The sequence below is a fragment of the Mobula hypostoma genome, chromosome 28, assembly GCF_963921235.1.
Source record: "Mobula hypostoma chromosome 28, sMobHyp1.1, whole genome shotgun sequence".
In the NCBI taxonomy this organism is placed as follows: domain Eukaryota; kingdom Metazoa; phylum Chordata; class Chondrichthyes; order Myliobatiformes; family Myliobatidae; genus Mobula; species Mobula hypostoma.
The window spans coordinates 17,394,518-17,538,696 of NC_086124.1; the positions used below are offsets into that span (position 1 = coordinate 17,394,518).

The 144,179-nt window shown below is 46.0% G+C and overlaps 3 protein-coding genes across 6 annotated transcripts in view; all 3 read right to left on the minus strand.

Annotated features, from left to right (window-relative positions):
* The window catches only part of LOC134338843 (G-protein coupled receptor family C group 5 member C-like), a 7,870-nt gene extending 3,781 nt beyond the window's left edge, over window positions 1–4,089 (minus strand). The window contains exon 1 of the mRNA XM_063034983.1: window positions 4,075–4,089. Within this exon, the coding sequence (XP_062891053.1) occupies window positions 4,075–4,079 (5 nt within the window). The 5' untranslated portion in view covers window positions 4,080–4,089. The remainder of the gene's footprint in view (window positions 1–4,074) is intronic.
* A 14,257-nt stretch (window positions 4,090–18,346) lies between these two features.
* On the minus strand, window positions 18,347–37,257 carry LOC134338846 (uncharacterized). The gene is made up of 8 exons (XM_063034988.1): window positions 37,085–37,257; window positions 25,952–26,052; window positions 25,133–25,243; window positions 24,729–24,759; window positions 23,759–23,785; window positions 20,181–20,207; window positions 19,431–19,509; window positions 18,347–19,334 (listed from the first exon to the last, which is right to left on the minus strand). Exons 1-8 carry the CDS (start codon window positions 37,158–37,160, stop codon window positions 19,178–19,180), a joined length of 609 nt encoding a protein of 202 aa, XP_062891058.1. The 5' UTR covers window positions 37,161–37,257; the 3' UTR covers window positions 18,347–19,177.
* Window positions 37,258–50,357: 13,100 nt separating this feature from the next.
* On the minus strand, window positions 50,358–93,529 carry LOC134338844 (uncharacterized). 4 transcript variants are annotated; one of them, XM_063034984.1, is made up of 13 exons: window positions 93,444–93,529; window positions 91,013–91,199; window positions 72,981–73,093; window positions 67,831–67,941; window positions 67,339–67,369; window positions 65,820–65,846; window positions 64,132–64,158; window positions 62,007–62,033; window positions 59,880–59,906; window positions 57,761–57,787; window positions 54,551–54,617; window positions 54,309–54,458; window positions 50,358–50,494 (listed from the first exon to the last, which is right to left on the minus strand). In XM_063034984.1, the coding sequence occupies exons 2-13, from the start codon at window positions 91,092–91,094 to the stop codon at window positions 50,455–50,457; spliced, it is 729 nt and encodes a 242-aa protein (XP_062891054.1). In that variant the 5' UTR covers window positions 91,095–91,199; window positions 93,444–93,529; the 3' UTR covers window positions 50,358–50,454. The 4 variants fall into 4 exon arrangements, with proteins under 4 accessions (XP_062891054.1, XP_062891056.1, XP_062891055.1 ...); XM_063034986.1 differs by lacking the exon at window positions 64,132–64,158; XM_063034985.1 differs by lacking the exon at window positions 93,444–93,529 and having other exon boundaries at window positions 91,013–91,274.
* Window positions 93,530–144,179: the final 50,650 nt, after the last annotated feature.

A 144,179-nucleotide genomic window follows, 5' to 3' on the forward strand; every position in this document is an offset into this window, starting at 1 on the left:
TCTCACCTAGTCCCACCGACCTGCACTCAGCGCATAACCCTCCATTCCTTTCCTGTCCATATATCTATCCAATTTAACTTTAAATTAAATTTAACAATCGAACCTGCCTCAACCACTTCTGCTGGAAGCTCGTTCCACACAGCCACCACTCTCTGAGTAAAGAAATTCCCCCTCATGTTACCCCTAAACTTTTGCCCTTTAACTCTAAAATGAAGCTGTCCAAACACGAACCCGTGTGGAGCACCACTAGTCACTGGCAGCTAACCAGAAAAAAGACCCTTTATTCCCAATCTTTTGACTTCTGCCGGTCAACCAATCATCTATCCACGGTAGTACCTTTCCTGTACTGCCATGGCCTGCTATTTTGCTATTTTCTGCTATCCTCTTTGGTATTGTTGGCTAGCTCACCTTCATATTTCATCTTTTCTCCCCTTATAGCTTTTTCAGTTACCTTCTGTTGGATTTTGAAAGTTTCCCAAACCTCTTAACTTCCCACTATTTTATATTCTAGTATAAAAAATTATGTTTGAGAGAGATGGAGAGTTGTGAACAGACTTAACCCTTTCATTTCCACGGCCCAGTGTCCATGATTTACACCGGGCAAAATTGTTCAAGGTTAACCCCTTCATCCCCAGCCCCACTACTTCTGGTTACACTGGGCAGGACCATAATTGGATTAACCCCATCATTCCCAGCTGCACTGTCCTGGTTACGTCGGGCAGACTGCAATTGGATTAACTCCTTTAGTCCCACTGTCACTTCGAGAGACTGACGGACGAGAGGGAAAGGGAGAAGGGGCAATGGGCGGGAGGGAGGGAGAGTGTGAAAGAAGAGAGGGGGTAAGAGCGAAAGAGAGACACACACAGGGTGGACAGCGGGAGAAAAGAAAATGCGACAGCTGGGGAGAGACTTAGAGTGGGACAGAGTTTGGCTTAGTTTGGCATTTGCTAAAGTGTGCCGAGAGAGAGAGAGAGAGAGAGAGAGAGAGAAAGACTGTTTCACAGAGAGATAGGAAGATGAAGAGATAGATAGGAAGATGAAGAGATAGATAGTTTGACAAAGGGAATGTATGATAGAGTATTTTAGGCAGGGAAAAGGAGAGGGGTCCTAGTTTAACATGGCAGGGACGGAGAAGGACAACGAATGTGTGCGAGATGGTTTGATGTTTGACAGAGAGAGAGAGAAGGAGGGAAAGAGCGAGATTGGGTTTGAGAAGGCATTTGACAGGGACTGCTTGATGTTGATGCAGAGAGAAGCGGGGAAAGTTTGTGGTCTGACAGAGGGTCAGAGAGTAATGGGGTAAGATGGGTGAGAGAAACGGAAAGGGCAGGAAGAGGGGGGAGAGACATGGGGGACAGAGAGAGAGACACTGATAGAGAGAGCAGAGAGAAATGGGGGCAGTGAGAGAAAAAAAACAACAGTTTGTCAAAGTGGAAAAGAGAGAAGGGGGAAAGGGAAAGAGCGGGAGACACAGGCAGAGGAACAGGGAAAAGGATAGAGAGAGAGAAAAAAGAGTGCGATGGTGAGGGTTGAGGGGAAAGGAGTGTCAGGGAGTGATAGGGAGAAATGGGAGAGAGTGACAGAGCCAGATAGGGAGAAAACGGGATTTATGACAAGGGGGTTTATAGAGGAAAAGAGTGGGGCTTAGTTTGACAGCGATAGAGGGAGAAAGTAAGTTAGTTGATAGAAGGAGAGGGGGAAAAGGTTTAGGTTGAGAGATGGAGGTTGTGACAGAATGGGTGAGTTTCAGATGGGGAGAGAAATAGAGAGAGAGTTTTTATGTTTGAGAGAGAGCAAGAGATAGATCGACGCAATGTGACAGAGCAATTTAGTTTGATGGTTTGACAGGAGGGAGAGAAGCGACTGTGTGAAGCTGTCGGGAAAAGTATAAGTGAGAGGGGAGATCGGGAGAGGGAAGGGAGGGTGAGCGGAGGTTCGGAGGTTATGTGTGCACTCACGGGCTATGCGCTCTCTCTCTTTGTCTCTGCCTCACACAGGCTCCCAGCTGCCGCTCCGAGATACTGACAACTCTCAGCCCAGGAAGAACTAGGATACAACGGAGGGGAGGGGCAGAGAGGGTGGGTGTGGCGGTGTGGAGGTGCAATTTCTCAATTTCTCCTGCTTCCCCTCCACTCCCCCACACGCACGTCCCGAGGCACCGGGATACAGACAGCTGGAGAGAGTCCTGGCCCTCCCTCATCTCTCCACCATCCCTCTCCACCTCCTCTTCGTCCCTCCTTTATCCCCTTTTCCCTCATTCGTCCGTCCTTTCCTCATTCCTCTCTCGCTCATCTCTCCCTCAACGCTCCTCCATCTCTCTCTTGCTCATTCCTCCTTCAATACTCTCTGGAATCTCCCCTCCCTTCTTTGTCCCCTTTCTCATCCCTCTCCCTCATACCTCCCTCCTTGTCTCTCCATCATCCCTCTCTTCCTATCCCTCCCACCCTCCCTCATCCCTTCCTCTCATCCTTCGCTCGTTGCACTCTCTTCCATCCCTCTCTCTGCTCTCACCCTCACCCCACTCCTCCATCCCTTCCTGATCCCTCTCTCCTTCATCGCTACCCCATCCTTCTCGCCCTGAAACGCACCCGCCCCCCACGTCCTACACTCCCCGTCCCTTTCACACCTGAGGCGGATCTACTCCCAGAGCACACGGACCGAGACTGCAATAGGTGGGAACCTCTGTTACCGCTGCAGAGGTGCCTCGCTGCCCGCCGCAGGAATCCGGGGGATTGTTCCCGCAAGGCGCGGTGTCTCACCCACTACATCAGGCCCGCCTTAAACTGTCTCAATTTAACCATTAACCCTCGATCATGTTTAATTGCTGGCGTCCGTGTCAGAGGCGTGGCTCAGAACCAAAATTCTTTAACTGCGTGGGCAGAAGGTGTTAGTATAGTAGTCCATACCATTATTAATTTAATGGTTCAGTTTATAGGCCGAATGGGCTGTTCTTGTTCAGTACTGTTCTTTGAAATGCATTAGTTCAAAGTTCAAAGTCAATTTTTCAATCAAAGTACCATATACAGCTTGAGAAACATTTTCTTACCAGAAAGGGAAAAAAAATAAATACAATAGGACTTTACGGAAAACTATACGTGAACAAATATTGAAAATTAACTAATGTGCAAAAGAAGACAAACTGTAGAAATAAAAACAATGACGAGAAAATCTGCAGATGCTGGAAATCGAAGCAAAGCGCCGGAGGAACAAGCAGCATCTCTGGAAAAGGGTAAACAGTCGACGTTTTAGGCCGAGACCCTCGATCTGCTTCGCCTGCTGAGCTCCTCCAGCGTTCTGTGTGTGTTAAGTAAAAAAAAATAATAATACTGAGAACATGGGTTGTATAGAGCCCTCGAGGGTGGGTCTGTAGGTCGCAGAATCAGATCAGAAGTTACCCACATCGGTACAAGAGCCTGATGGTTGACGTGTGATAACTGTACCTGAACCTGGTGGTCTACGGTCGTACAGCGGTTAGCGCGATGTGAGTACAGTTCAAGCAACACACATCAAAGTTGCCGGTGAACGCAGCCGGCCAGGCAGCATCTCTAGGAAGAGGCACAGTCGACGTTTCGGCCCGAGACGTCGACTGTACCTCTTCCTAGAGAGGCTGCCTGGCCTGCTGCGTTCACCAGCAACTTTGATGTGTGTTGCTTGAATTTCCAGCATCTGCAGATATTCCTCGTGGGTTTCGGAGTTCGATTCCGGCGCCGTTCAGTGGGCCGTCGCTCCCTATACGACCACCGCGTGGAATGCGTGGATTTTCCCCGGGTGCCTTCCAAAGGCGTGCCGGAAATGTGTTAGTCTTTACGAAGGGGTCCCGGGGAGTTTGTTAATATCTACAGGGGTCTCCGGACGCAGGGAGTATGTTAATTTTTACAAGGGTCCCTGGGATTGTGTTAATATTTATAGGGGGACAGGGAAGTGTGCTAATATTTACAGGGGTCTCCGGGAGTGTGTTAATAGTGCAAGAGACGATCAGCCAGGTAACTTCCATGGATAAGTGGACCATAAACTTTCAGAAACCTGATGGTGGTGGGGAAGAAGCTTTGAGTGTAAGTACGTAGTCTCCTGTACCTCATCTCGGATGGTAGTAATGAGGAGAGGGCATGTCCGGATGGTGGGGGATGCCGCCTTCTTGATGCACCTGTCCGGCTGGGAGACCAGAACTGAACACCTTATCCCCAGGTGCGGACTCCGCGGCGCTTTAAGAAAGAGGATCAAAAGGTGCTGACCCGTTCGCTCGGTCTTCTTGCAATCTAAAAGACAAGTACCTTTAGCTTCCCCGGTCGCTAGCGGAGTCTTCGCTCACAGTGATTTAGCGTCCCCTTGGGCATAGGTTTCGCAAACGTGCGGCGTTTCACTGGGAGAATTGCAGTGTCCGCCAACACACCGACCCTCCCCCGTCAAGAGCCACAGACAGTCGCTGACAAAACAACCGGGCGCTGGAGGTTAGGCGATTACCCAGACAGGGGAGGGAATGTTTGGCAGATCAGGTGGTGCCTGTGGGGTTGGGGGGGGGCGGGTTGTGAAGACAGACAGGCAGAGAGAGAAGGAAATGAGAGAGACAAGCAGAGAGAAAGAGAGAGAGAGGGACACATAGATAGAAAGTGTCAGAGACAGAGAGACAGTGAAGGAGGGAGGGAGAGAGACAAAGAGAGAAAAATAGGCAGACAGACGAACAACGGGGTCCCAGGAAGGCAAGCGGCGGAGTGAGAGTGAGGGGAGAGAGAGAGAATGAGAGAGTGGGTGAGAGGTTGAAAGAGGGAAAGGGGAAGATTTAGAGAGATTGAGAGGGAGAGAACAACGCACACAAAATGCTGGAGGAACTCAGCAAGCCAGGCAGCATCTAGGAAAAGAGTACAGTCGACGTTTTGGGCCGAAACCCTTCGACTGCCTGGCTTGCTGAGTTCCTCCAGCATTTTGTGTGTGTTGCTCCAATTTCCAGCTTCTGCAGATTTTCTGTTGTTTGAGAGAGAGAGAGAGATTGGGCAATGTTCACATCCTTTGCTACTAGCGCACAAAGGAATTTTAGCTGCGCATAAAAGGTTGTCACCCTCAAACTCGTTGGCATGTTAAGTATATATCAACATATTAAAGTTATATTTCAAGTTTCAACAAATTAACAAGATTTCATCACCTAATCTACTTTCATTTCATATAATAATCTCTCTGCAGCTGGTAGCAGGCCTTGCATATTCTCAGCTGTCACCATGCAGGGATGTGGAAATCGTTTAGCCCGAAGCCCAAGACTATACTTTTTTAACGCCAGGATATGCCATTTTTCCGTCAAGATGTACCGCGCCGTTGCATCCCAGATAAGTGAAATTCTTTTGTCGTGATGAATATCTATCAAAATAAAACACTGCCTTCCACTATATGAAAGTCGAGAAGGCAGAATGAAACCACCAGATAAGCGTTCTTCCGATCGCAAACAGACGCGTTAAAATACCTATCTGGATCTTTTGTCGTCCAGCTTTGTAATGTTTGACCATTTCAAACAACGTTAATAACATGTGAAAAGATTGATATTATTACATGCTGACGCACAGTATATGAGAAATAAGCTATTTATTGTGTATTATTTTATTTCTTTTAAACAATGAACAACAAACTGAATTTGGTAGTTTACTATCCTTAGAATAGCTTCGGGTTTACATTCAGTGCGCACATGTTGCTAAAAGAGAGAGCGGGAGAGATTGAGAGTCAGAGATTAAGAGCGAGTTTTAGAGAGAGAGAGAGATTAAGAGATGAGAGAGAGAGAGAATAAACATGAAGGGTCTCGGCCTGAAACGTCGACTGTACCTCTTCCTAGAGATGCTGCCTGGCCTGCTGCGTTCACCAGCAACTTTGATGTGTGTTGCTTGAATTTCCAGCATCTGCAGAATTCCTGTTGTATACGTCGTGAAATTCGCTTTTTGTAGCAACGGTACAGTACAGGATATAAAAATCACTACAAGTTATAAATATTAATTAGTAGCTCCAGGAGGAACAGTGAGGTAGAGTTCATGGGTTCGTGGTCCACTCAAAAATCTGATGGCGGATGGGATGAAGTTTTCCTGAAGCGTTTGAGTGTGGGTGTTTAGGCTCCCGTACCTCCTCCCTGATGGTAGTTAACGAGAAGCGGGCATGCCCCGGTTGGTTTGAGTCCTTCGTGATGGATGCCTCCTTCTTAGTCCATTAGACCATAAGACATAGGAGCAGAATTAGGCCATTTGGCCCGTTGAGTCTGCTCCATCGTTCAATCATGGCTGACCCTTCTTTCCCCTCCTCAGCCCCACTCCCCAGCCTTTTCCCCGTAACCTTTGATACCGTGTCCATTCAAGAAGCTATCAAGCTCCGCCTCAAACATACCCATTGACCTGGCCTCCACAGCTGCCTGTGTAACAAATTCCACAAATTCGCCAGCCTTTGGCTAAAGAAATTTCACCACATCTATTTTTTAAATGGACGCCCATCTATCCTGAGCCTCTGCCGTCTTGTCCAAGACTCCCCCAGCTTGGAAAACATCTTTTGCACATCTACTGTCCAGGCTTATCAACATTCAAAAAGTTTCAATGAGATCCCCCCTCATCCTTCTAAATTCCACCGAGTCCAGATCCAGAGCCTTCAAATGTTCCTTGTATGATAGCCCCTTCATTCATGGAATCATCCTTATGAACCTCCTCTGGACCCTCTCCATTGCCAGCACACCTTTTCTTAGATGAAGAGTCCAGAACTGTTCACAATACTCAAGGTGAGGCCTCACCAGAGCCTTATAAAGCCTCAGCATCACATCCTTGCTCTTATATTTGAGACCATTTGAAATGAATGCTAACATTATGTATGACCATGCATTTTCCAACTTTGTATTTCATTTGCCCATTCTCCTAATCTGTCTCAGTCCTTCTGCATCCCACCTGTTTCCTCACCACTACCTGCCCCTCCACCAATCTTTGTATCATCTGCAAACTTGGCAACAAAGCCATCTATTCCATCATCTAGATCATTAATATACAGCATAAACAGAAGTGGCCCCAACATTGACCACTGTGGAACACCACAAGTTACTGGCAGCGAACCAAAAAAGGATTCTTTTATTCCCACTCGCTGCCTCCTACCAATCAGCCAATGCTCTAACCATGCCAGTAACTTTCCTGTAATACCACAGGCTCTTAACTTGGTAAGCAGCCTCATGTGTATTGAGACACAGTTTTTTTTTGAAAATGTCCTCAATGGCAGGGAGGGTAATGAGGGAGATAAGGAGTGGGAGAGAAACTGGGGTGGGGGAGGCAGAAGAGGGAGAGGAGAAGGGGAAAAGGAGGAGGGGCAGAGGGAAAGTTGTGAACTCAGTCAGCTTCATTATGTGCACTAGCCTCCGCACTACCCAGGACACTTCCAAGGAGCGATGCCTCAAAAAGGAAAAACCCATCATTAAGGATCCCCATCACCCAGGACATGCCCTCTCATCAGGGAGGAGGTACAGGAGCCTGAAGACACACATTCAACGATTCAGGAACAGCTTCTTCCCCTCTGCCCACAGAGTTCTGAATGGACATTGAACCCATGAACACTACCTGACTACTTTTTTGTACTGCTCATTTAATTTAACTATTATCTGTGTGTTTTGTGTCACAATGATTGTGCGTTGCGTCTGGTGGGTAGTGCTTGTCACTCTCACGTTCAGCTTCCACCGCTGGCGAGCAGTATTCTGAAAATGACAAACGAGTGCGTAAGTCTCTCCCTGCCAGTACGTAACTTCTCCAACAGCTAGCCCCATGCAGTGCCTCCTCGCTGGCGACGCACGGAAAAGGAACTCCTTTCGGACTCGGGCTGAACTACGGGAAGATGGGTAGGAGGTCTGGCCCCTGCACACGTAGCAGGCAGGCCCACCGGCGTGTGGACACGCCCTGGTGCTCGTGAACCAGATCCCCAGCTAAATACCCTGCCTTCGGAGAGTCGAAGGCTACGGGTGTAAACCCAGACAGCAAAAGACCGAGTGGAGCCCCTAAGGCAGCTGGATGTCATTGAACGTCCTTCGGCCAAACTGGTGCCAAACGTACTGCCTTTGGAATACACTGATGTGATCTTGATGACTGGGCATCTCAGGATCTGCATACCTTCCGCCCAGGCATTTCCCATTGCGAAAGAGGAGGGAGTAGGGGGAGGGAGAGGACGAGAGAGTGAGGAGGAGAAGGTGAGTAGGTGTGGGAGAGGAGGGGTAGAGGAGAAAATGGGAGAGACAGAAGGGGAGATCAGAGGGAGAGGAGCGAGTGAGGAGGGAGGGAGAGTTGTGAGAGAGGAAGGGGAGTGCTGAGAGAGTATCAGAGGGGAAGAAGGAGCGACATGAAGAAGAGAGAGGGACAGGGTGTGAAGTGGAGTAAGGAGAGAAGAGAGAGATATTTTGTGTCCCTTCCTCAAGATTTCCAGCATTTACAGACTGTCTTGTGATTACAATAGATGAATGTTCCTGGTATTAGCATATTGTTAAGGATGTATCCCTGTCACTTAATGCACAGGTCAGAAGAGATTTTTTTTTTGTCATTTAACCCTCTGGTTAGTTGTACTGTATATTCAACACTGTGACAAAAGGTGCATATTTTGAATAACGCACACAAAATGGTGGCAGACCTCGGTAGGTCAGGCAGCACACCCCAACCTACATCATGTCCATATCCCTCCATCTTCCTCACATTCATGTGCCTAGCCAAATGTCTCTTAAAGTCCTCTTATGTGAGCATTTGCCTCTACCACCATACCAAGCAGCACATTCCAGGCATCCACTACGCTCTGAGTAAAAAAAATAACCCCTCACATCCCCTCTGAACCTACTCCCTCTCACCTTCAATGCATGCCCTCAGGTATTAGACCTTTCTATCCTGGGAAACACATACTCCCCGTCTACACTATCTTATAATCTCATAGACCACTATCAGATCTCCCCTCAGCCTCCACCACTCCAAGGACAACACAAGTTCATCCAGCCTCTCATGGTGGCATATGCCCTGTAAACCAGGCAGCATCCTGGTAAATCTCTTCTGCGCCCTCTCCAACCTCCTTCCTATAGTGCCATGACCAGAACTGTATAGAACATAGAACAGCACAGCACAGGAACAGGCCCTTCAGCCCACAATGTCTTTAATCATGCATTATCTTTGTACTGAGAAAATATAAAACAGTGAGATTCTTCTGGACTCACTCTCTGCCCTGAAGATCCCCTGAATAAAGACGTTTACATTTCCCTGTTACAGCTTCCATGTGTGTTTGGTTCTAGAAAGTCACAACATCGTTCTTGGGGCCAAGGACCACTCAGAAATCCAATGGCGGAGGGGACGCAGCCATTCTTCAATCATTGAGTCTGTTTCCTCAGGAACCTGTACCTCCTCGCCGAAGGGAGTAATAAGAAGAGGGCAATGTCCTGGATGATGAGCATCCTAGCTGCAGTTTTCCTGAGGCAGCAACTCTTCAGGATGTCCTCGATGGTGGGGAGAATTGTGCCCATGCTGAAGCTGGCCAAGTCTATGACCCTCTGCAGCCTTTTGTGATCCTGGGCATTGCAGCCTCCATACCAGGCGGCTTTGCAGCCAGGCAGAATACTCTCCGCTCTACATCTGCAGTAATCTATTTAGTTCTTTATTTATTTCATTTTGACCTACTGCATGGAATAGGCCCTTCTGGCCCTTTGACCGGAATCCAGGACAAGCCTGATTTAACCCTAACCTATGCACGGGACAATTTACAATGACCGATTAACCTACTCGGGGCATCTTTGATCTGTAGAAGGAAAGTGGAGAAAGCCAACAGGGAAGACATACAGAGACACCTGACACTGGCATTGAACTCCAAAATTTGCTAGGGTCTTTGGTGATATACCAAATCTCTCAAATTCCTATTGAAGTAGAGCTGCCAGTGTTTCTTCTTTGTGACTGCCTCGGCGTGTTGAGCTCAGGATAGATTCTCCGAGATGCCGATGCCCAGGAACTGAGACTGCCAGGAGATCCGTGGCTGGTCCCAGTGAGTCTATGGTCTATTGTGCCCTCCTATTGGGTGGCAGGTGACAGCGGTGCAAGAGCCCTTCCGTGTCTGAGGCTGATGGATGGAGTCCCTCTGTTTGAAGGCGGTCACTCATGATAGGAGAATGTAGAGAGGGAAGAGCAAGATGAAGACCATGTAAAAGGTGTAGTTGGGATATAGGGAGTGTAGAGAGAGGGGCTGGGGGAACAAAGCAACTGAGGAGGTGAGAAGGGGAGCAGGGAACTCCAGGAGGGAAGGGCGGTAGGGAATGTGGGAGAGTAAGAGAATTCAGCCCGGAGTTGGTGGACCCCCCCCCAACAAGTCCCTAAATAACCCCTTGACCCCCTTCCCTCAGCCCCTGCGCCAGACTGGGCTCTGAACACAGCAGACCGACTGTGGAGTGATCATCTGTGTTTAATGACAGAATCACCACAAGGCACCACTGGATTTTACAGCAGCAGACTGTCAGACAGAGCGAAGTTAACACAACGGGTTGTGTGCTACCAAACACGCACATGTACTAAAGGGCAGCATAGTAGCTTAGCGGTTAGAGTCACACTGGTTCAAATTTCAGTAAGGAGTTTCCCCTCCGGGTGCTCCGGTGTCCTCCCTCATTCCAAAGACCATAAGACATAGGAGAATTGGGCCATTTGGCCCAACGAGTTTGCTCCAGTATTTCATCATGGCTGATCTATTTCCCTCTCAACCCCATTCTCCGGCCTTCTCCCTCATAACCTTTCACGTCCTGACTTATCAACCTCTCCCTTAAATGCTCTCAGTGACCTGGCCCGCACAGATATCTGTGGCAACAAATTCCAGGGATTCACTGCCATCTGGCTAAAGAAATTCCTCCTCATTTCCATTCTAAATGGACGTCCGTCTACTCTGAGCCTGTGTCCTCTAGTCCTAGACTTCACCACAGGAAAGATCCTCTCCACATCCACTCTATTGAAGCCTTTCAACATTCGGTAGGTATCAATGAGGTCCTTCCTCACTCTTCTAAGTTCCAGCAAGCACAGACCAAGGAGCATCAAATGCTCCTCATACGATAGGCCTTTCATTCCAGGAATCTTTTTCATAAACCACCTCTGAGTCCTCTCCAATGTCAGCACCTCCTTTCCAGCCATTGTTCTACTGCCATCATCCCTGCCAGTGTCCCCTTTAAATCAATGTTGGTCAGCTCCGCTCTCTCATGCCTCCGTAATTCCCTTTACTCCACTGTAATACTGATACACCTACTTTAGCTTCTTCCTTTCAAACTGCAGGGTGAAGTCTATCATATTATGATACACATATATGGGTCAGTAGGTTCATAAGTCACATGGGTACAAATGGGTGACACGGGCTCATTCAAAATAAATTTATCAACAAAATGTGTGTTCAATATTCCCTGAGATTCATTTCCTTATAGGTGCTCAGAGGAAAATAAAGAAATATAATAGAATTTTGGAAAAAAAAACATCCATAATAAAAACTGCCTCTCTTCCAGCTTAAAACCAGGCATCATTTCACAGGTTGGAGCGGAAGGGCCTTTCACCGTGTTGTCTCTTGAAATAGAAACTCATACAAACATCATCTGCAATCTGAGGGATTGGGCCCAAAATGGTTGGATGGGTTTGATTTTCACACCACAAGCAGTCCCCAGGTTTTTAATGGGTTCCTTTCCATGGGAGCTGGATTCTTCTGCGTTAGAAATATCCAGTTTCACCGACCTGCATACACCTGCCGTAATCATTTAATTTCATCATACATTCCCTCCAAACATGGCCCAGAACGGAACATGCACCGTATCCACTCATTAATCACACCGTGACACATTATTATTAATAGTAAATATTATTATTACTATATTTTTAAAAGCACCCTAAAAATATAGGGGAGAATTTGGGAAAGGTCAGACAACCCACGGGTCAGGTCACCTATAATCCTGGGAACCCTTCTGTGTCTCCAAAGGTTTATGACATCCCTGAATGTGAAGCCACATCACGTCCAGCATGACCCCAGCCATTCAGTTACACTAATCCTACTTAAATTCATTTCTTTACTGGAGAGGGGCAACACTGGAACAGTACATTCGGCCCATCAAGTCCATGCCAGCCACTTTTTCACCAATTATCATCCCAACTCTTCACGTCAATCAACTGCCCATACCCCACCACAACCCACCAACAGATTGTAGTGATAGGGTACAACATTACAATTCAAATACAGTAAAAATCTATACATTGCAATAATGCCCAATAGATCTACCCCATTAGTAATAAACTCACCTACCACATATTGTGTCATGTATAAATACATGAAATGTAATGCCTACTGAATCTATTCCACAATATATAGATCCTTTATCCACATACCGTATCCAGTAGAATATTTTGGGTTAACATATCTGATAAGTACATCATATAAGGTACAATGCACAAGGAATTCACTCCATTGGATACAGAAACTTATGTAACAAAATAATTTCATGTCAGAAATTCTCCCAGAGTTTTCTTCAGGACAGCGCCTGGGGCATCAACGGATGGGCCACATCAATGTGGGATCCTGTTGTTCCCTGTAACTCCTCTCCATACCATCAGCAATTTGCATCAACTCTCTCCCAAGTCCATCGCAAGAGGGTTCGCTGTCAGTAAAGCAGGCAGCTGAAGGTGTTATAGGGACCCAGGGAGAGAGAGGAGTCTCTCAATGTTGTCGGGTTGGGAAAATTCACCAGAAGAAAGAAAGCAATTTCTTTGGCTATCGAATGTTCTAATCATGAGCTGCAGAAAAGAACACTCAGGGGTTAGGCATTGTCAGTAAGAATTCAACATATTTGTCTGATCTATTCATGAAGGTAGGATGGGGAGGGTTGGTCAGGTGACACAGTAGATGTGGTATACAGTGGATTCTGGTTAACAGGGCCATCAGTTCATCAGGGCAGCCACTTACTTGGAGCAACTGTTAAAGAACAAAAACTAATCGAGAAAATAACTGGTATTCCCTTTATTTATTTGGTACACTATGCTGCTTAATTGAAGCAGGAGACTGCTGCCAAACAGTTTCTAACTAGTGTCAGCCACATACACTTACGTGGCCATTAGACACAACACTGTTTGCATCAAGCAAACAGTTTTTAAATAGCGCTGTTTGTGTGTTCAAATCACAGTTGTTTTTATTTGCTGTTAAAGTTGGTGAGAGATAAGCAGTAAGACAATTCACAACTGTTTTGCTCACTGCAGTTTCAAGCATTCAGGCTTGGATATGCCAGAAACAGCCGGGAGTGAAAATGAAATGATTTTGCAACTTTAACAAGTTAAAATACCATGAAGAAATTCTATGTATCAACAATCACTTTGAACGTTACAATGAAAGGGGAGGGGGATTGTTGCTTACTGTCGCCTATGTGCAGGAGAGAGCGGAGCTGGGGCAGATGACTTTGGGGTTCTTACACGAATCTGTCATTCTTTGGGGCACTTCTGTTTTCGTGGATGTTTGCAAAGAAAAAGCATTTCAGGATGTATATTGCATACATTTCTCTGACATTAAATTGGACCTTTAAACCTTTGAAATGAAAATTTGGAGGATGCAATCATTGATATCATCGTATGAAGGCAGTCCATTATCTGCAGTCAGTGTCTCTCCTGAATTTGCTCATTTACAGTGAAAAGAAAGCAATGCAGATGAAGTCCTCTGTTGATTGTTATTAGGAACTAATAGTTTTATAGTACTGTAGAAGTATTAACAGTGTTTAACTTATTCTATATTTCATTTAAATACAAAATCTGTTACTCAGTTTATCTTTTTTATACATTTTTTAACTATTTCCGTGAAACTTCAACTAAATGCGGCAGCCGTTTAATTGGGCCAAAAAGTACTGGTCCCAATGTGTCCCAATTAACTGGAATTCGCTGTATTGAGATTTTTGGAATGTGTTCAATAGATTTCAACACAGAGAGACCACATACTTTGAAGGGGGGTGAGAAGGCATACGGATGCTTGCCTTAATTTGTCAAGGCACTGAGTTGAAGGGTTAGGAAGTTATATTACAAGTTAACCAATTGTCAGGCTCAAGGAAAGCTTTTACTGAGCTGTTATAAGACTATTGAATGGACTGTGAGTACGTGGCTTTGACCTCACCAACTACTTCATTGTTGACCTTGCACCTTATTGTCTGTCTGCACTGCACTTTCCCTTTAAATGTAACACTTTATTCTGCAATTTGCCGTGGTGTTCCGTAGTCCACTGTTGCAATGGAATGATTGGTACCGATGGCATGCACCACAGGAAGCATCCTATCAAGGCTTGGTAGAGCAACTGCTCTACCTGGGACCACAAAAGAACTGCAGACAGTTGTGGACAGAGTTCAGCACATCAGCCTTCCCTCCATGGTCTCTGTCTACACTTCTTGCTTGCCCAGTAAAGCAGCCAACATAATCAAAGACCCCACTCTCCCTGGACATTCTTTCTCCACCACTCTCCCATCAGGCAGAAGATACAGAAGCCTGAAAGTGCATACCAGCAGGCTCAAGGACGGCTTCTATCATGCCTGTTACGTACCAGCAGCAGTAGATTATACACTGAGTCAGGCATTAATGTTAAAATCACTATCTTTATTAGTAACTACTTTAAATATAGTAACTCAAATGAAATAAATAGAAGTTAACTGTGTTATGTGTATATATGTGTGTGTATATGTAGCTCCCAAACGATCAAGCTTAGGAACAATTCTTAAAGTCTTAAGGTGGCCACTTAATAAAATTCAGTAATCCACAAAATAAATGAGGGGAGAGATTTATAATCCACATAGAAGTATGTAGAGAGAGGGCGATATGAAGCATCACAGGTTCCACGCAGGATAAACAAAATAACAATCGTCAAAGATTTTGTCCATTGAGTCATTCCAAAATCAACCTGGAGATATCACCAAATGACAGTCACAGGAATATCATCTTCAAGAGGTTACCACATAACACCCCAATTCCAGGTAAGGGCCAACACAAGTGATACCACAGGATACTCCAACAAATCCACACATATGGATTATACGAAGTGACAGTCACACATCCGTTGCGCACTGCGTGCCGATAATCAACCCAACCTTTTGGGCATCGAAGAGTTCCAAACCATAGCAGTGACAAGCTGAAGTTCCAACAGGTTCGTTCTCTCTCTCTCTCTTTCTCTGTTTAAATCCACACCCTGTGACTGACGTCATAGTCCCGATTCACTCAGGCGCTCTTAAAGTAAAGATAATGGACTGCCTTCATACAATGATATCAATGATTGCATCCTCCAAATTTTCATTTCAAAGGTTCAAAGGTCCAATTTCATGTCAGAGAAATGTATACGATATACATCCTGAAATGCTTTTTCTTCGCAAACATCCACGAAAACAAAGGGGTGACCCAAAGAACAACAGTTAAATGTAAGAACCTCAAAGTCCCCCTCAGCTCCCCTCCCTCCCACACGTGAGCGGGAGCGAGCAACAATCCCCCCTCCCCTTTCATTGTAACATTCAAAGTGATTGTTGATACATTGAATTTCTTCATAGTATTTTAACTTGTTGAAGTTGCAAAATCATTCCATTTTCACTCCTGGCTATTTCTGGCATATCCAAGCCTGAATGCTTGAAACCACAGTGAGCAAAACGGTTGTGAATTGTCTTACTGCTTATCTCTCGCAAAACTTTGACAGCAAAGAAAACAACTGTGTTTTGAACAGAAACACACAACGGGTGCTATTTAAAAACTGCTTGCTTGATGCAAACAGCGTTGTGTCTAATGGCCACGTAAGTGTATGTGGCTGACACTAGTTAGAAACTGTTTGGCAGCAATCTCCTACTTCAATTAAGCAGCATAGTGTACCAAATAGATAAAGGGAATACCGGTTATTTTCTTGATTAGTTTTTGTTCTTTAACAGTTCCCTGGCCCGCTGAATTCCTCCAGCATTTTAGAAACATAGAAACATAGAAACATAGAAAATAGGTGCAGGAGTAGGCCATTCGGCCCTTCGAGCCTGCACCGCCATTTATTATGATCATGGCTGATCATCCAACTCAGAACCCAGCCTTCCCTCCATACCCCCTGACCCCTGTAGCCACAAGGGCCATATCTAACTCCCTCTTAAACATAGCCAATGAACTGGCCTCAACAGTTTGCTGTGGCAGAGAATTCCACAGATTCACCACTCTCTGTGTGAAGAAGTTTTTCCTAATCTCGGTCCTAAAAGGCTTCCCCTCTATCCTCAAACTGTGACCCCTCATTCTGGACCTCCCCAACATCGGGAACAATCTTCCCGCATCTAGCCTGTCCAATCCCTTTAGGATCTTATACGTTTCAATCAGATCCCCCCTCAATCTTCTAAATTCCAACGAGTACAAGCCCAGTTCATCCAGTCTCTCTTCATATGAAAGACCTGCCATCCCAGGAATCAATCTGGTGAACCTTCTTTGTACTCCCTCTATGGCAAAGATGTCTTTCCTCAGATTAGGGGACCAAAACTGCACACAATACTCCAGGTGTGGTCTCACCAAGGCCTTGTACAACTGCAGTAGTACCTCCCTGCTCCTGTACTCGAATTCTCTCGCTATAAATGCCAGCATACCGTTCGCCTTTTTCACCGCCTGCTGTACCTGCATGCCCACTTTCAATGACTGGTGTATAATGACACCCAGGTCTCGTTGCACCTTCCCTTTTCCTAATCGGCCACCATTCAGATAATAATCTGTTTTCCTATTTTTGCCACCAAAGTGGATAACTTCACATTTATCCACATTAAATTGCATCTGCCATGAGTTTGCCCACTCACCCAACCTATCCAAGTCACCCTGCATCCTCTTAGCATCCTCCTCACTGCTAACACTGCCACCCAGCTTCGTGTCATCCGCAAACTTGGAGATGCTGCATTTAATTCCCTCATCCAAGTCATTAATATATATTGTAAACAACTGGGGTCCCAGCACTGAGCCTTGCGGTACCCCACTAGTCACCGCCTGCCATTCTGAAACGGTCCCGTTTATTCCCACTCTTTGCTTCCTGTCTGCTAACCAATTCTCCACCCACACCAATACCTTACCCCCAATACCGTGTGCTTTAAGTTTGCACACTAATCTCCTGTGTGGGACCTTGTCAAAAGCCTTTTGAAAATCCAAATATACCACATCCACTGGTTCTCCCCTATCCACTCTACTAGTTACATCCTCAAAAAATTCTATGAGATTCGTCAGACATGATTTTCCTTTCACAAATCCATGCTGACTTTGTCCGATCATTTCACCGCTTTCCAAATGTGCTGTTATCACATCCTTGATAACTGACTCCAGCAGTTTCCCCACCACCGATGTTAGGCTAACCGGCCTATAATTCCCCGGTTTCTCTCTCCCTCCTTTTTTAAAAAGTGGGGTTACATTAGCCACCCTCCAATCCTCAGGAACTAGTCCAGAATCTAACGAGTTTTGAAAAATTATCACTAATGCATCCACTATTTCTTGGGCTACCTCCTTAAGCACTCTAGGATGCAGACCATCTGGCCCTGGGGATTTATCTGCCTTCAATCCCTTCAATTTACCTAACACCACTTCCCTACTAACATGTATTTCACTCAGTTCCTCCATCTCACTGGACCCTCTGTCCCTTACTATTTCTGGAAGATTATTTATGTCCTCCTTAGTGAAGACAGAACCAAAGTAATTATTCAATTGGTCTGCCATGTCCTTGATCCCCATAATCAATTCACTTGTTTCTGTCTGCAGGGGACCTACATTTGTCTTTATCAGTCTTTTCCTTTTTACATATCTATAAAAGCTTTTACAGTCCGTTTTTATGTTCTCTGCCAGTTTTCTCTCATAATCTTTTTTCCCCTTCCTAATTAAGCCCTTTGTCCTCCTCTGCTGAACTCTGAATTTCTCCCAGTCCTCAGGTGAGCCACTTTCTCTGGCTAATTTGTATGCTACTTCTTTGGAATTGATACTATCCCTAATTTCTCTTGTCAGCCACGGGTGCACTACCTTCCTTGATTTATTCTTTTGCCAAACTGGGATGAACAATTGTTGTAGTTCATCCATGCAACCTTTAAATGCTTGCCATTGCATATCCACCGTCAATCCTTTAAGTGTCATTTGCCAGTCTATCTTAGCTAATTCATGTCTCATACCTTCAAAGTTACCCCTCTTTAAGTTCAGAACCTTTGTTTCTGAATTAACTATGTCACTCTCCATGTTAATGAAGAATTCCACCATATTATGGTCACTCTTACCCAAGGGGTCTCTCACGACAAGATCGCTAATTAACCCTTCCTCGTTGCTCAAAACCCAGTCCAGAATATTCTACGATGCATAATCAGTGTAGCTAATCAGAATCCTTTTTAGATTAGATTAGATTCAACTTTATTGACATTATGCCAAGTACAGATACAAAGCCAATGAAATGCAATTAGCATCTGACCAGAAATGCAAAGCATACAGTTATTTACAAAATAACTGTGAATAAAAAGTAAGCGCTACAGCATATAAATATAAAAGTACTGAGACAGTACAATATGGTGCAATGCTGCTTAGTATTGTGATGAGAGGTTCAACAGTGTCACAGCCTCAGGGAAGAAGCTCTTCCTGTGCCTGCTGGTGTGGGAGTGGAGGCTCCCGTAGCGCCTAGCAGATGGGAGGAGAGTAAAAAGTCCATGGTTAGGGTGAGAGGCATCCTTGATAATGCTTTTTGCCATGCCCAGGCAGCCTTTATGGTAGACGTTCTCAATGGTGGGCAATTGGGTGCCAATAATCCGCTGGGCAGTTTTCGCCACACGCTGGAGTGCTTTATGGCCCGATACGGGACAATTGCCATACCACACTGAGATGCAGTTGGTGAGTATGCTCTCAATGGTACAGCGGTAAAAGTCCATCAGTATTCTGAGACAGAGGTGAGCTTTCTTAATGCTCCGCAGGAAATAAAGGCGCTGTTGTGCCTTTTTGATCAGGATGGAGGAGCTCAGGGACCAGGTGAGTTCCTCGGAAGTGCAGACACCAAGGAATTTGACCTCACATCGGTGGGAAAATTACATCATGTGGCCTCCACAAGACCATTAGATCATGCTCATCAGGTAATCTATTACATCAGGTCATAAGACAGTCACAAGATACCCATGAGGTATGTAACACTTGAACTGAGATCGGCCGGGGGAGTGGGGGGAAGTGGGGTGCGGCTGGGGGTGAGTTGTTCATCTGGAATTGGGTGTCTTGTCCATCAGCTGCTCCGACTGCAGGGTTTCCTGGGATTCACAAAGGTTCCGTTTTGCAGCAGGGTCCTCGATGGGGTCCTTCATTTGGGATTCACAGCATAAGGGCAAAATGTGTTTATCCCGGCAATGTAGCTTCCTGTGTGGAGAAGGAGAGAGACAGTCAGGCACTGCATGCCCAAGGAGTGCAACAGCTGAGAGTGGGCAGGGGCCAAAGGGAGAGGTTGTGATTTACCTGTAGTAACCTGCGAGTGCCAGGAGACAGACCAGGAACAGACAGACCAGGACGCTCACAACTACCCCGATCCAATATCCTGCAGGGAACAAGGTCAGTCACATTCGGTTCGTTCCCCTCTGTCCCGAGGGAGGGACTGAAGGATAGCACATGAGAAGGGCAGAGGAGGTGAGAGAGGTGTGGAAAGAGGGGTCGCATAAGGGATAGATGAGGGTAGTGAGGGAGAGACGGAGGAGGCAAGGGAGGTGTGGAGAGAGGGGTAATCCAAAGGATGGAGGGAGCATGGAATATCTGAAAAGAGGGGTAGTGCGAGGGACGGATGGGGCGGCGATGAAAAGACAGCGGGAGCAAGACGGGTGTGAAGAGGGATGGTGCAAAAGACAGATGGGGGGAGTGGAGGAGAGAGAGTGGGGGCAAGGGAAATGTTGAGAGAGGGGAAGCGCAAGGGGGCGAGGAACGTGTGGACAGAGGGGTGCCGCGAGTTGGCGAGAAAGGTGTGGAGCGAAGGGTGACATGTCAGGGGGATGGTTGGAGGGGGTGAGGGAGCAATAAGGGAGGGGGTAAATAAGGAATGAGGGTTGGTGTAAATGAGTGATGATGCAGAGATGGAAAGAGAGAACAGATGAAGGTGGGGCAGGCGAGTGAGGGGAAATGGAGGGAGGGAGTAGAGAGTGATGAGACGGGGAGTGCTGGATGAGACAGCAAGAGGTGACAGAGGCAGGCAGAGATTGAAGGATGAGGATCACTCACTATTGCTGTCTCCATCCTCTTCCTTCACTGCAAGTAGAAACAGTGAAATGACCATTAGTGGGGTATCTCCAGTCTCCCTTTACTTCAACCCCTCCCTCCCCTACTCTTCCCTACCTCCCTCCAGCACTCCCTAATTTAGTTGTGTCCTCCACATCACACTGTCAGTGGCCCCTGCATCTGTCCCTTATGATGTGCTGTCTTCTCACACCTCCCATCAAAGGAGGAGGTACAGAAACCCGAGGTCACACGGCACCAGGTTCAGGAACAGCTACTTCCCTTCAACCACGTGGTCCGGAAACAACTGGCACAACCCCAATCATCAAGCTTTGAAAACAGAATCAGGTTTCATTTCACTGGCACAGGTCGTGAAACCTGACTATTTGTGACAGCAGTACAGTGTAATAAATAAATTTATAACTATAATTTGCAGTAACAATCAAATTAAATAACTAGTGCAAAAAGAGAGGTAATGTTCATGGGTTCATTGCCCATTCAAAAATCAGATGGTGGAGGAAAAGCTGTTCCTAAAACGTTGACTTGCTGAGTTCCTCCAGCACTTTGTGCTCAAGATTTCCAGCCCCTGTAGAATCTCATGTGGTTAAACACAAATTGTCTACAATTTTTACAAGAACCCAATTAGAACAAAAAGAAATTGCCCACCCGTAGTGCAAATTGTTTATTGACTTATTTATTTATTGAGATACAGCACGGAACAGGCCCTTCTGGTCCTTTGAGCCGTGCCGCCCAGCAACCCCCAATTTAATCCAAGCCCAATTATGGGACAGTTAACCACCAATTAACCGGTAGGTCTTTGGACAGTGGGAGGAAACCAAAGCACCCAGAGGAAACCCACGGGTTCACAGGGAGAACATACAAACTCCTTACAGGCAGCAGTGGGAATTGAACCTGGGTTGCTAGTACTGTAAAGCGTTGCACTAACCACTATGCTACCATGCCATGTAGATCACCCACCATCCGGGCCATGCCATCTTCCCACACCTACCATCGGGAAGAAGTCCCACACCACCAGGTTCGAGAACAGCTACTTTCCTTTAACTATTTGGATTTTGAACTGTCACCCATCATGCAGAGAAAAGAACAAACAAATCATGCAAACAACAGCTGCAAGCAAATACTGTTCTGAACTGAAATCCGCAAAGAGAGTCCGAGACTCATCATTCAGCGTGGAGCCGAGTAAGTGTCTGGAGCAACGATCTGAACCAACCTGTACCTTGCCTCGGGCTCCAATATCCCGACCCAGCAATCTGGCACAGCACCTTGATCGATATCCAATCATTGGGTTCAGTCGTCTCAATTAGCTCCGGGGTCCGGACCCTGCAGCCTCGATTTGCCTTCTATTCAACCTTTGTGGCGCTTAAATCGCTCTCAGTGATGGCCACCACTGTGAATTGTCTCCAACTCGAAACAGAAGTTACATTCTATCGTTTGCGATGATTGTTAATCACACTTTTTCTGGCAAACAAAGAATTTAGTTGCATTCCCTGCTTCCTCGGCCAACAGCCAGGTGGCGCTGAGATTCACCACCACCATCTGAGCAGGAACGGGTCCCTGATTGTGTCTTCGTTGCCTGTGTGTTGCCTAAATCTACATTGCTGGTGATGCTGCTGCAAGCCAGACGTCCATTGTATCGGAGGCCCACTGTACCAGTGCACAGGGCAACGAGTTCAAATTAACTTAAGTTCCCTTTCACCTACTTCCTACTGCTCTTCCCTCCATCTCCGTACACTCCCCCATCCCTCTCCCTTCCTATCCCCTTCCCACAATTACACCCACCCGGACACTGTCCCTTCTCCCTTAGGTACAAGAAAGACTGAAAGCACCAACCACCAGGCTCACGAATAGCTTCTACCCGGCTGTTATCAGATTATTGAACAGTGTCCTAGGACGACAAGATGGACTCTTCACCTCATAATTCATCCTGTTATGATCTTGTTCGTTGTCTGCCTGCACCACACTTTCTCTGTAACTGTTACACTTTATTCTGCATTCTGTTATTGTTTTCCCTTGTTCTACCTCAATGCACTGTGTAATGATCTGATCTGTATGTGGCAATCTGTATGAACAGTGTGCAAGATTTTCACTGCATCTCGGTACATCTAACAATAAAAAAACGATTGCCACAGCTCAGCACATCATGGAAACCAGCCTCTCTGCCATGGACTCTGTCTACACTTCCCGCTGCCTCGGTAAAACAGTCAGCAGAATCAGAGACCCCTCTCACACTGAACAGTCTCTCTTCTTCCCTCTCCCATCAGGCAGAAGATAGAAAAGACCGAAAACATGTCCCACTGGGCTCAAGGACAGCTTCTACCCCACTGTTATCAGACTATTCAATAGATCTCCAGTGTATGAAATTGGATTCCTGCCCTCACAATCTATGTCGTTATGACCTTGCACCTTGTCTGCCTGCACTGCACTTTCTCTGTAACTGTAAGACTTTATTCTGCATTCTGTTATTGTTTTACCTTGTTCTACCTTGTTGCACTGTGTAATGATCTCATCTGTATGAAGTGTGCAAGACAAGCTTTTCTCTGTATCTCGGTATACATGACAATAATAACTGTACCAATCATTATGGGCTCCAAATAGTGGGAGTAAGGGAGGAACATGGGAGGGGGGATGAATAAAGGGGATGAGAAATGAGGAAAAGGGTAGGGAGCAAGTGAGGATTAGAGAGAGAGAATGATCATACTGGGGTGTCATGGTCCGGTCCGTGAAGTCCGCATTCTGGTTCACGGTCCGGTCCATCGACCCTTGCTCCAGGTTTTCCTGTCTACCCTGTTTCTGTTCCTGTTGAGCACTAATTGAGACAGCTGATTCTCATTGGGGCTGACTGCATAAATATCTCCAGAGACCAGGGCGTGGCTGCTGGATTGTTCTTGACCTACTCCTTGTATCCCTTCCCCTGCCTTCTGTTTTCTCGCTTGAAGCCCTGCCTTGTCTTGGCGGTAACACTCACCTTGCCTGAAGTTCTTGTCTCACCTTGCATTGCCTGAAGCCTTGTCTTGCTAGTAACTCTCGCCTCGTCTCGCCTGAAGTCTTGTCTTGGAGCCACCCTGAACCTAGCTCCCTTCCTGTCCCTTGCCTCTGGTGGGTAAGCCAGGCCACATTGTCGTTACTCTGCGGTGGGTTCTGTCCCTTCCTGTCCCTTGCCACCGTCGGGTAAGTCAGGCCAGACTGCTGTTACCCTGTGGTGGGTTCTATCTCTTCCTGTCCCTTGCCTCCGTTGGGTGGAAATATGTGCCCTGCCCAGGAGACCCCAAGCCTCAATCCTCATCCCAAACCAAGCTTCAAGACCCCAAGCCTCAAGTCCCTTGTCTCCAGTCCTGTTCCAGGTTCCCAGTTTTCGTGTCCATGTCCTAGCCCTCACCTGTATCCTAGTCCTGTCCCTAGTACTTCAGCATCTGTGTCTTGCACTTGGTCCGTTCCCAGCCACCCCCTTATGACATGGGGAGGTTGGGATGATGGAGGGGAAGAGTGAACAAGGGGAGTGAGGAAGGAGGGCAGGGGGAAAGGAATGAGGGATAATGGAGGGTCACCTTCGGTGATCCACTCACCATTATTACTTTTGGTGTCCTCTGTCCCTGGAAAAAGGAGCAACCATAACGTTAGTGGGGTGGATCCAACCTCCATCCCTCTCTCCCCACTCCTGATCTTCATTCATCACCTCACTCATTCTCCATCCACCCCCTCCATCCATTCCTCTCCCCTCCACCCCATTCTCTCCGTTCCACCACTCTCCCCAACTCCCTCTGTCCCACTCCTTCCCTCCCTCCATCACACAGTCACACTAACTCCCTGCATTTCACCCTTCCTCATCGACTCCCCTTTCCTCCCTCCTACTCTCCCTCCCCTCCACCGGACACCCTCCAGACATCACAAGACTCTGCTGCTCAAAACATATCCCTGCATTTTATGCCACCTCATGTGACCTGCCGCAGGCCACTGGTTCCTGTCGGGGACAAAGCCCCGTGGACCTCACTTCCCTGTCCTCTCTACCTCCCTGTTAAATCTCCCTCCCCACCTCTCTAAGTGTACAGTTCCCGCTGCCTCAGTAAAACAGCCTGCAGAATCGATAACCCCACCCACCCCAGACATTCTCTCTCCTCCCTTGTCCCATCAGGCAGATGATACAAAAGCCTGAAAACACATCCCACCAGGCTCATGGACAACTTCTACCCCACTGTTATCTGGATGTTTTAATAGATCTCTAGTGTACAAAATTGAGCTCCTGCCCTTACAACCTATGTCATATGATCTTACACATTATTGTCTGCCTGTACATTATTGTACTTTCTTTGTAACTGTAACACTTCATTCTGCATTCTGTTCTTGTTTTCCCTTGTTCTACCTCAATGCACTGTGTGATGATTTGATCTGTAAGAACAGTGTGCAAGACAAGATTTTCACTGAACCTGGGAACCTGCGATAATAATAAACCAATTTTCCCTTGATCCCAGTATAATTTGTGTTCTATGTGCTGTCTACTATTAAATGCTGATCGCAATACAGGAAGACCAGACTGACCTTGAGCGACATAATGCGTCTCTATGCCGTTCTGTAAGAGAAAGGGGACACAGTGGCAGGGATCACTCACATGTGAATTGGTACAACTGCTCGACACAGCACATTGTAAAGGAAGGGGTTGTAGAGTCGCAGTAGTGTATTAGAGCTGGATGCCAGAGGGTCGGGGATAAGGGAGGGGGAGCAGACAACGAAGGGACAGGGCAGGGGGTCTGCGGGGGGGATGGAGTGGGAGTCGGTGGGGGTTACAGAGGCAGAGGGAGTGACGGGGTGGTAGAGGGGAAGGACAGGGCAAGAGAGGGGTGGCAGGGAAGAAAGGAAACAATAAAAAAGAAATGGAGAGGGGCAGGAAGATGGCGAGAAATGATGAAGGAAGGAGATGGAGCTTGGATTGCTGCGGTTCTCACCTTGTAACATCTCACCAATACGGTTTGGCAGTCGTCCACCTTGAATCCCTCAGACGTAGAGAAATTGGTTATGGGCAGAATGAAGCTGTTGTCTTGAACAACTGTTGTGCCCTGTAGGAGTGAGGACCCGGGTAGGGAAGCAAGGGTTGTGGTAAGGAGAAGGGGACAACACAGTTCTCAACAACATCAACTCTGCCCACTTGCTTGTACACATTCCCCTCCCCCCCCCAACATGCTCTGAACGATCCCTCATGATACCATCGGGACAAACCATCTATCCCATCCCGTGTAGTATAAGATGGGGAACTTTATTTACTTACAAACGTTTGTATTTAGAGCTACAGTGCAGAACAGTCCTTTTTGGCCCAACAAGCCACACCACCCAGCAACCCACCCATATTACACATTTAAAAGCCACCGGGACAACTTTATGGATAGGCAAGGTTTAGAGGGCAATGGGTTAATTGCAGGCAGATTGGACCATCTCTCTCGGCAAGACCACAGCCAATTCTTTGGTCTTACTGATGTTGAATGCAAAGTGGTTGCTGGAACACCACTCAACCAGCTGATCCATCTTGCTCCGGTATGCCTCCTCGTCAAGGCCAAGTCTCTTTAGGCTTTCTGAGTATGGACCATTTGGGGGTGAAGAGCCTGCTGAGGTGCTGTATACCTCTGTGACTCAAGTCTACCCAGCACAGTCTCATCCTTCCTGAGAGCATCACCAGAGATGGACGCAGTGATCCGAAAGATTCGCACCACCCCTAACACACCACCATCACCCACCACCTTCAATGCCCATTGGTTATGATGGATACTTACATTGATGGAAAGATTTATAAGACTACAGGAAATATTGTAATATTTGAAATCCAACCAGCAATTTGATGAATAAGTTATATTTTTTTCTCTGATAACATTATCTGTGGAAAAAAAACAGATACAAATTAATCACCACTGTATACCCAGCACACAATACAAGCCCCAACGCTGAGCAGGCAGTCTCAGAGTTTCTGAAATTGGAGAAATAGACCATTCAGCCCATCGAATCTGCTCCTGTCAGGTAGTGGGTATATCCATTCACAAAACAAGAAAGGCCCAGGCTCTGTCCCTGGATTGTCTCACTCCCATGGATACCAAGGAATGAGATACAGCCTGGGGTCTAATCCAGGGGTACAGTGCCTATAAAAAGTATTCAGCCCTCATAGAAATTTTCATGTTTTATTGTTTTACAACATTGAATCACAGTGGATTTAATTTGGCTCTTTTGACATTGATCAACAGAAAAAGACTCTTTTGTGTCAAAGTGAAAACAGATCTGGACAAAGTGATCTAAATTTATTGCAAATATAAAACACAAAATAATTGATTGCATAAGTATTCACCATCCCCCCTCCCTTTAATATGACACAGCAAATCATCACTGATGCAGCCAATTGATTTTAGAAGAAACATAATTAGTTAAATGGAGATCACTGTGTGCAGTCAAGGTGTTTCATATGATTGTAGTAAAAATACACCTGTATCTGGAAGGTCCAATTGCTGGTGGGTCAGTATCTTGGCAAAAAGTACACCGTAAAGACAAAAGAACACTACAAGCAACTCCATAAAAAGGTTATTGAAAAGCACAAGTCAGGAGATGGATACAAGAAAATTTCCAAGTCACTGAATAACCATTGGAGTACAGTTAAGTCAATTATCAAGAAATGGATAGAATATGCCACAGCTGTAGATCTGCCTAGAGCAGGCCATTCTCAAAATCTGAGTGACTGTGCAAGAAAGGGGCTACTGAGACCTATGACAACACTGGAGGAGTTACAAGCTTCAGTGACTGAGGTGGGGCTGCAGATACAACAGCAGGTGCTTCACCAGTTGGAACTTTATGGGGCAGTGGCAAAGAGAAAGCCACTGTTGAAAACAATTCTGACATGAAATCTTGGCTGGTTCGTCAGAAGGCATGTGGGAGACTCTGAAGTCGGTTGGAAGAAGGTTCTATGGTCCGATGAAACCAAAATTGAGCTTTTTGGCCATTAGATTAAATGCTATGTTTGGCATAAGCCAAGCACCACACATCATGAAAAACACATAATTCCTAACATGAAGCATGCTGGTGGCTGCATCATGCTGTAGAGGTGCTTCACTGCAGCAGGCTCTGGAAGTTTATGAAGGTAGAGGGTAAAATAAATGCAGCAAAATACAGGGGAATCCCTGAGGAAAACCTGATGCAATCTGAAAGAGAACTGTGACTTGGGAGAGGATTTGTTTTCCAGCAAGACAATGGCCCCAAGCATAAAACCAAAGGAACACAGGAATGGCTTAAAAACAATAAACTTAATTTCTTGGAGTAGCCAATTCAGAGTCCATACCTCAATACAATTGAGAAGTTGTGACTGGACTTGAAAAGGACTGCTCATGCACCATCCCCATGCAATCTGACAGAGCTTGCACAATAAAAGAATGGGGAAAATTGCAGTGTCCAGATGTGCACAACTGATAGAGACCTATCCACACAGACTCAAGGCTGTAATTGCTGGCCAAAGGTGCATTTACTAAATGCTGACTAGAAGGGGGTTAGTAATTATGCGATCAATTATTTTGTGCATTACATTTAGAATTAATTTCAATCACTTGTAGACATCTGTTTTCAGTTTGACACAAAAGAGTCTTTTTTCTGTTGATCAGTGTCAAAAAAGCCAAATTAAATCCATTGTGACACACACAAAAAATGCTGGTGAGCGCAGCAGGCCAGGCAGCATCTATAGGAAGAGCTACAGTAGACATTTCAGGCTGAGACCCTTTGTCCTGATGTCAACTGTAGCTCTTCCTATAGATGCTGCCTGGCCTGCTGCGCTCATCAGCATTTTTTGTGTGTATTGCTTGAATTCCAGCATCTGCAGATTTTCTCGTGTTTGCGTTTTCAAATCCATTGTGATTCAATGTTGTAAAACAATAAAACATGAAGACTTCCATGAGAGAGTAAATACTTTTTGTTTTTTGACTTCTCCAGCGTGTTTAACACCATCCGCCCTGCTCTGCTGGGGGAGAAGCTGACAGCGATGCAGGTGGATGCTTCCCTGGTGTCATGGATTCTTGATAACCTGACTGGCAGACCACAGTACGTGTGCTTGCAACACTGTGTGTCCGACAGAGTGATCTGCAGCACTGCGGCTCCACAGGGGACTATCTTGTCTCCCTTTCTCTTCACCATTTACACCTCGGACTTCAACCACCGCACAGAGTCTTGTCATCTTCAGAAGTTTTCAGAAGACTCTGCCATAATTGGATGCATCAGCAAGGGAGATGAGGCTGAGTACAGGGCTACGGTAGGAAACTTTGTCACATGGTGTAAGCAGAATTATCTGCAGCTTAATGTGAAAAAGATTAAGGAGCTGGTGGTAGACCTGAGGAGAGCTAAGGCACGGGTGACCCCTGTTTCCATCCAGGGAGTCAGTGTGGACATGGTGGAGGATTACAAATACCTGGGGATACAAATTGACAATAAACTGGACTGGTCAAAGAACACTGAGGCTGCCTACAAGAAGGGTCAGAGCCGTCTCTATTTCCTGAGGAGACTGAGGTCTTTAACATCTGTCGGACGATGCTGAGGATGTTCTACGAGTCTGTGGTGGCCAGTGCGATCATGTTTGCTGTTGTGTGCTGGGGCAGCAGGCTGAGGGTAGCAGACACCAACAGAATCAACAAACTCATTCGTAAGGCCAGTGATGTTGTGGGGATGGAACTGGACTCTCTCACGGTGGTGTCTGAAAAGAGGATGCTGTCTAAGTTGCATACCATCTTGGTCAATGTCTCCCATCCACTACATAATGTACTGGGTGGGCACAGGAGTATATTCAACCAGAGACTCATTCCACCGAGATGCAGCACTGAGCGTCATAGGAAGTCATTCCTGCCTGTGGCCATCAAACTTTACAACTCCTCCCTTGGAGGGTCAGACACCCTGAGCCAATAGGCTGGTCCTGGACTTATTTCACAATTTACTAGCATAATTTACATATTACTATTTAACTATTTATGGTTCTATTACTATTTATTATTTATGGAGCAACTGTAATGAAAACCAATTTCCCCCAGGATCAATAAAGTATGACTATGACTGTTTCTAGGCACTGCATATCGTGTAACAGATCACTGGGAGTGGGTTACAGGCTGGGATCTAAGCCAGGGGTTCAGTGTGTTTACATATAGAATAACAGATCCCCAGGAGTGTGTTACAGGCTGAGACCTAATCCAGGGGTTTGGGGTATATATAGAGTAAGAGATACTTGGGAATGGGTTGCAGGCTGGGATCTAATCCAGGGCTTTGTGAGTTTACACGTCAGATAATAGATCACAAGGAGTGGCTTACAGGCTGGTATCTCTGTCTGCCTGTCTCTCTCTCTCTCTCACACACACACAAACACACACACACACACACACACACACACACAGAAGTGGGCCCCTGTCCAGTCTTTTCAAAGTTCAAGGTAAATTTGTGATCAATGTATATCCACACAGTAGGCTTATTCAGAAAGTTAGAAGGCATGGGATCCAGGGAAGTTTGGCCAGGTGGATTCAGAATTGGCTTGCCTGCAGAAGGCAGAGAGTGGTGGTGGAGGGAGTACATTCAGATTGGAGGGTTGTGACTAGTGGTGTCCCACAAGGATATGTTCTGGGACCTCTACTTTTCGTGAATTTTATTAACGACCTGGATGTTGGGGTAGAAGGGTGGGTTGGCAAGTTTGCAGATGACACAAAGGTTGGTGGTGCTGTGGATAGTGTAGATGATTGTCAAAGATTGCAGAGAGACATTGATAGGATGCAGAAGTGGGCTGAGAAGTGGCAGATGGAGTTCAACCCGGAGAAGTGTGAGGTGGTACACTTTGGAAGGACAAACTCCAAGGCACAGTACAAAGTAAATGGCAGGATACTTGGTAGTGTGGTGGAGCAGAGGGATCTCGGGGTACATGTCCACAGATCCCTGAAAGTTGCCTCACTGGTGGATAGGGTAGTTAAGAAAGCTTATGGGGTGTTAGCTTTCATAAGTCGAGGGATACAGTTTAAGAGTCGCGATGTAATGATGCAGCTCTATAAAACTCTGGTTAGGCCACACTTGGAGTACTGTCACATTAAAGTTGCTGGTGAACGCAGCAGGCCAGGCAGCATCTCTAGGAAGAGGTACAGTCGACGTTTCAGGCCGAGACCCTTTGTCAGGACTAACTGAAGGAAGAGTTAGTAAGAGATTTGAAAGTGGGAGGGGGAGGGGGAGATCCAAAATGATGGGAGAAGACAGGAGGGGGAGGGATGGAGCCAAGAGCTGGACAGGTGATTGGCAAAGGGGATATGAGAGGATCATGGGACAGGAGGCCCAGGGAGAAAGACAAAGGGGGGGGTACCCAGAGGATGAGCAAGGGGTATAGTCAGAGGGACAGAGGGAGAAAAAGGAGAGTGAGAGAAAGAATGTGTGTATAAAAATAAATAACGGATGGGGTACGAGGGGGAGATGGGGCATTAGCAGAAGTTACAGAAGTCGATGTTCATGCCATCAGGTTGGAGGCTACCCAGACGGAATATAAGGTGTTGTTCCTCCAACCTGAGTGTGGCTTCATCTTTACAGTAGAGGAGGCTGTGGATAGACGTGTCAGAATGGGAATGGGATGTGGAATTAAAATGTGTGGCCACTGGGAGATCCTGCTTTCTCTGGCGGACAGAGCGTAGGTGTTCAGCGAAACGATCTCCCAGTCTGCGTCGGGTCTCGCCAATATATAGAAGGCCACATCGGGAGCACCGGACGCAGTATAACACCCCAGCCGACTCACAGGTGAAGTGTCGCCTCACCTGGAAGGACTGTCTGGGGCCCTGAATGATGGTAAGGGAGGAAGTGTAAGGGTATGTGTAGCACTTGTTCCGCTTACAAGGATAAGTGCCAGGAGGGAGATCAGTGGGGAGGGAAGGGATGGGGGGACGAATGGACAAGGGAATTGTGTAGGGAGCGATCCCTGCTGAAAGCAGAGAGTGGGGGGAGGGAAAGATGTGCTTAGTTGTGGGATCCCGTTGGAGGTGGCGGAAGTAACAGAGAATAATATGTTGGACCCGGAGGCTGGTGGGGTGGTAGGTGAGGACCAGGGGAGCCCTATTCCTAGTGGGGTGGTGGGAGGATGGAGTGAGAGCAGATGTACGTGAAATGGGGGAGATGCGTTTGAGAGCAGAGTTGATAGTGGAGGAAGGGAAGCCCCTTTCTTTAAAAAAGGAGGACATCTCCCTCGTCCTGGAATGAAAAGCCTCATCCTGAGAGCAGATGCAGCGGAGACGGAGGAATTGCGAGAAGGGGATGGCATTTTTGCAAGAAACAGGGTGAGAAGAGGAATAGTCCAGATAGCTGTGAGAGTCAGTAGGCTTATAGTAGACATCAGTGGATAAGCTGTCTCCAGAGACAGAGACAGAAAGATCTAGAAAGGGGAGGGAGGTGTTGGAGATGGACCAGGTGAACTTGAGGGCAGGGTGAAAGTTGGAGGCAAAGTTAATAAAGTCAACGAGCTCAGCATGCGTGCACGAAGCAGCATCAATGCAGTCGTCGATGTAGCGAAGGAAAAGTGGGGGACAGATACCAGAATAGGCACGGAACGTAGATTGTTCCACAAAGCCAACAAAAAGGCAGGCATAGCTAGGACCCATACGGGTGCCCATAGCTACACCTTTAGTTTGGAGGAAGTGGGAGGAGCCAAAGGAGAAATTATTAAGCGTAAAGACTAATTCCACTAGACGGAGCAGAGTGGTGGTAGAGGGGAACTGTCATGAACTTTATTAACTTTGCCTCCAACTTTCACCCTGCCCTCAAGTTCACCTGGTCCATCTCCAACACCTCCCTCCCCTTTCTAGATCTTTCTGTCTCTGTCTCTGGAGACAGCTTATCCACTGATGTCTACTATAAGCCTTCAGACTCTCACAGCTATCTGGACTATTCCTCTTCTCACCCTGTTTCTTGCAAAAATGCCATCCCCTTCTTGCAAGCCACCACATCTGCTCTCGGGATGAGCCTTTTCATTCCAGGATGAGGGAGATGTCCTCCTTTTTTAAAGAAAGGGGCTTCCACTATCAACTCTGCTCTCAAACGCATCTCCCCCATTTCACGTACATCTGCTCTCACTCCATCCTCCCGCCACCCAACTAGGAATAGGGTTCCCCTGGTCCTCACCTACCACCCCACCAGCCTCCGGGTCCAACATGTTATTCTCTGTAACTTCCGCCACCACCACAATGATATGGTGGAATTCTTCATTAAGATGGAGAGTGACATAGTTAATTCAGAAACAAAGGTTCTGAACTTAAAGAAGGGTAACTTTGAAGGTATGAGACGTGAATTAGCTAAGATAGACTGGCAAATGACACTTAAAGGGTTGACAGTGGATATGCAATGGCAAGCATTTAAAGATCACATGGATGAACTACAACAATTGTTCATCCCAGTTTGGCAAAAGAATAAATCAAGGAAGGTAGTGCACCCGTGGCTGACAAGGGAAATTAGGGATAGTATCAATTCCAAAGAAGAAGCATACAAATTAGCCAGAAAAAGTGGCTCACCTGAGGACTGGGAGAAATTCAGAGTTCAGCAGAGGAGGACAAAGGGCTTAACTAGGAAGGTGAAAAAAGGTTATGAGAGAAAACTGGCAGGGAACATAAAAACTGACTGTAAAAGCTTTTATAGATATGTGAAAAGAAAAAGATTGGTTAAGACAAATGTAGGTCCCCTACAGGCAGAAACAGGTGAATTGATCATGGGGAGCAAGGACACGGCAGACCAATTGAATAATTACTTTGGTTCTGTCTTCACTAAGGAGGACATAAATAATCTTATGGAAATAGTAGGGGACAGAGGGTCCAGTGAGATGGAGGAACTGAGGGAAATACATGTTAGTAGGGAAGTGGTGTTAGGTAAATTGAAGGGATTAAAAGCAGATAAATCCCCAGGGCCAGATGGTCTGCATCCCAGAGTGGTTAAGGAAGTAGCCCAAGAAATAGTGGATGCATGAGTGATAATTTTTCAAAACTCTTTAGATTCTGGACTAGTTCCTGAGGATTGGGGGGTGGCTAATGTAACCCCACTTTTTAAAAAAGGGGGGAGAGAGAAACCAGGGAATTATAGACTGGTTAGCCTAACATCAGTGGTGGGGAAACTGCTAGAGTCAGTTATCAAAGATGTGATAACAGCACATTTGGAAAGCGGTGAAATGATCGGACAAAGTATGTATGGATTTGTGAAAGGAAAATCATGTCTGACGAATCTCATAGAATTTTTTGAGGATGTAACTAGTAGAGTGGATAGGGGAGAACCAGTGGATGTGGTATATTTGGATTTTCAAAAGGCTTTTGACAAGGTCCCACACAGGAGATTAGTGTGCAAACTTAAAGTACATGGTATTGGGGGTAAGGTAGTGATGTGGATAGAGAATTGGTTGGCAGACAGGAAGCAAAGATTGGGAATAAATGGGACCTTTTCAGAATGGCAGGCAGTGACTAGTGGGGTACCGCAAGGCTTAGTGCTGGGACCCCAGTTGTTTACAATATATATTAATGACTTGGATGAGGGAATTAATTGCAGCATCTTCAAGTTTGCGGATGACATGAAGCTGGGCGGCAGTGTTAGCTGTGAGGAGGATGCTAAGAGGATGCAGGGTGACTTGATAGTTTAGGTGATTGGGCAAATTCATGGCAGATGCAATTTAATATGGATAAATGTGAGGTTATCCACTTTGGTGGCAAAAACAGGAAAACAGATTATTATCTGAATGGTGGCCGATTAGGAAAAGGGGAGGTGCAATGAAACCTGGGTGTCATTATACACCAGTCATTGAAAGTGAGCATGCAGGTACAGCAGGCGGTGAAAAAAGCGAATGGTATGCTGGCATTTATAGCAAGAGGATTCAAGTACAGGAGCAGGGAGGTACTACTGCAGTTGTACAAGGCCTTGGTGAGACCACACCTGGAGTATTGTGTGCAGTTTTGGTCCCCTAATCTGAGGAAAGACATCCTTGCCATAGAGGGAGTACAAAGAAAGTTCACCAGATTGATTCCTGGGATGGCAGGACTTTCATATGATGAAAGACTGGATGAACTAGGCTTATACTCGTTGGAATTTAGAAGATTGAGGGGGGATCTGATTGAAACGTATAAAATCCTAAAGGGATTGGACAGGCTAGATGCAGGAAGATTGTTCCCGATGTTGGGGAAGTCCAGAATGAGGGGTCACAGTTTAAGGATAAAGGGGAAGCCTTTTAGGACCGAGATTAGGAAAAACTTCTTCACATAGCGAGTGGTGAATCTGTGGAATTCTCTGCCGCAGTAAACAGTTGAGGCCAGTTCATTGGCTATATTTAAGAGGCAGTTAGATATGGCCCTTGTGGATAAAGGGATCAGGGGTATGGAGGGAAGGCTGGTACAGGGTTCTGAGTTGGATGATCAGCCATGATCATACTGAATGGCGGTGCAGGCTCGAAGGGCAGAATGGCCTACTCCTGCACCTATTTTCTATGTTTCTATGGGATCCCACCACTAAGCACATCTTTCCCTCCCCCCCCCCGGCTTTCTGCAGGGATCGCTCCCTACACGACTCCCTTGTCCATTCGTCCCCCCCATCCCTCCCCACTGATCTCCCTCCTGGCACTTATCCTTGTAAGCTGAACAAGTGCTACACATGCCCTTACACTTCCTCCCTTACCACCATTCAGGGCCCCAGACAGTCCTTCCAGGTGAGGCGACACTTCACCTGTGAGTCGGCTGGGGTCATATACTGCGTCCAGTGCTCCCGATGTGGCCTTCTATATATTGGCGAGACCCGACGCAGACTGGGAGACCGCTTTGCTGAACACCTACGCTCTGTCCGCCAGAGAAAGCAGGATCTCCCAGTGGCCACACATTTTAATTCCACATCCCATTCCCATTCAGACATGTCTATCCACAGCCTCCTCTACTGTAAAGATGAAGCCACACTCAGGTTGGACGAACAACACCTTATATTCCATCTGGGTAGCCTCCAACCTGATGACATGAACATCGACTTCTCTAACTTCCGCTAATGCCCCACCTCCCCCTCGTACCCCATCCGTTATTTATTTTTATACACACATTCTTTCTCTCACTCTCCTTTTTCTCCCTCTGTCCCTCTGACTATACCCCTTGCCCATCCTCTGGGTACCCCACCCCTTTGTCTTCTCCCTGGGCCTCCTGTCCCATGATCCTCTCATATCCCCTTTGCCAATCACCTGTCCAGCTCTTGGCTTCATCCCTCCCCCTCCTGTCTTCTCCTATCATTTTGGATCTCCCCCTCCTCCTCCTACTTTCAAATCTCTTACTAACTCTTCCTTCAGTTAGTCCTGACAAAGGGTCTCGGCCTGAAACGTCGACTGTACCTCTTCCTAGAGATGCTGCCTGGCCTGCTGCGTTCACCAGCAACTTTGATGTGTGTTGCTTGAATTTCCAGCATCTGCAGAATTCCTGTTGCTTGGAGTACTGTGTCCAGTTCTGGTCACCCCACTATAGGACAGATGTGGAAGCATTGGAAAGGGTACAGAGGAGATTTACCAGGATGCTGCCTGGTTTAGAGAGTATGGATCATGATCAGAGATTAAGGGAGCTCGGGCTTTACTCTTTGGAGAGAAGGAGGATGAGAGGAGACATGATAGAGGTATACAAGATAATAAGAGGAATAGATAGAGTGGATAGCCAGCGCCTCTTCCCCAGGGCACCACTGCTCAATACAAGAGGACATGGCTTTAAGGTAAGGGGTGGGAAGTTCAAGGGGGATATTAGAGGAAGGTTTTTTACTCAGAGAGTGGTTGGTGCGTGGAATGCACTGCCTGAGTCAGTGGTGGAGGCAGATACACCAGTGAAGTTTAAGAGACTACTAGACAGGTATATGGAGGAATTTAAGGTGGGGGCTTATATGGGAGGCAGGGTTTGAGGGTCAGCACAACATTGTTCTATGTTCTATGTTCTATAACTTGAGGTACATTTTCTTGCATTCATAGAAAAGAGAGAAATGCAATAGAAATTGATGAAAAACTATGCATAAACAGCCAAAAACTGACAAACAACCAATGTGCAAAACAAGAGAAGCAATAAAAAAAAACAATACTGAGAACAAGAATTGTAAAGAGCCCCTGTGAGTCGTGGTGAATGAAGTTATCCACGCTAGTTCAGGAGTCTACTGGTTGTGGGGAAATAATTGTTTCTGAACCTGGTCGTGTGGGACCCAAGGCTGCTGTAGCCCCTGCCCTGTGGGAGTGATGAGAAGGGGGCATGATCGCTCACTCAATGTCAGAAAACCCGTACACTTTCGTCCCTAATATCGAGAGTAACATACACAAAATGCCGGAGGAACTCAACAGTTCAGAGGGGATCTGTGGACAGGAATTCAGAGTTAACGTTTTAGGACAGGCCGAGACCCTTCATCAGGACCCTGCTCAGTTCCTCGAGCATTTCATCTCTTCTCATCAAGGAGGAGGTACACACACTCCACGTTTTAGAAGCAGCTTCTCCGCCACCGCCATCAGATTATCATACGGACACATTTCAGGACATATACCCGTGATATGAAAGCTGACAGGTTCTAGATTAATCGGTTGCGGGGACCAGGCAGGAGAACGGGGACAAGAGAGATAATAAATCAGCCATGATCGAATGCGGAACAGCCTTGACGAGCTGAATTATGTTGCAATATCTGAAGGCCTCTAAAGACAGCGGGCGGGGAGGAGATCCTTCATCCAAAACTCGAAACCCCCCACTCCTCTCTTTCCCCCCACCGATCTCCCAAAACGTGCCTCCCTAACCAGCCAGATCCCCCATTCAAACCTCTCAGGCAGCCGAAGGCCGGCTCGGACCGGGTATAAGGGCGGATGGAGGGAGTCGGGTGCTCACAGGGGAAAGGTCCGGATCCAGCCCCCACCGACGGCAGCTCCTCACCTTCAACAAGCACCGAAGTGGACAGCCAGACGAAAATTAATTGTAAAATCACAAGCAAATGCCCAGCGAGCTCCATATTCCTCCGTGCCTGCGATGAATGAAGACTTCCGGGTTTTGCCGCAAAGAACAAGCCATCGAAAATCTGTGCATATTTTGTATGATGCAAGACACACTGTATGATGCAACACACACACACAATACTGCTGGCCAGGCAGGGGAGGAAAAAGTACAAGGGAGTGCGTGCAAGTTAACCCGGGAGGGCAGGGGGAGAGAATGATAGGGATGAAGAAGTGAGCTGGAAAGTCGACTGGTGAAAGAGATACAGGGCTGGAGAAGGGGGAATCTGTTAGCAGAGGACGAAAGGTCATGGAAGAAAGGGCAGCGGGAGGAGCACCAGAGGGGGGTGAAAGGCAGGTAAAGAGATAAGGTGAGAGAGGGAAATGGGAATGGGGAATGGTGAAGGAGTCGTGAGGGGGGGGTGGGGGCGGAATCACTACTAGAAGCTCGAGAAATTGATGTTCAAACCGTCCGGTTGCACGCTACACAGACGAAATATAAGGTGTTGCTCCTCCAACCTGAGTGTGGCCTCATCGTGACAGTAGAGTCCATGGACTGAGATTTCAGAATGGGAATGGGAAGTGGAATTAAAATGGGTGGCCACTGGGAGATCTCACTGTTTCTGGTGGACGGAGGGTAGGTGCTCGGCAAAGTGGTCTCCCGTTCTACATTGGCTCTCACTGATATACAGAAGCACCTGATACCGTAGATGGCCAAACCAGGGGCACCTGATACAGTAGATGGCCACACCTGGAGCACCTGATATACTAGATGACCCCAACAGTCTACAGGTGAAGTGTCACCTCACCGGGAAGGACTGTTTGGGCCCATGAATGGTAGTGAGGGAGCAGGTGTAGGGGCAGGTGCAGCACTTGTTCCACTTACAAGGATAAGTGCCAGGAGGGAGATCAGTGGCGAGGGATGCATGGACAAGAAAGTCGCCTTGGAGCGATACCTGTGGAAAGCAGAAAGTGGAGGGGGGGTGTGAAGATGTGCTTGGTGGTGGGATCCTGTTGAAGGTGGCAGAAGTTATGGAGAATTATGTTCTGGACATGGAGGCTGGTGAACTGGTAGGAGAGGACAAGAGGAACCCTATCCCTGGCAGAGTGGCGGGAGGATTGGGTAAGAGCAGACGTGCGTGAAATGGAAGAGATGTGGCTGAGGGCAGCATTGATGGTGGAGGAAGGGAAGATCCTTTCTTTGAACAAGGAGAACATCCCCTTAGTTCTGGAATGAAAAGCCTCATCCTGACAGCAGATGAAGTAGAGATGGAGGAATTGAGAGAAGGAGCATTTTTACAAGTAACAGGGTGTGAAGAAGTGTAGTCCAGGTCGCTGTGAGGGTCAGTGGATTTCTAAAAGACATCTGTAGATAAGCTGCCTCCAGATACAGAGACAGAGAGGTTGAGATAGGGTAAGGAGGTGTCAGAAATGGACCAGGTAAATTTGAGGGCAGGGTGGAAGTTGGAGGCAAAGTTGATGAAGTCGACGAGCTCCTCATGTACAGGAAGCAGCACCAATGCAGTCGTCAATGTAGCACAGGAAAAGTTGCAGAGTGATACAAGCATAGGCTTAGAACATGGACTGTTCCACGTAGCCACCAAAAAGGCAGGCATAGCGTATATAGCTACACCTTTCATTTAACGGAAGTGGGAGGAGATGAAAGAATAATTATTGAGAGTGAGGACCAGTTCCACTGGATGGAGGAGAGTGGTGTTGGAGGGGAACTGGTTGGGTCTAGTGTCCAGAAAGAAATGGAGAGCTTTGAGGCCTTCCCGGTGGAGGATGGAGGTGTATAGGGACTGGATATCCATAGTGAAAATAAGATGATTGGAGCCAGGGAACTTGGACTCATTGAAAAGATCAAGAGTGTGTGAAGTGTCATGGATGTAGGGAGGGAAGGGACTGAACCAGGGGGATAAAACTGAGTTGAGGTATGAAGACATGTCCAGTGGATCAGGAACTAGCAGAAACAATGGGTCAACCTGGACAGGCAGGTTAGTGGATCCTGGGAAGGAGGTAGAAATGGGAGGTGCTATGAGGTTGGTGGCAGTGGATGGGAGATCCCCAGTTAACGGTTAGTGATAGTGTGGGAGACAATTCCTGGTGCTCCTTAGTGGGGTCCTATTCAAGGGGTAAGTAAGAGGAGGTGTCTAACAGTTGTCACTTGGCCTCGGCAAGGTAGAGGTCAGTCCGCCAGACTACCACGGGACCCCCCCTTATCTGTGGGTTTCACAGGAGCCATGATGGGGATCAGACCTCACCTCCCAAATCTGATTTGATTAAAAAGTTCACCGGGGCCCTACAAGGATGAACCGTCCCTGCCTCAGGTGCCAGGATGTCTTGCAAACTAGGCACCCCACAGCTACCCAATAATTGCTTAACACCTTCTTATTCTTCTTCTTTTGACTTTTATGGCAGTTGGCAGTCCAGTAAAGATGCAATATCGCCACCAACTAGACTGGAGTATGCTATGGGAATGGAAGGGGGGGGGGTGCAGGGGAATCCCTTACTACTTTTCTTTTCTTCCTAGGGGACCACAATCCTGTCGTTGGGTTTAGAGATTTCCATTCCTCAATGACCCAGAGAGCTACTGTATGTTGGCTGGTGTCAAGGCATCATGTTGTGGCTCTTGGTAGGGTCACCCATGCCAAACGGGTCAAAGGGTAGAGGCCCACTGGTCCACCAGGCTCAGGGGCTCAGCTCAGGACTAACAAGCCTGACTGGTAAAACAAAATTGTTATGGAAACAGCAATGAAGAACCCTTTTATATCGGAGTTCAATGGTATTCCTGCGTCTCCACCTGGGACCTGCATGGCTGAGTAGCGAAAACCGAGCGGAAGCTACTGACACAATGAAGGAAGCCCTGAGCACCACCACAGATGGAAGACCTTCACTGCTGTCCTAAACACCTTGTCTGCTTCACAGTGTAATTTTGTATATGTTCAGCTGTTTCATAATAACGCAAAACCTACACAACCCAGAATGATGTCTTCCAACAAGATATACTCCTTCTGTCAGAGGGTCATGAAAGTGTAGAATGAGCTGCCAGCTCGAGTGGTGCACGTGAGCACCACTTGAAGTTTGAATAGGTACATGGATGGCAGGGATATGGAAGGCTATTGTCCCGGCGTAGGTTGATGGAAGTAGGCAGTTTAAATTGTTCAGCATGGTCTAGATGGGCCAAATGGCCTATTTCTGTGCTGTATTTTCCTATGACTCTGTAAAGAATAATTAAGCATAGTATGACCAATCTAAGTAATGTTAAAATAATTCTTTCCCTTCCTGTTTCATCCCCTTCTCCCAAAAACACAACAGTTTTATGTATTCTATAAATGTGTATCCCCTTATGCCATTATCCCACAAGGCTAGCCATAAAACCCTAATTCCTAACCCTACCAACCCCTTAGCTTCTGATTTGCTAAGTGGAAGGTTTATATCCACTGCTGAAATTCTAACAGCTTTCTTAGCTAAACAATCAACCCACTCATTCTCCTCAACACCTCTATGTGTTGGGATCCATATGAAGCCAACATATAAACCAACGCTTTGTTGGCGAAACAATATTTGATGAGCTTCCAACAGTAAATCTGACCGACTGCTAGAATGACCTGTTTTAAGACTCATCAAATCTGAAAAGGAATCTGAACAAATGACAACTTTACATGGACAAATTTCCTCCACCCACTGTAAGCCTAAAATGATGGCAACCAGTTCTGCTGTATTTACTGGTAAATAATCAATAATAATATATAACTCCCAGCACTGTCTGTAAGGAATTTGCCCTCCCCGTGACCATGTGGGTTTTCACCGGGTGTTCTGGTTTCCTCCAATGGTCCAAAGGCAATAAGACCATCAGACATAGGACCAGAATTAGGACATTCAGCCCATTAATTATGCTTTAGCATGTGATCATGCTGATACAATTCCCTCCCAATCCCATTTTCCTGCCTTCTCCCCATAATCTTTCACACCCAGACGTCAAGAACCTATCAACTTCCACCTTAAATATACCCAGTGACCTGGCCTTCACAGCTGCCTGTGGCAATAAATTCCACAGATTCAACACCCTCTAGCTAAAGAAGTTACTCCTGTTCACTGTTCTAAATGGACATCCCACTATTCTGACCCTGTGCTGTCTGGTCCTAGACTTCCCTACTATAGAAAATGTCCTCTCCACATCCACTCTATCATGAACTTTCAACATTCAATGACTTTCAATGAGGTTCCCCCGCTCATTCTTCTAAATTCCAGTGAGTACAGGCCCAGAGCCATCAATCACTCTTCATTTGATAGGCCTTTCATTCCTGGATTCATTTTCATGAACCTCCTCTGAACCCTCTCCAATGTCAGCACATCCTTTCTTGAATAAGGGGCTCTAAACTGCTCACAATAGTACAAGAGAGGCCTTACCAGTGCCTTATAAAGCCTCAGTATTTCATCCTTGTTTTTACATTCTAGTCTTCAGGCATTGGCATTTCCACACCAGGCTGTAATGCAACCAGTCAGTATACTCTCCGTTGTGCATCTATATAAGTTTGTCAAGGTTTTAGATAACATGCTGAATCTGCATAAACTTCTAAGAAAGTAGAGGTGTTACATTACCTTCTTTGTAATACAGTACATCCAATCAGTCCATGTATATAAGTGTTACTTGTAACATGTTTTATAGGATTGATTTGATATTTCTGTTTATTGTCCCCCCCCCCCGTAAGCTGCACTGCATCCAGAGTAAAAATCATTTCGTTCTCCTTCACACACATACTGATGAATGACAATAAACAATCTTGAATCTGCAGTCTCTTGTGTTTATGATGTGGAATTTGTTGGTTTTCAGCAAAAGTATCGTGCAACATTACTATAAAGTGCCAAATAAATAAATGGTTTAAAAAAGAAACAAGGTAGATTTCATGGACCGTTCGGAAATCTGATGGTGGAGGGGAAGAAGCTGTCCCCGAGTCGTTGAGTTATTGAGTGTGGGTCTTCAAGCTCTTGTAACTCCTCCCCAATGATAGCGATAAGAAGAGGACCTGTCCTGGGTGATGAGGGCTCTTAATGATAAGTGCCGTGTGTCCGATGAAGGGGAATGGAGATTTTTTTTCTTTCTCTCTTTCTGACACACACACAGCCTCTATCTCACATGTCTCTGTCTGACTGTCTCTCTCTCATACGGTCTCTATCGCTCTCTCCCTCTCACACACACAGTCTTTCTCTCAATCTCACACACACATTCTCCCTCACACATGCAATTACACACAGCTCTCTCACACATACATTTTATCTCTCACAGCCTCTCTCTCATACACAGTTTGTCTCACAGACACACTCTCTCACGCAGGCACAAACAGTCTCTGTCTCTCCCTCTCAAGCACACACGCACACACTCTCTCGCTCTCTTTCTCACTTACATAAGACCATAAGACATAGGAGCAGAATTAGGCCATTTGGCCCATCGAGTCTTCTCTGCCATTTCATCATGGCTGATTCCCTCTCAACCCCATTATACCCTTAACATTTCACACTAACCAATCTATTATTCCCCACCTGAAATGTCCGCAGTGACCTGGCTTTCACAGCTGCCCGTAGCATCAAATTCCAGATTCACCACCCTCTGGCTAAAGAAATTCCTCCTCAGCTCTAAATGGGTGTCCTTCTATTTTGAAACTGAGCCCTCTGGTCCGAGACTTTCCCACTATAGGAAACTTCTTCTCTTTGTCCACTCTAACAAGGCTTTTCAATATTTGAGAGGTTTCAATAAGATTCCCCCACATCATTGAAAATTCCTGTGACTATAGTCCCAAAGCTATCAAATGCTCCTCATATAAGCCTTTCATACCTGCAGTCATTTTTCTGAACCCCCTAGCATCTTTCCTGTAATACCATGGGCTCTTACCTTGCGAAGCAGCCTCATGTGTGTCAACTTCCCACCAGCCTTCTGAAAATCTAAGTACACATCCAATTCTCCTATCTAGTCTTTGAACCCTCTCCGATGTCAGCACATTCTTTCTTAAATGAGATGCCCAAAACTGCTCACAATACCCCAGCTGAGGCCTCACCAGTGCCTATAAAGCCTTAGCATTTTATCCTTGTTTTTATATTCTAGTCATTATGAAATGAATGCTAACATTGTATTTGCCTTGTTCCCAACTGACTCAACCTGCAGTTTAACTTTCAGGGAATCTTGCATGAGGACTTTCAAGTCCCTTTGCACCTCAAATTGTTGAATTTTCCCCCCATTTAGAAACTAGTCTATGCTTTCATTTCTTCTATCCAAGTGCATGACCCATTTTTCCCAGTATGAAACAAATTGTTCCAACTTATGATTAACAGATGCTGTTATCTTCTCCATTTTGTAGATGTCCATTGTAATTTCCATCCATACATTTAAGGTTGGGTTCTCTTGTGATAACCACTTCCTAATGAGGGTATTTTTTTACCAGCCACCAGCAGTATATTCATTAAATATTCATCTCTTTTCGACCATTCTTGAGGTATATACCCATAGTATATGGTCTTACTCTCTAAGGGTATTTCACATTTAGAGATGTCTTGTAGGGCATTATATATCGCACTCCAAAAGTCTTTGATAACGGGGCATTCCCAGAAAATATGATAATGGTTTGCATTTTCATTTTCACAATTTCTCCAGCAAACAAGGGGGTTACTATCATAATGGGATTTCTGAGAGGGGAAGTGGTGCATTTTCAACAGAACAAGAGTGGTAGTTTGTAGGACGGGTGACAATATGGTGAAGGGGGGTTTAAAGACCGGCGAATCCTGTGAGTTTGGCGAAAGGGTGCACTACACTGAACACGTTCTGCGCAACTGCCGACTCTCACCCTCCCAGCTGCCTATCACCTCCCTCATGGTTCCACCTCCTTCTACTACCCATTGTTTTCACCTATTCCTTCTTCACCTCTCCTGCCTATCACCTCCTGCTTTCCCCTTGCTGGTTTATCACCTGGAACCTACCAGCCTTCTCCTTCCCCCCCCCCCACCCACCTTCTTTATAGGGCCTCTGCCCCTTCCCTCTTCAGTCCTGACGAAGGGTTCTGGCTCGAAACTTTGACTGATAGTTTCCACAGATGCTGCCCGACCTGCTGAGTTCCTCCAGCGTGTTGTGAGTGTCACTCTCACCTGATTTAGCTGACACTGACCTGCTCAACATCAACCAAACAACACGAGTGCCTGGCTGTCTGGTGTGACAAGCTATGATGATGATGGACTCTTAACATTCTGCAAACCACGAATGTCAGGCTAATTTCCTGTATTTCTCAAATATTAGTGATATATTGAATACACTTCTTGTTTAATATTATTGGCCAGATTACCTCTATCTTTTCCCTCATAGCTTTTTAGTTACCTTCTGTTCATTTTTAAAACCTTCCCAATGCACTAAGTTCCCATTAATTTTTCTTCTATTATATGCCCTCCTTTACTTTTACGTTGACTTTCACTTCTGTTGTCAGCCATTGATGTGTCAACCTGCCTTCAGCATACCTCTTCTTTGGGATGTATCTATCCTGTGCCTTACAAAGTGTCCCCAGAAACTTCAGACAGTGCTGCTCTGCTGTCATCACTGCCAGTATCCCCTTCCAATCAACGTTGACCAGCTCCTCTCTCATGCCTCTGTAATTCCCTTTACTGACACATCTGACTTTAGCTTCTCCCTGCAGAGTGAATTCTATTAAATTAAATCGTACAGGTTAGTAGGTACATAGGTCACATGAGTACAACTTGGCGAAACAGTTCATTCAAAATCAATTTATTACCAAAGTGTTTATACAATATTTTTTGAGATTCACATTCTTATAGGCACTTACAGGAAAGTAAAGAAATACAATAGAATGTTGACAAACCATACATAATAAAAACAGCCCCTCTTCCAGCTTAAAACCAAGCACCATTTTACAAGTTGGACCAGTGGGCCTGTGACTGTGCTGTACCTCGAAATAAAAAGTACAAACTCATGTACACAGTCCAAACATCATCCACAATATGAAGAATTGCCCCCAAAATGTGTGGACGGGTTTGGCTTTCACACAGAACAGTCAATACCAATGGAGGGGCTTACAGGCGGTCCCTGGGTTTTGAATAGGTTTCCTTCTTGGGTGCTAACTGTGAGCCAAATTCTCCCTTCATTAGAAATATCCACTTTCACAAGCCACCCATGCAACATATGCCTGTTGCAATCCTTTCATTTCATCATACATTCCATCCCAACACTGCCCAGAATGGAACATGTACCATATACACTCATTTAAAGGCATCCATTAGTCTTGCGAGACCACGGATCTGCGCCTGGAAAGTCTTCACTCTCCAGGACGCAGGCCTGGGCAAGGTTGTATGGAAGACCAGCAGTTGCCCATGCTGCAAGTCTCCCCTCTCCACGACACTGATGTTGTCCAAGGGAAGGGCATTAGTTTGGCACCTGTGCCATCGCAAGGCAATGTGTGATTAAGTGCCTTGCTCAAGGATACAATACGTTGCCTTGGCTGGGGCTTGAACTCACGACCTTCAGGTAGGCAGTGTAATGCCTTACCCACTTGGCCACCTGCCCACTATATACACTCAATAATCACACATTATTAATATTAATTAATTAATTATACTATTTTTAAAAACTTTTAAAATATTCCTAGCTCGAGTATTCAGGCCTGCCAAGCCTGCTTTGAACACTAACTGGTTCAAAGTAAATATAGGGGAGAATTTGGGAAAAGTCAGATGACCCACGGGTCAGGTCACCCATAACCTTGGGAACCCGTCTCCAACATTTTACGACATCTCTGAATGTGAAGCCACATCATGTCCAGCTGACCAGAGGGAACAGACCCCATCGGGGCTGGCACGGGCTAGTTACTCGTGCCAGCAGGATCCATCGCTGGACAGCGTATTAGATCCACCCATTTATTGCTATGAAAACTTCAAGACGAAGAATACCCCTCGAGTCTGCGAGAGCAGCAGCGCAAGATGACTCATTGACAGACGACATGGTAACAGACCTAGGAATGGAAACGATGACGAAACAGACAAGTAGCACGGCGTTTGACAGAGCAGCAGCTCCGGCAGGATACAAACTACAATGCTGCATCTGTGGCTGGACAAAGATAACATCAGAGAAGGGGCTTAAGATCTACCAGGGCAGGAAAAAGTGCCCGAAGGAGCTCGGCGAAGGGCCTCGCATTGACCATTACCTTCTAAGAGGTAGATCAAATCAGTCAAGAGAAGCCCAGTGGCAGGACAAACACCACAGTCCACAGGGTATCAGCACCCCAGGCAAAGCTCAACCAAGCACAGGTCCACCGACGGACACAAGTCCCGAGCCCCACCAGCCACAGCCAGCAGAAGGACAGAAGCCCCAAATCTTGTGGCCTAAATCCTGCCAGAAGAATGAGTGGGAGATCATCAACACAGGCCTAGTCCATCTTCTAGAAGGAATGAAGAGAAATATGGAAAAAATAACTGGAGAAGTGGGGAGACAACCATATACAGCTATGGGGTAGAGAGATTTGGAGTGAAAACACAGAGGACACAGAAGGAACCTTCAGTCCAGCCTAAGTCTAGGAGACAGCAGGAAATTGAAAGACTGGTGAAGGAAAGGAGACAGCTGAGGAAACAGTGGAGGAAGTCCACAGAAGGGGAAAGGACTCAAGGTATTACAAGCAGAAATAAAGCAGCGCTTGACAAAGCTGCGAAGAGCAGAAGGCTTGAGAAAACAACATAAGAGGAAAGAACGGGCGAGGGCAAGCTTTTACAGAAACCCTTACAAGTTCGTCAAAAGCCTCTTTGGCAAGGAGAAGAGCGGGGTCCTTAGAGTACCTGCGAGGGAACTGGAGCACCACCTGAGGAAGACCCACTCTGATAACCAGAGGCATGAGCCAGTCACCATTCCGAATGACATGCCACCAACCCACCCACCTGAGCACCAGATGGACGTTAAGGCCCCCAACATGGAGGGAGGTGGAAAGTAAAGTTAAACGAGCAAGATTAGCATCAGCTCCAGGGCCCAATGTCGTCCCATACAGGCTCTATCAGAACACCCCCAGCGTCCTGAAATACCTCTGGAATCTAATGAAGATGGCATGGGGGAAAGGAATTATACCGAAGATGTGGCGAAGAGCAGGAGGGATACTAATTCCCAAAGAGAAGAATTCCTCAACAATCAGTCAGTTCCGCCAGATCAGCCTCCTGAATGTGGAAGGTGTGGTGGCTCAAAGGCTCTCAGGCTTTTTGCAGAGCAACTTCGTCGACACATCAGTGCAGAAAGCAGGAATACATGGTTTCCCAGGATGTCCGGAACACGCAAATGTCATCTGGCACCAGATACAAACTGCCAAAAGAGAAAAGAGAGACCTGCATGTGGTCTTCCCAGATCTTGTCAATGCTTTTGGATCGGTGCCTCACAAGACTCTGTGGGCACCTTTCAACTTTTTCCAGGTTCCAAAGGGCATCACAAAGCTGGTCAAAGCGTACTTCCAGGATCTGCAGTTCTGTGTCACAACACAAGATAACACCAGCACATGGAAGCACCTTGAAATAGGCATAATGGTGGGCTGTACCATCTCTCCTCTGGCATTTATCATGGCAATAGAGCTCATTATCCGAGCATCACAATGGGTGGTCAGAGGGCAACTCTTGAAGAATGGGCTGCGTCTTCCTCCAATCAGGGCATACATGGATGACATGACCACAATAACAACAACAAAAGCATGCACCAAACGCCTGCTGGATAAACGCCAGGGAAACATCAAATGGGCACGAATGGAGATCAAACCCAGTAAGTCTCGCAGTATCTCAATTGTCAAAGGCCGGCTCACCGACATAAGGTTTTGTATCAACGCTGAGCCAATACCAACTGTCCCGGAGAAGCCCATCAAAAGCCTCGGACATTGGTACAACGCAGACCACAGAGACACAGTGCAGGTGGAACAACTAAAGCAGGATACAAACAGTGGCCTCAATCTAATCAACAACACGGCTCTCCCAGGGAGGTTGAAGCTTTGCTGCTTTCAGTTTGGACTGCTGCCCCAACTTACGTGGCCAATTACCATCTATGAGGTCACTATGTCTCATGCAAATTGGCTGGAGAGGCTGGTGAACTCACATGTGAGGAAGTGGCTTGGGCTACCAAGATGCCTTAGCAGCATAGGGCTTTACGGGAACGGAGCCCTTTCTCTGCCAATTTGTAGCCTGGTGGATGAATACAAATGTTCCAAAGCAAGGCTGGAAATGACACTCAGAAAATCTCAGGACCCAATTGTAAGAGCCGTTGCTCCTGCTCTAGCAACAGGAAAGAAATGGACCCCAGCCGCAGTAGTACTGGATGCAGAAGCCACCCTCCAACATCAGGACATAGTGGGCAGCGGAGGCTTTGGCCTTGCCGCCGAAATGAGCAGTCACTGGCTGTGGTGGCTGAAAAGGGGGGGGATGCTGCCTGGGCTGCCAAGTGACCATCTAGAGACTAACCATGTGACACACACCCAGGTCTGATCGGCCTGTGGTGGGTCTGCGGCTGAGGGTGTCTTGTAAAACACCCAGTGATGTCGAGGTACACAACTGAAGGTGTGTCATAATGGTAGTAACATCATCTAGTGGTCATCCTTCACAACCACTTCCACTCAAGTGCAGTGCAGGAACTTCAGGGATTGTAACATCCAGTCCTATTAATTAAACATATACACTCATTAATCACACATTATTAATATTATTTAATTATTATATTATATTTTAAAACTTTTAAAATATTCTTAGCTCGAGTATTCAGGCATGCCAAGCCTGCTTTGAACACTCTAATTTTTTTCAAAGTAAATATAAGGGAGAATTTGGGAAAAGTCAGATGACCCACGGGTCGGGTCACCCATAACCTTGGGAACCTGTCTCCATCGGTTTATGACATCTCTGAATGTGAAGCCACATCATGTCCAGCCTGACCCCAGTCACCCATTTACACCGATCCTACTTAGATTCTGTCCTTTACTAGGGAGGAACAGCACAGGGAAAGTCCATTCGGCCCACTGAGTCCATTCCAGACTCCAATTAGCTCCTTTTCACACCGATCCTCATCGAAATCTTCATATCAATCAACCGGCCACATTCCCCCCAACCCACCTACAGATTCCCCCCTTCAGCCACAGACCAGGGAGATTTACAGTGTCCCATTCACCCATAAATCTTGCACGGTTTCTGGGGACGTGGGAGAAAATCGATGGGAAGACCCACAGGGAGAATGGGAAGAGCTCCCTACTTCACGCAGGGAGAGCTTGGGCGGAGACGAGGATCGAATGGGGAGCCGCCAAGAGGAGAGTGCCGGCGGGTAACCACTCCACCTGAAGGGCTCTCCGTAAAGCAGAGGGAGATGAGGGCCGGTTAAAAAAGCAGATGCACCCACCATTCAGGGACAAGCATCGCTATTGTTCTCAAAGTCTCTTCAGAACTCAGGATATACAGAGCAACAGGATTTAGTTTTGACTGAACGGGAAACAGAAGAAAACCCTCCCTTCTCTCACTCCACATGAGATAAACACAGTAACTCTGATGAACTAACCCCCGGGAGTTTGGAGATACGCTACCCCGCAGGCCTTTCCCGTGCAAGAGGACTTGCATGCACCCTTTCATAAAATTCTCCACTCCTTAATGGCGGGCAGGTTATAAAAGAACAGCAATTTGTCTGTTGGTAGGTTAGGTGGGGGAACAAAGCAAAGAGTCTGGAAAAACCCCCAAAGTCATACATATCCCTGTGCAGTTACAATTTCTGATCAGGGAACTCATCCTATGTAACTTCACAGTTATAACGAAAAACATTTTATACAACACAAACTTACTTATTGCTATCATGCCCAATGGATCCACTCCATTGGTAATAAGCACCAACCACATATCCAAAACAGATTATGCAAGACTAATGCCATATATAAATACATGAACTATAATGTCCATTGGATCTATTCTAATGGATATAAATCCTTTAGACCCTCAGCAGTATATTCTGGGTTAACACATCTGTTAAATACAACATACAAGATGCAAAGGCCAAGGAAGCAAACACACATCTCTAATCAATTAAGTTTATGTCAGAAAATCTCTCTGTGTTTTCTCCAGGACCTCTCTTCGGACGTCGATGGACGGGCCACATCAATGTGAATCCCATCATTCCAGTCACCTCCCATCCACACCATCAGCAACACACGACAACTCCCTTCCGAGTCCATCCCGGGAGAGTTCGCCGTGACAAAAGCAAGTAGGTGAAGGTGTGATGGGGGTGCAGGGAGGGAGAGGCGATGGCAATCTGGAACAAGTTTGCCAGACACGGCGAGTTCAACAGAAGTTGGATAAGCAAATCGATTGTCGACATAAGCTGCAGAAAAGAACATTGAAGGGTTTAGCAGAGTCAGCAAGAATTCAACACGTTTGTCTAATCTACTAGCAAAGATACAATGGGCAGTGTAGATCTGGTGACACACTAGATGTGGTACACAGTGGTTTCCAGTAAAATGGGCTATTATTTCATTAGGACAGTCGCTTATTTGAGGCAACTCAAAGGACAAAAAGTAATCCAGAAAATAGCTGAGCTTCCCTTTGTTTATTTGGGACACTATGCTGCTTAATTGGGACAGGACACAGCTGCCAAAAGTTACCTAACTAGTGTCAGTCACATACACTTGCATGGTCGTTAGATCTAACACCATGCTTAAAGAAAATAGGTTTTAAATAGCACCAGTTGTGTGTTCCTGTTCAAAACACTTTTCTTTGCACTGATCTTTGGCGAGAAAGAAGTAGAAAGACAATTCAGAACCGATTTTCTCAGTGCGGTTCCAAGCATTTGGGCTTGGATATGCCAGAAATGATCGGGAGTGAAAATGAAACAATTTTGCAACTTCAATAAGTTAAAAACGATGAAAAAATTCAAGGTGTCGACAATCACTTTGAATGTTACAACGAAACTGAAAATTTGGAGGATGCAACTGTTGACAGCATTGTATGAAGGGAGTCCATTATCTGCACTCAGTGTCTATCCTGAATTTAGAACAAAGAATAGTACAGCACATTACAGGCCCTTCGGCCCACAAAGTTGTGCTGACCCTCAAACCCTGCCTCCCATATAACTCCCCACCTTAAATTCCTCCATATACCTGTCTAGTAGTCTCTTAAACTTCACTAGTGTATCTGCCTCCACCACTGACTCAGGCAGTGCAATCCACGCACCAACCACTCTGAGTAAAAAACCTTCCTCTCATATCCCCCTTGAACTTCTCACCCCATACCTTAAAGCCATGTCCTCTTGTATTGAGCAGTGGTGCCCTGGGGAAGAGGTATTGGCTATCCACTCTATCTATTCCTCTTATTATCTTGTACACCTTTATCATGTCTCCTCTCATCCTCCTTCTCTCCAAAGAGTAAAGCCCTAGCTCCCTTAATCTCTGATCATAATGCATACTCTCTAAACCAGGCAGCATCCTGGTAAATCTCCTCTGTACCCTTTCCAATGCTTCCACATCCTTCCTATAGTAAGGCGACCAGAACTGGACACAGTACTCCAAGTGTGGCCTAACCAGAGTTTTATGGAGCTGCATCATTACATCGCGACTCTTAAACTCTATCCCTCGACTTATGAAAGCTAACACCCCATAAGCTTTCTTAACCACCCTTTCTACCTGTGAGGCAACTTTCAGGGATCTGTGGACATGTATCCCCAGATCCCTCTGCCCCTCCACACTACCAAGTATCCTGCCATTTACTTTGTACTCTGCCTTGGAGTTCGTCCTTCCAAAGTGTACCACCTCACATTTCTCCAGGCTGAACTCCATCTGCCACTTCTCAGCCCACTTCTGCATCCTATCAATGTCTCTCTGCAATCTTCGACAATCCTCTACACTATCTACAACAGCACCAACCTTTGTGTCGTCTGCAAACTTGCCAACCCACCCTTCTACTCCAACATCCAGATCGTTAATAAAAATCACAAAAAGTAGAGGTCCCAGAACAGATCCTTGTGGGACACCACTAGTCACAATCCTCCAATCTGAATGTACTCACTCCACCACCATCCTCTGTCTTCTGCAGGCAAGCCAATTCTGAATCCACCTGGCCAAACTTCCCTGGATCCCATGCCTTCTGACTTTCTGTATAAGCCTACCGTGTGGAACCTTGTCAAATGCCTTACTAAAATCCATATCGATCACATCCACTGCAGTACCCTCAGCTATATGCCTGATCACCTCCTCAAAGAGCTCTATCAGGCTTGTTAGACACGATCTGCCCTTCACAAAGCCATGCTGACTGTCCCTGATCAGACCATGATTCTCTAAATGTCCATAGATCCTATCTCTAAGAATCTTTTCCAACAGCTTTCACACCACAGACGTAAGGCTCACTGGTCTATAATTACCTGGACTATCCCTACTACCTTTTTTGAACAAGGGGACAACATTCGCCTCCCTCCAATCCTCCGGTACCATTCCCATGGACAACAAGGACATAAAGATCCTAGCCAGAGGCTCAGCAATCTCTTCCCTCGCCTCATGGAGCAGCCTGGGGAATATCCTGTCAGGCCCCAGGGACTTATCCGTCCTAATGTATTTTAACAACTCCAACATCTCCTTTCCCTTAATATCAACATGCTCCAGAACATCAACTTCACTCATATTGTCCTCACCATCAAGTTCCCACTCATTGGTGAATACCGAAGAGAAGTATTCATTGAGGACCTCGCTCACTTCCACAGCCTCCAGGCACATCTTCCCACCTTTACCTCTAATCGGTCCTACCTTCACTCCTGTCATCCGTTTGTTCTTCACAAACTTGCTCATTTACAGTCAAAAGAAGCAACACAGATGAATTCCTCTGTTGCTTGCTATACAATACTATAAAAACTACTAGTTCCTAATAAGTATTGACAGTGTTTTACTGGTTCTGTGTTTCATTAAAATACAAAATCTGTTGCTCAGTCCATTCTTTAAATTCACCTTTAAAATATTTCTGTGAAACTTTGACTAATTGCAGCAGCCGCTATAAAGCAGTGGTCCCAACTTGCCCAATTGAGCAGAATCCACTCCTTGGAGATTTTCGGAATGTGCTCATTAGGTTCCAACGTAGGGGGAAGCTCCACACCTTGAAGGGGTGGTGGGGAGGGTGGGGAGGGCTCAGGTGGTAGTGGCATGCTTGCCTTTATTTGTCAAGGCACTGAGTCAAAGGGTCAGGAAATTATATCAGGAGGTTAACCACCTGCCAGGCCCTAGTGTGCTGCTATAAGACTATTGAATGGATTCCTAGCACTCGGGTTGACCTCACTATCTACTTCATTGTTGCCCTTGCACCTTATTATCTGTCTGCACTGCACCTTCTCATTAACTGTAACACTTTAATCTACATTTTGCTGTGGCGTTCCCACAGTCAACTGTTTCAATGGAATGATTTGTACAGACAGCATGCACCATTGAAAGCATCCGATCCAGGTACATCACGGCTCGGACAAGCAACTGCTCTGCCTGACCACACAAAAAAAACTGTAGACAGTTATGGACACAGTTCAGTACATCACAGAAACTAGCCTCTCCTCAGTGGACTCTGTCCACACTTCTTGCTTGCTCAGTAAAGCAGCCAGCATAATCAAAAGATCCCACACTCCCTGAACATTCTCTCTTCACCCCTTTCCCATCAGGCAGATGATACAGAAGCCTGAATGCGCATACCATCAGGCTCAAGGATGGCTTCTATCACACTGTTGTCGAAATGGAGACAAACTGGTCAAGGACCACCTCCCACCCACACTCTCTCTTCTCCCGTCAGAAGATACAAAAGCATGAAAGCATGTACCAACAGGCCCTCGGACAGCTTCCACCCCACTGCTGTCAGATATTGAATGGCCCCCTAGTACGATAGGATGGACTCGAACTCACAATCTACCTCATCGTGGCCCTTGCAGTCTGCCTACACTGTACCTTCTCTGTAACTGTAACACTTTGTCCTGCATTCTGTTATTGTTTTACCTTGCTTACCTCAATGCACTGATCAGATCTGTATGGATGGTGTGTAAAACAGAGTTTCTCACTGCAACTCAGTACGTGTGACAAGGGCTGGTGGAGCGAGAGCACAGCGATGCTCCCTGAACGGGTAGCAGTGGGTGAAGCAGGGGGACGGGCAGCAGGGGGTGAGCTGTTCAGCAGACCTACCTGGGATCGGGACGGTCCAGCAGCTGCTCCGACTGCAGGGTTTCCTGGGATTCACGCAGGCTCTCATTCACAGCGGGGTCCTCAGTGGGGACCTTCCTTTGGGATTCACAGCAGAAGGGCAAAATGTGTTGATCCCGGCCACGTACCTTGCTGTGTGGAGGAGAGAGACAGTCAGGCACTGCATGTCCAAGGAGTGCAAAGCTGAGAGTGGGCGGGGGCCAAAGGGAGAGGTTGTGATTTACCTGTAGTAAACCGCAAGTGCCAGGAGACAGACCAGGACGCTCACAACTACCCCGGCGATCCAATATCCTGCAGGGAACAAGGTCAGTCACATTCGGTTCGTTCCCCTCTGTCCCGAGGGAGGGACTGAAGGATAGCACGAGAAGGGCAGAGGGGTCGCGTGAGGGATGGATGGAGGTGGTGAGGGAGAGATTGAGGAGGCAAGGGAGGTGCAGAGAGAGGGGTGGTCCAAAGGATGGAGGGAGCAAGGAATATCTGAAAAGAGGGGTGGTGTGATGGACAGATGCAGCGATCAGAGGGAGAGAGAGTGGGGGCGAGGGAAATGTTGAGAGAGGGGAAGCGCAAGGGGGATAGCAGGGCGCTGCAAGTTAGCAAGGAAGATGTGGCGAGAGGGGTAACATGTCAGAGGGATGGATGGAGGGGGCGGGGGAGCAATAAGGGAAGGGGTAAATGAGGAACGAGGGTTGGTGTAAGTGAGATGGAAAGAGAACAGATGAAGGTGGGCCAGGTGAACAGGTGAGCGAGTAGCGAGTGATGAGACGGGGAGTGCTGGATGAGACAGCGAGAGGTGACAGAGGCAGGCAGAGATTGAAGGATGAGGATCACTCACTATTGCCGTCAACATCCTTTTCCTTCATTGCAAGCAAAAACAATAACATGGTCATTAATGGGGTGCTTCCAGTCTCCTTTTACTTCAACCCCTCCCTCCCCTACTCCTCCCTACCTCCCTCCAGCACTCCCTAAATTAGTTGTGCCCTCTGCACACTGTCAGTGGCCCCTGCATCTCTCCTTTATGATGTGCTGTCTTCTCACACCTCCCATCGAAGGATGAGGTACAGAAACCTGAGGTCACACAGCACCAGGTTCAGGAACAGCTACTTCCCTTCAACCACCTGGTCCGAAAACAACTGACACAACCCCAATCATCAAACTTCAAAAATCAGAATCACGTTTTATTTCACTGGCAGACATCGCGAAACCTGATGTTTTGCAGTGGCAGTGCAGTGTAATAAATAATTAAAAAACTATAATTTACACTAACAATGAAATTAAATAAGTACTGCAAAAAGAGGCAGTGTTCATGGGATCATTGCCCATTCATAAATCTGAAGATGGAGGGGAAGTAGCTGTTCGTAAAAAGTTGACTTGCTGATAGGTCTTTGGACAGTGGGAGGAAACCAGAGCACCCAGAGGAAACCCACGTGGTCACAGGGAGAACATACAAACTACTTACCGGCAGCGGTGGGAATTGAACGTGGGTTGCTGGTACTGTAAAGCGTTGCACTAATCACTATGCTACCATGCCATGTAGATCACCCACCATCCCGGCCATGCCATCGTCTCACACCTATTACCAGGCAGAAGCCTGAAGTGCCACAACACCATGTTCAAGGACAGCTACTTCCCTTCCACTATGCTGATTCTGAACTGACATCTACAACTTACTCCTCCCTCAGCAACAGGACAGGGCAGAACCACATCTCGCACGACTCCAGACATTTCTCAAAGTTCATAAGTGCATTTATTATCAAAGCATGCAAACATTACACACCCTTGAGGTCTGTCTAACAGGCAAACATGAAGCAAAGAAACCCAAAAGAGCTCATTAAAAAAAAAGGACTGTCAGTCACCCAATGGGCAGAGAGAAAAAAAAACCATGCCTTGATTTGGCTTCAACACAACCTTTCCGATTCGTCATGGCGCTTAAATCGCTCTCGGTGACAGTCGCCACCGTGAATTGCCTCCAACTCGAAAGGGAGGTTACAGTCTATCGCTTGCGATGATTGTTAATCACACTTTTTCTGGCAAACAAAGAATTTAGTTGTATTCCATGCTTCCTCAGCCAACAACCAGGCGTCACTGAGATTAACCACCACCATCTGAGCTGGAACTGGTCCCTGAGTGTGTCTTTGCTGCACTCTTGTTTCTGCACACTCTTTATTTTTACTCTCTGTAATTTATCTCCTGTGTGTTGTCGAAATCTGCAGTACCAGTAATGCTGCTGTAAGCAAGTCTTTCATTGTATCAGAACCCCACTGTACCAGTGCACAGGGCAATGAAATCAAATTAACTTGTTTTCCCTTCCAACTACTAGCTAATCCTCTTCCCTTCAGCTCTCCTTCCCCATCTATCTGCCCCTCCATCCTTCTCCCTTCCTACCCCCTTCCAGTTATTGCACCCACCCTGACATTGCCTCTTCTCCCCTCTCCATCGGATACAAAATACAAAAGCCTGAAAGCACCTACCACTAGGCTCAGGAACAACTTCTACCCGGCTGTTGTCAGATTATTGAACACTGTCCTAGGACGACAAAACGGACTCTTCACCTTATAATTTATCCTAAGACCTTGTTTATTGTCTGCCTGCACTGCACCTTCTCTGTAACTATTCGGCATTCTGTTATTGATTTCCTTTGTTCTACTTCAAGGCAATGTGTAATGATCTGATCTGTATGAACAGTGTGCAAGACAAGATCTTCACTGCATCCCCGTACATTTAACAATTAAAAAAAAACCATTGCCACAGCTCAGCACATCATGGAAACCAGCCCCTCTGCCATGGACTCTGTCTACACTTCCCGCTGCCTCGGTAAAACAGCCAGCAGAATCAGAGACCCCTCTCACACCGAACATTCTCTCTTCTCCCCTCTCCCATCAGGCAGAAGATATAAAAGGCCGAAAACATGTCCCACTGGGCTCAAGGACAGCTTCTACCCCACTGTTATCAGACTATTCAATAGATCTCCAGTGTATGAAATTGGATTTCTGCCCTCACAATCTATGTCGTTATGACCTTACACCTTGTCTGCCTGCACTGCACTTTCTCTGTAACTGTAAGACTTTATTCTGCGTTCTGTTATTGTTTTACCTTGTTCTACCTTGTTGCCCTGTGTAATGATCCGATCTGTATGAACAGTGTGCAAGACAAGCTTTTCACTGTATCTCGGTATACATGACAATAATAACTGAACCAATAATTACGGGCTACAAATAGTGGCAGCAAGGGAGGAACATGGGAGGGGACAGGAATAAAGGAGGGGCTGAGAAATGAGAGAAAGGATAGGGAGCAAGTGACGATTAGAGGGAAGGAGTGATCATGCTGGGGAGGTTGGGATGATGGAGGGGAAAGAGTGAACATGAGGGGAGTGAGGAAGGAGGGCAGGGGGAGAGGAATGAGGGACAATGAAGGGTCACCCTCAGCGATCCACTCACCGTTATTACTTTCAGCATCCTCCGTCCCTGGAAAAAGCAGCAACCATAACGTTAGTGGGGTGGATCCAACCTCCAACCCTCTCTCCCCACTCCTGATCTTCATCCATCACCTCACTCATTCTCCGTCCACCCCCCTGCATTCATTCCTCTCCCCTCCACCCCATTCTCTCCGTTCCACAACTCTCCCCAACTCCCTCTGTCCCACTCCTTCCCTCCCTCCATCACACAGTCACACTAACTCCCTGCATTTCACCCTTCCTCATCGACTCCCCTTTCCTCCCTCCTACAGTCCCTCCCCTCCACCGGACACCCTCCAGACATCACAAGACTCTGCCGCTCAAAACATATCCCTGCATTTTATGCCACCTCATGTGACCTGCCGCAGGCCACTGGTTCCTGCTGGGGACAAAGCCCCATGGACCTCACTTCCCTGTCCTCTCTACCTCCATGTTAAAGCTCCCTTATCCCCTCTCCCACCAAGTGTACAGTTCTTACTGCCTCAGTACAGCAGCCTGCAGAATCAATGACCCCACCCATCCCAGACATTCTCTCTCCTCCCTTGTCCCATCAGGCAGATGATACAAAAGCCTGAAAACACATCCCACCAGGCTCAAGGACAACTTCTATCTCACTGTTATCTGGCTGTTAAACAGATCTCTTGTTCGAAATTGAGCTCTTGCCCTTACAACCTATGTCGTATGATCTTACACCTTATTGTCTGCCTGCACTGTACTTGCTCTGTAACTGTAACACTTAATTCTGCATTCTCTTCTTGTTTTCCCTTGTTCTACCTCAATTCACTGCGTAATGATCTGACCACCACCAGCTGAGCCGAAACTGGTCCCTGATTGTGTCTTCGCTGCTCTCTTGTTTCTGCACACTCTTTATTCTTACTCTCTGTAATTTATCTCATGTGTGCTGTCGAAATCCACATTGCCAATGATGCCTCTGCAAGCAAATCTTTCATTGCATCACAACCCCACTGTACCAGTGCACAGGGCAATGAATTCAAATTCCCTTCCCACTATATCCTACTCCTCTTCCCTCCAGCTCTCCTTCCCCATCTGTCCGCCCCTCCATCCTTCTCCTATTACACACACCCTGACATTGTCTCTTCTCCCCTCTCCATCGGATACAAAATACAAAAGCCTGAAAGCACCTACCACTAGGCTCAGGAACAGCTTCTATCCGGCTTTTATCAGATTATTGAACACTATCCTAGGATGACAAGATGGACTCTTCACCTCATAATTCATCCTGTTATGATCTTGTTCATTGTCTGCCTAAACTGCACTTTCTCTGTAACACTTCATTCTGCATTCTGTTATTGTTTTCCCGTGTTCTACCACAATGCACTGTGTGATGATCTGAACTGTATGAACAGTGTGCAAGACAAGACTTTCACTGCATCTCCGTACATTTAACAATAAAAAAAAACGATTGCCACAGCTCAGCACATCATGGAAACCAGCCTCTCTGCCATGGACTCTGTCTGCACTTCCCGCTGCCTCGGTAAAACAGCCAGCAGAATCAGAGACCCCTCTCACACCGAACATTCTCTCTTCTCCCCTCTCCCATCAGGCAGAAGATATAAAAGACCGAAAACATGTCCCACTGGGCTCAAGGACAGCTTCAGACTATCCAATAGATCTCCAGTGTATAAAATTGGATTTCTGCCCTCACAATCTATGTCGTTATGACCTTGCACCTTGTCTGCCTGCACTGCACTTTCTCTGTAACTGTAAGACTTTATTCTGCGTTCTGTTATTGTTTTACCTTGTTCTACCTTGTTGCACTGTGTAATGATCTGATCTGTATGAACAGTGTGCAAGACAAGCTTTTCACTGTATCTCGGTATACATGACAATTATAATTGTACCAATCATCACGGACTACAAATAGTGGGAGCAAGGGAGGTACATGGGAGGGAGGAGGAATAAAGGAGAGGATGAGAAATGGGGGAAAGGGTAGGGAGCAAGCGAGGATTAGATGGAGGGAATGATCATACTGGGGAGGTTGGGAGGATGGAGGGGAAAGAGTGAACATGAGTGGAGTGAGGAAGGAGGGCAGGGGAAAGGAATGAGCGACAATGGAGGGTCACCCTCAGCGATCCACTCACCGTTATTACTTTTGGTGTCCTTCGTCCCTGGAAAAAGCAACAACCATAACGTTAGTGGGGCGATTCAACCTCCATCCCTCTCTCCCCACATCACCTCATTCATTCTCCGTCCACCCCCCTCCATCCATCCCTCTCCCTCCCCACCCCATTCTATCCGTTTCACCACTCTTCCCAACTCCCTATGTACCCCTCTGTCCTACTCCTTCCCTCATACCTACTCCCTCCCTCTGTCACACTTACTCCCTGCATTTCACCCTTCTTCATCGTCTCCATTTTCCACCCTCCTACTCTCGCTCTCCTCCCCTCCACCGGACACCCTCCAGACATCACAGGACTCTGCCGCTCAAAACATATCCCTGCATTTTATACCACCTCATGTGACCTGCCGCAGGCCACTGGTTCCTGTCGGGGTCAAAGCTCCGTGGACCTCACTTCCCCGTCCTCTATCCCTCCCTGTTAAAGCTCCCTTATACCACTCGCCCACCAAGTGTACAGTTCTCACTGCCTCAGTACAGCAGCCTGCAGAATCAATGACCCCACCCATCCCAGACATTCTCTCTCCTCCCTTGTCCCATCAGGCAGATGATACAAAAGCCTGAAAGCACATCCCACCAGGTTCAAGGACAACTTCTATCTCACTGTTATCTGGCTGTTAAACAGATCTCTTGTTCGAAATTGAGCTCTTGCCCTTACAACCTATGTCATATGATTTTACACCTTATTGTCTGCCTGCACTGTACTTGCTCTGTAACTGTAACACTTAATTCTGCATTCTCTTCTTGTTTTCCCTCATTCTACCTCAATTCACTGCGTAATGATCTGACCACCACCAGCTGAGCCGAAACTGGTCCCTGATTGTGTCTTCGCTGCTCTCTTGTTTCTGCACACTCTTTATTTTTACTCTCTGTAATTTATCTCATGTGTGCTGTCGAAATCCACACTGCCAATGATGCCTCTGCAAGCAAATCTTTTATTGCATCACAACCCCACTGTACCAGTGCACAGGGCAATGAATTCAAATTCCCTTCCCACTATATCCTACTCCTCTTCCCTCCAGCTCTCCTTCCCCATCTGTCCGCCCCTCCATCCTTCTCCTATTACACACACCCTGACATTGTCTCTTCTCCCCTCTCCATCGGATACAAAATACAAAAGCCTGAAAGCACCTACCACTAGGCTCAGGAACAGCTTCTATCCGGCTTTTATCAGATTATTGAACACTATCCTAGGATGACAAGATGGACTCTTCACCTCATAATTCATCCTGTTATGATCTTGTTCATTGTCTGCCTAAACTGCACTTTCTCTGTAACACTTCATTCTGCATTCTGTTATTGTTTTCCCGTGTTCTACCACAATGCACTGTGTAATGATCTGAACTGTATGAACAGTGTGCAAGACAAGACTTTCACTGCATCTCCGTACATTTAACAATAAAAAAAAACGATTGCCACAGCTCAGCACATCATGGAAACCAGCCTCTCTGCCATGGACTCTGTCTACACATCCCGCTGCCTCTGTAAAACAGCCAGCAGAATCAAAGACACCCCTCACACTGAAAATTCTCTCTTCTCCCCTCTCCCATCAGGCAGAAGATATAAAAGACCAAAAACATGTCCCACTGGGCTCAAAGACAGCTTCTACCTCACTGTTATCAGAGTATTCAATAGATCTCTAGTGTATGTAATTGGATTCCTGCCCTCACAATCTATGTCGTTATGACCTTACACCTTGTCTGCCTGCACTGCACTTTCTCTGTAACTGTAAGACTTTATTCTGCGTTCTGTTATTGTTTTACCTTGTTCTCCCTTGTTGCACTGTGTAATGATCTGATCTGTATGAACAGTGTGCAAGACAAGCTTTTCACTGTATCTCGGTATACATGACAATTATAACTGTACCAATCATCACAGACTACAAATAGTGGGAGCAAGGGAGGTACATGGGAGGGGAGAGGATGAGAAATGAGGGAAAGGATAGGGAGCAAGCAAGGATTAGATGGAGGGAATGATCATACTGGGGAGGTTGGGATGATGGCGAGGAAAGAGTGAACATGAGTGGAGTGAGGAAGGAGGGCAGGGGGAAAGGAATGAGGGACAATGGAGGGTCACACGGCGATCCACTCACCATTATTACTTTTGGCGTCCTTCGTCCCTGGAGAAAGCAACAACCATAACGTTAGTGGGGCGATTCAACCTCCATCCCTCTCTCCCCACATCACCTCATTCATTCTCCGTCCACCCCCCTCCATCCATCCCTCTCCCTCCCCACCCCATTCTCTCCGTTTCACCACTCTTCCCAACTCCCTATGTACCCCTCTGTCCCACTCCTTCCCTCATACCTACTCCCTCCCTCTGTCACACTTACTCCCTGCATTTCACCCTTCTTCATCGTCTCCATTTTCCACCCTCCTACTCTCGCTCTCCTCCCCTCCACCGGACACCCTCCAGACATCACAGGACTCTGCCGCTCAAAACATATCCCTGCATTTTATACCACCTCATGTGACCTGCCGCAGGCCACTGGTTCCTGCCAGGGTCAAAGCCCCGTGGACCTCACTTCCCCGTCCTCTATCCCTCCCTGTTAAAGCTCCCTTATACCACTTGCCCACCAAGTGTACAGTTCTCACTGCCTCAGTACAGCAGCCTGCAGAATCAATGACCCCACCCATCCCAGACATTCTCTCTCCTCCCTTGTCCCATCAGGCAGATGATACAAAAGCCTGAAAGCACATCCCACCAGGTTCAAGGACAACTTCTATCTCACTGTTATCTGGCTGTTAAACAGATCTCTTGTTCGAAATTGAGCTCTTGCCCTTACAACATATGTCGTATGATTTTACACCTTATTGTCTGCCTGCACTGTACTTGCTCTGTAACTGTAACACTTAATTCTGCATTCTCTTCTTGTTTTCCCTTGTTCTACCTCAATTCACTGCGTAATGATCTGACCACCACCAGCTCAGCCGAAACTGGTCCCTGATTGTGTCTTCGCTGCTCTCTTGTTTCTGCACACTCTTTATTTTTACTCTCTGTAATTTATCTCATGTGTGCTGTCGAAATCCACACTGCCAATGATGCCTCTGCAAGCAAATCTTTCATTGCATCACAACCCCACTGTACCAGTGCACAGGGCAATGAATTCAAATTCCCTTCCCACTATATCCTACTCCTCTTCCCTCCAGCTCTCCTTCCCCATCTGTCCGCCCCTCCATCCTTCTCCTATTACACACACCCTGACATTGTCTCTTCTCCCCTCTCCATCGGATACAAAATACAAAAGCCTGAAAGCACCTACCACTAGGCTCAGGAACAGCTTCTATCCGGCTTTTATCAGATTATTGAACACTATCCTAGGATGACAAGATGGACTCTTCACCTCATAATTCATCCTGTTATGATCTTGTTCATTGTCTGCCTAAACTGCACTTTCTCTGTAACACTTCATTCTGCATTCTGTTATTGTTTTCCCGTGTTCTACCACAATGCACTGTGTAATGATCTGAACTGTATGAACAGTGTGCAAGACAAGATTTTCACTCTCTCTCGGTACATCTAACAATAAAAAAACGATTGCCACAGCTCAGCACATCATGGAAACCAGCCTCTCTGCCATGGACTCTGTCTACACATCCCGCTGCCTCTGTAAAACAGCCAGCAGTATCAAAGACACCCCTCACACTGAAAATTCTCTCTTCTCCCCTCTCCCATCAAGCAGAAGATATAAAAGACCAAAAACATGTCCCACTGGGCTCAAAGACAGCTTCTACCTCACTGTTATCAGAGTATTCAATAGATCTCTAGTGTATGTAATTGGATTCCTGCCCTCACAATCTATGTCGTTATGACCTTACACCTTGTCTGCCTGCACTGCACTTTCTCTGTAACTGTAAGACTTTATTTTGCGTTCTGTTATTGTTTTACCTTGTTCTCCCTTGTTGCCCTGTGTAATGATCAGATCTGTATGAACAGTGTGCAAGACAAGCTTTTCACTGTATCTCGGTATACATGACAATTCTAACTGTACCAATCATCACAGACTACAAATAGTGGGAGCAAGGGAGGTACATGGGAGGGGAGAGGATGAGAAATGAGGGAAAGGATAGGGAGCAAGCAAGGATTAGATGGAGGGAATGATCATACTGGGGAGGTTGGGATGATGGAGAGGAAAGAGTGAACATGAGTGGAGTGAGGAAGGAGGGCAGGGGGAAAGGAATGAGGGACAATGGAGGGTCACACGGCGATCCACTCACCATTATTACTTTTGGCGTCCTTCGTCCCTGGAGAAAGCAACAACCATAACGTTAGTGGGGCGATTCAACCTCCATCCCTCTCTCCCCACATCACCTCATTCATTCTCCGTCCACCCCCCTCCATCCATCCCTCTCCCTCCCCACCCCATTCTCTCCGTTTCACCACTCTTCCCAACTCCCTATGTACCCCTCTGTCCTACTCCTTCCCTCATACCTACTCCCTCCCTCCGTCACACTTACTCCCTGCATTTCACCCTTCTTCATCGACTCCCTTTTCCACCCTCCTGCTCTCGCTCTCCTCTCCTCCACCGGACACCCTCCAGACATCATAGGACTCTGCCGCTCAAAACATATCCCTTCATTTTATGCCACCTCATGTGACCTGCCGCAGGCCACTGGCTCCTGGCAGGGACAAAGCCCCGTGGACCTCACTTCCCTGTCCTCTCTCCCTCCCTATTAAAGCTCCCTTATCCCTCCCCCCACCAAGTGTACAGTTCTCACTGCCTCAGTACAGCAGCCTGCAGAATCAATGACCCCACCCATCCCAGACATTCTCTCTCCTCCCTTGTCCCATCAGGCAGATGATACAAAAGCCTGAAAACACATCCCACCAGGCTCAAGGACAACTTCTATCCCACTGTTATCTGGCTGTTAAACAGATCTCTTGTTCGAAATTGAGCTCTTGCCCTTACAACCTATGTCGTATGATCTTACACCTTCTTGTCTGCCTGCACTGTACTTGCTCTGTAACTGTAACACTTAATTCTGCATTCTCTTCTTGTTTTCCCTTGTTCTACCTCAATTCACTGCGTAATGATCTGACCACCACCAGCTCAGCCGAAACTGGTCCCTGATTGTGTCTTCGCTGCACTCTCCTTTCTGCACACTATATTTTTACTCTCTGTAATTTATCTCCTGTGTTGTCGAAATCCACACTGCCAGTGATGTCTCTGCAAGCAAATCTTTCACTGAATCGGAATCTCACTGTACCAGTGCACAGGGCAATGAATTCAAGTTCCCTTCCAACTATTTCCTACTCCTCTTCACTCCAGCTCTCCTTCCCCATCTGTCCACCTCTCCATCCTTTTCCTATTACACACACCCTGACATTGTCTCTTCTCCCCTCTCCATCGGATACAAAATACCAAAGCCTGAAAGCACCTACCACTAGGCTCAGGAACAGCTTCTACCCAGCTGTTATCAGATTATTGAACACTGTCCTAGGATGACAAGATGGACTCTTCACCTCATAATTCATCCTGTTATGATCTTGTTCATTGTCTGCCTAAACTGCACTTTCTCTGTAACTGTAAGACTTTATTCTGTGTTCTGTTATTGTTTTACCTTGTTCTACCTTGTTGCACTGTGTAATGATCTGATCTGTATGAACAGTGTGCAAGACAAGCTTTTCACTGTATCTCGGTATACATGACAATTCTAACTGTACCAATCATCACGGGCTACAAATAGTGGGAGCAAGGGAGGTACATGGGAGGGAGGAGGAATACAGGAGAGGATGAGAAATGGGGGAAAGGGTAGGGAGCAAGCGAGGATTAGATGGAGGGAATGATCATACTGGGGAGGTTGGGATGATGGAGGGGAAAGAGTGAACATGAGGGGAGTGAGGAAGGAGGGCAGGGGGAAAGGAATGAGGGACAATGGAGGGTCACCCTCGGCAATCCACTCACCATTATTACTTTTGGCGTCCTTCGTCCCTGGAAAAAGCAGCAACCAGAACTTTAGTGGGGCGATTCAACCTCCATCCCTCTCTCCCCACCCCATTCTCTCCGTTTCACCACTCTCCCCAACTCCCTCTGTCCCTCTCTGTCTCACTCCATCCTTCTACCCTACTCCCTCCCTCCATCACAGACACTTACTCCCTGCATTTCACCCTTCCTCATCGACTCCCTTTTCCACCCTCCTGCTCTTGCTCTCCTCCCGTCCACCGGACACCCTCCAGACATCACAAGACTCTGCCGCTCAAAACATATTCCGGCATTTTATGCCACCTCATGTGACCTGCCGCAGGCCATTGGTTCCTGCCGGGGACAAGGCCCCGTGGACTTCACTTCCCTGTCTTTTCTCCCTCCCTGTTAAATCTCTCTTATCCCTCCCCCCCCTACCAAGTGTACGGTTCTCACTGCCTCAGTACAGCAGCCTGCAGAATCAATGATCCAACCCACCCCAGACATTCTCTCTCCTCCCTTGTCCCATCAGGCAGAAGATACAAAAGCCTGAAAACAGGTCCCACCAGGCTCAAGGATTGCTTCTACCCCACTGTTATCATGCTGTTAAATAGATCCCCTGTGTATGAAATTGAGCTTTTGCCCTTACAATCTATGTCTTTATGATCTTACACCTTGTCTGCCTGCACCGTACTTTCTCTGTAACTGTAACACTTTCTTCTCCATTCTGTTCTTGTTTTCCCTTGTTCTACCTTAATTCACTATGTGATGATCTGACCAGCACCATCTGAGACAGAACTGGTCCCTGATTGTGTGTTCGCTGCACCCTCTTGTTTCTGCACTCTCTTTATTTTTACTCTCTGTAATTTATCTCCTATGTGTTGTCAAAATCTACATTACCAGAGATGCTGCTGCAAGCAAGTCTTTCATTCTATCGGAACCTCACCGTACCAGTGCACAAGACAATGAGATCAAATTAACTTGAATTCCCTTCCAACTACTTCCTACTCCTCTTCCCTCCAGCTCTCCTTCCCCGTCTGTCTGCCCCTCCATCTTTCTCCCTTCTTACCCCCTTCCAGTTATTGCACCCACCCTGACATTGTCTCTTCTCCCCTTTCCATCGTATACAAACTACGAAAGCCTGGAAGCACTTATCACTAGGCTCACAAACAGCTTCTACCCGGCTGTTATCAGATTATTGAACAGTGTCCTTGGACGACAAGATGGACTCTTCACCTCATAATCAATCCTATCATCTTGTTCATTGCCTGCCTGCACTTTCTCTGTAACTAACACTTTATTCTCCATTCTGTTATTGTTTTCCCTTGTTCTACCTCAATGCACTGTGTAATGATCTGATCTGTATGAACAGTGTGCAAGACAAGATTTTCACTGAACCTGGATACCTGTGATAATAAAAAAAACCAATTTTCCCATGATCCCAGTGTAATTTGTGTTCTATAGCTGTCTGCTATGAATCTGTGATTAAACGCCGATCGCAATACAGGGAGACCAGACTGACCTTGAACTATATAATGCGTCTCCATGTCATCCTGTAAGATAAACAGGACAGAGTGGCAGGGTGACTCACACGATTTGGCACAATTGCTCAACACAGTACGGTATGAAAGAAGGGGTTGTGGAACAGGAGCAGTGGGTGTTGGAGAGACGGATGCCTGAGGGATGGGGGAGGAGGGAGGGGTACAATAGAGGAGAGACAGAGGAGGGGGACAGACACTGGAGAGACAGCGGATGGGGGATGAGTCTGGATACCAGAACGTTGGGGGAAGTGGGTGGGTACGTGGATGTCAGAGGACAGAGGAGGTGGACCGACACCGGAGGTACACGGTGGGGGCTGCAGAGGAAGAGGGAGGAATGGGGGTGGAGAGGAGACATAGGGGGAGAGAGGAGTGGTAGTGGAAAAGGGAAGCCAATGAAAGACAGAGGGATAGAGGCAAAAACGGAGAGACTCAATGCAGGAGGGAGACAGAGTTCGGATTGTTGCGGTTCTCACCATGTAGCACCTCATGAACACAGTTCGGCAGCCTTCCACCTCGAATCCCTTAGACTTCATGAATTTCTTTACGGGCGGATGATGTTCCTCGGCATCGAGAATCGTTCTATTCTGTAGGAGGGGGGGAGGAGAATGCGACAAAACAGTTCTCAGCAGTAGCAACTTTGCCCATGTGTCTGAACACACATCTCTCCCCCACACCCTCTGACCATTTCCTCAAGGTATCACTGAGACAAACATTTTGACCATCTACCCTATCCCATGTAGTATCGGACTGGCAACTTCATTGAAGTATTTAGAAACACTGTGCGGAACAGCCCTTTTCAGCCCAACGAGCCATACCCAGCAACCCATCCATTCAACCCCAGTCTGATCACAGGAAAAGTTACAACGACCAATTAACCAGAGCACCCAGAGGAAACCCAGGCATTCCATGGGGAGGACGTACAAACTCCACCCACACCCAGCAACATCCTTGTAGATTTTCTCTGCACTCTTTTAATCTTATTTACATCTTTCCTGCAGATAGGTGACCAAAACTATGCACAATGCTCCAAATCAGGCCTCACCAATGTCTTAGACAATTTCAACATCCCATCTCCTGTGCTCAGCACTTTGATTTATGAAGGCCAATGTGCCAACAGCTTTCTTTAGCCCCTATCTCACCAGCATGTTATTTAACGTGCTCGTCAGGTTGTACTCAGAGTAGCGTGCACAGTTTTAGTCACCTTGCTACAGTGTTATATGACTCAAATCGCACGGAAACTGGCCTTTTAGCCCATCCAGTCTACATTGACTGACCTTTGCCTCGCCCCACCAGTATTATAGCCCTCCATACCTCTCCCATCCATGTACCCATCCAAACTTTTCTTCAACGTTACAAGTGAACCCACATCCACCACTTGCACTAGCAGCTCATTCCACACTCTCTCCACCCTCTGAGTGAAGTTTCCCTTAAACATTTCATCTTTTCCCCTTAACCCATGACCTCTAGTTCCAGTCTCTCACAACCTGTTGAAAAATTCTGCATTCATTTACCTTATCTACACTCTTCATAATTTTGTACACCCCTATCAAATCTCCTCCCATTCAGAATTAGATTTACTACCGCTGACAAATGTTGTGAAATTTGTTGTTTTGTGGCAGCAGTACATTGCAAAACATCACAATGAAAACTGAACTACAATAAGTACTTGACAGAGCTTTATAAGATTATGAGAGGCAAACAGAGTAGACAGGGTTGAAATGTCTAATTGCAGAGGGGATGCACTGAAGATGGGGGGGGGAGAGGGAGTTCAAAGGGAAAGCGAGAGGCAAGTTTTTTTTTTACTCAGAGTGGTGAATGCATCGAATGCTATGGTGGTTGAGGCAAACACATTAGAGACTTTTAAGAGACGTTTAGATAGGCAAAGGAATATGAGGAAGATGGAGGGATTTATGTAGGTAGGAGGGATTAGTGTTTGGGTGTTTTGGATTTGCTTTTTAGCTGATTGAGCAGAACACTGTGTACCAGAGGGCCTGTTCCTGTGCTACACTGCTCTATATTCCATCTAATACAAATTACAGGCATCCGTTATGGATTTGCACCTTGGAAGGTTTCCAGGGTGCAGGCCTGGGCAAGGTTGTATGGAAGACCGGCAGTTGCCCATGCTGCAAGTGTCCCCTCTCCACACCCTTGATGTTGTCCAAGGGAAGGGCACGGGGGCCGATACAGCTTGGCACCGGTGTCGTCGCAGAGCAATGTGTGGTTAAGTGCCTTGCTCAAGGACACAACATACAAATAACATTATTTAATTATATAAACAAATTAAATAAGGAGGGGAAAATGGCAAGGAAGTGTTCATGCATTCATTATCCATTCAGAAATCTGATGGCAGAGTGGAAGAATCTGTTCTTGAAACATTGAGTATGTGTCTTTCGGCTCCTGAGCCTCCTCCATGATGGTAGCAATGAGAAGAGGGCATGACCTGAGTGATGGGGGTCCTCAATGATGGACATTGCCTTTTTTGACACTTAGCCTTTTGAAGGTGTCCTGAATGCTGGGGTAACTAGTGCCTATGACGGAGCTGGCTGTGTTTTCAACTCCCTGCAGTGAATTCCGATCCTGTGCAGTGACACCTCCATACCAGTCGGTAATGCAAGCGGTTAGAATGCTTTCCACCGTACATCTATAGAAATTTGTGATTGTCTTTGGTAACATGAAGAAATAACAAGTAGGATAGAGAAAAGAGAATCAGCTGATGTTGTGTACTTGCAGTTTCCATAAGACTTTTGAGAAGGTGCCACAAATGAGCCTGCTGAACAAGCTTTGAGCCCATAGTATTACAGGAAAGATTCTAACAGGGATAAAGCAGTGGCTGATTAGTAGAAGGCAAAAAGTGGTAATAAAGGGAGCCTTTTCGCATTGGCTGCCATTGACTAGTGGTGTTCCACAGGATTCTGTATTGGGACCATTTCTTTTTATGTTCTATTTCTATAATTTGGATGATGGAATTGATGGCTTTGTTGGCACATTTTGCAGATGATATGAAGATAGGTGGAGGGCCAGAAAGTTTCGAGGAAGTAGAGAGGCTACAGAAGGACTTAGACAAATCAGGAGAATGGTCAAAGTGGCTGATGAATTACAGTGATGGGAAGTGTACAGTCCTGCACTTTGGTAGAAGAAAGGAAAGGGAAATGAGAGAAAAATACAAAAATCTGAGGTGCAAAGGGACCTGGGAGTCCTACTGCAGGTTGAGTCTGTGGTGAGGCAGACAGATGCAATTAATTTCAAGACAGCTAGAATACAAACACCAGGATATCAATGTTGCGACTTCATAAAGCATTGGTGAGGCCTCACTTGGGAGTATTGTGAGCAGCTTTGGGAATGTTAACTTAGAAAATGTGTGCTGAAACTGGACAGGGTTCAAAGGAGATTCAGATAAGTGATTCCAGGATTGAAAGGATTGGCATAGGAAGAGCATTTGATGGCTCCATGCCTGTATTCACTAGATATCAGAAGAATGAGAGGTGACCTCACTGAAACCTTTCGAATGGTGAAAGGCCTTGATAGAGTGGATGTTCACAGGACGGTTCCTGTGATAGTTCTGTTGTTGGCAAATTTATAGATGCATTTGAGTTGTGCCCTGTCACACAGTCGTGGGTGTAGAGTTGAGCAGTGGGCTAAGCACACATCCTTGAGGTGCAGCAGTGTCGATTGTGAGGAGGAGATTTCTTTTCTGATCCACACACACTGTGGAAGTCAAGGATCCAGTTGCAGAGGGAGGCAGAGGCTAGGTTTTGGAGCGTTTTTGGTTAGAACCAATGGTACGATTATGTTGAACGCTGAGTTGCCGTCAATAAACAGTAGCCTGACATAGGTATTGCAATTGTCCAGATGATCCAAGGCTGAGTGAACAGCCAGTGAGATTGCATCTGTGGCAGACCTATTATAACGATAAGCAAACTGCAGCAGGTCCAGGTCCTTGCTTAGGCAGGAGTTAATTCTGGCCATGACCAACCTCTCAAAGCACTTCATCCTAGTCGATGTGAGTACAACTGCTCACCCTGCTCTCCTTGGGCACTGGTATGATTAATGACCTTGTAGGCAGGTGGGAACCACTGACTGCAGCTGTGAGAGTTTGAAGATTTCCTTGAACACTCCCACCAGTAGGTTGGCACAGGTCTTCAGAGCCCTACCAGACAGACCATCAGGGACGAATGCCTTTCCAGAGTTCACCCGCTTGAAAGACGCTCTGACTTTGGCCTCCGAGACAGAGATCACAGGGTCACCAGGTGCTGCAGGTGTTCGCATAGATGTACTTTTATTCTCCCTTTCAAAACATGCATTCTTCAGCATTCAAGGGAATAAAGTCCTATCCTATTGAACATTTCCCAACAACTCAGGTCCTCATGTCTTGCCAACATCCTTGCTGGTTGTCTCTGCACTCTTTCAGTCTTGATGTTTCCTGTAGGTAGGTGACCAGAAATGCACAGAATACTCCAAATTCGGCCTTGACAACGTCTTGTACAGCTTGAACATCAGCGTCCCAACTCTTGTAATCAATACTCTGATATATGAAGACCAAAGGGTCAGAAGGTCTATTTACGACCCTATCTACCTGTGACACCACCTTCAAGGAATTGTTGTTCCACTCCACGCCTTGTAGCACATGGGTCAGAAGCATACCATTTCTACAGCTTGTCTGATATTGTTTTTGAGCACAGAATGAAAACGTGCAAGGAGCCGGTGGGATTTGAACCCAGGACCACTCAACTCGAAGTCCAGTGCAGATGCCACCACACCAATGGCCGGCTTCCAAGGAATTATGCAACTGAAACCCTCTGTTCTACCGCACTCCTCAGTGTCCTACCACTCGCAGTGCAAGACCTACTCTTTGGTTTCTCCTGCCAAAGTAAAAACACCTCACACTTGTCTGCAATACAAAAGGCCTAAACCAGAAAGATTGGAAAGATTTACCAGAGACTGGGGGCCCAAGTTACAAGGACAAGCTGCATAGACTTTTGGATTTCATGCCTTGCAATGTAAGAGATTGAATGGCGACGAGATAAAGGTGTGTATAATTATGAGAGACAGAGACAAGGTAAAACCACAGACTTTTGTTACGGGAGGGGCTACTTAAACAAGGGGGAATACGTTTAAGATCAGAGGTGAGAAATTTAAAAGGAACATCGGGGCTAACTGCTTCACATGAAGGGTGGTGCGTATTTGGAATGAGCTGCCGGAAATCATGGTGGAAGTGGGTAAATTAGCAATACCTATAAGCCAGCTAGACAACTTCATGGATAGGTGAGGTTTAGAGGGCAGATAGGACCATCTCTCTAGCCAAGACCAGTCAATTCTTTGGTCTTACTGACATTGAATGCAAAGTGGTTGCTGGAACACCACCCAACCAGCTGATCCATCTCACTTCCATATGCCTCCTCGTCAAGGCCAAGTCTCTTTAGGCTTTCTGAGTATGGACCATTTGGGGGTGAAGAGCCTGCTGAGGTGCTGTATACCTCTGTGACTCACGTCTCCCCAGCACAGTCTTATCCTTCCTGAGAGCATCACCAGAGCTGGACGCAGTGATCCGAAAGATTTGCACTGCCCCTCCCACACCACCGTCACCCACCACCCTCAATGCCCACCGGTTATGAAGGATACTTACATGAATAGAAAGATGTATATAATTACAAGTAATATTGTAATACTTGAAATCAAACCAGCAGTCCTGCATATGTTGAGACACGTAAGATATATTTATAACCTTTATAGTGGTATCTGTAAAAAAAAACATTTAAAAAAACTTTGAACAGGGCACAACTGCACAAACGCGTGGAGGTCGGCCACTGAGAACAGCGGGAAGAGATTAAAAGGAAGACAGGTTTACAGAGCGGGCATCAGAGGAGCAGGCGACGGAGTAGTGGGAGACAGAGTAGGAAGGCCTTGGCGATAAAGGGTCTCCTGTCTTTATTTTAAACAGTAGGTTATCTGCTTAAAATAAAGACAGGAAGTACGTGTGTGAGGCCGTTTTCTGTGCTCGGTGTCAGATGTGGAGGCCCTGGAGACTCTCAGTCTCCCGGATGACCACATCTACACCAGGTGCGTCAAGCTGCAGCTCCTTAGAGACTGCATTAGGGAACTGGAGCTGCAGCTCGATGACCTTCCTCTGGTCAGGGAGAGTGAGGAGGTGATAGAGAGGAGCTATAGGCAGGTAGTCACCCCAGGACCACAGGAGACGGAGAACTGGTTAACAGTCAGGAGAGGGAAGGGCAAGAAGAATTACTACAGAGTACCCCAGTGGCTGTCCCCCTTAACAATAAGTATTCCTGCTTGAGTACTATGGGGCGGGGGGGGGGAAAACGGCCTATCTGAGGGAAGCAACAGTGGTCGCGCCTCTGGCACAGAGTCTGGCCTTATGGCTCAGGAGGGTAAGGAGAGGAAGAGGATGGCAGCAGTGATAGGGGACTCTACAGTTTGGGGGGGGGAGGGGTCAGATAGGCAATTCTGCGGACGCAGGAAAGAAACACGGATGGTAGTTTGCCTCCCAGGTGCCACGGTCCGAGATGTTTCTGATCGCGTCCATGATATCTTGCAGTGGGAAGAAGAACAGCCAGAGATCATGGTACATATTGGTACCAATGACACAAGTAGGAAAAGGGAGGAGGTCCTGAAAACAGACTACAGGAAGTCAGGAAAGAAGTTGAGAAGCAGGACCTCAAAGGTAGTAATCTCGGGATTACTGCCTGTGCCACATGACAGTGAGTATAGAATTAGAGTGAGGTGGAGGATAAATGCATGGCTGAGGGATTGGAGCAGGGGGCAGGGATTCAGATTTCTGGATCATTGGGACCTCTTTTGGGGCAGGTACAACCTGTACCAAAAGGACAGGTTGCACTTGAATCCGAGGGGGACCAATATCCCGGTGGGAAGGTTTAGAAACATAGAAACATAGAAAATAGGTGCAGGAGTAGGCCATTCGGCCCTTCGAGCCTGCACCGCCATTTATTATGATCATGGCTGATCATCCAACTCAGAACCCCACCCCAGCCTTCCCTCCATACCCCCTGACCCCCGTAGCCACAAGGGCCATATCTAACTCCCTCTTAAATATAGCCAATGAACTGGCCTCAACTGTTTCTTGTGGCAGAGAATTCCACAGATTCACCACTCTCTGTGTGAAGAAGTTTTTCCTAATCTCGGTCCTAAAAGGCTTCCCCTTTATCCTCTAACTGTGACCCCTTGTTCTGGACTTCCCCAACATCGGGAACAATCTTCCTGCATCTCGCCTGTCCAATCCCTTTAGGATTTTATACGTTTCAATCAGATCTCCCCTCAATCTTCTAAATTCCAACGAGTACAAGCCCAGTTCATCCAGTCTTTCATCATATGAAAGTCCTGCCATCCCAGGAATCAATCTGGTGAACCTTCTTTGTACTCCCTCTATGGCAAGGATTCTTTCCTCAGATTAGGGAACCAAAACTGCACACAATACTCCAGGTGTGGTCTCACCAAGGTCTTGTACAACTGCAGTAGTACCTCCCTGCTCCTGTACTCGAATCCTCTCGCTATAAGTGCCAGCATACCATTCGCCTTTTTCACCGCCTGCTGTACCTGCATGCCCACTCTCAATGACTGGTGTATAATGACACCCAGGTCTCGTTGCACCTCCCCTTTTCCTAATCGGCCACCATTCAGATAATAATCTGTTTTCCTATTTTTGCCACCAAAGTGGATAACTTCACATTTATCCACATTAAATTGCATCTGCCATGAATTTGCCCACTCACCCAACCTATCCAAGTCACCCTGCATCCTCTTAGCATCCTCCTCACAGCTAACACTGCCACCCAGCTTCGTGTTTGCTAAGGCTATTGAGGAAAAGAGTTTAAACTAGAATTGCTGGGGGTTGGGAACCGAACTGAAGTGACGGAGGAAAAGGAGGTTGGCTCATGAACAGAGAAAGCTTGGAGGCAGTGCGAAAGGGAGGATAGGCAGGTGATAGAGAAGGGACGCGCTAAGTCCGATGGTTTGAGATGTGTCTATTTCAATGCGAGAAGTATCATGAATAAAGCGGATAAGCTTAGAGCGTGGATCAGCACTTGGCGCTATGATGTTGTGGCCATTACAGAGACTTGGATGGTGCAGGGGCAGGAATGGCTTCTTCAAGTGCTCGGCTTTAGAAGTTTCAGAAATGATAGGGAGGGAGGCAAAAGAGGTGGGGGCATGGCACTGTTGATCAGAGATAATGTCACGGCTGCAGAAAAGGAAGAAGTCATGGAGGGGTTGTCTGTGGAGTCTCTGTGGGTGGAAGTTAGTAATAGGAAGGGGTCAATAACTCAACTGGGTGTTTTTTATAGACCACCCAATAGTAACAGAGACATCCAGGAGCAGATAGGCAGATTCTGGAAAGGAGTAATAATAACAGGGTTGTTGTGGTGGGAGATTTTTATTTCCCAAATATTGACTGGCATCTCCCTAGAGCAGGGGGTTTAGATGGGGTAGAGTTTGTTGTGTTCAGGAAGATTTCTTGACAATATGTAAATAAGCCTACAAGAGGAGAGGTTGTACTTGATTTGGTATTGGGAAATGAACCTGGTCAGGTGTCAGGTCTCTCAGTGGGAGAGCATTTTGGAGATAGTGATCACAATTCTATCTCCTTTACCATAGCATTGGAGAGGGATAGGGACAGACAAGTTAGGGAAATGTTTAATTGGAGTAAGGGGAAATAGGCGATCAGGCAGGAACTTGGAAGCATAAATTGGAAACAGATGTTCTCAGGGAAACATACGGAAGAAATGTGGCAAATGCTCAGGGGATATTTGCATGGGATTCTGTGTAGGTACGTTCCAATGAGACATGGAAATAGCAGGGTACAAGATCCGTGGAGTACAAAGGCTGTTGTAAATCTAGTCAAGAAAAGAAGAGCTTACGAAAGGTTCAAAAAGCTAGGTAATGATAGGAATCTAGAAGATTATAACGCTAGCAGGAAGGAGTTTAAGAATGAAATTAGGAGAGCCAGAAGGGGCCACGAGAAGGCATTGGCGGACAGGATTAAAGAAAACCCCAAGGCATTCTACAAGTATGTGAGGAGCAAGAGGATAAGACGTGAGAGAATAGGACCAATCAAGTGTGACAGTGGAAAAGTGTGTATGGAAGTGGAGGAGATAGTGGAGGTACTTAATGAATACTTTGCTTCAGTATTTACCACGGAAAAGGATATTGGCGATTGTAGGGATGACTTGCAGTGGACTGAAAAGCTTGAGATTGTAGATATTAAAAAAGAGGATGTGCTGGAGCTTTCGGAAAGCATCAAGTTGGATAAGTCACCGGGACCGGACGTTATGCACCCCAGGCTATTGTGGCAAGTGAGGGAGGAGATTGCTGAGCCTCTGGCGATGATCTTTGCATCAATGAGGACGGGAGAGGTTCCGGAGGACTGGACAGTTGTGGATGTTGTTCCCTTATTCAAGAAAGGGAGTAGGGATAGCCCAGGAAATAAGCCAGTGAGTCTTACTTCAGTGGTTGGCAAGTTGATGGGGAAGATCCTGAGACGCAGGATTTATGAACATTTGGAGAGGCATAATATGATTAAGAATAATCAGCGGGGCTTTGTCAAAGGCAGGTCGTGCCTTATGAGCCTGATTGAATTTTTTTGAGGATGACTAAATACATAGATGAAGGTAGAGCCGTAGGTATAGTGTATATGGATTTTAGCAAGGCATTTGATAAGATACCCCATGCAAGGTTTATTAAGAAGTAAGGAGGCATGGGATCTAAGGGAACACTCACAACACGCTGGAGGAACTCAGCAGGTCGGGCAGCATCCGTGGAAACGATCAGTCGATGTTTTGGGCCGGAACCCTTCATCAGGACTGAAGAGAGAAGGGGCAGAGGCCCTATAAAGAAGGTGGGGGGAGGGTGGGAAGGAGAAGGCTGGTTGGTTCCAGATGAAAAACCAGTAAGGGGAAAGATAAAGGGGTGGGGGAGGGGAAGCAGGGAGGGGACAGGCAGGAAAGGTGAAGAAGGAATAGGGGAAAACACAATGGGTAGTAGGAGGAGGCGGAACCATGAGGGAGGTGATAGGCAGCTGGGGGAGGGGGCAGAGTGAAATAGGGACGGGGAAGGGCGGGGGAAGGAATTACCGGAAGTTGGAGAATTCTATGTTCATACCAAGGGGCTGGAGACTACCTAAACGGTATACGAGGTGTTGCTCCTCCAACCTGAGTTTAGCCTCATCATGGCAGTAGAGGAGGCCATGTATGGACATATCTGAATGGGAATGGGAAGCAGAGTAAAAGTGGGTGGCTATCGGGAGATCCTGTCTGTTGTGGCGGACGGAGCGGAGGTGCTCGACGTAGTGGTCCCCCAATCTGCGTCCGGTTTCACAGATGTAGAGGAGGCCGCACCAGGAGCACCGTATGCAACAGATGACCCCAACAGACTCACAAGTGAAGTGTTGCCTCACCTGGAAGGACTGTTTGGGGCCCTGAATGGTGGCAAGAAAGGAGGTGTAGACACAGGTGTAGCAGATAAGTGGCGGGCAGTGTGGAGGATCAGAGGGATCTTGGGGTCTGAATCCATAGGACACTCAAAGCTGCTATGCAGGTTGACTGTCTGGTTAAGAAGGCATACAGTGCATTGGCCTTCATCAATTGAGTTTAAGAGCTAAGAGCTAACGCTGCAGCGATATAGGACCCTGGTCAGACCCCACTTGGAGTACTGTGCTCAATTCTGGTTGCCTCACTACAGGAAGGACGTGAAAACCATAGAAAAGGTGCAGAGGAGATTTACAAGGATGTTGCCTGGATTGGGGAGCATGTCTTCTGAGAATAGGTTGAGTGAACTCGGCCTTTTCTCCTTGGAGCGACGGAGGATGACAGGTGACCTCATAGAAGTGTACACGATAATGAGAGGCTTTGATCATGTGGATAGTCAGAGGCTTTTCCCCAGGGCTGAAATGGCTAGCACAAGAGGCATAGTTTTAAGGTGCTTGGAAGTAGGTACAGAGATGTCAGGGGTAAGTTGTTTTACGCAGAGAGGAGTGAGTGCGTGGAATGGGCTGCCAGCAGTGGTGGTGGAGGTGGAAATGATAGGGTCTTTTAAGAAACTCCTGGATGGCTGCATGGAGCTTAGAAAAATAGAGGGCCATGGGTAAAGCCTAGGTAGTTCTAAGGTAGGAACATGTCTGGCACAGCTTTGTGGGCCGAAGGGCCTGTATTGTGCTGTATGTTTCCTATGTTTCTAAATTCACCACCACTGCATATCCGGTATGCATGACAAACCCCGACACTGAGTGGACGGTCTCAGAGTATCCAAAAATAGACCATTTAGCCCATCAAGTCTGCTCCTATCAGGGAGAGAGTAAACATCACGAACAGAACAGGAATGGGTAGACTCTGCCCCTGGTCTGTGTCACCCCCCCCCCCAACCAATGGATGCCAAGGAGTGAGATACAGGCTGGGGTCTAATCCTGGGGTTCAGGGGAGTTTTTTATAGAACAGATCCTTGGGAGTGGGTTACAGTCTGGGATCTTAGCCAGGGGCCGGGGGTGGATTGTGTGTAGAAAAACAGATCCCTGGGAGCTGGTAACATACTGGGATCAAATCCAGAGATTCGAGGACATTTATATGTAGATAACAGATCCCTGGAAGAGGGTTATAGACTAGATCAATATATAGAATAATTGACCTCCAGAAGTGGGTTGCAGAATGGGATCTAAGCGAGGGGTTCTGGGGTTTATACATTCCAGTAAGATGGCAGTGCGACTGGTAGCAGCAGCTTCTACAGGGTCAACAGAAGGTGCTACCGTTCTGCTCAAACGTACATCTAATAAATGCAAGATTCTGTTACAGGTTAAGAACTCCAAAGTACTGCAGGTCTACACCATCAGCAAGTTGCTTGCTGACTGAGATAATGAGGGAGCTGCCACAGCCTTGAGTCTATGGGAACTGGTCTCTATCTGGACCCTGCTTTGCACATCTGGACACAGCAACTTTCCCCCTTCTTCACTACAAAACTCTGTCAGATTGCACAGGGATCGTGAGTGAACAACTTTTTTCAAGTCCAGCAACAAAATTTTCAATTGGAGAGAGGTCTGGACACAACAGGACATTAGTCACTCAGTTTTTGAGGACGGCCTGCTCTAGGCAGATATGCAGTTGTGCTTTCCACTTCTTAATGATTGGCTTAACTGTATTCCAATGGATATTCAGTGACTTGGAAATTTCCTTGAATCCATCTCCTGACTTGTACTTTTCAATAACCATTTTGTGGAGTTCCTTAGAGTATTCTTTTGTCTTCATGGTGTAGTTTTTGCCAGGATACTGACTCATCAGCAGTTGTATTTTCCAGATACAGGTGTAACTGACTAAAATCAATTGAAAGATCATAAGACATAGGAGCAGAATTAAGCCATCTGGCCCATCGAGTCTGCTCTGCGATTCGATCATGACTGATCCTTTTTTCCCCCATCTCCTCCTCAACCCCAGCTCCCAGCCTTCTCCCCTCAACCTTTGATACCATGACCAATAAAGAACCAAACAATCTCTGCTTTAAACACACCCAACGACCTGGCCTCCACAGCTGCATGTGGCAAAAAATTCCAGAAATTCACCACCCTTTGGCTAAATAAATTTCTCCGCATCTGTTTTGAGAGGGCGACCCTCCATCCTGAGGCTGTGACTTCTTGTCCTAGACTCTCCCACCATGAGAAACATCCTTTCCACATCTACTGTCCAGGTCTTTCAACATTCAAAAGATTTCAATGAGATCCCCCCCTCATCCTTCTGTATTCCAACGAGTATAGAAACATAGAAAATAGGTGCAGGAGTAAGCCTTTCGGCCCTTCGAGCCAACACCGCCATTCATTATGATCATGGCTGATCATCCAACTCAGAACCCTATACCTGCCTTCTCTCCATACCCCCTGATCCCTTTAGCCACAAGGGCCTTATCTAACTCCCTCTTAAATATAGCCAATGAACTGGCCTTAACGGTTTCCTGTGGCAGAGAATTCCACAGATCCACCACTCTCTGTGTGAAGAAGTTTTTCCTCATCTCGGTCCTAAAAGGCTTCCCCTTTATCCTCAAACTGTGACCCCTCATTCTGGACTTCCCCAACATCAGGAACAATCTTCCTACATCTAGCCTGTCCAATCCCTTTAGAATTTTAAACATTTCAATAAGATCCCCCCTCAATCTTCTAAATTCCAGAGAGTATAAGCCGAGTCGATCCAGTCTTTCATCATATGAAAGTCCTGCCATCCCAGGAATCAATCTGGTGAACCTTCTTTGTACCCCTTCTATGGCAAGAATGTCTTTCCTCAGATTAGGGAACCAAAACTGCACACAATACTCCAGGTGTGGTCTCACCAAGGCCTTGTACAACTGCAGTAGTACCTCCCTGCTCCTGTACTCGAATCCTCTTGCTATGAATGCCAGCATACCATTCGCCTTTTTCACCACCTGCTGTACCTGCATGCCAACTTTCAATGACTGGTGTACAATGACACCCAGGTCTCGTTGCAGCTCCCCTTTTCCTAATCGGCCACCATTCAGATAATAATCTGTTTTCCTGTTCTTGCCACCAAAGTGGATAACCTCACATTTATCTACATTAACTTGCATCTGCCATGAATTTGCCCACTCACCTAACCTATCCAAGTCACCCTGCATCCTCTTAGCATCCTCCTCACAGCTAACACTGCCACCCAGCTTCGTGTCATCCACAAACTTGGAGATGCTGCATTTAATTCCTTCGTCTAAATCATTAATATATATTGTAAACAACTGGGGTCCCAGCACTGAGCCTTGCGGTACCCCACTAGTCACTGCCTGCCATTCTGAAAAGGTCCCGTTTATTCCCACTCTTTGCTTCCTGTCTGCCAACCAATTCTCTATCCACATCAATACCTTACCCCAATACCGTGTGCTTGCACACTAATCTCCTGTGGGACCTTGTCAAAAGCCTTTTGAAAATCCAAATATACCACATCCACTGGTTCTCCCCTATCCACTCTACTAGTTACATCCTCAAAAAATTCTATGAGATTCGTCAGACATGATTTTCCTTTCACAAATCCATGCTGACTTTGTCCGATGATTTCACCACTTTCCAAATGTGCTGTTACCACATCTTTGATAACTGACTCTAGCATTTTCCCCACCACCGACGTTAGGCTAACCGGTCTATAATTCCCCGGTTTCTCTCTCCCTCCTTTTTTAAAAAGCGGGGTTACATTAGCCACCCTCCAATCCTCAGGAACTAATCCAGAATCTGAAGATTTTTGAAAAATTATCACTAATGCATCCACTATTTCTTGGGCTATTTCCTTCAGCACTCTGGGATGCAGACCATCTGGCCCTGGGGATTTATCTGCTTTCAATCCCTTCAATTTACCTAACACCACTTCCTTACTAACATGTATTTCCCTCAGTTCCTCCACCTCACTGGACCCTCTGTCTCCTACTATTTCTGGAAGATTATTTATGTCCTCTTTAGTGAAGACAGAACCAAAGTAGTTATTCAATTGGTCTGCCATGTCCTTGTTCCCCATGATCAATTCACCTGTTTCTGACTGTAAGGGACCTACATTTGTCTTAACCAAACTTTTTCTTTTCACATATCTATAAAAGCTTTTACAGTCAGTTTTTATGTTCCCTGCCAGCTTTCTCTCATAATCTTTTTTCCCTTTCCTAATTAAGCCCTTTGTCCTCCTCTGCTGGACTCTGAATTTCTCCCAGTACTCAGGTGTGCCGCTTTTTCCGGCTAATTTGTATGTTTCTTCTTTGGAATTGATACTATCCCTAATTTCCCTTGTCAGCCACGGGTGCACTACCTTCCCTGGTTTACTCTTTTGCCAAACTGGGATGAACAATTGTTGTAGTTCATCCATGCGATCTTTAAATGCTTGCCATTGCATATCCACCGTCAACCCTTTAAGTGTCATTTGCCAGTCTATCTTAGCTAATTCACGTCTCATACCTTCAAAGTTACCCTTCTCTATAGACCCAATATAGTCAATGTTCTATAGACCCAGCGCCATCAATCGTTCCTCATGTGATAATACTTTCATTCCTGGAATCATCCTTGTGAACCTCCTCTGGACCCTCACCAACCCCAGCACATCTTTTCTATGACGATGGGCCCAAAACTGTTCAGAATACTCAAGGTGAGGCCTCACCAGAGCCTTATAAAACCTCAGCATCACATCCTTGCTCTTGTATTCTAGACATCTTGAAATGAATGCTAACATGGCATTTGCCTTCCTCACCACCAACTCTACCTGCTAGTTAACCTTCAGGCTGTTCTATACAAGGCCTCCCAAGTCCCTTTGCATCTCAGACTTTTGGATTTTCTCCCTGTTTAGAAAATAGTCCACACATTTATTTCTACTACTAAAGTGCATGACTGTGCATTTTCCAACATTGTATTTCATTTGCCACTTTCTTGCCTATTCTCCTAATCTAAGTCCTTCTGCATCCTACCTGTTTCCTCAACACTACCTGCCCCTCCGCCAATCTTGGTATCATCTGCAAACTTGGCAACAAAGCCATCTATTCCATCATCTAAATTATTTATATACAGCATAAAAAGAAGTGGTCCCAACACTGACCCCTGCGGAACACCACGAATCACTGGCAGCCAACCAGAAAAGGATCCTTTTATTCCCACTCGCTGCCTCCTACCAATCAGCCAATGCTCTAAACATGTTGGCAACTTTCCTGTAATACCATGGGCTGCTTCCTACCATCTAGCTGTTCCCAGACTCTGGGCTCTGTGACAAAGCCCAGGTCCCTCCTTTCTCTGCCATCCGATTCTGTGGCACTGTTTGGCGAATTGCAATCATCCTAATGGATATCTCAGTTACCTGTGCTTGAGTGTCAGTCAGCGCTGCAGCTGTATTATTGGCCAATTCTTCCAGAGCGGCTGCTAAATTAATTATTTCCCTGGAATTTCTGGCTCCCCCACAGGAGGGGAAGGCAATCATCCACAATCTCTCAGACTCCGTTATACGCCTTCGTTGCCTATTCCATTGGGGGTGATCCAGGATCCTCAAGTGTGACACAAGGTCGGCCAAACAGCAACAACCACTCCAACCCTCGTCCCGCCCTCGAGGACCCGTCTGGTTGGGTGTGGCTCCATGCCGCTGCCCTGTTCTTTCTCCCAACAGCCAGGGATAGGCCCGGTTTTCCTGATTGATTCCTGGGATGGCAGGACTTTCATATGATGAAAGACTGGATTGGCTAGGCTTATACTCGCTGGAATTTAAAAGGTTGAGGGGGAATCTTATTGAAACGTATAAAATCCTAAAGGGATTGGACAGGCTAGATGCAGAAAGATTGTTCCCGATGTTGGGAAAGTCCAGAACGAGGGGTCACAGTTTAACGATAAAGGGGAAGCCTTTTAGGACTGAGATGAGGAAAAACTCCTTCACACAGAGTGGTGAATCTGTGGAATTCTCTACCACAGGAAACAGTTGAGGTCAGTTCATTGGCCATATTTAAGAGGGAGTTAGATATGGCCCTTGTGGCTAAAGGGATCAGGGGGTATGGAGGGAAGGCTGGTACAGGGTTCTGAGTTGGATGATCAGCCATGATCGTACTGAATGGTGCTGCAGGCTCGAAGGGCCGAATGGCCTACTCCTGCACCTATTTTCTATGTGTAGCACCTTGTCAACGGCCTTCTGAAAAGTCCAAATATATAACATCCACTGCATCCCCTTTATCTATCCAACTTGTAACCTCCTCAAAGGATTCCAACAGGTTCGCTAGGCAGTATTTTCCCTGAAGGAAACCATACTGACTTTGTACTATCTTGTCCTGTGTCACCAGGTACTCCATCACCTCATCCTTAACAACTGACTCAACATCTTCCCAACCACTGAGGTCCGGCTAACTGGTCAATAATTTCCTTTCTGCTGCCTTCCTCCTTTCTTAAAGGGTGGACTAACATTTGCAATTTTCCAGTTCTCTGGCACCATGCCAGAGTCCAATGATTTCCGAAAGATCATTTCTTATGCCACCACAATCTGTAACACCACCCCTTTCAGAACCCCGGGGTGCAGTTCCACTGGTCCAGGTGACTTATGTACCTTTAGGTCTTTCAATTTTTTGAGTACCTTCTCTCTTGTAACAGTAACTGCACCCACTTCTCTTCCTTCACACACTACAACATTAGACATACTGCTAGTGTCTTCTAGAGTGAAGACTGACACAAATACTCATTTAGATTATGAAGACACGTAGTACCCTTTATTGTCATTTAGTAATGCATGCATTAAGAAATGATACATTAAATGACATATTTCCTCCGGTGTGATATCACAAAACATAGGACAGACCAAGACTGAAAAAACTGACAAAACCACATAATTATAACATAGTTACAACAGTGCAACAATACCATAACTTGATGAAGAAGTCCATCTGCCATCCCCTTGCCCCCATTATTATTTCTCCTGCCTCATTTTCTAGTGGTTCGATATCCATTCTCATTTCTGTTTTATTTTTAACGTACTTGAAAAAACATTACAATCCACTTTGATATTATTTGCTAGCTTGCTTTCATATTTCATCTATTTTTTTCTAATGATTTTTAAAAAATTATTCTGTGTAGGTTTTTAAGAACTTCCTAATCCTCTATCTTCTCACTAATTTTTGCTTTGTTGTATGCACTTTCTTTTGCTTTTACACAAGATTTGACTTTCCTTGTCAACCACAGTTGTACTATTTTACGATTTGAGTATTTCTTCATTTTTGGAATACATGTCCTGTACCTTCCTCATTTTTGCCACAAACACACGCCATTGTTGCTCTGCTGACATCCCTGCCAATAGCTCCTTCCAATTTACTTTGGCCAACTCCTCTCTCATACCACTGTAATTTCCCTTACTCCACCGAAATACTGCTACACAGACTTTACTTTCTCCCTATCAAATTTCAAGTTGAACACAATCATATTGTGATCACTGGTTCCTAAAGGTTCTTTTACCTTAAGCTCCCTAATCACCTCCAGCTCATTACATAACACCCCATCCAGTATTAGCTGAACACCCTCGTAGGCTCAACAACAAGCTGCTCTAAAAAGTTTGATCGTTAAAAGGCTTGACTCTAAAAAGACTGATCGTTTGCACGGATGCTGCCTGAACTGCTGAATTCCTCCAGCATGTGGTGAGTGTTGCTTTGACCCCAGCATCTGCAGAGTATTTTGTGTTTGCTCTAAAAAAAGCCATCTCGTAGGCATTCAACAAACCCACTCTCTTGAGATCCATTACCAACCTGATTTTCCAATCAATCTGCAGGTTGTAATCTCCCATGACTACCATAACATAGCCCTTTTGACTCGCCTTTTCTATTTCCTGGTGTAACCTGTGGTCCACCACCCAGCCACTGTTGGGAAGCCATCAACGTCCTTTTACCCTTGTAGTTTCTTAACTCAAATCACAAGAGTTCAACATCTTCAATCCTATGCCACATCTTTCTACTGATTTGATGCCATTCTTTACCAGCAGAGCCGCACCACCCCCTCTGTCTACCTTCCTGTCCCTCCGATATAATACCTTGACTGCACACAGGTCTCCAAAAACAGATCTCCATTTAACTAATTATGTGACTTTCAAAACCAATTGGCTACAACAGAGATGATTTGGCTGGGCGGATACTTGTACAATTATTTTACATTTCATATTTCTAATTAATTTAGATGATTTCATTGAGATCTGTTTTCAGTTTGACACAGAAGTGTCTTTTTCTGTTGATCAATGTTAAGAAAGCCAAATTAAATATCTACCATGGTTCAATGTTGCGAAAAATAAAACATGAAAACTTCTGGGGGGCGCGGGGGGGGGGGAAATACTTTTTATAGGCGCTCTATATATTTGTCTGGTTGTGTTTTTACTAATATTGTATATGGGCTTGTATATGTGAGGACTGGGTCTCAACGCCACCGTGTCACCTCGCAGGCACCAGGGCTCAGTCGACTGATAATGTCAGTGGACTGTGGAATCTGGACTAATATATCTCCGCACATTCCACGTCATTGTATTTTAACTAATATTCTACACCGATTTGTTGGCTTGCACCTTGAACCCGTAGTAACAGTGTCTCATTTGGCTATAGTCATGAATAGTCATGCATGGTTAAAAGTCAATTAAACATGATTTGAATAACAGATCTCCAGGATAGGATCTAATCCAGGGGTTCAATGCGTTTATATATAGACAAAAACAGATCCCCGTGAATGGGTTACAGCAGCGGTCCCCAACCACTGGGTCGCGGACCGGTACCGGGCTGCAGAGCATTTGCTACCGGGCCGCGAGGAAACGATATGATTTGGCAATATGAGTCAGCTGCATCTTTCCTCATTCCCTGTCACGCATTGTTGAGCTTGAACGCACACGAGGTCACTACCCGCGCGTCATCCACGTCAGCGCGGGAAGAAGATCAACTCCTCGAGCTCGCAACTGACGGCGAGCTGAAAAGTATGTTTGACATAACATCTCTGCTGGCATTCTGGATCAAAGTCAAGGCTAAAAATCCTCAGATAGCCACGAAAGCACTGAACGCGTTGCTTCCATTTCCAACATATCTCTGCAATGAATGCAACGAGAACTAAATTGCAGAATAGACCGGACATAAGGAACCTCCTTCGAGTATCGCTGTTTCCCATCACCCCTCGACAGGACCGTCTTGTTGCAGGGAAACAAGCCCAGGGCTCCCACTGATTCAGCGATATTGGTGTGTTGCAATGATTTTATATGTTCATATGGGGAAAATATGTGCCGTGTTTAATATCCAAACATTACTTAAAATGTTATGATGCTATTGACTGATAAGTGACTTATATAACCATATAACAATTACAGCACGGAAATAGGCGATCTCGGCCCTTCTAGTCCGTGCCGAAAGCTACTCTCACCTAGTTCCACCGACCTGCACGCAGCCCATACCCCTCCATTCCTTTCTTGTCCACATACCTATCCATTTTTTCTTTAAATGATATCGAACCTGCCTCTACCACTTCTACTGGAAGTTCTTTCAACACTTACTTCAAGCTCCCCGTCCTCCCCTGATGATTGACTTATCACTATATTCATGCTAGGAAAATATGTGCTGTGTGTTTAATATTAAATTCGTCAGATAAACCCCCTTAGAAAATTGAGTGTATTAGCCCCTTATTACCAATATTCCGGTCGTGATTAACACCCCCGAACAGAATCGCCAAAAAAGACTTACAGAGAATAATATCGGCAGGTACACGCATGCGCACTGGCGCCCGCGCAAGGCTTCATGGTCATTGTAGTCTTTCTCGGGGTAAACCCAACGTATTTTTTGACTGCTACTCTTGTCCGTTGGCAACCCTACCCCCCCCCCACCCCCCGGGTCGGCCGGTCCGCAAGAATATTGTCAATATTAAACCGGTCCGCAGCGCAAAAAAGGTTGGGGACCCCTGGGTTACAGACTGGGATTCAGTCCAGAGGTGCGGGGGTGGTTTATATATAGAATAACAGATCCCCGGGATTGGGTTATAGGCTGGGACCTAATTTAGGGGTTAGAACATAGAACATAGAAATTTACAGCACATTACAGGCTCTTCGGCCCACAATATTGTGCAAACCATGTAACCTACTCTAAAAATTGCCTAGAATTACACTAGTGCATAGCCCTCTATTTTTCTAAGGTCCATGTATCTCAGACTCTCTTAAAAGACTGTTCTGCATCCACCTCCACCACTGTCGCTGGCACCTAGCACTCTGTGTGAAAAACTTACTCCTGAAATCCCCTCTGTACATACCTCCAAGCACCTTAAAACCATGTCCCCTCATGTTAGACATTTCAGCCCTGGGAAAAAGCCTCTGGCTATCCACATGATCAATACCCATCATCATCTTATACACCTCAATCAGGTCACCTCTCATCCTCCGTTGCTCCAAGGAGAAAAGGCCGAGTACACTCAACTTATTCTCACAAGGTACGCCCTCCAATCCAGGCAACATCCTTGTAAATCTCATCTGCACTCTCTATAGCATCCACATCCTTCCCGTAGTGAGGTGACCAGAACTGAACATAGATTCGGGGTTTACATCTATAGAATGATAGATTCTTGTGAGTAGGTCACAAGCTGAGATCTGATCGGAGGTTGGGTTCTATAATGTATAGACACGCACTGGGAGGTGGGGGGGGGGGGAGAGTGGAGCCCGTGTCCTGTGAATTCAAAGTAAATTTGTGATCAAAGCGTGTATATGTTATGTTATCACAAACAACTTGAGGTACATTTTCTTACAGGCATTCACAGCAAAAATCAAATACAATAGAAATTTATAAAAGACTATGCATAAACATAACAAAGACTGAAAACCAACCAATATGCAAAAGAAGAGAAACTATAAGTAAAAACATTAGAGAACAAGAATTGTAAAGAGTCCTTGAAAGTGAGTCTGTAGGTCATAGGATCGGTTCAGAGTCGTGGTGACTAACGTTATCCACACTAGTTCAGGAGACTACTGGTAATGGTTTCTGAACTTGGTAGCGTGGGACCCAAGGCTCCTGTCCAATGGGAGTAGTGAGAAGATCGAATGGTGGAGTAGACCCGATGGGCTGAATGGCCTAATTCTATCGATGTGTCTGAAAGCCTTGAAAGACAGCGGGCTGTGAGGGAGTAAGGCGATGGTGATCCAGCCCGGGGAGAACTTTGGATGCGGCTGGAACAGGCTCGCTCCCTCCCTCCCACTGCAGGGTGGGGGGGGGGTGGGGAGAGATCCTTCAATTCAAGTCTGTCATTTAATCATTTAACTTATGAAACAGCCAAACAAGACAGTGTTACTATGGGTCACGGTGCAAAGACACATCAATAATAGTCACACCCAAGGTGATAATCATTCCAAGGGCATCCTCATTCCAACACCATCAACTCTGCCCTCAACTGCATCTCTTCCCTTTTGCTTAACCCATCCTCCTGCCACCCCACCGGGGAAAGGCTTCCTCTTGTCCTCATTTACCACCCCACCAGCCTCTGCACCCAGCACAGAATTCTCCGTAACTTCCGCCATGTCCAACAGGATCCCACCACGTTCGTCTTTTCCACCTTCATCCCACCTTCTGCTTTCTGCAGGGATCGCTCCCTACGTAGCTCCCTTGTCCATTCGTCCCTCCCCACTGATCTCCCTCCTGGCACTTATCCTTGCAAGTGGAACAGGTGCGAAACTTGGCTGCACACCACCTTCCTCACCATTATTCAGGGCCCCAAACAGTCCTTCCAGGTGAGGCAACATTTCACCTGCGAGTCTGTTGGGGTCATATACTATATCCAGTGTATACGACTGAGACCTCCCGGTGTGGTCTGCTGTATATCGGTGAGACCAGACACAGACTGGAGACTGCTTTGCTGAGCACCTACACTCCGTTGGCTAGAAAAAGTGGTATCTCCAATTTAATTTTAATTCCACTTTCCATTTCCATTCTGACATGTTAGTCCACGGCCTCCTTTATTGTTGCAATGAGACCACACTCATGTTGGAGGAACAAGTCTGGGTAACCAACTTGATGGCATGAACATCGATTTCCTGAACTTCCGGTAATAACCCCCCACCATTCCCCATTCTTCCCTCTCACCTTATCTTCCTATCTGCCCATCACTTCACTCTGGTGCTCATCCCCCTTTTTCTACTGTGGCCTTCTGTCCTCTATCAGATTCTCCTTCCTCCAGCCCTCTATCTCTTTCACCAGGCGACTTCCCAGTTCTTTACTTCACCCCTCTCCTCCACCTGGGTTCATCTGTCACCTTGTGGTTCCCCACTTCCTGCTGTGACTCCTAATCTTTTTTCCCCGTCCCGGTGAAGGGTCTCGGCCCAAAACGTTGACTGTACTCTTTCCCATTGATGCTGCCTGGCCTGCTGGGTTCCTCCAGCGTTTTGTGTGTGGTGATGGCGGCGGAGTCCGGGCACTGAATCTGCTCGGGATCGTCAGAACCATGCAGGGATGGCGGTCTGGAGACGTCCGTGCCCGCCGACGCCCACATCTCTCCTCTCTCTCTCCCCCACCCACCCCCGGCGACGCCGCAGCTTGATGCATACATGTCAACAAACCCATGGAGAATATCTGTTAACATACAACGATGCAAAATATGCATTTATACACAGTCCAGACCCCACTGCCCACCAATATCATCTGCCGACTGGCTCCCGACGCCTGCTAGGCGACACCGTGGCTTTTGAGGCCCAGTCCTCGAATATAGAAGCAGGTACAGATTAGTGAAAACACAACCAGACAAATATATATATGTGTATAGTTCAGACACCCTTCAGTCTATTTAAATACTCAGTCGCCACAAATGCGCTATAGCACCCCGCAAGCTTGAGGCCTGAGTCCATAGAGTGCCACTAAAAAAATCTACAGTCGGCCCCAGCAGAGCTGTTCATGCCGAGCGAAAGCATGGAAGGGCGGCTGCACACAGGCGACGCCGTGGCTTCGGCCGAGTCCTAGGCCCCCTCCATCCGCGTCCCAGATTAACGATGTCCAAATGGGTCACAACAAAAGCGACCGTGCCGGCCTTCGTCCAAAGCCCGAAAACTCCCACCCCTCTCCTCCCTCCACCATCCGACCAAAACGGGCCCTGTCCTTCACCAAGCTCGGGGCTCCGGCCCAGCCGTGCCGGAGCCCCGGGACACGGGAGTAAGAGTGGGGAATTGGGATCCTCACCTTCAGTAAACAGCGCCATGGACGAGTGGAGCCACGTTATCAGTATCAGACGCCAGGACCACCAGCAGGTCCCGGTCCCCATCTCCGTCTCCGTCTCCACCTCGAACAGCGGGGCACGGGGAAACCGAACGTGACGTAATGTTGTGACGTAAGCCAGTATAGAGCAGCACGGGGAATTCTGCAGATGCTGGAAATTCAAGCAACACACACAAAAGTTGCTGGTGAATGCAGCAGGCCAGGCAGCATCTCTAGGAAGAGGTACAGTCGACGTTTCAGGCCGAGACCCTTCATCAGGACTAACTGAAGGAAGAGCTAGTAAGAGATTTGAAAGTGGGAGGGGGAGGGGAGATCCAAAATGATAGGAGAAGACCCAAAATGATAGGAGAAGACAGGAGGGGGAGGGATGAAGCCAAGAGCTGGACAGGTGATTGGCAAAAGGGATACGAGAGGATCAGGGGACAGGAGGCCCACGGAGAAAGAAAAGGGAGGGGGAGAACCCAGAGGATGGGCAAGGGGTATAGTCAGAGGGAGAAAAGGGAGAGAGAGAGAAAGAAGGTGTATATATAAATAAATAACGGATGGGGTACGAGGGGGAGGTGGGGCATTAGCGTTTGAGAAGTCAATGTTCATGCCATCAGGTTGGAGGCTACCCAGACAGAATATAAGGTGTGGAGTGGGATGTGGAATTAAAATGTGTGGCCACTGGGAGATCCTGCTTTCTCTGGCGGACAGAGCATAGGTGTTCAACAAAACGATCTCCCAGTCTGCGTCAGGTCTCGCCAATATATGGAAGGCCGCATCCGGAGCACCGGATGCAGTATATCACCCCAGCTGACTCACAGGTGAAGTGTCGCCTCACCTGGAAGGACTGTCTGGGACCCTGAATGGTGGTAAGGGAGGAAGTGTAAGGGCATGTGTAGCACTTGTTCCGCTTACAAGGATAAGTGCCAGGAGGGAGATCGGTGGGGAGGGACGAATGGACAAGGGAGCTGCATCGGCAGTTAGCAATAAAGAGATCCAGAGCAGGCAGAAGACCAGAGCGGGGTGTCCATGAAGAGGAGGAGGGTCGAAGACGGGAGAAGGGGTCATTGGTGCGGGTGGAAGAGTCCTTGCCGAAGAAGTAGGGACGGAGACGGCGGAAGAAGAGTTCCGCATCATGGCGAACACGGAACTCGCTGAGGTGTGGGCAAAAGGGGACAAAGGTGAGACCCTTACTGAGGACAGAGCGTTCTGCCTCTGATAGATCAGAAAGTTGACAGCGGAGTGACGTAGAAATTATGACGTGCTCGCTAGTATAGAGCAGGAAGTTGGCAGCGGAGAGCATTCAAATGAGGATATGTCAGTTTAAGAGCAATTAAGAAAGAGGTGCTGATTTAGATTAGGGTTTTTTTCTTATTGGAGTATTTTTTTTCTTTTTCCATGATATTTTTGTATTTTTTTTCTATATACTATTATGTTTGTATTCTGTAAGATTTTGGGTTAATATCTGTGTATTAACTGTGTTTATATCTATATATTTTAATTATTAACAATGTAATCCCAATTGCTTTGTATCAATTCTTTGTAATGTTTAAAAATTTGATATTAATAAAAAGTTTGAAAAAGAAAGAGGCGCTGCGTTCCAACGGAGAGAAGTCACCGGCCAGAGAGCACATCGTGTCCTGAAGCTGCCGAAGTTCACTGCTTTCTCAGTTATCTTTTCAATTCATTGGCGGCGCCAGAGACTTTTTCTTGCTGGTGGTACAGTGGGGCTGAATTATTCAGTGATGGTGCTGAAGGATGTACAGTATGGTATTATGTATTCACAAGGCCAGACGCATGGTGTTCAAAAGTCAGTTTCAAGCATTATGTGCCTACTATAAATGCCTCTGTTGGTTCACAAGCAACAACAATTGACAGATATAATAATACAGGAGTGAACTGTGACAGTGTCAACAGCATATCGGAGACAACCCGGACTACACAGAGCATGAACAAACAAACCAACAGAGCATCCGACCCACAGCGCACAACGTGATTCACACACCAATCCCGCAATCAGTGTCAAATGCGTGGTTTTCAACTGAAAAACACTACACTCACCCACAATGTCCACTGCTATTCACATTACATAGACAGACAATGCCAAAAGATACACTGTTATTAAAGACAAATAAGGCAAACAACAGATGCAAGGCTTTACCAGGAGTTGGACAAATCATACTCTGACCATGCAATACTTCAATTAATTTGGCTACTGAATTTAAAACAAAAATCAACAGAATCACCGCTTGGAAGTCTAAGCAAAACCAGTAGGCTTAATAGCAGTAAATGTAATATTTTAGGATTTGCAGGAAACATAAGGACTATGGGGTATCCACCACAAAATAATAATAATAATAATCAGCATGAGTCTACGCCCAAATTTTTTTAAAAAATCAACTGTACTCACCGTTGATGCTTTCAGAGAAGCACAATCCGTCTGTTGTTGTGATTGGTGGCGAAAGCATCAGTGATTTTCTGGATGTCAAGTGCTTTGGTCCTCTGGCTGTTTAGGTCCTCAGGGCCAAGTTGCTGTTCTGAGCATCGCCGCTGCTATTCCTTTGGTAGTTTTTCAGGCGTCTGAGGCAAGAGAAACTCCGTTTGCATGAGGCAGATGTCAGAGGTAGAGTCAGTGATATGCAGATTAGTTTGTATAAATCTATAAATGCATCGCGGTAGGGTCTCATTAGAGCTAGAAATTCCACTGTGTCATTCACTGTCTGTCCTTGCTTTTGTTTTGTTTCCAGCAGACGCCGAACCTGATGCAGCTCTGCAGTCAGGTTCACTTCAGTCACTCCATAGTATTGGGCCATTGGCCAAAGACAATTCTTGTCTAGGAAGAGCTTGTGTTTGGGACTCAATGCTGAGACTCCAGTCAGAACACCCCCAGTCTGAACTGAGAACCATCTTTTCATTTCAGTCAGAAGTCTGTCCATTACCGGATAGAAACAGTGCTTGCGAAGGTCTTCAGAGGATATGACAGGTGTGCGTTCAGTTTGGGCCTCAACAACAAAATCATGTAGGCGGCGGGGTGGCTGGGCCTGTCTCCTTTCATGTGTTCTGCTCCGTATACCGGCCTTGACGCACAGGTCCCTAGCTCTTGCCTGAATTTCACTCCGTGATTCCTCTCCCCGTTTTGCTGAGAGTGCATCGATAACAGACTGAGCCAAATCCACAGCAGATGAAAGCTCCAAACTGGGAGATTGTAGCTGGTCTGACATGAACTTGGTGACTCGGAATGAATCCTCAAACAGAGTGAGAAGTAAAGCAAACTGCTCATCAATCAGTCCATTTACAGCTCCAGCCTCCGTTTTCCTCCGTGCATTTGGTTGACCCATAATATCCTGTAGTGTAGCTAGAATGGCAGGGTGTGATTTCCTTTTAGCCCACAAAGCTGTATACTGCCACGCCCAGCTTGTATCTGACAATTTCTTCAACTCCACGGGCTGTGCAGTTGATTTCAGTTCTCTCTGTTTCTTCATCGTGGGCAACAGAGTTTGAAAAGAAGTTGTAAAGCAGCTGCACAGTTTCAAAAAACTCACCCGCCCTCTTGTTGTGCATTGCTCACAACATCCTCTAAAACAAGGTTAAGTCTGTGAGTATGGCAGTGTATATATAATGCCTGCGGGACCTCTCTTGTACCCCGTTATTGCACCCAGACATCACTGCCGCCCCGTCATAACACTGACCAATACACGCGTTCTTATCAATAACACACTGGGCGAGTGTCTGTTCAATGCTTTTAAGAAGCGACTGTGCGTCCAGCCCTTCTGCTGGAGTGAAGTGTACAAATTCTTCAAGCACTGTTTCGTTATTCAAATACCGCACCACCACTGATATTTGCTCCTTTTTACTCAAGTCTTTACTTTCATCCATCATGGTGACAAAATGTCCAGCCTCCTCGATTTCTGTACATAATTGATGTCTGACCATATCTGCCATAATACCCATAATTTAATTTTGAATATCATGATGGGTGTTTTTTGCATTTCCAGGATTGTCCTCTATTTTTTTTAGCTACAGTCTTATCAAGCTGTCCAATTACACTGAGCAACTCAATAAGGTTTCCCCTATTGCCAGATCCATCAGCCTCCTGGTGTCCTCGCTGGGCAATGCCTTGGCACACAGTACAGGGCAGAGACTCAACCACTGCTCTCATATACTCACGATTTTCTTGGACAATCTTTGCATGTCCTTTGTCAAGCATATTTCCCAATCTTGAACCGTCTTGTTTTCTCAATCTGAATTCGGCCCATGCCTCCATAGCAAACTTATGAACTGCACTTACATGGTGGGTTTTGAAAGCTGTTGTAGCTTTCCACCAGTTGCGGTAACCGGTGACAGTGAAGGTGGACTCAGAATGGAACCCATGTCCTCCACACAGGAAATGCCTGCATGCGAAGCAGAACCTAGTATCTTTCGTGATCGAATATTCCAGTCAGTCAAACCAGCCATGAATAAAACTCCTTTGCTGATTGCCAAACTGTTGTGAGCAGCGAAGGGTATTTTTTCAATGCTGGCCAATGGGGTCCTTCCTCAGGCTGCTGGCTAACATAGCTAACAGTGTTCCCACTAGCACTAAGAGCAGTTTCATCCATGTTCTCTTCCGAATCCCGCTCCATTTCTTGTTCCTCTACTTCGCCCTCACACTCCTTGGATGAACTGCTGTCGTCCTCATCCCCACTTACGTCTTTCTGCACGTCACTTTCAATTAAGACAGGCTCAGGCTGAGACACCACTGATTCCTCTGGATGAGGTTGTTTTCTCACTAAAAATCGATCCATTTTTCACACCGGCCAAAATAATGCACGTGCCAGGCCCACGCTAGCTTGTAAAAGCACATTGTGTGTGTGTGTGTGGCATCCGTTAGTCTCGCAAGATCTGAGATCTGAGGAACAGCAATGGCAAGACATTGACAACGAACCAATAAGCAGAAGTGTAGAGTCGATCTGACCTTAGAACAGTACAGAGTTTATAACTTTATTGCTGCGTGGGTGCTATGGTAATTGGCGACGCTGTTTCATTAAATCAACTGGAGAAACAAGCTGTATTCAATACTATAAGATAAAGCAAAGCAGATGCAATTTGTATGTCAAATTTCAGTTAATTTCTTGGTGGTGCTATTGTAATTTCTGCTGGGGCTATAGCACCAGCTAGCACCACCTCAGCGCAGCTCCTGCTTAGATTGCTGGTAAACTGCATTGGTGTGGGAGGACATAGCTTTTCCATGACAGGATTTTCCAGCTGAGAGCCCGAATTGGGAAACTCTTTAAACAACGATGCGCGTAGAGCCGGAATTGGCGAAGCTGCCTTCCACATCTATAACAGCTTTCGAATTGATGAACAGCCTGTGGACACTCTGGTGAAAACCTTTAAGAAATGTTTTGTTCCAAGTAAAAACGTCACGCTTGAAAGATACAAGTTCTTCTCTGGTGACTAGAAACAAGGTGTTAGCTTTGGCCAATACTGAGCTGAGCTTCACACACTGAATAAGTTCTGTGAGCTTGGAGACTTGAGAGACTCACTAGTTACAGACAAATTAGTTTGTGGAATCCTGGATAAAGGACTGAGAGAACGCCTGCTCCATGAAACAGATTGAATGTTGGAAAAGGCTAAACGTATGTGTAGGACAATGGAGAGCACACTATCTCAAGCTAAAGAGCTGCACGGGGCAGAAACAACAGGGAATGCTGTGAAAACAGGGTCAGAGCACAAGGCCTTTCCCAAATCAATGACAAAGCAAAGAGGGAGGCTCAAAACAGCAAATGTGGAGGTAGGCACAGCCCAAAGAACGTGTCCTGCTTATGGAAAGTCCCACAATAATTGCAGGAAGAAGAATCATTTTCCAAAGTTGGGGCTACCAAGTGAAAGGTGCTGAGGAAATGGAGGAAGTCTTTGTGGATTCTCTACAGACTGCGGGTGCTGGTAAGACAGAGTGGATTGTTTCAGTGACTGTGAATGAGGCAGTAATTCCTTTCAAGCTTGACACCAGAGCCCAGGTGAACCTGTTGTCCATGGATAATTACAAGACTCTCAAAGTAAAGAACAAGATTTACCCAGTTAAATTAAAAGTGGCAGGCCATACTGGAGAGAACGTACCAGTAAAAGGGGGCTGCATAGTGACCTTCGGGCACAAGGGGCTGCACCTAAAGGCACAGCTAATGATTGTCGAAAAGCGAGTACGGACAATACTAGGTCTGAGTGCATGTGAAAAGCTCAACCCAGTGAAAAGATTTTCCATTGTGGCTTCACAGTCCAAAGATGACCACACTTCACTCGTGGAGGAGTACGCAGATGTCCTTGAGGGGCTCAGGTGCCTACCTGATGTACACAAAATTCATGCAGATGACTCAGTGGCTCCTATTCTCCGTGCATGAGGAAAGTTCTGTTTGCACTTGGAGACAAACTCAAACAAGAACGAGCAGGCATGGAACAGATAAATATCTTGCAGAAAATTGAAGCACCAACAGATCGGGTAAGCTAGCTGGTCATTGTGCAAAAGAAAAATGGAGCATTGCGGATTTGTCCAGACCCATGAAACCTGTCTGGAGAGAGCATGTTAGATGGCCAACACAAGAGGAGATCATGTCAAGCGGATTAGCAAACTTGACGTGTCGCCTGGGTTTTGGTAGGTGAAGCTTGATGAGGCAAATTTGAGATTGTGTTCTTTTAACACACCCAAGGGAAGACATCACTTTCTATGGGTACCATATGCATTTCGGTCAAGACCATGATGGATGACAACATCATTTGTGGTCCTCCAAGGATGAACAGGATGCATGACCGAGACAGGTGCTTGATGTGACATGGAATGTCAATTTGAGATTAAATAAAGAGAAATGTGGGTTTGCTGTTAAGACACTAACTTTCATAGGAGATGTCATATTGGAAGAGGGAGTGAAGCCTGACACAGGAAAGATGTCAGCCATTGAGAACATGGAGAGACCCTAAAACAAAGAGGAGATGAGTTGTTGCCTGGGAATGGTGAATTAATTACCTGCCTAAGTTCATCCCTCGACTGTCTACTGTGTCAGCACCACTTGGGTCACTCCTTGAGCAGTGCAATGATTTGATTTCACAAGCAAGAAGAGCTTTCGGCTTCTGGAAACCAAGTCTTAACTGAAGAGCCGGAAGATTTTATGGTGGGGAAAGTTGTACTAGGATCGTGGCTGATGCATCCCAGTACGGCCTTGGAGCAGTACTACTGCAGCAGCATGATGCACGTGGCGACCTGTGGCTTCTGCATCACGGTCTTTAACAAGTGCAGAAGTCAGCTATGCACGACTAGAGAAAGAGCTTCTTGCCAGCACGGGGAAGGTTCCATCAGTACATCTATGGACAGGCGTTTGAAGTGGAGACAGACCATAAAGCACTGGTCTCAATTATGTCCAAACCACTGAATGGCCGTCCCAGGAGGATGCAATGCATGTAGATGAGGCTGCAGAAATATGATGTGAGGATGATCTACACACCGGGAAAATATATGTTTGCTGCTGGTGCATTGCCTCAAACAGTAACAAGAAATTGGCCTGATGGTCACCTCCATTCCAATATCTCCCGGTAAAACACAGAATATTCAGGCAGCATCAGGAACAGATGAAAAAAGTGAAAGTACTCAAAGAGATACTACAGAAAGGATGGCCAACACAAGGAATTCTGCAGATGCTAGAGTTTCAAGTAACACACATCAAAGTTGCTGGTGGAATGCAGCAGGCCAGGCAGCATCTCTAGGAAGAGGTACAGTCGACGTTTAGGGCCGAGACCCTTCGTCAGGACTAACTGAAAGAAGAGCTAGTAAGAGATTTGAAAGGGGGAGGGGGAGGGGGAGATCCAAAATGATAGGAGAAGACAGGAGGGGGAGGGATGGAGCCAAGAGCTGGACAGGTGATTGGCAAAAGGGATATGAAAGGATCATGGGACAGGAGGCCTAGGGAGAAAGAAAAGGGGGACGGGGGGAAAAAACCAGAGGATGGACAAGGGGTATAGTGAGGGGGACAGAGGGAGAAAAAGGAGAGAGAGAAAAAGAATGTGTGTATATAAATAAATAATGGATGGGGTATGAGGGGGAGGTGGGGCATTAGCGGAAGTTTGAGAAGTGAATGTTCATGTCATCAGGTTGGAGGCTACCCAGATGGAATATAAGGTGTTGTTCCTCCAGCCTGAGTGTGGCTTCATCTTTACAGTAGAGGAGGCCGTGGATAGACACATCAGAATGGGAATGGGATGTGGAATTAAAATGTGTGGCCACTGGAAGATCCTGCTTTCTCTGGCGGACAGAGCGTAGGTGTTCAGTGAAACGATTTCCCAGTCTGCGTCGGGTCTCGCCAATATATAGGCCACATCGGGAGCACTGGACGCAGTATATCACCCCAGCCGACTCACAGGTGAAGGACGGCCAGCAACTAAGAATGACTGTCCAATGTGCATTCAGGACTATTGGGCATGCAGAGCTGAACTGTCAGTAGTGGAAGATATCATCTTCAAAGGCGATAGAGTTGTGACTCCTGTGTCGCTACGCAAGGGCTCCAGAAGATACATGAAAGGCATCTTGGTGAGAAAAATGTAAAGAGCTCGTAAAGTGATGTACTAGCCAAGAATGAACCAGGGCATCAGCCAGACCACTGCTTCATGTGAAATATGTCTTACCTACAGAGCAAAACAGCAAGCAGAAACGCTTACACCACACACTGTACCAGACAAACTGTATTTCAAATTTGAAGTAGATTTGTTTGATTGGAATGGGAAGAGTCATATTGTTGTAACAGACTGCTTTTCCAATTACCCAGAAGCTGCAACACTGCAATCAACATCCAGCAAAGCGGTCATCACCTTCTTGGAAACAGTGTTGTGCGATATGGAGTTCTATGAGAAGCGGTATCAGACAATGGTCCACAATTATTGACCTGTGAATTTGAGTCCTTTGGGGTTGTGATGTATAACTTCAAGCCCACGTCACCTAAAATTGAATGGCCTGGCAGACAGTTTGGTCAAAATAGTGAAGGGCCTCATGAAGAAGACATCAGATGGATGAGAGGACTTCCACAAGAGATTATTTACAGAAGTGTGCCACTGCAGAATGGCCTTTCACCAGCCCAAATGCTGATGGGTTGACGTATACACACTAACCTTCCAGTGCACAAATACCTGTTGACACCTAAAGGAGCACACAAGGTCAAATTGGCTAAGGAGAAAGGGAAAGAAATATTATCATGATAAGACTGTGAAAAGCCTACAAGTCCTGAAGCCTAGAGATCAAGTGTGAATCCGTGATCATAATTCCGGCACGTGGTCCATGCTAGGATATATGCAAGAGAAAGTTGCTCCACATTCCTACCTTTTCAGACGGAGCGAGGAAAACCTCTGAGAAGGAACGAAATTGATCTATGACCACGAGCCATGAAACGTCACTGCCTGTACACCAAAGGGACCAGCAGATTTAAAAACTAAACTTATGGTTCATTCCTTAGAAAGACACTGTATTAACACAGCCAGTGAAAGCAATACATCAGTGCAGACAAATTGCAGCTCAAAAATGATCATCAAACTACCCCAGAGACTGATTGAGAGGCGTTGAGTGAATAACAGACTGTATTTGCTCATTTGAATTGAAGTTAATGTAAATATCTCTGGAAAGCATGACTGTTTATTGCAGGTTTATAACGATATAGTATTTTTTTCAATAAAGGGGAAAGATATGTTATTATGTATATACATAATTAAGAACCGCAGTTCCCAGTGGGTAATACAGGTGGTTCACTAGGAACTAGAAGTGCCATCACTTAGTGACTATGCATGCTAGTGTGGGGCTAAACCATTACTAGAGTGTTCAGATAAAGAAGTGTTAGTCTTACCCATGCTAAGCTTGTTTTTAGAAGAATAAACATAACATCCAGTATGTGGCAATGAGATGATGCAAAATCAAATGCTCTTCCAATTCTTTTGTGCAACTGGTGACTCACACATATTAAGAACATGCATCAACTGTAATGGAGAATGATAGGAACCATGACAGGGATCAGATCCCTCCTCCAAAACCTGATTTGATTCAGAAGTTCACCGGGACCCTTCTGGTCCCTGCCTCTGGTGCCAGAATATCTAACAAACTAGTGGCCCCAGATCTACCCAATAATTGCCGAAACCCTTTCTTCTTCTGACTTTTTATGGCGATTGGCAGTCAACTTAAAGGTGCATTCCTGCCACCAACTGGAGTGTGGTGTAGAGAATTGGGAATAAAAAAAATACCCTTTCTACTTCTCTTTCAAATGAAATCTAAAATACCCCTAAATGCCCATCAAAGTTGTTGGTTTCACGAGCAACTTTGATGTGTGTTGCTTGAAATTCCAGCATCTGCAAAACTCCTGATGTTTACCCCTAAATGCGCCTCAGATTGTAATTAATGAAGGACGATACTGTGAATTTCATTAAAGGCACTCCCATAACTTAATAAAGTTTTAAAATGAAAACTATCAGCCCCCAAAGATTGTAATGAAGTCTGCATTTGATTTCTTTCAACCTCATATGCGTCAAACTGTAGTGGTACATGTTCAACTGTTTCATAATGACAAAACCTACACAACCCAGAGTGATGTTTTCCGACAAGATATCCTCCTTCTCTGAGAGTTGTGAGATTGTGGAACAAGTTGGCAGCTCAAATGGTGCAAGCGATCTCAACTTCAGTGTTTAGCCAAAGTTTGGATGGGTACCTGGATGGCAGGGATATGGAAGGCCGTGGTTCCAGTGCGGGTCAATTAAAGTAGGCAGTTTAAATGGCTCAGCACAGACTGAATGGGCCAATGGGCCTGCTTCTGTGCTGTACTTTTCTATGACTATATAAGGAATAATTAAGCATAGTATGCCCAATATAAGCCATGTCAAAATAATTACTTCCCTTCTTGTTTTACCCTCTTCTCCCACAAACCCAACAGTTTTGTGTATTCTATGAAGGGGTCTCCTGTTATTCTCTTCATCCCACAAGGCTTGCCAAAACCCGTCCCACCCCCCCCCCCCGCCAGTTCTCAACCCTACCAACCTCTTAGCTTCCGATTTGAAAATTTTAATTGAAAAGAATTGATTTATTTCTTACATCCTTCACGTACATGAGGAGTAAAAATCTTTGTTATGTCTCCGTCTAAATGTGCAATGTGCAATTAATAGTAATTTGTCGTAAATAGTATGTACAACAGGACTGTTGATACAGCATAGAAGTATAATTGTATCAGCATGAATTAATCAGCCTGATGGCCCAGAGGAAGAAGCTGTTCTGGAGCCTGTACGTCCTGGCTTTTATGCTGCGGTACCATTTCTCAGATGGTAGCAGTTGGAAGAGTTTATGGCTGAGGTGCCTCAGATCCCCAATGATCCTTCGGGCTCTTTTTATGCACTTGTCTCTGTAAATGTCTTGAGTAGTGGGAGGTTCACTACTACAGATGAATACAGAGAATTGAGCAGTGGGCTAAGCACACACCACTGAGGTGCACCAGTATTGATTGTCAGCGAGGAGGATATGTTATCACCAATCCGCACAGACTGTGGTCTTCCGGTTAGGAAGTCGAGGATCCAATTACAGAGGGAGGTACGGCCTATTTTATCATTTGCCTCCAAGTGTCCTGAAACCTCATGCTTAATAATGGACTCTTAACATTTTGCAAGCCAATAAAGTCAGGCTAACTGGTCTATACAGTAATTTCCTGTCTTTTTCAAATTTTACTGAACTATTAGATACATAACATATCCCCTTGGATATTATTGGTGAGTTTACTTTCTTATTTCATCTTTTCCCTCCTTGTGGCCTTTTTAGTTCCTTCTGTTGGGTTTTAAAAGCTTCCCAATTATCTAACTTCCTGTCATTTTTGTTTCATGATATATATGCCCTCTCTTTTGCTTGTATGTTGGCTTTGACTTCCGTTGTCAGCCACAGTTGTGTCGTCTTGCCTTCAGAGTTCTTACTCTTCATTGGGATGCATTTATCCTGTGCTTTCAAACAGCAGGGTGAATTCTATCATATTAATACATTCGGGTTAGTAGGTTCATAGGTCACATGGATACAATTAGGCGACACAAACTTATTCAAAGCAAATTTAATATCACAGTGTGTACAAGTACAGCAAAATAAAGTAGAATAGAATTTTGAAAAACCGTCCATAACAAAAGCTGTCTCCCTTCCAGCTTAAGACCAGGGTACGTTTCACAAGTTGGGCTGGGAGGACCTGTGACTGTGCTGTACCTCGGAATAAAAAGTAGTAACTTGTATATCCGGTCCAAACATTATCTACGATCTGAGGGATTGGCCCCAAGACGGGTGGATGGGTTTGGTCTTCACACCACCATAGCCAATATCAGTGGACGGGCTCAGAGGCCTTCCCCAAGTTTTGAATGGGTTCCTTTCCTGCGTACCATCTCTGAGCCGAATTCTCCCCACGTTAGAAATATCCACTTCCACCGGCCACCTGTGCAAGTTAATTTCATCACACTACTAACACTGGCCAGAATGGAATGTGTACACACATATCCACACATTAATTACACCATGACACATTATTAATAATACTAATTATTATTATTATTATATTTTTAAATGCACTTTAAAAATATAGACGAGAATTTGGGATAAGGCAGACGAACTGTGGGTCAGGTCACCCATAACCCTGGGAACCTTCTGTGTCTCCAAAGGTTTATGACATCTCTGCACGTGAAGCCACATTACGTCCTGCCCGACCCCAGCTACCCATTTATGCCGATCCTACTTAATTTCTGTTCTTCACTGGGGAGGTACAGCACAGGAACAGTCCATTCATCCCATCAAGTGCATTCCAACTCCTTTACACCGATCCTCATCCCGGTTCTTCACGTCAATCAACTGCCCACCTACAGTTTCTACCCCCTCGGCCACAGCCCAGGGATGGTGGGGGATGGATGGGGGGGGCACTTACAGCGTCTCAATGGCCCACAGACACAGCACGGTTTCTGGGGTGGTGGGAGGAAATCAGAGGCAAAGACCCACAGGGAAGAGCTTCCAACTCTGCTCACGCACAAGCAGAGAGGGCATGACGGAGGCGGGGATGAGTTTGGGGGCTGCCAGGAAGTGGTAAACACTCTGCCTGAAGAGTTGTCCTTCAAGGGGAGGGGGTGGCGGTGCAGTTAAAAAGAAAAGAGGCGCCCACCACACAGGGACAAGCGCCCCCATCGTTCTGCAAGGCTCCTGTAAGTCTTGCCTGAGCTGGAAACAGAAGGGAACTCTCCCTTCTCTCACTGCTCGTGAGATAGGCACCATAACTCCGACAAACTGACCCCCAAGAGTTTGAAATTATGCGGCCCGCCCCGTCTTGGTGGATGCTCCCTTTCATAAAGTCCCTTAATTGCCAACAGGTTAAAAAAAAATGATTTGCCGTGCATTTGGCTGTTGGTCGGCGGAGGAGGGTGGAAGAAAGGTCATAAGTCTGGAGAAATCCCTTAAGTCATATACTGTATATCCCTACTCAGCTACAGAATCTGGTGAAGGGAGAATTAATTATATGTAACTTCGGATGCATCAGGAACAACATTGGAGTGGTCTCCTTGAGACAATACAAATTTAAGTATTGCTGCCATGCCCAATAGATTCACTCTATAGACACACCAACCGCATATCTGAAACATCAGATGATGCAGGACTGTTAAGTCATATTTAAATACATGAATTGTAATGTCTATTGGATCTATTCCACTAAACATAGATCCTTAAACCCATATATTCTATTCAGTAGAATATTCTGGGACAACATATTTGATAAATACAACATATGTAATACAAAGCCCAAGGAATCCACTCCATTGGACGAAGATATTTATATAACAAAATAATCACATAGCAGAAATGCTCCTGGGCTTTTCTCCAAGACAGATGACTGGGACTTCGATGTCAATGTGGGATCCTGTCATTTTGTGCACCTCCCCTCCACACCACCTGCAGCATGCATCAACTCCCTCCCAGGTCCATCGCGGGAGGGTTTGCCGTCACGAAAGCAGGCAGCTGACGTGATAGGGAAGTGAGGAAGTAGAGGCGATGCTGGTCAGGGACACTGTTGTCAGGTGGTGAGAGTTCATTGGAAGAAAGACAGAAAGGAGATTTCACTGGAGATCGAGCTGCAGAAAATAACATTTGATGGTTAGGCAGAGTTAGCAAGAATACAACACATTTGTCTAATATATTAGTGAAATTAGGACGGGGAGGGTGGGTCAGGTGACATAGTAGATGTAGTATATTCAGATTTTCAGAACGTGTTCAAAAAATTCCAACACAGGGTAGGGCTCAGAAGGCATATGCCATGCTTCCCTTTATTAGTCAAGACACTGAGTTGACGAGTCAGCAAGTTAACCATCTACCAGGCTCGAGGACAGCTTCTACCATGCCTATTGTATGAACCCATAGTATTTGACCTGGGCCTCAAAATCTACTTCATAGTTGCCCTTACACCTACTGTCAGAATCAAAATCAGATTTAATATTACTGACATATGTCGTGAAATTTGTTATTTTGCAGCAGCAGTATTCTGCAATACATAACAATAAAAACAGTAAATTACAATAAAGTTATGTAAAAATAAACCAGTAGTGCCAAAAAAAGGATAAAATGAGGAAGTGTTCAGGGGTTCATTGTTCTTTCAAAACTCTGATGGCAGCGGATACCACCTTTTTGAGTCATTGCCTTTTGAAGATGTCCTGAATGCTGGGGAGGCTGGTGCCCATGATGGAGCTGACTGAGTTAACAACTTTCTGCTGCTTTTTTTCAATCCTGTGCAGTGGCCCCTCCACAGCAGACAGCGATGCAACCTGCTAGAAAGCTCCACACTGTACATCTGTAGAAATTTGCAAGTGTCTTTGGTGACAGACTAAATCTGCTCAAACTCCTAATGAAATACAGCACCACAGAAAGCACCCTATCTGGATACATCACGGATTGTCATGGCAACTGCTCTGCCCGTGACCACAAGACACTACAGAGAGTCGTGCTCACAGCGCAGCACATCACGGGAATCAGCCTCTCTTCCACTGGCTCTGTCAACACTGCCTGTTACCTCAGTGCGGCCCCAGCATAATCAAAGAGCCCACTTGCCCAAAACATTCTCTCCTCTCCCTCTCTCACTGGGCAAAAGATACAAAACCCGGAAAGCACGTACCACCAGGTTCAAGAACAGATTCTACCCCAGTTATCAGATTACTGAACAGTCACCTGGATAAACTCCTGACTTCACAATCTACTCCATCGTGGCTCTTGAACCTTGTTGTCTGCCTGCAGCACACTTTGTCTGTAATGGTAATACTTTATTCTACCTTCTGTTGTTCCTTTGCCCTGTGCTACCTCATTGCACTGTTGTAATGAAATTAGTCATAGTCATAGTCATACTTTATTGATCCCGGAGGAAATATGACTGATTAATTTCATTACAACAGTGCAATGAGGTAGTACAGGGCAAAGGAATGCAATACCTGTATGATTGGCATGCAAAACAAATATTTCACTATACTTTTGTATATCTGATGTTGGAATCAGTTTTTTTAATGCCAAGATATTAGTTTGTATTTTTAATGCAAAAATGTTCACAAAATGTGGTGTTTGCCTCTGCCTACTGGCCAAAAGCAGTATAGCAGTTACCAAACTTTTCATTTTCCATTGGCTGTGTATTAGCACATGCCTTAATTGGCCTTTTGCTTTGTCAGGAATGAGTTTGAGCTCATAGGACGAGATGTTTCAATCCTATGACAAACAGCTCCTAACTCAGGTCATAGCATAGAGATCTTGAGGTGGGGCTTGGAAGGCCGCAGATGCCAGGGGTCATCAGGTGGGCAACCCCCTTCTTTAGATGCCTTATCTTAAGTAAAGAGTGGCAGCCTCTGCATATTCGGCATCTTTGTCTTGGCCTCAGTCTGCTCTTTAGTTCACATGCTCTGTATCTGTTCCTTTGTCTGAACTTTAAAATAAACGATCGTGAAACAACATATTTTCGCATTCTGGGACTCCTAAAAAAATCACCAGATCCTACACTGACAACAATAATTGACTGATTACTTACACTCTGTGGCCACTTTATTAGCTACACCTGCTGGTTAACGCAAACATCCAATCTGCCAATCCTGCGGCAGCAACTCAATGCATTAAAGCATGCAGACGTGGTCTAGAGGTTCAGTTGTTGTTCAGACCAAGCATCAGAGTGGGGGAAGAAATGTGATCTAAGTGAATTTGATCGTTGGAGCCAGATGGGATGGTTTGAGTAACTCAGAAACTGCTGTTCTCCTGGGATTTTCACGCACAACAGTCTCTACAAGTTTACAGAGAACGGTGCAGAAAAAATAAAAAGTCCAGTGAGTGGCAGTTCTGTGGGCAAAAACACCTTGTTAATGAGAGAGGTCAGAGGAGAATGGCCAGACTGGTTCATGGTGGTGTGCAGAAGAGCATCGTGTCAAACTTTGAAGTGGATGGGCTACAGTAGCAGAAGACTAGGGATAAACCCTCAGTAGCCACTTTATTAGGTACCAGAGGCACATAAAGAAATGGCCACTGAGGGGAAACTGCTGTTAGCGTGAGCCAGACAGGGTGAGGGTGCTGGTGAACAATTATGGAACCGGTGGTCGTTGAGATAGTCATAGTCATAGTTATACTTTATTAATCCCGGGGGAAATTGGTTTTTGTTACAGTTACTTTATAAATAATAAATAGTAATAGAACCATAAATAGTTAAATAGTAATATGTAAATTATGTCAGTAAATTATGAAATAAGTCCAGGACCAGCCTATTGGCTCAGGGTGTCTGACCCTCCAAGGGAGGAGTTGTAAAGTTTGATGGCCACAGGCAGGAATGACTTCCTATGACGCTCTGTGCTGCATCTCGGTGGAATGAGTCTGTGGCTGAATGTACTCCTGTGCCCAATCAGTACATTATGTAGTGGATGGGAGACATTGTCCAAGATGGCATGCCACTTAGACAGCATCCTCTTTTCAGACACCACCATAAGAGAGTCCAGTTCCATCCGCACAACATCACTGGCCTTACGAATGAGTTTGTTGATTCTGTTGGTGTCTGCCACCCTCAGCCTGCTGCCCCAGCACACAACAGCAAACTTGATATCACTGGCCACCACAGACTCGTAGAACATCCTCAGCATCGTCCGGCAGATGTTAAAGGACCTCAGTCTCCTCAGGAAATAGAGATGGCTCTGACCCTTCTTATAGACAGCCTCAGTGTTCTTTAACCAGTCCAGTTTATTGTTAATTCGTATCCCCAGGTATTTGTAATCCTCCACCATGTCCACACTGACACCCTGGATGGAAACAGGGGTCACCGGTACCTTAGCTCTCCTCGGGTCTACCACCAGCTCCTTAGTCTTTTTCACATTAAGCTGCAGATAATTCTGCTCACACCATGTGACAAAGTTTCCTACCGTAGCCCTGTACTCAGCCTCATCTCCCTTGCTGATACATCCAACTGTGGCAGAGTCATCCGAAAACTTCTGAAAATGACAAGACTCTGTGCAGTAGTTGAAGATGGTGGGGTGGAGACTGAGTGGGATAGAGACAGTGGGATGGGGGTGAGGGACAGGGGCATTGAGGGTTAGAGTGACAGTGGGAGGCAGGATAAGGTGCCTACACTGTGAGCTGGGTGGGGGGGGGCAGCAGGGTGATCAGTCTGGTTACTCAGTCTTCCCCACCTGGAACAAGATGTCTCGCCGTCAGTGGCTAAACGACCTCCTGGAGTCTTTGCGATTTCACAAGCTGGAAGCAACTTCGAAAGCAGCATTTGATCTTTTCACTGCGTGGAGAGAGAGGGCGTAGAGTGAGTCGGGCGCAGAGCATCCAAGGAGCAGGCACCCTGCGGTGGTGGTGGGGGGGGTTAATGAGGGGAGTGTGAGGGAGAAGGCGAGGGGATGGGATTTACCTGTTGGCAACCATCACCAAGAGCAGCACGATAAAGATCACGAGTCCTCCAGGAATTCCTGCGGGGAGCAAAATCAAAATCTATCAGCAGCAGTTCACTCTTTAACAGAGCGGAGGGAGGGAGGTGGCGGAGGTAAGAATAGCAAATAGAGGGAGGGGTGGGGGAAGAGATGGGAGGTGGGAAAATCGAACAGGCGGGAGGGAGAGGAATGACAGCGGGTGGGTGGAGAGTGCAACGGCAGGTGGGGAGGGATAGAGGGATGATGGGAGGAGGGGGTGGGAGGAGTGTGAGGAGGGGCTTACACTGGTAAACCAGAATTACAAACAATAATCCAAGTGCAGTCTCACCAGATAGAAAGCGATTTCTTGATGACTTTTTGCCCTCGTTAGTATTGTTTTTGTGATATTCTATCCCTGGGGAGAGAAGCAGAGATCCAATCGGCAGTGATTTTTCTCCACTGTCCCGGGGCCCTCTTTCAAAGCCACTCCGAACATCCCTCAGTAGGACAGTCCCATATCCCTCCATGTCCCCGAACATGCCAGACCCGCTGCTTTGGGAGGTTAAGGTTCAGCTTGTCAGCGGTGGACATTTGCAGACACAGTCCACCTTGCGACCCCACCCACCCCTGACCTCCAACAGCATCGTTAGGAGGTCCTGGGTCAAGAAGGCTGCATCAAGGATCCTCACTGGTGAGGCCATGACATCTTTTCTCTCTGCTACGCCAACGCTCCTGAAAGGAAAATCCTACAGAACCTAATGGATATGGTCCAGTCCGTCTGCACAGAGCGTTAGGAACATAAGAAACAGGAACAGGAGTAGGCCACCTGGCCTGTGCGCCTGCTCCACCATTCAATAAGACCATGGCTGATCTGACCATGGACTCATCTCCACCTGCCTGCCATTAATACCCCTACTATGCAAAGATCTATCCAAACTTGTCTTAAGTATATTTACTGAGGTAGCCTCCACTGCTTCATTGGGCAGAGAATTCCACAGATTCACCACTCTCTGGAAAAACCAGTTCCTCCTTATCTCCGTCCTAAATCTACTCCCCCGAACTTTGAGGCGATGTCACCTAGTTCTGGTCTCACTGACTAGTGGAAACAACCTTCTTGCCTCTATCTTATCTATAATTTTGTATGTTTCTATATTATCTCCTCTCATTCTTCTGTATTCCAGCGAGTACAGTCGCTGGCAGCTTGTGCTGGCAGCTCTTTCCACACACTCATGACCCTCTGAGTGAAGAGGTTTCCCATCAAGTTCCCCTTAAACTTTTCACCTTTCACCCTTAACCCATGACCTCTGGCTGCAGTCCACCCAATGTCAGCTGGCATTTACCCTATCTGCACCCCTCATTATTTCATATACCTCTATCAAATCTCCTCTCAATCTTCTACATTCCGGGGAATAAAGTTGTAAGCTATTCAGTCTTTCCATGGATCTCAGGTTGCCCAGACCTGGCAACAGCATTGTAAATTTTCTCTTTCATTATTCCTATATCTTACACTTATTCCTATATTCCTATACTTGTGCTCAGGGCAATGAACTGCAGATGACTTTCAAACTTTTCCCCTCTCACCTTAGACCTATGCCCAACGGTTTCAGACTCCCCTGTCCTAGGGAAAAAACTGTAATCATTCACTTCATTGATGCCCGCAAATGCTATAAACATCTACAAGATCACCGCTCAGCCTCAATCCTATCGAGTCTTCCCTTGTACCTCAATGCCTCACAGTTCCAGCAATATCATTTCTGTCACCCATTCCCCTCTCCAGCTTAATGAAAACCCTCCTATGCACGGGTACCCAGAACTACACATGATAATCTGAATGCAGTCTCACCGTATGTAAGATTATCTCCAGAGTCCTTTATCCCCTCGTCAGTATTGTTAATATGATTTTTTATTGCTGTGGAGAGAAGCGGAGATCCGATTGTCAGTGAGTTCTCTTGGCCGTCCCAGGCCCCTCCCCAGTGTCAGTCTGACCATCCCCCAATGAGACATTTCCACAACCCTCCATGTCCTCAGACACCACCCACCTCGTCTCTGGCTTGAAGAAGCAACGTGTCTGCTATTTTCTCAAGGGGGGGTGGTGAAGGGAGTTTGGGGGTGGAAAGGAAGGGGATGAGTGAGTGAGAGAGAGAGAAAGAGGGGAAAGAGTGTGGGGAGACAGGGATATGGGAGAGAGAGGTCGGGGAGGGGGGTGGGGAGGAGAGGGGGTGTGGGGGAGAGAGAGGTGTGGGGAGAGAGAGGTGTGGGGAGAGAGAGAGATATGGAACAGAGAGGTAGAGAGAGAGAGTGGAAAGAGAGAGGGGGTGTGGGGGAGAGAGGTGGGGGAGAGAGAGAGGTGGGGGGGAGAGAGGGTGGGGGGGGAGAGAGGTGGGGGGGAGAGAGGTGGGGGGGGAGAGAGGTGGGGGGGGAGAGAGGTGGGGGGAGAGAGGTGGGGGGGAGAGAGGTGGGGAGAGAGATATGGTGGGAAGATAGAGAGGGGGTGGGGAGAGAGAAAAGGAGAGAGTGAGAGAGAGGGAGATGGGGAGAGAGATGTACAGAGAGAGGGTGGGGGTGGGGGTGGGGGAGGGGGAGAGAGGGTGGGGGAGGGAGGACAGGGAGGTGGGAGAAAGTGGGGGAAGAGGGAGTGGAAAGAGAGGGAGGCGATAGGGAGTGTGAGGAGGGGAGAGTGGGGGCAGAGAGGGAGTGAGAGAAGGGTAGAGGGAGAGCGAGGAGGAGGAGATTGTGAACAGGGAGAGTGGGAGAGAGGGGGTGTGAGGAGAGATACGGGAGAGAGAGATGGGGAGAGAGAGGCGGGGAGAGAGAGATATAGAGCAGGGAAAGGGTGGGGAGGGAGAGAGGTGTGGGGAGAGAGATAGGGTGAGGAGAGAGATGGGGGAGAAAGATGAACACAAAATACTCTGCAGATGCTGGGGTCAAAGCAACACTCACAACACGCTGGAGGAACTCAGCAGGTCAGGCAGCACCGTGGAAACGATCAGTCAACGTTTCGGGCCGGAGCCCTTCGTCAGGACTGTAGAGGGAAGGGGCAGAGGCCCTATAAAGAAGTTGGGGGGAGGGTGGGATGGAGAAGGCTGGTAGGTTCCAGGTGATAAACCAGTAAGGGGAAAGCAGGAGGTGATAGGCAGGAAAGGTGAAGAAGGAACAGGGGAAAACACAATGGGTAGTAGAAGGAGGCAGAACCATGAGGGAGGTGATAGGCAGCTGGTGGAGGGAGCAGACTGAAATAGGGATAGGAGAAGGGAGGGGGCAGGAATTATCGGAAGTTGGAGAATTCAGTGTTCATACCAAGGGGCTGGAGACTACCTAGACAGTCTATGAGGTGTTGCTCCTCCAACCTGAGTTTAGTCTCATCATGGCTCAACGGACCAGATGGCTACTCCTGCTCCTATTTCTTATTTCCTTTGGGCATGGAGAGAGAGAGAGAGAGAGAGAGTGTGAGGATGGTTTCAGGAAGGAGAATTGATGGGGGCCAAAGAGGGGGCGAGGAGAGTGAGGGATGAGGGAAATGACCAGGTGAAAGTGGGTGAGGGTGTGGTGAAGAGTGAGGGTGTAGGGGGATTGTGGAGGAAGGAGAGGGTATAGAGTGAGGAGGAGGCATCATGGAAAGCGGATGGGAAGAGTGTGAGGGGACAGAGGAGGATTTTGAGTGGGAAACAAAGGAACACTAGCAATGGAGGAAGGGATAATAGGCAGAGTTGGGGAGTGGGGCATTGAGGAAGTTCAGGTCTAGGGTCATTACTACACAGGAAGATGAGACTCACCTGTTATTATTATACGTTTCTCCCTGCGACGCTGTAAGAAAAGAGATATGAGGGTTGATAAACTCGCTACACAACGGGTCAACAAGGAGAGAGGACGATAAGGGATGCACGCAAAGGAAGCCGCGCAAGGTGAGCAGGTGGTGGATAGTGAAGGGTGTGAGACAGTGTGTGTGGGGAATGGGAGCAGATATCGGGGGTGGGGAGCAATTGACATTAAAAGGGAGGGCTCAGGAGAGGTGGGGGGAGACAATACGCACCGATTTGTCGCTCCAGTTACATATGTATTCAATGGTATGGCAGCCACTGATTGTGAAGTTCTTGCCTGGTGTAGAGTTAATTATTGGTGGATAAAAACTATTTGAGGCAATAACTCGTTTGTTCTGTGATGGAGAGGGAGACAGATAAAACAGTCGTCAAGAACACAAACTCTGCTCACTTGCCCTGTCTCCACCCCACTGCTCCCTCCCAAAATCCTCTCTCCTCCCCAGGCCTAGCAGGGTCCAGTACAGAGCACAAAGGGGCCATGTTGACTTATGAACCCATCTACGTCAATCCCATTCGCTCACATCGGGACCACTTTCCAATTTAACTGCCCCTAATGCCTCTTAAATGTAGTAATTATATCTGAAACTACCGCCTCCTCTGGCCGACATCCAAAATATAAACCACGGCCTGTATTAATAGAAAAGCCTACCCATTAGATCCCCTTAAATCTCTTTCATCTCAACATGCCCTCCCCTTAACGATACCCGTCTTTGACCGTCTGCCCTTATCTTCTGAAATTTAGGATTGGGAAGTTACGTACAAGTAATACAAGATGCTGCTGAGGCCACACTTCGATTAGTGCGCCCAATCTCAGCACCATGTTGTGAGAAAGTTGTTATTAAATTAGGAGGAGTCCAGGGAGGATTTACCAGGACGTGCCTGGAGTTGGGAGCTCGAATTATAAGAATCAGTTGTGTACATAGCAACGTGTTTTATATGTATACCCTCACTCTCCCCACAATCCCAACCAATCCAATTCCTGCTGCAGACGTCCTGCTTCTGCAACACTACCTACCCTCCACCTGTCTTTAAATCATTGGCAAAATTGGCCATACACCCATCAAGCATCCCTTGATCATCATCGCCCTTCCCGTTCCCCAACAACATGAAGCCATTCACACCACCGTCCCATAACTCAACACCGTCTCTCATCACTCTCAGCACAGGATGGTAAGGAATGGGTCTTGATGATGTGACGAAAAACCAAGTTATCAGAAGATTGATGCTGATGACAGAGATAAGGGAGACAATGGAGAAACATTCAAAATGCTAATAAGAGAGAAGAGAGAGATTAACCAGAAAGAAACACATTTCAGATATTGACAGACCGATAGCTTTGAACCTGAACTGTTTGAAGTTTGATGGACAGGCGATACCCCAGCAGGGGGATAAAAAGAACAGGTTCGCTAAGGCACGACACACACCACGAGATCACGAGATAACGAGATAACGAGACCCTGGAAGAGCAGTGTGCCCCCACAAGTTGGAGGGAGTTGGAGGTCTGTTTCGAGGGAACCGACCATAGACTGACAGGGTGAAAAGGGACGATCAGCAGGAACCTGGTGTGTGTGTCCGCCCTTGCCTGGGTGCCGAGTTCACCGCGGAAGAATGGTCGTATCCGGAACGGAGGGGTCACAGTCGGTGACCACAGAAGACATAAAAGGGTTCGCCCGAAAGCTAACTGCGAAGAACATCAAAGGTCTGTCTGAATCAAAATTTGCACTCTCTCTCTCCAATGGCACAACAGCGATTACTGCGAACTGTACTAAGCTGAACTGAAACTCTGCATCACTTGAGACTGATCATTTTACCCCTAGACTGCGATAGAGCTTGATTGATTCCTATCACCCTAGTTCTGTGTACGTGTGTGTTTTATCATTGCTAACCTGTTGCATTTATATCCCTACGATTAGAGTACTGTGTTACTTATTTCTTTAATAAAACTTTATTAGTTTCTGTTAAACCAGACTCCAACTAAGTGGTCCATTTCTGCTGGTTTGGCAACCCAGTTACGGGGTACGTAACAATGAGTACACTTACATTAATAGAGGCATTCAGCTCATCACACGACAGATTATATGCAGATAAGTTTACCACTGTTTCTGGTGATTGATCACACAGATAATTTATATTTAATGGTTGTACGTATTCCCCTGTAAAATAAACAGACACACAATAAGATGGATTCTTGGCCTCACAAGCTACCTCGTTATGATCTTGCACTTTTTCAGTACTTTTTACACTTATTGTTTTCGCTTGTCCTGCCACAACACACTGTTATCTGATCTGATCTGTAAGACCAGTGCCCAAGACAAGATTTTCACTGTACATGTGACAATACAGAAACAATTCCTGATGCAGTTCAAAATTTAATGTAAATTTATTATCAAAGCACACACGTCACCATACCCAATCCTGAGATTCATTATCTTATGGGCATCCTGAATAAATCCAAAATTAAATAACAACCTTAATAGAATCAATGAAAGACCACACCAACTGGGCATTCAACCAGTGGTTAAAAGATACCAAACTATGAAAATACGAAAAGAAAAAAAAACATATAAATAAATAAATAAATACATAAGGAAGCAAGCAAGCAATAATTATCAAAAACATGAGATGAAGAGTCCTTGAAAGTGAGTCCAGAGACTGTGGGAACATTTCAATGATGGGGCAAATGAAGTTGAGTAAATTTGATTCAAAAGCCTGATGATTGAAAGTGGGCATGCAGGTACAGCAGGCGGTGAAAAAGGTGAATGGTATGCTGGCATTCATAGCAAGAAGATTCGAGTACAGGAGCAGGGAGGTACTACCGCAGTTGTACAAGGCCTTGGTGAGACCACACCTGGAGTATTGTGTGCAGTTTTGGTCCCCTAATCTGAGGAAAGACATTCTTGCCATAGAGGGGGTATAAAGAAGGTTCACCAGATTGATTCCTGGGATGGCAGGACTTTCCTACGATGAAAGACTGGATCGACTAGGCTTCTACTCTCTGGAATTTAGAAGATTGAGGGGGGATCTGATTAAAAGGTATAAAATTCTAAAGGGATTGGACAGGCTAGATGCAGAAAGATTGTTCCCAATGTTGGGGAAGTCCAGAATGAGGGGTCACAGTTTGAGGATAAAGGGGAAACCTTTTAGGACCGAGATGAGGAAAAACTTCTTCACACAGAGAGTGGTGAATCTGTGGAATTCTCTGCCACAGGCAACAGTTGAGGCCAGTTCACTGGCTATATTTAAGAGGGAGTTAGATATGGCCCTTGTGGCTAAAGGGATCAGGGGGTATGGAGAGAAGGCAGGTTCTGAGTTGGATGATCAGCCATGATCATACTGAGTGGTGGTGCAGGCTCGAAGGCCGAATGGCCTACTCCTGCACCTATTTTCTATGTTTCTATGATTGAGGGGTAATAACTGTTCCTGAACCTGGTGGTGTGGATCCTGAGGCTCCTGTACCTCCTTCCTGAAGGGAGAAGTGAGTTTGTCCTGGGTGGTAGGGATCCCCGATGACGGGTGCTACTATCCGGCAACAACACTACCTGCAGGTGTGCTCGATGACTTCACCCATAAGACCATAAAACCGTAAGATCTAGGACCAGACTTTGGCCATTTAGTCCATCAGGCCTGCTTCACCATTTCATCATGGCTGAACTATTTTCCGTCTCAGGCCCAGTCTCCTGCCTTCTCCCTGTACCTTTTCAGGCCCTGACGAATCAAGAGTCAATCTGCCTTGAATATATGTAAAGACATGACCTCCACAGCCACCTGTGGCAACAAATTCCACAAATGGACTGAGCTGTATTAACAACTTTTTGTAGGATTTTCCGTTCAAAGTAATTAGTGTTTCCATACCATGCTGTGATTGCAGCTAGGCATACAAGAGCATTCCAGGTTCCACCTACTCTCTGGATAGAGAGGTTTCACCTCAGAATCCCCATTGCATCTCTTACCCATCACATTAAACACAGGAATAGTATGGAGTTTGGGATCTAATCCCCAGGGATTTAAAGGAGTTAAATACAAAATAACAGATCCCTGGGACTGGGTTACAAGTTGGAATCAAATCTAGTGGTACAGATCCCAGGAGTGACTGTTGTGTGTTGAGAACTGCAGAATAACAGGTCCCCAGGAGAGTTATAATAAGGAAGCTAATTGAGAGTTGTTTTTGTGGGGGTGCACAATTAGTCTATTCGTTATGTGCCGTGTCATATGACATGGGCAATGCTGATCTTTCCATGACCACGGTTGTGGTTGGCAAATCTTTCTACAGAAGTGATTAGCCACAACTCATACGCCTGATTTTATTCTCACAAGTCAATGAATAGGTTGTAAAAAAGATCACTCCCTACTTTCTACATAATTTTCTTCTTTTGATTCTTCTTTCTTTCCTCTCTCCTCTGTAAGTGTATACCTCAGATAAATATTATGTGGAAATGTGTGACAAATATGAATATATGATATATATGTACAGTATCTGAAATACATCTTATGGAAATGTTTGTTTGATGATGAACTTCAATAAAAAATAAATTACCAAAAAAAAAAGAAGTGATTTGCCATTGTCTTCTTCTGGACAGTGTCTTTACAAGACAGACGATCCCAGCCATTATCAATACTCTCCAGAGGTTGTCTGCCTGGCGTTAGTGGTCCCATAACCTGGACTGGTGATATACACTGGCTGTTCAGGCGACCATCCACTACCTGCTCCCATGACTTCCCATGACCTTTACCGAGAGGCTAAGCAGATGCTACTCTTTACCCAAGGGTGACCTGCAGGCTGGCGGAGGGAAGGAGTGCCTTACACCTCGTTTGGTAGAGACATATCTCCACCCAGCCGCTCAAATATTTAGATCAGTATCATTCAGCTGGAGAGGGTGCAGAAAAGATTTACAAGGTGCTAAGGAACTGTGCAGGGGTCCTAATGGACATCTTTTAACATCTCTTTGAAATAGTCCACTTTCCCTTCAAGGCAGCCACCATCAGTCCGGTGCCCAATTGAGCCACGGTAACTGGCCTATACAATTAGCACCCAGTGCGGCTGACTTCAACAATCACGAAGTGCTTTGAGTGGCTGGTAATGGATCATATAAAATGCCATCTTCCAGCCACATTGGACCCTTTCCAGTTCGCCTACTACTCAAACCAGTGCAACAATGACTCGGCCCTCCACTCTGTCCTGTCCCACATCGAAAACTACGCCTCAAATGCCACGACGTTGTTCATTGACTTCAGCTTGGTGGTTATCACAATCATCCCTCAGAGGCTGGTGGGTAAACTGTCCTCGTTTGCTTTTTGGACTTATTGATGGAACGACCCCAGTCAGTCCAAGTTGGCAGCAACATCATGCCGAGCCCCGGGCTATGTGCTCAGCCTTCTGCCATTCACGCTGCTCACTGACAACTGCAGAGCCAGATCCGGCACAAACTGCATCAAGTTCGCTGATCGTACTACAGCTGGTGGCCTCGTCAGCACAATGATGGGTCGGCCTACAGAGTGGAGATAAGAGAGGCTTGCCAAGTGGTGTGAGAACAACAACCTGAGTCTCACCGTGGACAAGACAAAATAGATGATTGTGGACTTCAGGAAGGCACAGGTTGACCACTCTCCATTGCACAACAATATCTCTAGCGGGGCGAGAGTGAAGAACACAAAGTTCCTTGGAGAGCACATAACGGAGGACCTAACCTGGACCCACACAACCTCCTCGGGAGTCAAGAAGGCACAGCAGCATCTACACTTTCTGATGAGACTGAGGCGTGCAAGGCTCCCCACCCCCACCTTAACAATGTTCTGCAGGAGAACCACCAACAATGTCCTGTCTGGCTGCATCATTGTGTGGTCCGGAAGCTACGAGGCAGCGGGCCGCAAGACACTACGGAGAACAGCAAAAACTGCTGAGGGGATCACTGGGGTCTTCCTCCCCCAATTTAACGGGAGCGTTGGAGATGAAGGGAATGTTGAGGATCCCCGCCATCGATCCCACAGTCTCTTTGGCCCACTGCCGTCAGGAGGGAGGAAGAGCAGCAGGACCAGAACTGCCAGGTTTCCACCCTCAGGCTGTGAGAGTAATGAATACCCTGCCACCTCAGAGGTCTCGTCACTCGGTCAATGAGCTGTTTACTGATCACCTGTGCTGTGCTTTATAATATGCATTTTGAAATATATTTTATTAACTTATTTATGGTAATCCTTTGCTTTATGTGCCGTTTGTAGCTTTGCTCAGTATATATACAGATGACCAATTTCCCCTGGGATCAATAAAGTATGACTATGACTATGACAATACACTTGATATTGCTGGGACTTGAGGATTTGAGTTGCGAGGAGAGGCTGGGTCTGATTTCCCTGGAGCGGAGGAGGCTGAGGTGTACGGTGGCTACTCATGGTCTTTATTTATTTATTTGGATTAGAGAGACAAGCCCTTCGACGCTAACGAGCCACACCACCCAGAAACCCACAAAATTAACCCAAGATTGATCACAGGGCAACGTACAATGACCAATTAACCTCCTCACCAGTGCGTCTTCACACGGTGGGAGGAAACCGGAGCAGCCAGAGAAAGCGCGTACGTTCGTGAGTTGGACAAACAAACTCCTTCCAGGCAGCGGGGAAGGGAGGAGCAGTGAGGAAGAGAGGGGGGAGAGGCATGGAAGGGTAGAAGGGGGGAGGGGAGGGGGAGGAAGAGGAAGAGAAAAGGGGTGGAGGGGTGGGGAGTGGGGAAGAGGGGGAGGGGGCACAGGGGGTGGGGGAGGAAAAGATGGAGTGGAGGGGGAAGAGGGGTGGAGGAAAGGGGGTGAAGAGGTGGAAGCGGAGGGAAAACAGATGGGAGGGGAGAAGGATGAAAGTGTAGGAAGAGGTGAGAGGTGAAGAAGGGAAGGGGAGGAAGAGGTGTGAGGGGAGGAGGGAAGAGGTAGGAGGAATGGAGAGGAAGTGGGGACGGGTCAAGAGGAAGAAGGAAGAAGAGCAGAGGGAGAGAGAAGGAGGAAGTCAGGGAATGGGAGGAAGGTGAGGGTGCGGGCAGAAAGGGGAAGGGGAGGGAGGAAGCATTGGGGGAGGAGTGGAGAAATAGGTGAGACAGGTAGAGGTGAGGGGGGCAGCGGTGGAGGAAGGAGGTGTGGGGGAGGGGAAGAGGGTGAATAGGAAGGGGGAGGGGTGGATGAGGAAAGATGAGGGGGAAGGGGAGGCACGAAGAGGGGGAGGGAAGTAGAGAGGTGAGGAGAAGGAAGAGGAACAAAGGGAGAAAGGGAGGGCAATGGGGCGGGATGGGAGAGGAGGGGAGGGAGAAAGAGTGAGGTAGGTAGATGGGGAGAGAGGGAAGCGAGGCAAAAAAGGGGAGGGGGAATGGGAGGTTTGGGAGAGAGAAGGGAGGGGGTGTGGGAGAGAGGGATGTGAGGGAGGGTAGATGGGGAGAGGGGAGTGAGGGAAGAAGAGGTGGGGAGTTAGGGAGAGCGGGAAGTGAGGGAGGGGAGGGGAAAAAGTGGAGAGGGAAGTAAGGGAGGGGTTGAGGGGAAGGGGTGTGGGAGAAGCTGGGGAGCGCAGCTGTGGGAGAAAGGGGAGCCTGGGAGGGGAGGGTGGAGTGGTGTGATGGAGCAAGGTGGCGGAGATATGGAGGAACACACACAAAATTCTAAAAGAGCTCAACAGGTCAGGCAATGGAAATCAGTTGATATTTTGGGCCGGTGAAGGGTTCGGAGGCAGCCAAGGCAGGTGATGCTTGTTGCCTCCTGAACACTACCTCTTCTCTATTTAAACGCAAACAACAGGAATTCTGCAGATACTGGAAATTCAAGCAACATACATCAAAGTTGCTGGTGAACACAGCAGGCCAAGCAGCATCTATAGGAAGAGGTGCAGTCGACGTTTCAGGCCGAGACCCTTTGTCAGGACTCCTGACAAAGGGTCTCGGCCTGAAACGTCGACTGCACCTCTTCCTATAGATGCTGCTTGGCCTGCTGTGTTCACCAGCAACTTTGATGTATGTTGCTCTTCTCTATTTATATATCTTCTACAGATGTTATTTTTAACATATGGATTTTTATTTACATATGTATTTTATACGTACGTGTGTGTGTGTGTCTATTTTTATATATGTTATATATCTATTTATAGTTCCAAGGAAGTCAAGCTGAGGAGTGGTAGTGGGGACAAGCTCCCACTTCCTAAAAGTGCTCCTCACAGCATGCACCTCAAATAGCCTCTGACAACCAAGTCCAGCTCCTGGCCTTCTCGTGTAGCTTAGCCTCTATGCCCAGCGGAACTGTTTCTACTGACAGGAGAAGGGGAGAAGGCGGGTTCTGAGTGCTAGGCAGCTGCTTAGAGGAGCCCATGGCTGCTGATTGTTGGGACAAGGTTTGAGGAGTCAGGGTATTTATAAAGCTTTGATATTTTTATAACCTGGCCCTTCCTAATGATGCTTGTGAACAAGCCATAGCCCTAACAAGCTAATTATGATCTGAGACTTTGATAAAAGTTATCTGACAGCTCAAATCTCTTGGGGAGCCCAAACTTTTGCATGGTGCTCCTTTCCTTTTTTTCCACTCTAAAATTGTACAAAACAAAAATAATACACTAATCTTGCTGAAGGTGTTAAAAAGAATGTTTCAGCTTTAACTTTATGCATTTTGGAGATCAGTTCATCTTCTGCTCACTTAACTATTCACAGTAACAGAAATTTTGACCAGGGGTGCCCAAACTTTTCCATGCCACTGTATATATCTACATGTGTGTTATGGGTACGTGTGTGCATATATAAGTACAATTTTTGTGCGTGTGTGTGTGTGTGTGTGGGAGGGTAGTTGGGAAGAGAGGGTAGTGAGGAAGAGAAGAGAGGGAGCAGAGAGGGAGGTGAGGGGAGGGCTGGGAAGGGAAGAGAGGGAAGTGAGGGAGGAAGGAGGGTAGAGTGGTGTGATGGAGCGAGATGGCAGAGATACAGAGGAACACAAAATTCTGGAGGAAATCAACAGAGATGGAGGGGGTGATGGGGAGGAAGGAAGGGGGTGGAAGAGGGAAGTAGAGGAATGGGAGGAAAAGGTTGAGGGGTGAGGGGGAGGAATGGGGAAGGTTGAAGAGTGTTAGAGCGAGGGAGGAAAAGGGTGTGGGAGTAAGAGGGTGAAGGACAAAGGGGGCAGGAAGGAAGGGGAGGAAGTAGGAGGAGAATGAGGGGTGGGTTCGAAGGAGGGAGTGTGAGGAAGGGGGTTGGGTTCGAGGGAGGGTGTGTGTGGGGGAAGAGGAATGCAGGAAGGGAGATGAGGGGTGAGGGAGGAAGGGGTGGAGGTAAGTGAGATGAATTGGGGAGGAGGAGGAAGGGGAGGGGTGGAGGAAGAGAGGGAGAGTGAATGAGAAAGGGGTGGGTGAGGGTTGAAGGGAAGGATGATTGAGTGGGGGTGGGAGGGAGGAAGGGGTGAGGGGAGGATGGAAGGGAGGGGAAGAGGAGAGGGAAGAGGAATGGGAGGGGTGAGGGGGAGGGTGGAAGAGCGGGAGGCAGGAAGAGGGTTAGGGATGTAGTTGATGGGAAGAGGGGAAAGGAGGAAGACAGGAAAGGGAGAAATGGGGGAAAGGAGGAATAGGAGAAAGTGGGGGATGAGAGGGAGGAAGAGGGGAGGGGAAGGGATGGAAGAGGGAGGGAGGAAGTGATGGAGAGAGGAAGGAGCAGGGAGGAAGTGGGAGAGAAATGAGTGAGGGAAGAAGGGGTGGAGGAGGAAGGGAAGATGAGTAAGAGGGTGAAGGATGAAGGGGAGGCAGAAGGGGAGGGAGAGAAAAAAGGGTAGGAAGAGTGGAGGAGAGGGGTGGAAGGAGTAAGGGGGACTGGGAGGTAGGGGATGATGAAAAGAGGGGTAGGGGTGAGAGGAAGGAAGATGAGGGGGAGGGAAGTAAAGGGGTGAGAGAAAGGAAGAGGGGCAAAGGGAGAAAGAGAGGGGAGGGGGTGATGGGGAGGGAGAAAGGGTAGGATATATGGGAAGAGGGAAGTGAGGGGGGAGGGTAGAGGGTTCGATGTGGAGAGGGGAAGGGAATGGAGGGAGAGGGGTGGAAGGGGAGGGGAGAGAGGGAAGCGAAGGGGAGGTAAGGGAAGGTGATGGGATGTTTGGGAGAGAGGGAGTGGGAGAGGGAAGGTAGGGAGAGAGGGAAGTGAGGGAGGGAAATGAGGGAAGTGAGGGAGGGAAATGAGGGAAGTGAAGGTGAAAGTGGGAGAGGGAAATGAGGGAGGGGTAGATGGGGAGACTGGGAAGTGAGGGAGTGCAGATGGGGAAAGGGGGGAGCTGGGCAGGGAGAGGGTGGAGTGGTGTGATGGAGCGAGATGGAGGAGATACGGAGGAACGCACACAAAATTCTGTAAGAACTCAATAGGTCAGGCAATGGAAATCAGTTGATATTTGGGGCCATCCCTTCAGGCCTGTGAAGGGTTCGGAGGCAGCCAAGGCAGGTGGCGCTACCTCTTGAACACTACCTCTTCCCATGTGTATATAAATCTTATACAGATATTATTTTTAACATATGGATTTTGATGTACATATATTTCAAGTCAGTCAAGTCACTTTTTATTGTCATTTCGACCATAACTGCCGGTACAGTACACAGTATAAATATTTATATATATTTATACATTTTATGGATATATACACATACAAACACTTAAATATTTTATATATGTTATATATCTATTATGTTTTATATGTATATTGTTTTAAATATATTTATATATGCATTTAGATTTTTAATTTATTTGTACATATATTACATTTTATTTATGTGTATGTGTGTATATAAACATATATATTTTTCTGTGCGTCTGTGATTGAGTGGGAGGGTAGATGGGGAGAGGGAAGTGAGGAAGAGAAGAGGGGGAGGGGAGAATTGCAAGCTGGGGAGGGTAGATGGGAGGTAGAGAGAGAAGCAACGTAAGGGAGAGGATAGAGTGGTGTGATGTAGTGTGATGATAGTTTGACTCTTATTATACATACTGACGATTATTTTAGTGTATATTTTTGTTGTCAATTTTCAATAATAATTAATAAAGATTTTAAAATTGGAGAGAGAGAGAGAGAAGCGAGGGAGGGGAGAGGATAGAGTGGTGCGATGGAGCGAGGGATGGAGATAAAGGAAAACACACACAAAATTCTGGAGGAGATCAACAGATCAGGCAATGAGAAAACATTGGATGTTTCGGGCCGTCTCTTCAGCCTGTGGCTTTGGAGGTGGCCGGGACAGGTGGCGTTCACTGCCTCTTCCCGCCGGAGGGTAGGGGCTGGGGGGAGCGATCCTTCTTTCTTTTCAAATCTTTTTATTGTTATACTATACAGGAAAAATAACGTGAGTACATTGAAGTAACAACACTTACAATGTCTGAAGAAAGACATTATCTTAAAGATTGAAAAAAAAATTGTGATAACAAAAAACACCTACTAAGCAGAAAAGTGAGAGAAAAAAAAAAGACCCCATTAGGTGTACAACCCCGGAGTCACGCGTCATACAAAAAGCTTCTAAAAATAAACATCAAACCGCCAGCAAGAAAAGAAAATATATTTTAAAATTTACAATTAGATCGTGGAAAAATTATATCAATTAGCTCAAATGATAATAATGAGCAACTGAGCCCCATCCTTTCACAAAATCAAATAAAGGTTCATAAGTTTGACTTCTAATTTTCTCCAAACTAAGACATAGCATCACTTGAGAGAACCATTGTGACAAAGTGGGAGCTGATGTATCTTTCCACTTCAACAAAATGGCCCTCCTAGCTACCAATGTAACAAATGCAATAACATGTTGGTCAGACACAGAAATACCATGAATATTTTGAGGAACTATTCCAAAGAGCACAGTTAATTTATTAGGTTGTAGATTAATTTTAAGTGCTTTAGAAATTGTTGAAAAAATCGACTTCCAGAACTGTTCCAATATAGAACAAGACCAAAACATAAGCGTCAGTGTAGCTATCTCAGTTTTATATCTATCACAATGACTATCAGCACTAGAAAAGATTTTAGCAAGTCTCTCCTTCGTCAAATGATAATGATGTACAATTTTAAATTGAATCAATGAATGGCTAGGACAAATTGAAGAAGAGTTAACCAACTTCAAAATCCACAACCAATCCTCCGTCGTAAAAGTCAAATTAAGTTCCTTTTCCCAATCCTGTTTAATTTAGATAAAGGACGCTTATCCCACTGTAATAATAAATTATAAATTCTTCCAATAGAACCCTTAATCGAAGGGTTCATACTCATAATAGTATCTAACAGGTCAGCCTCCAATATGTACGGAAAATTACTTAAATATTTTTGTAAAAAATGTCTAACTTGAAGGTACTGCAGAAAGTGTGAGTATGAAAGAGAATAATTATCAATTAATTGTTCAAAAAACATCAATCTATCTTCTTTAAATAAATCCAAAAAAGAATTAATACCTTTATTTTTCCAAAGCAAAAAAATTGATCACTCAGAGAAGGCTTAAAAAAGTAATTTTGATAAATTAAACTACAAAGTTTAAATTTTTTAAGATTAAAAAAATTGCAGAACGGGAGCCAAATTTGTAAAGAATGCTTAATCACAGGATATAGGTTTAAATTAACAACTTTAATTAATTGCATAGGTGAAGGAGCTCCCAATAACGAGGTTAAATAAAACTGTTTTATAACTTTCAGTTCCAGGTCTACCCAAATTGGCTGATCACTCTTATCAACCCAGTATAACCAAAAAGACATGTATCGCACATCAACTGCCCAATAATACATTCTTAGATTAGGCAAAGCAAGACCTCCATCTTTTTTCAATTTTTATAAGTGACATTTACTAATTTTTGGTCTTTTATTATTCCAAATAAAAGATAAAATAATAATATCAATCCGATCAAAAAAACTTCCAGTCAAAAAAACAGGAATATTCTGAAATAAATATAAAAATTTTGGTAAAATCATCATTTTAACTATATGAATACGACCAACAAGTGAAAACGTAAGTAGACTCCATCAACTAAATAAATACTTCATAGAGTCTACTAAAGGAACAAAATCGGCTTTATAAAGATCTTTATATTTTTTAGTAATTATAATACCTAAATATCTAAGAGTCTGTGACTTTAAAAGTAGTATTATCATATACAGAGACAGAATCATTTAAAGGAAACAATTCACTTTTACTAAAATTTATTTTATATCCTGAAAAACCTCCAAATTCATTCAATAATTTTAGCAAGGCAGGAACGGATTCGTCAGGGTTAGATATATAAACCAATAAATCATCAGCGTAAAGAGAGATCTTATGCAATGTCTCATTCACAAAAATACCATGGATATTTTGAGACTCACGAAGAGAAATAGCAAGGGGTTCTAATATTAAATTAAAGAACAAATGACTTAATGGATAGCCTTGCCTTGTCCCCCGTGAAAGCAGAAAAAAAGACCTACAATTGTTAGTGATTTGATTATTTTAATGAATTTTTTGTTGTCAATTTTCAATAATAATTAATAAAAAGATTTGAAAATTGGAGAGAGAGAAGCGAGGGAGGGGAGAGGATAGAGTGGTGCGATGGAGCGAGGGACGGAGGTAAAGAAAAACACACACAAAATTCTGGAGGAGACCAACAGATCAGGCAATGAGAAATCAATGGACATTTCGGGCCGTCTCTTCAGCCTGTGGCTTCGGAGGCGGCCGGGACGGGAGGCGTTCGCTGCCTCTTCCCGCCGGAGGGTTGGGAGTCGGGGGAGCGATCCTTCATGAAAAGCCCGAAACCCCCGTCCCCTCGCCTTCCCTCACCGCGGCCCACCAGCTGATCTCCCAATACGAGCCTCTCTCCTCAGCCACATCCTCCACTCAAGCCTCGGGGCTCCCTCCCAAGCAGAGCCGAAGGCCGGCTCCAACGTCCCGGGGCGGGTGGAGGGTGAGGGTCGGATATTCGGAAGGAAAGGGTCCTGATCCAGCCCTCACCGACGGCAGCTGCTCACCTTTGACAGAGACCTCCGTGGACAGATACATCAACATTATCAATAATCTGCACCCAGGGAGCTCCATATTCAATAACTGAATTGATATGCAAGATCGTAATGCTTTAACTCGCTTGATCCAGCACTGACTTGAAGAAACTGGTAGAATGAGTCGTGAACGAACCAACCCTAATTACGTCATGGAAGAATCCGGCCTAGTAGCCTTAAAAATCACTTCAGTGAAAATATGTTGAGTCATTTCCGCATCCAAGTGAGATTCACAATCAGAATCAGTTTTACTGTATTATTGTCAATTTAGCAGCAGCAGTACAATGCAACACATGGTAATACAGAAGGAAAAAACTAAAGTAAATCAATTACAGTTAGTATATTAAATGCTGGTGAACGCAGCAGGCCAGGCAGCATCTATAGGAAGAGGTACAGTCGACGTTTCAGGCCGAACCCTTCGTCAGGACCAACTGAAAGGAGAGTTAGTAAAGGATTTGAAAGCGGGAGGGGGAGATCCGAAATGATAGGAGAAGACAGGAGGGGAGGGATGGATCTGAGAGCTGCAGAAGGGAGAGGATCATGGAACGGGAAGCCTGGGGAGAGAGAGAAGCCGGGAGGGGAGCCTGGAGGGTGGACAGCAGGCAAGGAGTTATAGTGAGAGGGACAGAGGGGGAAATTTAAAAAAATAAATAAATAAGGGTGGGGTGTTGAAGGGGAGGGGGCATTAACGGAAGTTAGAGAAGTCAATATTCATGCCATCATAGATGGGAAAGAAAGGGGAGTCTGGGAGGGGAGAGAGTGGTAAGATGGAGCGAGGTGGCAGAGAAAACAAAATTGCAGAGAACACACACAAAACTCTGGAAGAACTCAACATGTCAGGCAATGGAAATCAGTTCATATTTTGGGCCGTCTCTTCCTGAACACTACCTCTTCTATATGAGCAAGTATTTATATATATATATATTCTTCACGTGTTATTTTTAACATATGGATTTTTATTTACATATGTATTTTATACATATATACATATACACACACACACACACACACACATATATATATATATGTTATACATCTATTATAGTTCCAAGGTTGTCAAGCCGAGGAGTGGTAGTGGGGATAGCTTCCACCACCTAAAAGTGCTCCTCATGGCATGCGCCTCAAATAGCCTCTGACAACCAAGTCCAATTCCTGGCCTTCTCGTGTGGCTTTGCCTCTATGCCTGGCGGAACTGTTTCTACTGACAGGAGAAGGGGCAAAGGCGGGTTCTGGCGCCTTAAAACCAGCGCTTCAGGTAGGTAGAGCTTGTCAGCCTCGGAAGGCAGTCCATCTAAGAGAGAGAAAACCCTGATTTCAAACCTCTGCTGCCTTGTGGCCATACCCACTCATGGGAAAGGCTTCGGGAGTAAACCCTGAGGACAAATCCAGAGCTGGAGTCCCTAAGGCAGTCCGACGTTGCCTTCAACCTCGTTTTGGCAACTCCTGCCACGACACCAGTGCCAAGCTGTATCGGCCCTTGCCCTTCCTTGGACAATATCGGTGTTGTGGAGAGGGGAGACTTGCAGCACGGGCAACTGCCGGTCTTCCAGACAACCTTGCCCAAGCCTGCGCCCTGGAGAGGACACTCCACAGACAGACTTTCCAGGCGTAGATCCATGGTCTCGCGAGACTAGTGGATGCCATCATGCTATCTATTATATGTGTTCTTTGTGTATACATATATATTTTATACCTACATTTGTATTTTTAATGTAATTGTATATACAGTGGCATGCAGAAGTTTGGGCACCCCGGTCAAAATTTCTATTACTGTGAATAGCTGAGTAAGTAAAAGATGAACTGATTTCCAAAAGGCATAAAGTTAAAAATGACACATTTCTTTAATATTTTAAGCAAGATTACTTTTTATTTCCATCTTTTACAGTTTCAAAATAACTAAAAAGGAAAAGGGCCCGAAGCAAAAGTTTGGGCACCCTGCGTGGTCAGAACTGAGTAACACCCCCTTTGGCAAGTATCACAGCTTGTAAACGCTTTTTGTAGCCAGCTAAGAGTCTTTCAATTCTTGTTTCGGGGATTTTCACCCATTCTTCCTTGCAAAAGGCTTCTAGTTCTGTGAGATTCTTGAGCCGTCTTGCATGCACTGCTCTTCTGAGGTCTATCCACAGATTTTCAATGATGTTTAGGTCAGGGGACTGTGAGGGCCATGGCAAAACCTTCAGCTTGCACCTCTTGAGGTAGTCCATAGTGGATTTTGAGGTGTATTTAGGATCATTATCCTGTTGTAGAAGCCATCCTCTTTTCATCTTCAGCTTTTTTACAGACGGTGTGATGTCTGCTTCCAGAATTTGCTGGTATCTAACTGAATTCATTCTTCCCTCTACCAGTGAAATGTTCCCCGTGCCACTGGCTGCAACGCAAGCCCAAAGCATGATCGATCCCTCCCCGTGCTTAACAGTTGGAGAGGTGTTCTTTTCATGAAATTCTGCACCCTTTTTTCTCCAAACATACCTTTGCTCATTGTGGCCAAAAAGTACTATTTGAACTTCATCAGTCCACAGGACTTGTTTCCAAAATGCATCACGCTTGTTTTGATGTTCCTTTGCAAACTTCTGACGCTGAATGTTGTGGTGAGGACACAGGAAAGATTTTCTTCTGATGACTCTTCCATGAAGGTCATATTTGTGCAGGTGTCGCTGCACAGTAGAACAGTACACCACCACTCCAGAGTTGCTAAATCTTCCTGAGGGTCTTTTGCAGTCAAACAGGGGGTTTGATTTGCCTTTCTAGCAATCCTATGAGCAGTTCTCTTGGAAAGTTTTCTTGGTCTTCCAGACCTCAACTTGACCTCCACTGTTCCTGTTAACTGCCATTTCTTAATTACATTACAAACTGAGGAAACGGCTACCTGAAAACGCTTTGCTATCTTCTTATAGCCTTCTCCTGCTTTGTGGGCATCAATTATTTTAATTTTCAGAGTGCTAAGCAGCTGCTTAGAGGAGCCCATGGCTGCTGATTATTGGGACAAGATTTGAGGAGTCAGGGTATTTATAAAGCTTTGAAATTTGCGTCACCTGGCCTTTCTTAACAATGATTGTGAACAAGCCATAGCCCTAACAAGCTAGTTAAGGTCTGAGACCTTAGTAAAAGTTATCTGAGAGCTCAAATCTCTTGGGGCGCCCAAAATTTTGCATGGTACTCCTTTCCTTTTTTTCACTCTAAAATTGTACAAAACAAAAATAATATACTAATCTCGCTTAAGATATTGAAAAGAATGTTTCATCTTTAACTTTATAACTTTTGGAGATCAGTTCATCTTCTACTCACTAAACTAGTCACAGTAAGAGAAATTTTGACCAGGGGTGCCCAAACTTTTCCATGCCACTGTATATATCTACATGTGTGTTACGGGTATGTGTGTGTATGTATGTGTATTTATAATATATGTGTGTGTGTGTATGTATGTATGTATGTTGTTACGAGAATACACATAAAATTAAGATGTTTGCTGGCCTGGGCTAGCATCAGTGGCATCAGCAGTTGGTCTGCCACCTGCCCTCAGGGGAAGGAGAGATAAGGAACAATGGAGCAGCGTCTGGAGATGTGTAATGAAGGGATGTGGGAGGGAGAGCTGTCTGGAGCGGCTCCCCCCTTTGAACCCTGAACTGTTTGAAGTGATGGACAGGCGATACCCCAGCAGGGGGATAAAAAGGGACAGGTTCGCTAAGACGACACACACGCCACCCGAGGTAACGAGACCCTGGAAGCGGTGCGCTTCTCACGAGTGGGTGAGAAGTCCCAGACAACGACAAGGGTGGAAAGGTACGATCAGCGGGAACCCGGTGTGTGTCCGCCCTTGCCTGGGTGCCGGGTTCACTGCAGAGGATCGACCGCATCTGGAGGAGGGGTCACAGTCGGTGGCCTCAGGTGACATCACCAAGGACCCGCCCAAATGCTGTTTGTGAGCCATCCCGCTGGTCTGTGAGTGAAGCAGTGTTCTGAATGATCAGTTGTTCCTATTCTGTCTCTCTTCCCCCACCTTGTCCATCGCCATGGCAACGATTACTGCGAACTGAACTACAAACTGGACTGAACTTTGAGTCATTTTGAAATTGGTCATTTACCCCTAGACAACGATAGAGCTTGATTGATGCTGTTATCTTAATTCTGTGCACATGTGTGGTTATCATTGTTGAATTGTTGCATTTATTATCCTTTCGATTACTGTGTTGCTTGTTTCTTTAATAAAACTTTCTTAGTTCTAGTACTCCAGACTCCAACTGAGTGATCCATTTCTGCTGGTTTGGCAACCCAGTTACGGGGTACGTAACATAAGTGGGGGCTCGTCCGGGATTTTGAACGCTAAATTTGGGACGGAGTAAATTGATTGGGTTAAAATTCCCGAAAGAAAGAAAAGACAAACAGCAGAAATGGAGGTTGAGGAATTTATAAAGGCGCCGACCTTGGAGGCCTTAGAGGATGCCAGGAAATCGGAATTGATAGCTGTGGCCAAACGGGTGAATCTTGCTAAGGTGAAGTCGACAATGAGGAGAGAGGAGATACACAGAGCTATTGTAGAGCACTATGTATCTAAAGGTGTGTTTCCCCAAGGTGAGCTGGGGGAGGTGTCTATTGAAAAACCTGCTGGAGACGCGGTACAGGTACAGCTTGAAAAACTGAGACTCGAGCACGAGTTCCGGGTACGGCAGTTAGAACACGAAGAGAAGCAGTTAGAAAGGCGGGAGAGAGAGAAAGAGTTAGAAAGGCGGGAGAGAGAGAAAGAGGTAGAAAGGCAAGAGAGAGAGAAAGAGGTAGAAAGGCAAGAGAGAGAAAGACAGTTGGAGAGAGAGGAGAAACAGAGGGAAAGGGAATTTGAGCTGGAGAAGTTAAAGATAAGGGCCGAGCAGGGGCTCGTGCCGAACCAAGGTGGAGGGTTCCGGGCGACCCAGGAGGTTAGGCTGGTTCCCCCATTTGACGATACCGATGTGGATCGGTACTTTCTCCACTTCGAAAAAGTAGCTATAAGTCAGGACTGGCCGAGGGATAAGTGGGTTGTCTTACTTCAGAGTGTACTGAAAGGGAAAGCCCAACAAGCTTACTCCGCTTTATCCGCGGAAGATGCCCAGAAGTATGAGGTGGTGAAGGAGGCCATCCTCAGGATTTATGAGTTGGTCCCGGAGGCATACCGGCAGAGGTTCCGGAATGCGAGGAAGCGGTGGGACCGCACGTATTTGGAGTTTGCTCGTGAGATGCAAACATATTGTGAGCGTTGGTGCGCCTCGAAGGGGGTAGAGGGGGATTATGACAGACTGCTACAGCTGATCCTGATTGAGCAGTTTAAAGGTTGTGTCCCTGAGGGTATGAGACCCTACCTCGATGAGAAAGAGGCAGCCACGTTAGCCGCAACTGCTAAGTTAGCGGATGAGTATGCGTTGACGCATAAAATGAAGGTTGCCCCGAGTAAAGGCTACCAGAAGGGTAGTCAGGACGGCGGGGAGAGTCCACCGGAAAAGTCAGAAAGTAAGCCGGGGACTAGTGAAAAGGATAAGGTAGACCGGGAGCAGTCTGGTAGGAAGTCTCCTGGGGTCGTCTGTTATAATTGTGGGAAAGTCGGACACTTTGCGTCCAGGTGCTTTGCCCCAAGGAGGGAGACGGGGAAAGGAAAAGCGGAAATTTTGAATGGCTGTATTGAGCTGTTAAGCGAACCGCTAGGGAAGGACAGGTCTGAAAAAGTCCAGGAAGGGCGCGAGAGGTTTATCTCGGCCGGACTGGTGTCAGTGAAAAAGAGGTTAAAACCAGTTCCAGTGCGGATCTGGAGAGACACGGGAGCGTGTCAGTCACTAATACTGAAGAGTGTATTAGAGTTTAGCTCAGAGACCCAGACTGGGGAGGTAGAGGTCAAAGGTGTTGGGGAAGGGACAGAGTCAGTCCCTTTGCACCAGATACATTTACAGAGCAACCTGGTCTCTGGACTAGTCACGATCGGGGTGAGGTCCGAATTACCGATGAAAGACGTGGAAGTCTTGCTCGGTAATGACATCGCCGGAGGAATCGTGTTCCCAGTCGTGAGATTGACGGGTCAGCCTGCCAGCATGGAGGCCCCGCCCGCGATGGTGAATTTGGCTGAAACATTTCTGCCAACCTTGTATGAGACAGGGTGTAGTGAGATAAGAGGTAGTGAGGGAGCTGGGACGGACGTAGCAGTAGCCAGGAAAGAATTTGTGCAGACGCAGGAGCGAGACGAGGGGCTGATGGTTTTGGCCGAGACCGCTCTCTCTGACACAGCCTTGACAAGCTATTGTGCGGATAAGGAGGTGCTAAGGAAGAAAGGGAAATCAAGTACAGCATCCGCAGATGAGGAGTGGGGGGTGGTGCAAAAGAGTTATGGGGATGAGGTTTTTAACATGGCCCACGAGGTACCCCCCGGTGGACATTTTGCGGTGCTGGAGGAAACAGTTGGTGGAATCATGAAAGAGAGTTACCGGCTGCCCAGGGGGAAAAATGTTATTGATCATGACCGACGCGAACTGAGACGGTCACCGGCTTTTGATATGCTAACAAACCTAGTCGGTGTTAGCGTGGAAATCAATAAAGCTAGGGGCCCCCTGCTAAGAGGAAAAAACCATTTTGAAAAGATTAGGATGGGATCGGTCAGATGGGAGAAGGCTATTGTTTTGGCCAGGTCTACTGATAAGGTCTCTCCCTTAATCCCCGAAGGAGTAATTAAACGACTCGCACCCATGTGTTTGATTGTCCCGAGGAAATGCAAAGAACTGGGACGTTGGGTGATTGTGGTTACAATAGGGCGGCCAAGTAAACAACACCCATATTTTTTGAGTAATTCAGTGACTAAAGGGCTGATGAACACAGAGGTGTGTATTGGCAATTTAACACGGCTGTCTGAAGCCAGCTTGATAGTGAACCTTGGAAAAAATGAATTCGGCCACACGAATGTCACTTACCTGGGAATTGTGGTGACACAGGGGCAGCTGGCAGTGATGCAAGCTACAGTGCAGGCTATCGCTGACCTCCCAACCCCGACAGACAAGAGGGCCCTCAGAAGGCTTTTGGAGATGGTGGGGTACTGCAGGAAGTTTTGCAATAACTCTGCGGTCAATACCCGTCCCCCTCCTACTAAGCCCTTGCGAGGGAAAATTGAGTCGGAATGGGACGACCCTTGTTGTTGTGGTCCGGGACAAAACCAAATGAGAGGTTACATTGGTCGCAATTCATCAGTGTTTTTGGCCACTATGAAGTTTGCTGAGTTGGAGCCTGGTCTAAGGGATTATTAATAACACGTGTAAAAGGAACAGAAAATGTGATGACTGTCTGTCAAGGTGTTGACAGCTTCAAATTCTCTGTATTAGCTAAATAACTGTTAAAGATGTATATTGTGTATGTATCAGATAATGTAGTCATGTTTGTAATTTTTACCTCCCGGTAAAAATCCTTAAAGGGGGGAAGTGTTACGAGAATACACATAAGATTAAGATGTTTGCTGGCCTGGGCTAGCATCAGTGGCATCAGCAGTTGGTCTGCCACCTGCCCTCAGGGGAAGGAGAGATAAGGAACAATGGAGCAGCGTCTGGAGATGTGTAATGAAGGGATGTGGGAGGGAGAGCTGTCTGGAGCGGCTCCCCCCTTTGAACCCTGAACTGTTTGAAGTGATGGACAGGCGATACCCCAGCAGGGGGATAAAAAGGGACAGGTTCGCTAAGACGACACACACGCCACCCGAGGTAACGAGACCCTGGAAGCGGTGCGCTTCTCACGAGTGGGTGAGAAGTCCCAGACAACGACAAGGGTGGAAAGGTACGATCAGCAGGAACCCGGTGTGTGTCCGCCCTTGCCTGGGTGCCGGGTTCACTGCAGAGGATCGACCGCATCTGGAGGAGGGGTCACAGTCGGTGACCTCAGGTGACATCACCAAGGACCCGCCCAAATGCTGTTTGTGAGCCATCCCGCTGGTCTGTGAGTGAAGCCGTTCTGAATGATCAGTTGTTCCTATTCTGTCTCTCTTCCCCCACCTTGTCCATCGCCATGGCAACGATTACTGCGAACTGAACTACAAACTGGACTGAACTTTGAGTCATTTTGAAATTGGTCATTTACCCCTAGACAACGATAGAGCTTGATTGATGCTGTTATCTTAATTCTGTGCACATGTGTGGTTATCATTGTTGAATTGTTGCATTTATTATCCTTTCGATTACTGTGTTGCTTGTTTCTTTAATAAAACTTTCTTAGTTCTAGTACTCCAGACTCCAACTGAGTGATCCATTTCTGCTGGTTTGGCAACCCAGTTACGGGGTACGTAACAATGTATATATATATATATATGTATGTATAAAAATAAATATAATTTTTGTGTGCGCGCGTATGTGAGAGAGAATGTGGGAGGGTAGTTGGAAAGAGCGGGAAGTGAGGAAGAGAAGAGGGGGAGGGGAGAGGCAGGTGCAGGGCGGGGAGGGGTCTGGGAAAGATGGAATCTAAGGAGGTCAGACGGGAGAGGGAAGCGAGGCAGGGGAGAGCGTAGAGTGGTGCGATGGAACGAGATGGCAGAGAAACGGAGGAACACACAGAATTCTGGAGGAAATCAACAGAGATGGAGGGGGGCATAGTTCCCTCTAAGCTGTGTGTGTGTGCGCACACACACACATTTTTCAACCAGCGCACAAAGGAAATTAATGTGCGTACCAAAGGTTAGTTACCTAACATAATGTAGTAGTTAATAATTATACATATTGAAAATAATCTTTTCGCTAACTGTTTCTGTTAACTAGTTAGTCAGCTTTTCAAATACCACAATGCACGTTGCTAATTTACGTCACCTCACCTATCCTGCTCCGGTTTGTACAGCTGCATCAGGGCGGCAGCTATCTTTGGCGGACAGTGTTCATATCGTAAAGTTTACAAAGATCTGTTTCAGATCCTGTAGATAGCTTACTAAGTTTTTATTGGAAAAAATATTGATTCACTATGTCGAATTCAAAAGAAGCGAAGGGCGTGAAGCGCAAAAGAACTGCAAATTTGTTTAAAGTTGAATGGCTTAACAAAATAGTAGAAACTGTTACACCGAAAGCTCCTGAGGTCATGAACGTTCAGCTACGAGAAATATTTATGTATGATTTGGAAACTGGAGTTATCTGTTTGTATTGTCGTGATGTGAAAGTTGCTGGAGAATTTGCTATTGGAAAGAAGTGGGATGATATTTGGAAACTTGACTTTTTGAAGCATCATTTGGCAAGTAAATCGCATTTGGACGGTGTACAAAGGCTCAGGCAACAGAACCTGTCATTACCTGTTGCAGGAGTGCTATGCATGTTACGGTTGAGCGCAGATTAGCAAGAGCGAAAATGATCAAACCCAGAGGAGATCAAAGTTGAGGTACAAGAATGGTCAGCTTTTGATTTCTCCACAATTACAGATTGTGACTTCACATTTGGTGATGAACAAGTTAAAGCCTTATGTCTAAACTATCATGATTTTCTAGCTGAAAATATTGTAATAGTTAGACAGTTTAATGATTTCCTATTTCCTGTGCAAGAAAAAATTAAATCCAATCCAATTTCAAACTGCTCAAATGGTGGCATTTGTACTTCAAAATAAACAGATTTGCGACCTTGCAAAGTTGATGGGCATCGGGGGAACCTTTCTTGCATCTAGTGTGGACTGTGAGCAAGGTCTTAGCCTAATGAATCAATTCGAGAACAAGCTGAGAAACCGTTTAGGTGAATATTATTTGGCTATGTTAATGAGAATCAAAAGCTATCAATGGGATGGAAGTTCTATTGGTCGAGATAGAGTTTACAAAGAATGGGAAAATGCCAAAGACAGGAGAAAGAAAAAATAACTGAGTGACTTAAATATGAGAAAAATTAAATACCTCCAACCTGATAGCATGAACTAACTTCCATTAATGCCCCTCCCCCCTTCGTACCCCATCCCTTATTTATCTATCTATCTATTTATTTATTTATTTTCTTTCCCCTTTATTTCTCTCTTTTTTTCTTCCTCTGACCCTCTCACTATAACCCCTTACCCATCCTCTGGGATCCCCTCCCTCTTTCTTTCTCCCTAGGCCTCCCATCCCATGATCCTCTCCCTTCTCTAGCCTCGTATCCCTTTTGCCAATCAACTTTCCAGCTCTTAGCTCCATCCCTCCCCCTCCTGTTTTCTCCTAGCATTTCGGATCTCTCCCTTACTCTCCTCCTCCCACTTTCAAATCTCTTACTATCTCTTCTTTCAGTTAGTCCTGACGAAGGATCTCAGCCGAAGATATCGACTGTACCTCTTCCTATAGATGCTGCCTAGCCTGCTGAGTTCACCAGCATTTTTTTTGTGTGTGACTTAAATATGCATGTTATTTTGTTGTTATTCTGTGCAGTTTTTAGTCAAATATTTTGTAAACCTACATAAACTGTCCCATGTGTGCATTCAGTGTGCTCATACTTCTGTCACGAAAAAAATATGCACAACATAAGATTTTTGCGCACACTGACTACGAAAAACTAGAGGGAGAATTGGAGGGGGGTGAGGGGAAGAAGAGGGGTTATGGGGAGGAAGGAAGGGGGTGGAAGAGGGAAGTGGAGGAATGGGAGGAAAAGGGTGAGGGGGAGGAATGGGGAAGGTTGAAGAAGGTTAGAGCGAGGGAGGGAAAGGGTGTGGGAGTAAGAGGGTGAAGGACAAAGAGGGCAGGGAGGAAGGGGAGAGAGGGAGGGAGGGACGAGAATAAGGGGTGAGTTTGAAGGAGGGAGTGGGAGGAAGGGGGTGGGTTCGAGGGAGGGAGTGTGAGGAAGGGGGTGGGTTCGAGGGAGGGAGTGTGAGGAAGGGCAGTGGGTTTGAGGGAGGGAGTGTGAGGGGGAAGAGGAGTGGAGGAAGAGAGATGAGGGTGGAGGGAAGGGAGATGAATGAGGGGGATGAGGAGCAATGAAGGAAGAAAGAAAGCAGGAGGAAGCCCAGAGGATGGGCAAGGGCTTACAGTGAGAGGGACAGAGGGAGAAAAAGGAGAGAGAGGAAAAAGGGGAAGAAAAAAATCATAATAATGATAATAATAAATAAATGAATAAATAAGGGATGGGGTGCGAAGGGTAGGAGGGGCATTAACGGAAGTTAGAGAAGTCAGTGTTCATGCCATCAGGTTGGAGATATTTAATTTTTCTCATATTTAAGTCACTCAGTTATTTTTTCTCTCTCCTGTCTTTGGCATTTACCCATTCTTTGTAAACTCTATCTCAACCAATAGAACTTCCATCCCATTGATAGCTTTTGATTCTCATTAACATATCCAAATGACATTCACCTAAACAGTTTCTCAGCTTGTCTTTGAGTTGATTCATTCGGCTAAAACCTCGCTCACAGTCCGTACAAGATGCAAGAAAGGTTCCCCCAATGTCCATCAACTGTGCAAGGTCGCAAATCTGTTCACTTTGAAGTACAAATGCAACCATTTGAGCAAAGTTTGAAATCGGTTTGGATTTAATTTTTTCTTGCATGGAAAATTTGAAATCATTAAACTGTCTAACTATTACAATATTTTCAGCTAGAAAATCATGATATTTTAGACATAAGGCATTAACTTGTTCATCACCAAATGTGAAGTCACAATCTGCAATTGCGAAGAAATCAAAAGCTGACCATTCTTGTACCTCAACTTTGATCTCCTCTGGGTTTGATTGTTTTCGCTGTCGCTCATCTGTACTCAACCGTAACATGCATAGCACTCCTGTAACGGGTAATGACAGGTTCTGTTGCCTGAGCTTTTGTACACCGTCCAAATGCGATTTACTTGCCAAATGACGCTTCAAAAAGTCAAGTTTCCAAATATCCTCCCACTTCTTTCCAATAGCAAATTCTCCAGCAACTTTCGCATCACGACAATACGAACAGTTAACTCCAGTTTCCGAATCATACATAAATATTTCTCGTGACCTCATGAGCTTTTGGTGTAACAGTTTCTACTATTTTGTTAAGCCTTCAACTTTAAACAAATTTGCAGTTCTTTTGGGCTTCACGCCCTTTGCTTCTTTTGAATTCGACATAGTGAATCCAATAAAAACAGTAAGCTATCCACAGGATTTGAAACAGATCTTTGTAAACTTTACGATATGAACACTGTCCGCCAAACATGGCTGCCACCCTGATGCAGCTGTACAAACCGGAACAGGATAGGTGAGGTGACGTAAATTAGTGATGTGCATTGTGGTATTTGAAAAACTGACTAACTAGTTAATAGAAACAGTTAGCTAAAAGATTATTTTCAATAAGTATAATTAATAACTACTACATTATTTTAGGTAACTAACCTTTTGTGCGCACATTAATTTCCTTTGTGCACTGGTTGGAAAACGTGTGTGCGCACGCACACATACACAGCTTAGAGGGAACTATGATGAGGAGGAGGAGGGTGAGGGAGGAAGGGGTGGAGAGAAGGGAGATGAATGAGGGGAGGAGGAGGAAGAGGGGGAGGGGATGGGGAAGAGAAAGATGATGGAGTGGTGGTGGGAGGGAGGATGGAAGGGAGGGGAAGAGGAATGGGAGGTACAAGGGGGAGGGTGGAAGATGGGGAGGCAGGAAGAGGGTTAGGGATGTAGAGGGTTTAAGGGAAGAGGGGAAATAGGGGAAGGAGGAATGGGAGGAAGTGGGGAATGGGAGGGAGGAAGAGGGGAGGGAGGAGATGGAAGAGAGAGGGAGGAAGTGATGGAGAGAGGAAGGGGCAGGGAGGAAGTGATGGAGAGAGGAAGGGGCAGGGAGGAAGGGGGGGAGAAATGAGTGAGGGAAGAAGGGAAGATGAGTAAGAGGGTGAAGGATGAAAGGAGTAAGGGGGACTGGGGGAAGGGGAAGATGGAAAGAAGAAGGGTAGGGGTGAGGGGAAGAAAGATGAGGGGGAAAGGGGAAGCAGGAAGAGGGGAGGGAAGTAGAGGGGTGAGGGGAAGGAAGAGAAGCAAAGGGAGGAAGAGAGGTGAGAGGGGGCGATGGCGAGGGATGGGAGGGGAGGGAGAAAGGGTAGAGTAGATGAGGAGAGGGAAGTAAGGGAACGGAAGAGATGGAGGGGTGGTGGGTGGAGAGGGAGGGGAGGGTAGAGGGTTCAATGGGGAGAGGGGAAGGGAAAAGGGGGAGAGGGGTGGGAGGGGAGGAAGAGGAGAGAGGGAAGAGAGGGAAGCGAAGGGGAGAGAAAGGAAGGTGATGGGATGTTTGGGAGAGGGGATGGGGGATGGGAGTGGGAAAGGGTATGTAGGGAGAGAGGGAACTGAGGGGGAAAAGTGGGAGAAGGAAATGAGGGAAGGGTAGAGGGGAGAGTGGGAGGGGAGTGTAGATGGGGAGAGAGGGGAGCTATGAGGGGAGAGGGTGGAGTGGTGTGATGGAGCAAGGTGGCGGAGATACGGAGTACACACATAAAATTCTTGAAGAACTCAGCAGGTCAGGCAACGGAAATCAGTTGATATTTGGGGCCGTCTCTTCAGCCTGTGAAGGGTTCGGAGGCAGCCAAGGCAGGTGGCGCTCGTTGCCTCTTGAACACTACTTCTTCCCATGTGTATATAAATCTTATACAGATATTATTTTTAACACATGGATTTTGATGTACATATATTTCAAGTCAAGTCACTTTTTATTGTCATTTCGACCATAACTGCTGGTACAGTACACAGTATAAATGTTTTTATATATTTATATGTTTTATGGATATATACACACACAAACACTTAAGTATTTTATATATGTTATATATCTGTTTTGTGTGTTTTGTGTGTATATTTTTTATGTATACTGTATATACATTTAGATTTTTAATTTATATATATTACATGTTTTATTTATGTGTATGTGTGTATATATACATATATAATATATTTTTGTGTGCGTGTATGATTGAGTGGGAGGGTAGATGGGAGGAGAGAGGGATGCGAGGAAGAAAAGAGGGGGAGGGAAGAGGGAGGGGAAGGGGAGAGATGCAAGCTAGGGAGGGTAGATGGTGGGGCAGAGAGAGAGGCGAGGGGGGACTTCCACCTGCACCTGATGGAGTGATACATAAATTTTGTGGCTGCCTTTAATTCCTCCTTTTCCCCAGTTTAAACCTTGAATGTTTAACTTTTATTTCTCGGATCTTAGAGGGGAATAGTTGTCATTATGTCATATCCTTTAAGAAGTGGAAAGCTGCCTTTTGAATCCAGCAATGGAACGGGAAAAACTTTGAAACAAAAGTCGGAAGATATGCCTGTCTGGGCTGAGTGTTTGGAACGTGTGTTGACGGCTGTCGACAACAAAATAGACAATAACACTCCTGAGTTGAAGTCGTTCTGACAGAGTTTTCAGACTGTTGAGGAAAATATTATTTCCTTGAATACTGAGTTTAAAGAATCAAAACGTCAGATTGTGGATATTTCAACCCGCTTGGAATGGGCTCAACGTAAAATTGTCCTTTTAGAGGCGAAGTCTCATTAGAATAATATACAAATTATCGGACTCAAGGAAGATTCTGAGAGTGGGAATTTATTGGACTATTTTGCCAATTTGTTTCAATCTTTGTTTCTGGATATTCTACCTCAACCTCCCGATATTGAAAGAGCTCATAGAGTTTTCATATCGAATTCTCAGATTTCAGGTAAACCTCAGCCTATTTTGGTCAACTTTCTTCATTTTAAAGTTAAAGACCAAATCATAAAATGTGCAAGGAAACAGAGAGTTTTTAAATTTAACGGTTCCGAGATCTGTTTTTACGAAGACTATCCACGGGAAATTATGGAACAGCGGATCAAATTTGCCCCAGCGATGAAAACTGCTTATGCAAAGGGACTTTTTCCATCGCTCCGCTATCCAGCTTGTTTAAGATTATTTCCTAAAGATTCTAGACCCCATGTGTTTTTGGATCCCCAAGCAGCATTGGACTTTATTAACTCTTATCGTGGAGTCGGCTGACGCATGAAGGATACTTGGGTTGCTGAATAATTTTCTGAAAGAAAACAGGCTTTGAAGATTTCTGATATGCTGAAGATTTTGTTTGATCAATTAACTATTTAAAGAAGAGGTGAACTTCGTGGTTTGACTAATGAATGACATTTTTGAAGTCTTTTGGTACATGAAGTGAACTAACAAAGTGGGCAGATTATTAACTGGTTTGATTATTTGCTTCTTTCTTACTTTTTTATTAATTAAGTGATAGCTTTCCTAGTTTATATAGACTTTTTCTTATATAATGAGGAGTGTTTAGAACAGATAATTAGCTTTAGTTTTAAGCTAAAGGAATAATGGTGTCTTTTTCTTGTTAGAGATTGTATTGTTGAGGTTTAATAGCGTTGTTTTGATGCTTCTGGAGACTGTTTTCACATTCTTAGTTTATTTTCAAAGATTAACTTTAAACATTTTTTTCTGCTTCTCTGCTGGGCTTTCTTATCTTAGGGTCTTGTGATTTCTTTGTAAGGGGGGAATTGGGAAAAAAACTTTTAAATCACTATTTATTTTGCGCTGCATATGGCGTTCTACTTTTTTTTCTTCTCTTTGGGGAGGCACTCCGGTTTTTCCCTTCCTTTTTGCCGGATTTCTACCTTTTGGGATGGGGGGGGAGGATTCAGGTTTTTTTTTGCATTTTGAGGTTTATTATAGGTTTTTTTTCAGGTTTTTTCCCCATTATGGAGCTCCGGAGCATGCGTGTTTTCTATATGGTTATATTCATCACCTCCATCTTTGATTAGCCCACGATGGTATGCGTGTTTTTTCGTGTTTAAAACAATATTCTATGGTTATTGAACTGATAAACGTTACTAGTTGGAACGTACGTGGCTGGAATCACCCTATTAAGCGAAAGAAGACTTTTAAAATTATTAACCAATTCCAGCCCGATATAATTTCTGTTCAAGAAACGCATATCAGAATGGACGATCAAAATAGATTTTTTTAAACGTGGAAGGGCCTTCAATATCATGCTACTTGTCAAAATAAAACAAAGGGAGTATCTATTTTTATTAAAGCTAGTATTTTATTTATCCAAGAAGATATCATCTCAGATATCAATGGCATAATTAATTATTAAAGGAACAATTTGCAATATAAAAATTGTCTTGGTTAATCTATATGGACCTAATATAGATGATCCTTTTTTTTAAAAACGTATTTGGTTTATTACCAGATTTAAATGAATGTACACTGCTGATGGGAAGTGACTTCAACTGTTGTTTAAACCCTTTCAACCAATCTGCAGCTTCCAAGTTGTTCAGTATCACTTATTAATTCCTTTTTAATTGATTATGGTTTGATAGAAATCTGAAGAAATCTACATCCTAATGACAGAGATTATTATTTTTATTCACATGTCCATAAAAAATACTTGCGAATTGATTATTTTATAGCTGATTTCCGATTTTCGTTCAAGGTCCAGAAATGTGAATATGATGCTATTGCTGTCTCGGATCATGCACCTTCAAGCTTAACTTTTGAATTGAATGATGTTAGCAATGTAAACTTGCCTTGGCATTTTCCGGAAAGCTTAGTACAAAGTTCGGACTTTGTCAAATTTATAGAGATTAAAATATAAGATTTTTTTCTTTTTACTAATATGGAAGATGTGTCAAAATTGATTATATGGGATACATTTAAAGCGTATTTGCGAGGTCAGATAATCTCCTGTTTGGCTAAGCTTAAGAAACAGACAAAAATAGAGTTAGATTGGATTTCAAAACAAATTAAAGACTTGGATAACACTTGTGCAGTTTCTCCTAATATTGATTTATTTAAACAAAGGGTTGAACTTCAATCACAATATAATTTATTATTAATTTATCCTATTGAAAGAACTTTGCTTAAATTAAAAAGTCAATTTTATGTGTCTGGAGATAAAAGTAATAAGCTACTAGCATTCCAACTGAAAGCAGTTAGAGCTAAAAGACAAATTTTAAAAATTTGTAAGGGAGATGGTAGATTAGCTTGTAACTATGAAGATATTAATAAAGTTTATCAAGACTATTACAGTGACCTCTATAAATCTCAGTTTCCAGCTGATCCTTCCAAAATGAATGCCTTTTTACAAAACGCAAACACGAGGAAATCTACAGATGCTGGAAATTCAAGCAACACACATCAAAGTTGCTGATGAACGCAACAGGCCAGGCAGCATCTATAGAAAGAGGTACAGTTGACGTTTCGGGCTGAGACCCTTCGTCAGGACTAACTGAAAGAAGAGCTAGTAAGAGATTTGAGAGGGGGAGGGGGACATCCGTAATGATAGGAGAAGACAGGAGCGGGAGGGATGGAGCCAAGAGCTGGACAGTTGATTGGCAAAGGGATATGAGAGGATCATGGGACAGGAGGCCCAGGGAGAAAGAAAAGGGGAGGGGGGAAAAACCCTGAGGATGGGCAAGGGGTATAGTCAGAGGGACAGAGGGAGAAGGAGAGAGAGAAAAAGAATGTGTGTATATAAATAAATAACGGATGGGGTACGAGGGGGAGGTGGGGCATTAGCGGAAGTTTGAGAAGTCAATGTTCATGCCAACAGGTTGGAGGCTAC

Coding starts and splice junctions, on each gene's coding strand:
- LOC134338846 (XM_063034988.1), bottom strand. CDS start 37,160: ATGGAGCTCGCTGGGCATTTGCTTGTGATTTTACAATTAATTTTCGTC. Junction 19,510..20,180: donor AGAGGATGGAGACAGCAATA/GTGAGTGATCCT, acceptor TGTTCCCTGCAG/GATATTGGATCGGGGTAGTT. Junction 19,335..19,430: donor GCACTCGCAGGTTACTACAG/GTAAATCACAAC, acceptor TTCTCCACACAG/GAAGCTACATTGCCGGGATA.
- LOC134338844 (XM_063034984.1), bottom strand. CDS start 91,094: ATGGGGACCGGGACCTGCTGGTGGTCCTGGCGTCTGATACTGATAACG. Junction 54,618..57,760: donor GGATGCTGAAAGTAATAACG/GTGAGTGGATCG, acceptor TGTTCCCTGCAG/GATATTGGATCGCCGGGGTA. Junction 50,495..54,308: donor CTGGACCGTCCCGATCCCAG/GTAGGTCTGCTG, acceptor TCTTTTCTGCAG/CTTATGTCGACAATCGATTT.